The sequence below is a fragment of the Ascaphus truei genome, chromosome 1 (assembly GCF_040206685.1).
Source record: "Ascaphus truei isolate aAscTru1 chromosome 1, aAscTru1.hap1, whole genome shotgun sequence".
NCBI lineage: Eukaryota > Metazoa > Chordata > Amphibia > Anura > Ascaphidae > Ascaphus > Ascaphus truei.
Genome location: NC_134483.1, coordinates 435364099 through 435508277, shown reverse-complemented (window position 1 = coordinate 435508277; position 144179 = coordinate 435364099). Strand labels below are relative to the sequence as shown.

The 144179-nt window shown below is 44.8% G+C and overlaps 1 protein-coding gene across 3 annotated transcripts; it reads left to right on the top strand.

Annotated features, from left to right (window-relative positions):
* Nucleotides 1–80215: 80215 nt before the first annotated feature.
* On the top strand, nucleotides 80216–128877 carry LOC142503430 (uncharacterized). Of its 3 annotated transcripts, none has more exons than XR_012804019.1 (11): nucleotides 80216–80603; nucleotides 83906–84312; nucleotides 95316–95386; nucleotides 109023–109085; nucleotides 110367–110509; nucleotides 116159–116255; nucleotides 117859–117882; nucleotides 119052–119204; nucleotides 126510–126682; nucleotides 126829–127013; nucleotides 127141–127266. XR_012804019.1 is itself a non-coding variant. In XM_075615588.1 (11 exons), exons 1-11 carry the CDS (start codon nucleotides 80377–80379, stop codon nucleotides 128837–128839), a joined length of 1722 nt encoding a protein of 573 aa, XP_075471703.1. In that variant the 5' UTR covers nucleotides 80219–80376; the 3' UTR covers nucleotides 128840–128877. The 3 variants fall into 3 exon arrangements, 2 of the variants coding, with proteins under 2 accessions (XP_075471703.1, XP_075471713.1); XM_075615588.1 differs by lacking the exon at nucleotides 126829–127013 and adding an exon at nucleotides 128642–128877 and having other exon boundaries at nucleotides 80219–80603; nucleotides 127141–127306; XM_075615598.1 differs by lacking the exons at nucleotides 117859–117882; nucleotides 126829–127013 and adding an exon at nucleotides 128642–128877 and having other exon boundaries at nucleotides 80220–80603; nucleotides 127141–127306.
* Nucleotides 128878–144179: the final 15302 nt, after the last annotated feature.

Here is a 144179-nt window from a genome sequence, read left to right as displayed (position 1 = left end):
TGAAACCTTTGGCTCCAGAATATTTATTATAAAAGACTTAGAACAATATTGCACTTACACCCAGTATGATCAAAAACAGCTTTTTTGGATATCTTCCCAGCGTATGGTGGTAGACTCCCCGCTTCAGCAAAATCCTGCTCACATTCCAAGCAATGCAGAGTCCACACTCCCCTTCCGTTGTATGCCTGCTGTATCCGTCGCCCCTGATTTTGTTGAGGGGAGACACTGCACCTCTCCTACTCCCCTGTACCTTGTGCACGGTCAGGGGTGCTGGGAGGAGATATTCAAACAGTGGTGCCTACTCACACTCGTACACAGATCAACCGCCAATAGCCCCAGCAGAGGGGAAACCTCACCATGTTTGCTACTGCTTCATCAGATAGCAAGAAAGTTTGTTGGAATGCTCAAATACCCCGCTAAAAATAAGCATTCAGTCCCAAAACATGGTGGAGAATCCAGAAACTTCAATATTTCAATCCACCTTCATTTTAGAAGCTATTTCTTTTCTTCTCACACATAATTTCTTCACTTTTCAGCACAAGTTTTATTTACAATTGATCGGCACAGCTATGGGCATGAGTTTTGCACCCTCTTACGCTAATCTTTTTATGGGGTGGTGGGAATCACAACACATTTTCTCTAGTAATAACACCATTCGTAAGAATATTATTTTTTTCAAAAGATTTATTGACGATCTCCTTATCATTTGGAAGGGTGACCTCACCACACTTAATTCTTTTGTTCACTATTTAAATCACAATACTTACAATTCACGATTAATTCACATGCACATCATATTAATTTTCTGGACCTCCAATTATTCATCGATGTAAATGGCACTATACAAACAGATGTGTTCCGGAAAAAGAACTCCAGGAACACATTCCTAAGGGCGGACACCCCAGGGCAGTGATGAGGGGAATACCGAGGGGACAGTTGCTCAGACTGAGAAGGAGTGGAGGGCGTGAATGAGGCTTTCCAGATAGCACTCCATACGGATAGATCTTTACTTCTTCAAGTTAATACAGCATCATCACACAATAACTCAAGGAAGATGGGGAATAGAGTCAAGAATAGGCTGCCAAACAACTCACCCATGTTCATCTCCCAATTTAATAGACACAGTAACAGTGTCAAATCAATTATAAAAAAACATTGGGGGATCTTAGAGATGGATCCAATTCTAAGTAAACATATTGAACATGGTCCTCTGTTTGTTTTTAGGTGGGTTAAAACTATTGGCTCATACTGTCAGGATCGCCTAGACCTCCTGCCTAGCCATAGCTTCCTTGTCCACTGGGTGTGCTGCTGTCTTCTGTTGGCTCTGGGTTCCTCTTTCTGTCTGTATTCTTGTTGCTCCTGTCTCTGTCCTTATGGCTTGCTTCCTGTCTGTTGGTTTTGCCTTTGCTTCAAGTCAGACTCCCATGCACTTGCCTGTCATTGATCCTGATCTGTTTATGTACCTGTACCATAGTCTGTTCACAGTAAAGGTCCTTGCTAGTAATCTGGCTTGTCCCTGGTTATTCATGCTCCCCGGTCTCAGTCCCTGCTCCCTGTTCTCAGTCCCTGTCCCGCCCCGCCTGTCCTGTTCCAGTCTCCTCGTTGCCGACCTCTGCTTGTTACCTGACTTCGCTACCTGCCGCCTGCCTCGGACCCCTGCTTGTTACCTGACTTCACTACCTGCCGCCTGCCTCGGACCTCTGCTTGTTTCCTGACTGCGCTGTCTGCCGCCGGCCTCGGACCCTCTGATTGTGACCCCTACTACGCTTCCTGCTGTTCCGGCCACCGAGATCCTACCCGCCACAGGAGTCCCCCGTGACAGAAAGCAAAGGCCACTTCTGGATCTCGCTGGAACAGATTCTTCTTCTGCCTGCACCCTTTCCGGCCTGCTGCAGCTGACCACATCCGCATGGTTGAAGATAAGTACTTTCGTTTCTTTTTTGGAAATCCAAGTTGGGATTTTTAAAGGTTTTTTTTGTTGCTGCTAAGTGTTCTGCAAGAATTATTGCGTTCATAACGAAAAAACATTTTTTCTGAGACTATAACTGTTGCTACAGACTATTGCAGCTTTCTTTGAGATGTTTATTTTTGCAAAGGTTTCTGCAGGATTTTTTGTGCCACTTTCTCCCTGAGAAGAATTCCCTTTTACAAAAAAAAATAAAAATAAACCCTCCCTGCAGTACCTGTTTTTGCCATTTTCAGACTTTCATTACCTGGACAAGAATTGTCTCTGCATTGTGGGTGGGCCACTGCAGATTTTCAGACTCACATTTCTATTTAAGACGGTTACCTTGATTTACTGCTTTCCCTGGTTGGACCACTGCTGTTCACAGGGTCTTCATTTCAAAAGACAAACGTGCTCCCATTATTTTGTTGCTGCATGCTTTGATTTTCTTGCATCTATAGTTTTTCATATGATTGGTTCTAAGGTTTCAGGTTTACCTGCAAGTTCCCCTAAAGTTTGTTTCTCTGCAACATATGATATCCCTACGCCTGATATCAAAGGTTTCAGATTTGACTGCAGGGTTCTCTGTCTGATATTCCTATGTCAAAAGTTTCAGATCTAACTACAAGTTTTCTCTGTATTAGTTTCCTGCTGTCTATGATATTTCTATGCTTGATATCTAAAGTTTCAGATTCAACTGCAGGTTTTCTTTGTCTATATGATATCCCTACGCCTGATGCATAAAGATTTAAATGTAACTGCAGGTTTTCTCTGTCTGTGTGATATCCCTACGCCTAATGCCTATAGTTTCAGATTCAACTGCAGGTTTTTTCTGTCTGTATGATATCCCTACTCCTAATGCCTAAAGATTCAGATATAACTACAGGTTTCTCTGTCTATGTTTTTTCCTTGCATTTATATCTCTGTGACTGATGCTAAAGTCTCAAAAGGTCAGCTCTCCTATCTTGTGTCTCTCTGTGTCTAATATTCCTGTTGTTCATTCTAATGCTTCTGTTTTAAAAACACATTTCCTATTTACTGGTTTCTTGGGAAGTGTGGTGTCTCCACGTCTGAAATTATGGCTCCCATTCAAACAGTCTTGAGCAGTAAATGTGAACACGGTACCACTGATTCTTCAGAACTTCTCAAAGCAAGGAAGAAGAAAAAGAAGGGAGGCATTACTGTGGAAGTTGCAGAAGGAATTAAGAATGAAAATTTAACCTCAGAGTCTGCATTTGATGAAAGAGATATGCTGCAGCTTAAGGCAACTCACAGACGTATCCCAAGAATAGTGGAAGAGAAGAAAGATGCCCCTACTCAGACGCTTCAAGCTGCACAGAAAGCGATTGATTGTCTTTATGGACGTTTAGATAAGGAGCAAGAAGCTAATTCTGCACTGCAGGGCTGGCTGTCCTCGGCAATTGCTAAGTGTGTTCTACAGGAAAAAGAAAAGCGCCAGTTGGAGAGTGACTTGGATGTCATGTCAAGTGAGCTGGAGAGGGCATATACTGATGCTGCTAAGAATCGGCGCCTCGCTTCTAAAAGTAATGAATTCCTGGAAATCTCTATGAAGGAAATTGACAGGCTTAATATAGAGCTTAAAGTCTCCCATGAGGAGATTTGCTACTTCAAAAAAGAGATAGAAGTCGTTCAGGAGGAGAGATGCTACTTCAAAACAGAGATACGTTCTATGAGAGCGCCTCCGAAGAATTAAAAAATAGGTTTGAAACTGTAACCCAAGAGTACAAGAATCTCTGTGTCCAGGTCAGTGAAGGAGATAAGAAACTCCATGAATTAGGAGAGGAGAAGAAGCAGTTGGCCCAGGAAAAGTTGGATGTGCAGACAGCACTGCAGAAGGCAGAGAGAGTGCTGCAAGAGGAACGTGTCTCCCTGGAGCGGCGCACACAGGCAGAGAATATGCTGCAGAGTCAGCTGCGAGAACTGCGTGCACATCTGCAGGACACCAAGGAGAGATGGGTGAATGCTGAAGAGAGACAGCGAGTTCTGCTGGAAGAAAGTTTCCAGACTGCCTGCAAGATAAAGATGCTGCAAGAGTATTTGAGTACCCAGTGTATCCCCAAAGAACAGCATGAGGAGCTGAAGGCCACACTGAGCATAACCAGAACCTCGCTGGAGGAGGAGCTTAGAGCCCAGGTAACCCTGTATGAGAGGGAACACGAGGCAGTACAGAGACTGAGACAAGAGTTGGAGGAGCGGAGACACTGCTCTATCTCTAACAGTCAGTACACCCAGGAGAAAGAGACCTGGAAAAGGCAGGCAGCTGAGACCTTGGCAAAGGAAGTGTCAGAGCTCCAAGACGTAATGAGGGATGCATGGAGGCAAGCTCAGAGTGATCATAGTGAGGAGCTGAAGGCCCTGAGTGGAAAATTGCAGAATGCACTTAACCAGGGGTCTCTCGCTGAGGAGTGGAAATTGCAGCAACGCCTAAAGATGGAAGAGCTACAGCTAGCAGCTGAACACACATCTCAGCAACTCACAGCGCTACAGGCACAGATCGCTGAGCTCAAGGCACAGCTTGCCAAAAAGGAGAGATAGAAGGTGTCCGTCTGTCAAGTGGCTGGCCTGACAGAGCGCTATGAGGTCAAAGTGGCTGATGCCTGCAAATTATTGGACCACACAGCCCGTGATAAGGTCCGGCTGCAGCTGGAGCTGGACAATGCCCGGGAGGAGTACCGGCAGCTGCAGATCAGAAATGAAGAGCCTGATGCATCTGTTCCCGATGCGCCTGCTATGACGTTAGACGGATCCCTGGTGAAGTTCCTTGCTATGCCTAATATTCTTGATGCTGATGCCAATGCTCTTGCGATGAGGATAAATGCACATCTCACAGATTTCCCATCAGCATTTGACGTACACATTAAGTTGGCCTTCCATCAAGATTTCCCTGAAGAGCCTGGAGGGTTGTCCGGAGTTGTTGCTGATCCCTATGTTCCTGCAAAATATGGAGTGTTGTCCGAAGGCCATCGTGAGTCGGCCTTCCATCCGGGACACCTTGCTAAACCTGGAGGGTTGTCGGGATGGTCTACTGGCTCCTCTGCTCCTGCTGCGAAGACAAGCGCACGTTCTTTCGTTTATCTACGAATATCTGATGCGTCCTCTGCTGAGCCTGTGACCTACTCTGCAAAGTCAAGCTTACTGCTCCCAGATTCTCTGGCATTTGGGTTGATGCATCCTGACATTCAACTGGTCCGAGAGAGAATTGAATTCCTCTGTCGGCTTTCTGATGGACTTTTTCAGTCTGTACCTGTGGAGTATTCTCTGCCCGCTGACAAACCACCAGAGGTGGGTCACCTTGAGTCCACTTTTCATCAAGGCCTCCGGGAAGAGCCTGGAGGATCGTCCGGAGAACGCTCTTGAGAGGGGGGAGTAATGTCAGGATCGCCTAGACCTCCTGCCTAGCCATAGCTTCCTTGTCCACTGGGTGTGCTGCTGTCTTCTGTTGGCTCTGGGTTCCTCTGTCTGTCTGTATTCTTGTTGCTCCTGTCTCTGTCCTTATGGCTTGCTTCCTGTCTGTTGGTTTTGCCTTTGCTTCAAGTCAGACTCCCATGCACTTGCCTGTCCTTGATCCTGATCTGTTTATGTACCTGTACCATAGTCTGTTCACAATAAAGGTCCTTGCTAGTAATCTGGCTTGTCCCTGGTTATTCCTGCTCCCCGGTCTCAGTCCCTGCTCCCTGTTCTCAGTCCCTGTCCCGCCCCGCCTGTCCTGTTCCAGTCTCCTCGTTGCTGACCTCTGCTTGTTACCTGACTTCGCTACCTGCTGCCTGCCTCGGACCCCAGCTTGTTACCTGACTTCGCTACCTGCCGCCTGCCTCGGACCCCTGCTTGTTTCCTGACTGCACTGTCTGCCGCCTGCCTCGGACCCTCTGATTGTGACCCCTACTACGCTTCCTGCTGTTCCGGCCACCGAGATCCTACCCGCCACAGGAGTCCCCCGTGACACATACATTTCTCCCTGTGATTTCACTTCTTTTGATATTAGACAAGAGTCCTTTATCACCAAGGGCTCCTTTCGATACGGAACCTGCATCATTTACAGATATATGAGACCTTCTACCTTTTTTCTACCTAGTTTACATCAAATAACTAATAACAACAGTGACAAAAAATATCCAATCAAAAGTTTAATTAATTGTAATAGTCAATATGTAGTATATTTGATAACTTGGGGATGCAAAAAGAGATATATATGGAGAACAACTAGGGCACTTAAGATTAGAATCCAAGAGCACCTTAGATTAATCAGAAAAAAAGATTTAAATCACCCAGTGTCAAAACACTTCACAGAATGTGGTCAAGGTGGGGTTAGGAATTTTTCCTTTATGGGAATTGAAACAGTGCACCAACATAAGAGAGGAGGTGACCATGTTAATCTACTGGACCGGAGGGAGGCGTATTGGATCTTTATGCTCCAAACACGCTTCCCTCTAGGTATGAACGTAGATTGGAGTCTAAGTCATTTTCTGAAATAGTTATGACATATACATAATTTTTCTCTTTTCCTCCCTTTTGTTTGTGTTCTGTTCCTTTCCCCCCCCCCCCCCCCCAATATCCTTATGTAGTTCATATATATCTTTATAAAATATATGGTTATTTTTTAACATATTAATATATTTTTTATGATGTTCCCCTTATAGGGAGGCTAAATAACTACACTCATAAGGGTTTTTGTTTCTGTTGCTCTTGTTCCTATAGTTTCATTAATGGATCAATTCTATACCATTGTAGGTTTCTATAATCTAATGAATTCTTTCACATAAGAATCTCTATAGTTATATAAAAAACACCAAAAAATATTTCCTTATTCTAGTTCTATATGGTTGTTTATTGCAGTATTATTTCTACTATATTGTTATTATCTACAATCATCATCATTTTCACCTTGTTTTTTAACTGCACATTTTTTCTATTTGATATATTATTTATCATATTGTATTACTTCTCATAATGCTTCTGTACTTTTTCTTGCTTTTAAATTGTTTTTGTTCCCATTTTGGGTCAAATGTGTTTAATTGCAGATACATCCTTTTTGTTACATTGTGTTACTTGTACTGACTTCGTCAACCCTTATTATTTTTTTATGGGAAGTCATTTAAGTATTATATATGCTGATTGCAGGTTAGTCCTCTCACATCCTTTATGTATGTTTTCCTGACAGGGTGTTTTGCTCTCCGACTGTAACAGCTAGACTTGCACATTTTTTATTTTATCTTTTTTCCTCCCATAACGATCCGTAGCTGTTTCGCCGGGCACTTTAGAGACCCACGTTATACCTCCCTATGATGCGCATGCGCTGGAAGGATACGTGATGACGTCACGAGGCGATTTGGTGCGAAATGGAGATGGATCAGCTGGGTATTGAAAGGAGTGTATCTGCAGTAGTTTTTTACTCCTTGATAAAGAACCTTTGTTCGAAACGCGTAGAAGGTGTTCCTGTGCTTTTACTCCAATAAAGAATTTGGTACTTGGATCCCCTCCTGACTCCAGTCATCGATGGTGCTCTATTCTTTCGCTTTACTCTGCTTCATCAGATATATTATATGTAATACTGTATATATATTTTAAAGTTGTGGGTTTTGTCAATAACCTAATGATGATGGATGATATCATGGTCGTGGTGGTAGTGGCGGGAGATGAACAATTCAAAAGACATCAAGACAGGTGTTGGGCCAATGCCAACCTGCCAATGCTATAGACTGGCCTTCACCACCGCTGCTGGTAGAAGTTGTGCTAATTGACAACATCTCTGTATTTGTGTATTTGTCGGTTTAAGTGTTGAATGTACAGTATATACACGGAGGCTGCTCTCTGAGAACAATCATTGGCCTTCTCTCTCTGTCTTTACATCTGTGCCCGGACACAATCAATTAGATATCCCTTGCAGTGAGTCACAGTCTCATCCCCATGTCTTTGAATTTAGTCTAAAAGTGAAGCCTGAAGGTATTCTCACTCCGTTTCATACTCACAACACAGTGGTCATTCACCAGGCTTTCAAGCAATTTAGCAACCATTGCCAACATATCCTTTTCGTCATCATTGTCGCCCTTATTATGCTGCATATCGATTAATGTTTTGTCTAGGAGGAATATTAGAGGGATGATCTGACTTACAGTATGTCAGCTTCCTCACTGCTCACAAGAATGTTGACTTCCTCAAAGAGCCACAGCAGCCTGCACAGGTCTCTCATAATATGCCACTGTCTTGTCTGCATAAAGACCCAATCCAGCTACCTGCTGATATCTCCATGACAAAATCATTGACCGCCTTCTGAGGCTCATGAAGGCACACAAGCTCAATTCCATAAGGTGGAATTCCAGCATGCAGGCATCTCCATTTTTAGCTGTTAACAAGGCAGGTTGTTTTTGTCCTGCAGCCCAGACATGGTATTGCGGGCTGCGTACGATCGGCTAATGTGAGCACATATTTCTCAAGCTACAACCAAAATCCTCTACAAATTCAGCACTGAATTAGGAAACGAGTGACTATTAAATTGAGTAAGTAGGCAAATCAAGGAATGTGTGTCATGTTTCAATGCTGAACTGTTATCCCATCACAAACCCAACCTCAAGTGACCTTGGATTTATTCACCACTCTGACATTCTGTAATTTTGCTAACACATCAGAAGCTGTGTGTGTCTTTTCTTCAAAACTCTGCAGACACAAAGTGGCATGTCTACGGAACATCTTGCTGCTGCAGACGTTGACGGTTTTTTTTCACCACCTTGTGTGGTTTGACAATAGTAAAACACATCCAACATTTCAGAACGGTTCGGGAAGTGCCTTGTCAGAGAAATAGGTTCTGCTTTGAATGTTCCAACCTTGCTCATAACTTTGAATAAGCTCTCTCTATCCCTCTGATTCAACAAGTCTATAGCAAGCATTTTAGCTAATTTGCCATTCAGCACTAGAGCTCTTTCATGGGCGCAGTGGAATTTTTTCACTTTTTCAAATGCTTCCCGAACTGTGAACTGCTACTGTTGTATTGGGGTGCTGCATATTAGGCTGCTTGTACTAGTACCAGGAGCAATAGCACTAACATCCTCATGTCTGCTTTGCAAACTCATCATAAGATCATCTAAGTGCTGTTATCAAATGCGTTACCACCATGAGACAATAGTGATTGTGTTGGGGGTAGGGGTTTCATGTTAAGTCTACTGAGGCCGGTGACCTATTGTCTCCATTTCCACCTGTGACATTACACTGTTTCGCCTGAATGCAACCCTCTTTTGTATTAAGTTTGTGTATCATTACTTTTATCTGAAACATTATCATGTTCATCATTGTCCTAAACATCATCACCAGTGCCACTTAAATTCCAATCTTTAAAAACTTCAGCAATGTCCTCAGCATCAGCACCAGAATCCTCATTCATATTTGAATGGATGAATCATGAAGTCCAACCCCATTCTCCACCAAGTTATCATACATTCCCTGTGATTGTGACTCTCCCTCTTCAAAATATGACTGTTTTAACAGCTCTTCAGAGTCTAGTAACATCAATGTCAGAAATTGGTAGGCACTAATTCCTTTTTTGGACACCTGTTTCAAATGACTTGATAGCGGCAGGGCATGTTGGCACTGGCAGCAGTAACAGGCACAGGTGATGCTGGCATTGGTGTTAGTGGTGGTCCTGGTGGTCCTGCCTTTTCACTAGAACTGGCAATTTTATTAACATTTCTAAATATTATGCTTCCCACATTATCCATTTTTATTTCTGAAGTACTAGCTAAGGCAGTGTTTCTCAACCTTTTGGTGCTTGCGGCACACTTGGCAAATAACTTTTGCTTTGCAGCACACTAAAATTAAAATCGATTGGTTTGTATGGATTTTTGCCCCATAGTCAGGAACAGGGACCAAATAGTCCTTCAGCACTGATACTGCCAACTGAGCAGAGGCAACAGGGTAAAGAAACTTCCCACACACACTCAATTATCTGCCTCTCACCCTCCACACTCAATTATCCCCCACAGAATTATCACCCTCACACTCAATTATCGCCCCTCCTAACCGTCCCCCACTGAATTATCCCCCACACTGAATTATCCCCTACAGAATTATCCCTCACAAAATTATCCCCTACAGAATTATCCTTCACAGATTTATCCCACACCCCACACACACACTTGCAGCACTTACTTCTAGGATTTGGAGTAATTTTCAGAGTTCTGGTCCAAGTCTGAGGTATCAGACGTCTCTGGCAATCCCGAGAGATGCTGTCGGACCTCCCCGTGGTTGTAGTAGATGATGACAGCAGAGTATATGAGTAGCTCTGTGGCTGATACTTTACACCTCATACAAAATCCTTGGCCCCTTGCAGACATATTTACCAGAATGCCCTCCTACTGTCTCCTGTCTCTGTACGCTCTTCTTACTTACCAATTTGATTATAAGCTCATCGAGGCAGGGACTCCTTTTCATAAATGTTACTTTTATGTCTGAAGCACTTCTTTCTATTATGTGTTATTTGTTATTTATAGGATTGTCACGTGTATTACTGCTGTGAAGCGCTATGTACATTAATGGCACTATATAAATAAAGACATACATAGTAGTCCTGCAGACAGATGGGGGCTGGCACACTCCTCTACTCATCCATGTTGGAGCACTCTTGGCAGAAGAGGGTGAGAGGCCTCTGGTCCCACATCAGGATGCGCGTCTGGACCAAGTTTCAGACCGGTGGGGCAGGGCTTTGGAGGCGAAGAGAACTCAGAGACATAAGTGTAAAAAAACTAAAAACACTTCACGGCACACTACGGTCGGCTTCGCGGCACATTGGTGGAGAAACACTGAGCTAGGGCCATAGCAGGCTGACTTGAATTTCCAGTTGCCTTTTTAAATCTCTTCTTAACTGGAAGTTCATTGTCTACTAGACAGAGGGGAAGGAGGCAAGGGGAAATGGGCCTTCTGCAGTGAAATGTGAATGTGATTCTGTGACAGTGTCATTATTGTCCTTACACTTTCGTGGTGTGACAGTGATGACTTTAAGTGCTAGTAGTAGCAGGATCACCACTAAGAGCACCACATTTAACTTATTTAATTGTATCAGATTCATCACCAGTGTCCCATCATAAAAACCTCCACCACAACTACGTCCATCTCATCTTCTTCTCCCACCTCTACGTCTCCTTTCCAAATATTTATTCAAAAGACTATATGGTATTTCTACTATTAGACATGGTGATGTAATTATTTTTAGCTTCACTTTTGTTATTTATAGTGCTATAATATCTATGGCAGTGACTGATGCTGTTTGTCCTGCTGCTGCTATGCACAGGGTGGCACACTAGGTGCACTGTAGAGAGAGAATGATAAAGGAACTTACTGTGGATTAGGTTAGTTTATAAACTTGTATACATTTGGTATTATTATCTTACAGTAATATCAATCACCAATAACTGCTGCTGCTATATATCCAAGTTAGTTAATATGCTGTGTTCAAGAAACAGAAACCTGTGGCCATGAGGGCCAGAGCACACTTAACTGAAACTACAGACAATCACAGGTTAATGACAATGCCTAGTTGTTCAGGGTTCTGCAAAAACTAAAAAAGTAAATGATTTATTAATTTTTCATCTATAATAATAATACTACAGCACTAGACTACCCAACCCACATCTAAAGCCTGCAATTAATGGCTTCAGCTTGAAGCTGCAGCTCTCTTTATCCTCCTCCTCGACTCCTCCTACTCATCGCGGATGATGCAGATGATGGTTTAAATTATTGATCCGTCATTCAGATTTTTGGTGATAGAAAAAAAAAGTGTGGATTTCACTTTTTCAGACTGATCCATGGAAATCCCCGTACCGAAGGAACCGGCCAATACACAAAAAATGTTTGCATAACTCTACTAAAGACTCACCTTTTTAAGGCATCCTACTAACATCTACCCACCAACCGTATTGGTAGCTATGCGGCTGGACCAAACTTAATGATATCTAACAGCCCTTAACATCAACACCCCCAAACCTTAATGGATCCAGCGGTGCCACTGGATAGGACTATACTCCATCCTGAAGCATACTCCCCCCCCTTCCCCCCCCCCCCCCCCACAATATGTGGCCACTTTACCTTTTCGGTTCAACATTGACCCTTATTCCCTCTAGATTGTTAACTTTCTGGATCTTACTACCTTTTGTATCTGTTTGCACTTGTCTGTCCTTACTTTCAGGGTCACCGGCAGCTTTCCTGGGGCACAGGACTAGCGTTTCCACCGGGGCTCCCCCCCCCCTTGTTGGTGGCCCTGTGAAGCCTCCACTCTTTCTCTTACACACCTCCTCACTCTCACCACCTCTATGACCCCATCACTTTCCCCCTCTCTTGCTTATTCTCTCCATGTTAAATTCTTCCTCTCACTCCCCCAGATCCCCTCTCCTTCCCCTCTCTCCATCACTCCCTCAGTTCTCTCAACCTCCTCTCTCTCTGTGTGTCACTCCCTCCCTTCTCTCCCCTCCCTTCTCTCTCTCCCTCATCTCCCTCTCCCTCTGCCCCCTTCTTTCTCTCAGTACAACCCTTACTGGCCACATATAATTCCACCACATACAATTACACACACAATTAACACTCCCCCCCCCCCACATACACAATACCCACACAATACCCTTCCACACCACAATACTCCCCACCAAACAATACCCACCACATCATAATACCCCACCACCACAAAATGCACAAAATACATGCCCCCCCCCCAACAATACCAAAACAATATACATATACACACATACTGTATGTAACAGTGTTTCCCCCTACCCGGTGGGAGATATGGCCATTACTGGTCGTGTGGTGCATAATACCTGCTGGTAACAGGAGGGCTGAGTCATCCGCCGGTGGTAGTGGGGACACAGGACTAGGCTTCTGGGGTTCATACCCTACATATCTCTTTAGCAGTGCAGCGCCTCCATCTGCCGTAGGCTCCAGGAACTGAAGGTGATCTCCCACGGTAGAACTATTACCTCTCCCCCCAGTAAGGTCACGCACCAGGCAGGAGGTATAACAACCGAAACGGTTTATTATCTCTTCTGTACAGCACAGTAACAAGCAGGCGTCTGCCCAATGCAGTACTTCTCAGCTACCACTGAAGGATGGTCCCTGGACTGTCACTACAGGCCAAGGGCACCTGCAGCCATCCTAGCTCTTCCCTACCTCCCTAGCAGAGACAGAGGTATGGTCTACACTCACTCTCCCCCAGAGGGAAGAGGATTGGAGAAGGCCCAATACTCAGCCTCTCCAATGTGTGACCTGCCTTCCTCAAGTGTGGAAAGGCACTCCCGAATTTGGGGTTTTACTGCTCTTAAGAACTGGCAGGAGGAGGGCATCAGGTCTGTCGCATGATTGGTCATGCCCAGGCTTGATGTCACCACCTCCAGCTGTCACTCAAGTACAGTCCTCGGAGGGGGAAAACCCCATATCAACTACTGGCAAGGCCTGCTTGTACTAGGACTTACTGCCAGGAGGGAAGCAACCTAGTAGCCACAGATGGCATGGCTACACATACATTTACCTTGATGCTCAAAGTCATCAGGTAGTACACTGGTCCGGCAGGCAGAGGCGGAAGTTGGGCATGACTTCTGAGTGGACCCAACTTCAACCATCGGCCGGCGGGGGAGAGAGGTCCAGCGCGATGGGGAAGGGAGGCATGGCGGGGGGAAAGAGCCCCAATTTCCAGTGCCAGCCAGCCAAGCCCCCCGCAGTTATCGGGCTCAGGCAGATGTCCTGGCTTTCCTCCCCTGTTGGCAGTACTTATGTAATTCAGTTTCTGTAATTGAGTCACTCTGTACCCCAACTGTACCGCACTGTGAGTATTATTATTAATGATTAATAATATTATTATTATTTATTTGTAAAGCACCAACATATTCCCACATGGTAAAGTGGATAACAGAGTGACATCAATTTCATAAACAGAATGGAATACAAATAAGGACAGACAAGCGCAAACATATACAGAAGGAAATGAGGGCCCTGCTCCTGAGAGCTTATAATTTTGAGGGAATGAGGGGCAATGTTGAAACAAAAGGTAAAGTGGCTGCTCATTGTGGGGGTTGAGTATGTTTCAGGGTGGAGTATGGTCCAGCCACGCAGCTGATCTCATTAAGGTTTGGGAGTGGGGATTTTAGGGGGTCTTAGCATGGAGATTGGTCCAGCCGCACAGCTGGTCCCACTAGGGTTGGAAGGGGAGAGGGGAAGGATGTTAGACGTATGCCAGATATGCTTCCTTGAAAAGGTAACTAAATGTCTCAAAGCTGGGGAAGAGTATGATGGTGCATGGTAGGTAATTCCAGAGAGAGGGGGAGTATGGGAGAAGTCTTGTAGGCGGGAGTGAGAGGAGGTGATAATGCTGGGGGAAACGCGGATGCCGTGCGCAGAGCTGAGATAGTGTTTAGGGACCTATTTGGGAATGAGGGCAGAGATGTAAGGGGGGACAGCATTGTTGAGAGCTTTGTATGTCAGAACTAGGGTTTAAAATTTGATTCTAGAGGAAATGGAAAGCCAGAGTAGGGATTGGCAAGTGGAGCAGCAGAAGTGGAGCAGTGAGTTAGGTAGATGAGCCTGGCAGCAGCATGCTGCCTGGACTTAAGTTGGGACAGGCAGAAAAGGGGACGTTAGAACTTTGCTGTAGTCAAGACAGGACAAGATAAGTGTTTTCAAACATTTCAAACATCTGCTGCACAGATATGTAAAATTTACGCATGTCGCCTTTTTCAGTCATAGAAAACTGCATTTTCCTTTTACATGTTTTTTTCTTTTTTATCTTGAAACTTATGTAGCACCTTTCCCCCTTGTCTAAGGGATACTACATGTGGTGCGTTACCTGCGTGGTTTACAGGAGGCCTGGTCCTCCGCTGAAGGGAAGCTGGGGTGACCTGATTCTATCTGGTGACAGTGCCACTACCTGGATAACCCCTTCACAGGACCCAATACAATGAAATAATACACACACTGGTACAGTATATAGCGATTGATTTACTGCACATATATAACTGTAGTCCCTTTTCCCCATGCTAAAGGAACCACCGGTGCTGCTGTTACCTATTCAGCTACCAGAAGGCCTGAGCCTCCGCCTCTGGGAGCCTGGGGTGTCGCTTAGTCGCTGGTGCAGTGCCTCCACCTGAGAGGGATCCCAGCGTAGCGGGATAAGCCCATCCCAGGAACCAAATAGTAAGAACACACACAGATATATAATAACTGGTTTTACTGAACATATATCACGGCAGCCTGTACCACACAGTATACGTGTATATATATAAATATATATAACACAGAGCACACAGTACCCCCGGATAAGTGTCCCCCAAAGTACATTGGGTACTAGGCACCAATACCCTGATGTCCTTTCCCAATGTCAGTACCTGCCCCGGTACTCCAGTACCCGGGTGCTGCCGAATAATAAACATGGATCTGCTGATCCAGCGGCGGCCGCCGCCTCTGCGTAGGGTGAACTCCAGTTGGAGGGTCTCACCTTTAAGAGTCTTTATGTGTAGATGGTGTACAAAAGATGTAAGGAGCGCACAATCCAATAAGGAGCAGAGGGAGGACCCAAGTAGTAAAGTACAAATTTATTGGGTCATCAAGACATTAAAATCCAACGCGTTTCAAACGTGCTATCGTTCTTTATCAAGGATCCTTAATAAAGAACGATAGCACGTTTGAAACGCGTTGGATTTTAATGTCTTGATGACCCAATACATTTGTACTTTACTACTTGGGTCCTCCCTCTGCTCCTTATTGGATCGTGTGCTCCTTACATCCTTTGTACACTGTATACCTCATCTGGAAGCAGCATATCCACGAGCCACGCCAGGAAACAAACAGTGAGTTATTATATTTTTTACCACAGTGTTGGCCCCCAATGAGATTGATGGTGGGGTTTTTATTGCCTTACACTACCAGCCTTTAGGAGGTTTTATTACCCATAATTGTTGGTTTATATCTCACAAAACTCATTATTCTGAGGCTATTTTTCCTGGATTGGGGTCTGGTTTAATTGAATTGAATTTTGAACACCTGGCATTGAGCGCTCTTTACCCCAATTTATTTATGTGTAGATGGTGGTCCCAGACCACAGCCCGTAATCACCGCATGGTATATCACCGGTGCAGTACACTAATTATAAGCAGCTGCTGGGGAAATGTCCCTAGCTATGGGCTTTCCCTGTAGCAGCCACAATCTGATGTGAGTCAGGGGTAGCTATAACCTAAAGGGGTTAACTGGCCTAGTCTGGGAGCCACATGCACCCAAACACTAACTTACCACTCTGCATTCCTGCTCAGACCGACGTGGTCCCCTCAGCGCACCAAATGTAACCTTTATATCTCTGCCGACTTTTCTGCAGCCCTATTGGCTGTGCTGCGGGTCCTGTTTCTAATGGCTGCCGCACTATTTCCATTGTGCATGTGCGAACCTCCACTGCGCATGCGCGGGCCTTTACAAGATGCTGGCACCCAACAGCAGCATCTTCTGTCGATCTCCGGCGACCCGCTAGCCCCGGCAGAAACCTCCCTGTACCCATGCATCTACCCCTACTCCTAGCAGGTCCTCCCACCGCTCAGGCGGTATCCACACTCACCTCAGTGCAGCCGTCCCCCACCAGCAGCAAGGTAAGGGAGCCAAGGGGGGACCTGGCTACATCCTCCCCATGGTGAAGAAACCAACATCCCGGCTTGGGAACAATGTAACACAAACATTTATATAATAAAAATGCACAAATATGATACAACTTAACACATCCATCATTTTAAACAGTTTTATATATCTCAACAAACATATTGATAACTGAGGACAGCTTGCTCTTAGCAGCTTCTGAGACTCATAATGGGGTGCCCCTTACGAATCGTACGCCACTCTATTGGGAGGGCGTCTCACTTTCTGGCTTCGGGAACGCTTGAGAGCAGCGAGTATAGTGGTCTGTCACTACCAGGCCATTGCCGGACACCCACATTTGGGCCTGAAGAATCGGTCCCTCACTAACCCAAAGGTCTTATCCACCCCAGGAGTTTAGGGTTGTCGTGCTGGGATCGTAAGACATGGTACTGCAGGCTTCGGGGCACAACCAGCTGTCGTCTGTCAGGATGATTGTGGTAGGGTACGATCCGGTAGAGGAGGCCACGCTCTATTTGGAATTTGTCCCATTCTCTCATGATGACTGCGATGGTGTCGGTGGCATGTTTCACCAAGGCGTTAGCCACTGGATCACATATCTGGCCCTGTACTATCTTCTTCCATTCTAGGATGCTGTCCTGGGAGATGTCCGTGCCGTCCGGATGGTAGGAGGCAGTGGGGAGCGTCTTGGGTCGGCATCCCAAGGAGTTTGCTACTCGCAGTTCGAAAAACGCAACTTTATCTTCTACGATGGCAGCAGTGGAGCACATCGCCCGCTTCCCAGGACCAAGGATTTCTTCCCAGGGCCGTCGTCCTGCGTCGTACTCAGTCCAGGTCTCTTGGATTGAGCATTGGCTCCCATGTTTAGAGGCCCTGGCTTGTATTTCAAGGTGAATTGATAATTGAGAGGGCCGCTAGCCACCTGTGGCTGGTGGCATCCAGTTTGACGGACTACAACCAACTTGAGAACTAGAAATTCAAGTTTATGAACCGGATAGTTCTGTTCACTTGGGGTTAGACTTCAGTTCATGTATGCCACTGGGCAAAGGCCAGCCGGATACTTGTGGTGTAATACAGCTCCCGGCCTGTTGAAACTGGCATCCACATGCAGGATGTATGGCTTCTCTGGAATGGCTTATGTCGGGACCGGGGCTTCCGTTAGGCTTTTCTTGAATGCCTTCTCGCAGGCAGACGTCAACTTGTCACTGAAGGGCACTTGTGGGGAAGCAGCCTTCGGCCGAGGTTCCTCTGAGTAGATCTTTAGTACTTTGTTGAGGACCTTGGCTTTACTAGAGTACCCCTCTAAAAAGCGGCAGTAGAACCCCAGGAAGGATCACATTGTCTGGTCTCGGCCAGTTCACCAAAGCTTTGACCTTGGCGTGGTCGGTAGTCACTCCTTCGGTGGACACTATGTGGCCCAAGTAGGTGACTGACATGCGACAGAATGTGGTTATCCAGGGACAACTTCAGGCCTTCCTTTCACATGTATCTAACACCTTCAGGAGGCGTTCCTTGTGTTCTTCGAGAGATTTTCCGAACACGATGATGTAATCGAGGTAGACTAGGCACTAACAGGGATTCCTATCCCCAATGGTCTTCTCCATCAGCCGGTGGAAAGTTGACAAAGCACCGCAAATGCCTTGGAGCATTTGGGTAAACTGATAGAAGCCGAGGGGACAGACAAACGCCGTCTTCTCCTGATCTTCAAAGCTCATGGGTACCTGGTAGCACCCAGATCGCAGGTCCAGCATGCTGAACCACTTGCTTCCTGTCAGCGAATTGAGGATCTCCTCTATCCATGGCAGAGTGTACTGGTCGGGTACGGTACGCCTATTCAGGGTCCGATAGTCTACACACAGGTGGACGGACCCATTTTTCTTGCGTACCACCACAATTGGAGAGGCGTAGGGGCTACAGGATTCGGTCATAATGCCTGCTGTCTCCATCTTCTTCAGGATGTCCCTCACGTCTCTGGGAGCGATACGTCTTGAACGCTCTCGGAATGGCATGGTATCATTCAGACGGATCGTGTGCTTGGAGTTCTTGCTGCAGCCTATGTCCATCTCACAAGTGGACAACACCTCCCAGTATTCCTCCAGCTTGGTGCTTAGCTGTCTCTTCCAATCTGCTGACAGGGTCGATTCCTCGAAATCAAACTGCAACCCGAAAGGCTCATTTCACACTGTAGCGGCGTTCACATGCGCCATAGTCCCTACAGTTGTGACCGGGTATATCCGACCCATTCTCTGCCCAACATCAAATGGTACCGTGTGAGGTGAGATATGCTAGTCACTGTTATTTTCTTTGGGATGGAGGATCTCCACTCCCATATCTCTGGGACCATCTTGTACCCTCTCTTGGCCTCTTCTGCAGGGGTGGTCTCTAGAGAGAAGAACCGACCTGTTTTGTCACGTCCTAGATAGTTGACTACTGTGGTCATGTGTCTCACTCCTAGTCTGGGAGCCACTTGCACTCAGACACTACCTTACCCTTCTGCGTCCCTGCTTCGACTGGCGTGGTCCCCTCAGAGTGCCAAATGTAACCTTTCTGTCTCTGCCAACTTTACTGCATCCCTATTGGCTGTCACATGGTGCATGCCCTGGAGCATGCTGGGATATGTTGTCCCCTGCGGATCCTGTTTATAATGGCCGCCGTATTATTACCATTGCATATGCGCAAACCTCCACTGCGCATGCACCAGCATCCTCAAGATGCGGCATCTGCTGCGAATCTTCGGTGACCCACTCGCCCAGCAGCAACCTCCCTGCACCCACACTTGTTCCCCTTCTCCTGGTGGGTCTTCCCACCGCTCTGGCAGCACTCACCTCAGTGCAGCTGTCCCCCTTCAGCAGCAAGGTAAGGGGGCCAAGGGGGACCTGGCTACATCACTAACAACACAGGCCTCGCATGGCCATACCCACACAGTGCCCCCACTGTCCAACCACCACCTTGTCCACATCCTGGTGATGTTACCCCAAAGTGCTGAGGTGCCCTGGGCACCTAACCACCCAGTTTCCACAGTACCAAGCCCACCCCAAAGTGCGTGGAGTAGCGCTACCCACAGTGTGTGTATACAGCCGTTGGTGCACTTGTAGATGATAATACCTTCCCGGGTGCTCCAGTAGCCGGGTACCGCCAAATGACACAAGGATCTGTTTGATCCAATGAAGACGTCTGCCTCTGCTTGGCCTGAGCATGGGAGCGTCTCACCTTTTAGAGTCTCTCAGTAAATGTGGTTGTCTGGTCCCAGACCACAGGCCGCATGGCACCGCACGGCGTCTGTCACTGTGTCCCTGACACTATGAAATACTGGGGAAGCGTCCCAATCTAGGAGCCTTCCCTTAAGCAACAAAAATCTATAATGAGTCGGGGCCTAGCTGTGACCTGGGGAAATCTAGGCCTAGTCTCAGGGCCACTGGCACCTGAGACAGTACCTCACCCTTCTCTGTCCTGCTTCCGGCTGGTGTGGTCCCTCTGAGCGCGCCAAATGTATCTCTCTATCTTTCCCTGCCTCTGCAGCCCTATTGTGGAAAGATTCTAGGGCGCTCCAATAAAGCTCACTCTGGAAGGGAATGTATACTCTGATGTGTCTGATAGAATGTACAGGCACACAGAGTGGGGCAATGAAGGTAAAATAAATAATACTGGCCCGTCGTGGATAGTGCAGCTCGAGTCGAGGAGGTTCGTCCCAGCAATCCTCAGTGGATAGTGAGAAGAAAAGTAGGGAAGCGCAAAAAGGAAAGAAAAAATAAAAATAATTATAATAGGTATTGCAAAACGGACAACTCGTGTATTAATATCAGCATGCGGACAGGTGGAGGCTGTGTGAAGAATTAATACACAAACCCAAATGTCTGAGTAGCACAAAAAACAATACCCGGCTGGGTATTGGGTGAGGGTGGTTAGGCCTCACGGGGTGGGGGGTTAGTGGGGGAGGGTATGTAGGCCTCCCGAGTGGTGGGTGAGGGTGGGTTAACCCCTTAATGGCTGTAGCAGTTAATAACCTCTATGGTGATTAAGAGGTTAGGGGACATTACATTGGCTGTTTTTATTCTTGGTCATGTTTTGCAGCATAGGAGGGGGCATGGACGGTGATGAAGATGAGGATGGCCAGCCGGACATGGGTGAGGGTGGCCTTCATCATGTCAGCTGGACATGGGTGAGTACTATATGTATTTATTGTATTTATTGTTCTTTATGTATTTTAAATGGGCAAATTCAATATTATCCATATGTGGATAATAGTAATTTTGAACATTACTATACTGTATGTGTTAAGGGTGGTGTATTTATGTGTTGTAATTTTTTGGGGGTGCACTGAATTGGTACTGCAGGCCTGCAGGGAAAACCCGAGGGCCCCCGCCGGCCTATAGTATCATTGATGTGCATACTGTACAGTATACAGCATGTGTATGTTAGGGGGGTATAGGAGATGTTGCTGTAATATATATGTAACGGGTATTCCACCCCACCCAATCGCAGATATAGTGTGGGTGCGGAGAACATACAGTGTTACCAGGTGTGGTGCGTTACCTGTTGGCTCACAGGAGGGCTGAGCTTCCGCCACGGGGAACCTGGGGCAATTATATTAAGAGTAACACGGTACTCGGTGCAGCGCCTCCACCTGCGATGGTTCCTATCAGAGCAGGAATTGTTCCTCGCAGGACACATATAAATAACCAGCACAACGTGTGTAACCAAACAATGACTTTACTTGCCGCAACCATAAACGTACTTGCGTATATATATATATACATATCAACAGGTGTCCCTCCCTAGAGGAGACGCTGACTACTGCATCTCGCAGAACGCTACCACTCATGTGCCACATGAGCCAACAATCCCCGAACCCGCCACCGGGTGATCCCACCCCGTGTCCAGTCACCCCACGCAATGTCCCACAGTCTAGAGAGAGAGAGGATATGGGTGACTGCGCAGTCACTGTTAAAGCTAATGGGCCAGTTGGTGCACTTGTAGATTTAGAGTACCTGTGCTCGGAACTGCAACTGGCTTCACAAAGGATCCGATGAGCGACGACACAGGAACCACCATCCAGGGCGATCCCACCCGGATGACTGCTGCAGCCACAACTGAGGTCTGAGCCCAAACCTCAAGATGGAAACGCAACGTCCGCTGTGTCCCCAACTGTCTCTGAGTACTGATAAGGGGCAGGGTCCCTAACCTGGGGCCTGTCCCTACAATACTCCGCTAATGTGACTCAGGACTATCTGGGGCCTAAGGGGCTGCTGGCCTAGTGCAGAGAGTCACAGACTCCTGCATCCTACCTCCTTCCCCTAGCTGCTCCGGTCACCAACTCCAAAATGTGCTGCAAACCCGCGAAAATGTATCAATCTCCTTGCAGGGAGATGCTGCAGCCCTATTGGCTCCCTGGGGTCATGTGACTCTGCCCCTGTGCACCCTGGGGGTGGACTGCCCTGCACTGCGCATGCACGAACTATTTGTGTTCCTACCGGCGCTCCGGTGTCCTTGCGCATGCGCAATGCACCTAGCAATGGCGGCGCCCTGCTCCGCGAGCCGCCGAGACCCTTGCGACGTGACCGCGGCCCTAGCAATGGCCTGATCGCGTCCCCGGCAACCGGCCCGCTCGCGTCCCCGGCAACCCGGCCACATCACGGAGAGACGCACTGTGCTCGTGCCCGCACCGACAGGGGACCCTGGCTACATATATATATATATATATATATATATATATATATATATATATATATATATATATATATATATATAAACAAACATCACAGCTTGCACTCAATGTACTGGTTCATATAGACAGGTGCTAGTCTCAAATAATAGAAAAACAACATTACCATTCTCTCGTCCGGTAAAGAAAAACTGCACTCGGTTCAGTAATCATGAAAAACTGTATTGGGCACCTGAATAGAAAAGATAAGTCACCCAATCCGACGTTTCGGTCCTGGAATAGGACCTTTCTCAAGGGGGAGGTCCTATTCCAGGACCAAAACATCGGATTGGGTGATTTATCTTTTCTATTCAGGTGCCCAATACAGTTTTTCATGATTACTGAACCGAGTGCAGTCTTTCTTTACTGGACGACAGAATGGTATTGTTGTTTTTATATATATATATATATATATATATATATATATAATGTATGTATATATGTATGTATATATGTATATATATATATATATATATATATATATATATATATATATGCAAATATAGCTGTGTGCTCATCTGCATGTCTTAGGCAGGTCTGCAACCCCGCCTTTCCCCATTATCACCCAGCATACAGCACTTCCACTGCAGCAAGGGATTCTGGGAAATGACATGCAAATGAGCACACAGTGTCACTTTTTGCCTCAATAACCATTTTTAACATGGTTCCCTATAGGCTTAAGCTTGCTGCATGGTCACAGCTTTGAGCACAGCCAGGGTTAAGGTGCATACCCAGAAAACCACCCACAGACAGCTGTTTCGACCTTGATGGGTCTCATCAGTGTGGGGTTGATTTTACTGGGAATGCAAGAGAGGCTATGGGATAGGCTAATCCATAATACTGAGTTAAGTTATGGTGAGTAAAAAAAGTGACAAAAACCCTCCACAGGAAAGCAAATATGCAAATATAGCTGTGTGCTCATCTGCATGTCTTAGGCAGGTCTGCAACCCTGCCTTTCCCCATTATCACCCAGCATACAGCACTTCCACTGCAGCAAGGGATTCTGGGAAATTACATGCATTTTGTGGTTTTCTGGGTATGCACCTTAACCCTGGCTGTGCTCAAAGCTGTGACCATGCAGCAAGCTTAAGCCTATAGGGAACCATGTTAAAAATGGTTTTTGAGGCAAAAAGTGACACTGTGTGCTCATTTGCATGTCATTTCCCAGAATCCCTTGCTGCAGTGGAAGTGCTGTATGCTGGGTGATAATGGGGAAAGGCGGGGTTGCAGACCTGCCTAAGACATGCAGATGAGCATACAGTTGTATTTGCATATATATATATATATATATATATATATATACACTGTAAATATATTTATTTATTTATATATTTATTTATTTATTTATTTAGTGTGGGGCTGTTGTGTGTGTATTTTTGTTATTGTGGTTAGCGGGGGTGGGTGAAGGGGGTATTAGCCCCAACGGTGGTTGTTTAAGGCTTGCGGGTGGGTAGTGGGAGGGCTTAACCCCTTCATGACCGTAGCGGTATTAACCGCTAAGGTCATGAAGGGGTTAAGTGCACCCGCAACCCCCCCCCCCCCCGCAAGCCCTAAACAACCACCAAGGGCCAAATACCCCCTTCACCCACCCCGCTAACCACAATAAACCTGGCACGGCTGGTTAACCCCTTCATTGCCTTAGCGGTTAGCCGCTAAGGTAATGAAGTGGGCTTTAAATGCATTTTAAGGCTTTAAATTCCTCAGATGCATGCCGGGGGGCTCCGGTGCTGGTATTAATGGTATCAGCTCCGGAGAGAGACCTCCGGCATCAATCCCAGGCAGGAAAAAGGCCTGATTTTTTCTAAGTGCCTTTCCGCCGCTTACTGCATGACCCCCGTAATATTGAATATACTGTATGCAACATGAATGCGGCATGAATGGGGCATGAATGCGGTGAAGTGCCGTGAAGTGCGTGGCATTCGGGAAAAATCACCGAAAAAAAATCGGATTTGTTGGAGAATAAAAGGGGCCGCGGCTGTACTGTAATTCATTTTAGACCCATTGTGTACTTTACCCCTTAGGTCCATACTAAACCCCCCCCAGGCCCATACTTAACCCCCCCCACAACCCAGGCCCATACTTAACCCCCCCCGGCACATACTTAACCCCCCCCCCGGCCCATACTGAATCCCCCCCAGGCCTTTTGTCACATTGGACGTAGAATTGGATATCTTTGTCTTTTGTTGAAAATATTAAAATAAACAGATTGCAATGTAATGTTTTTTTTCCGTATTACAATAATAAGAAAACAGTTAAGTAAAAGTTGCGCGCTAAAAAAAAAAATCCATGGTAGGTGCGCTATGGGTTGGGGGTGGGGGTGGCTGCTCCTTTCATTTGTCCTGGGCCCCATGATTTCTGTTGGCGGCCCTGCCTATATTCCTAGAATAATTAATTCATCTACAATTTGTTTTTAGATCAATACTCTGCCAATTGAATTCATAAAATTCATGACCAATACCAGTACAACGGCAGTAATTATTGCTGCACTCAAAAAAATTAGAAAGATACACACATATATGAAGTATTACATAATAAATAAGAAAACAAAGAATATCTACAGAGAGCACAAAAGACTTCCCAATAAAAACACATCAATGTCACCTTTATTTTAAGAAAATGCATTAATTTGTCCGTCATGATTTTATCTTTAAACAAAGTATCTCCATTGGTCTTTTCTTCGTGCGTATTCTTCCACGACTTCTGCTTATATTTTTAGGTGTTTTGTTTTTATGGTAAACCTGGCTGCTGTTTCTACTAACAGAAAGTGTTATTGCTATTTAATAAATCTACATAATTAAAAATAAAAGGGAGAAGAAATTGTGTAACGTTGTTGCCTTTTCTCAGTATTTTGCGTTACATTTGGTGGGAGGGGGGGTTGCATATAATGCCAGGGGGTCCTGCAATACACTGTGCTGGCTCCAAGCAGAAGTGAAAGGGTTACAATAAAATTAGCTCTGTTCTCAAAACAACAGCTGGTTCAACTCTGTAGTACAGTTTTATTACACAGTTATGTTAGAATGGGATTGTTTTTTAGGTGTTGGCTGCTTTTTCTATGTTACACTTCATGCCAAATATAATTTTTTTGTATTCTCAACTTCCGGCTGAATTATTTCCTATTAATATAATACTAGGACAGCTTGATTAGTGGCCATTAAATCACGTGCTCAATAGCTGAACACATTTGAAGCAAAATTGTTATCACACTAAAACGTATACTACTCACTTAATATCCAGTCTGTCTAACCCATAAACGACCATAGTTCCAGTTACTGAGGCATCTGAATTGCTTCAATTGGCCAATATCTAAATGTCAGCAGATCTGTCACAGGATAGTACAGAAAGAAAAGAATGAACCAATCCAATGAGTTGTAAAAATGTAATTAACAAAAAGAATGCACTGTGCTACAGTTTGGTTAGTGGTAGATGATGGGTTTCAGGAAAGACCAGGCATATTAACTCAGAATAGCTAATTTCCAACTCAACCATAACCATCCTTGCATGGAAAAAATAAATATCCAACTTTATAGTATGCCTTCCTGCAGTGGAGAGAGGGTAATCAGATTATATACAGTAAAAGCCCAATACATGAACCGTGCAATCTTTATTAAATCCATTAGTTAGGGTGACATGATCGCTGAAAAATAAAACAGAATGCAATGCTATTTAGCAAAGGGAGCTCTTAAATGAACAATTATTTGACCAATTTCCTCTCATCTCGTCACATTGCAGCTTTACCTCCTGTCAGACTGTAATGTACGAGCAATTCTGAGACTGAACAGCTCATACAATAGATGCATAACCAATGCTCAGACACTGAACCGTAAATTGAGCATTGCGTTCAAGTAATTCCAAGATTTCTCTGCATCTCAGTCCTATGGGTATTTGTTTCTCTGGCACTGGTTCTATTACAATAACTCACAGAAGATATATGCACACAAAGGGGGTTATTTGCAATAGCTGTTAACAGAAAAATCTACAATACTATTTTTTATGAATTTTAACTCTTAGTTTAATGTTGTTTACATTTCTTTTCAAATTAGATTTTTGCCCTGATTGTAACAACAGCTCAATCAGACATTAAAGGGTCTATGAACTTAGCGTAGCAAAAACAATAAACTGGTGCATGTCCAACTCCATTTCAGTTGCGCTTATATGCGCCTAGGTACTAACTCCAAATGTCTCCGTCTGTGCCAGCTGTGTGGAAAATTATTATTATTCATTTTTTTGGACTAACAGAAATGGACTGTAAATGGAATGTACTAAAAAAAAAAATTCTGAGCGCCACAAAATCAGTTCAAAGTGTATCAAAATTATCCACCAAGTTCAACTTGGTGCCAACACAAAAATCTATCCGAAAATGTAAGCACACACATGGACATACCTACATTTGTGTTGCTGTTCGACAATAAATGGAGAATCTTCTTACATCTGCAAAGAAGTGTTGGACAAACCTGGAGACATAGGGGACAATGCACTAAGCTGAAAATACCACGTGACGCCAGCCATCTTGGATTTAGTGACGTCATGTTAAAGGGAAATGAAGCATAGCCATCCTGATTGGCTGGCATCATTCCCTTTAAATGACGTCATTAAAATAAAAATTACATCGGCACATGGTTTTAACAGCCAATCAGATGGCTGTTGAACCAGTTCAAATGTGACGTCACAAGCCCTATTTAAGGCCATGACGCCTCATTTGAGCCCAAGAAGATGACGAGACAACATCGGTTGGGATCTACCATTGGGTTATTTGGATTAAGATTAAGAAGATTAAGAAATAATTACAGATGATGATAGTGTAAAGATCCGGGAGTCACGCCGCCCTCGGCGTGCTCCCCACTCGCCTGCAGCTCCGCCGGGTCCCCCCGCGGCACGCAGGCAGCCTTCCTCCGGAACGCCAATCGCAGCTCCACGTGGGCGCGCGCGCGCACGCCAATGCTCTTCTTCTAGTGTTGGGCCGGCGGGTATGCCCGGTCACGCGCCCGCAAGCGCAGCTACACGGAGGCGCGGCCACACGGAGCCGCACCAACCCCTTAAAGGCACAGCACCTCAAACTATTGCTGCAATCAAATGCAGCCTTACTACTGGGCTTTATTGCTCCCCCCCTGGGACTCATGCTGAACCTTTCCCTGCCGTAGTCTGGCCCTTCCACACACCCCCACCTTGCTGCGCTGCCATTGGGCCCTCTCTCCCATATATACCCTACAGTTTCACTGACTCATTGGCTGAGCATAGAACCAGTTGTTCTCATCACTCTCTGCCTCCCTAGTCCTGTCTTGTCCTGTCTTGTTTTGCAGTCTTCCTCGTGTACCGAACCGGCTTCCCCTACGACTATCGCACCTCTGGCATCCTGAACTTGGCATACGGCAATACGTCTCTCCGCACCTCTGGTACCCCGAACCCAGCAAACGGTAAACGATTACGTCCCTCTCTCTAACCCCGGACTTGGTGAACAGCACCCTCTACCATCCGTACCTCTCCTGCCCCGACTCGGACTCCAAGACCACTCTACTCTCAAGACGTGCCCTCGTGGCTGTGGGTGGCGTTATATCCTATCCCACCTCAGCACCGCCTCGTTTGTGGTGAGCTCGTCCTGACATTATGCTCAGCCCAACAAACATGGACCCCGCTGAGGTGGAGCGTACATTAAATTCCCACACGAATCTCTTCACCAGGCTAGAGACTTATCTGGAACAAAATGATAGGCGGATGGATATGTTTCAGCAGAGCCTTCATTCCCTTACCGTTCAAGCCCGAGTTTCCAGTCGGGGACCTTCACCCATGGCTCCCACAGCCTCCACAACAGCCTTTCCAGCACCTCCGTTTGCTATGGAACCCCGTATTCCTGCTCCCAAATGCTATGCTGGGGATCCCCAAGGATGTAGGGGTTTCCTTAATCAATGTTTCATCCAATTCCGACTCTCGCCCTCTCGTTTTGTCTTTTCCATTTCTAAGGTCGGCTATATCGTGGCTCTTCTCACCGACGAGGCGCTGGCCTGGGCCTCTCCCATCTGGGAACAACAAGGGCCCATCACACAGGACATCGACCTCTTCGCCCATGAGTTCCGAAGAGTCTTCGACACCCCTGCACGGCAATTAACGGCAGCTTCTTCTCTCCACCACATAACCCAAGCAGATCGTTCCGTCGCCCGGTACGCTGTGGAGTTCCGCACCCTTGCTGCTGAGACGGGATGGAACAATGAAGCACTATCTTCGGCGTTTTGGCAGGGCCTGTCAGAATCCCTAAAGGATGAGCTCGCGGCGCGGGAACGTCCCACTGACCTAGAGGATTTGATCGGCCTGTGCTTTCGGGTGGACCAGCGTCTGCAGGAACGGAGGACTGAACGTTCTCGTTACCGTCAACGGGTTTCAAGGCCTCTTGCCCCATCGTTCGTGCCTCCAACATCTCCATCCTGGGACATCCCGTAACCAATTCAGTTGGGAGGTAATAAGCTGTCTTCTGCCGAGAAACAACGCCGGCGCAATGCCGGTCTCTGCATGTACTGTGGCAAGTCCGGTCACTTGCCCCCACTTGTCAGTGTCCCCACAAGCCGGGAAACGCCAACTCCCAATGAGATCCCGGAGAGTCTCGTTGGGAATACTGTCCCTCTCTCCCATCATCAAAGACGTCCTTCCCACCAGGATACTGTTGCCAGTAACACTGTCTGGAGAGGGGTTTCATACTCAAGCACGGGCGTTCATAGACTCCGGTTCCGCAGGCAATTTCATCGATCAAACCTTTGCTAGACGGAACAATATTCAACTTATCAGTAAGAGGACGCCAGTGGGTCTGGAGGCCATTGACGGTCGACCCCTACAGCCGGCATACATCACGCTACAGACGGTGCCTCTCCTACTGCAGTTCGTCGACGTTCATATGGAGATCATTACCCTCGATGTTATCCACACTCCCTCCATTGAGTTGATTCTGGGTCTTCCTTGACTCCAAGTCCATAATCCTCGCATCGACTGGACAGATCGGGAACCCATCCAGTGGGGTGCTCCATGTGCCAAGACCTGTACTAGGATATTCCAGAAGGTTGGTGCGTTGTGTACCCTGCCAGAGAAGGTCGACTCCTTGCCTTCTGTGTATTTGGAATTCCGCGATGTGTTCGACAAAGCACGATCCGAGGTTCTACCTCCGCACCGACCTTTCGACTGCCCGATTGACCTGCTGCCCGGGGCAGCTCTTCCCAGGGGACGATCCTACCCACTCTCTCTCCCAGATACTAAAGCCATGAACACTTACATTGCAGAGAATTTAGAGAGGGGTTTCATCCGAAAATCTTCCTCCCCAGTCGGAGCAGGCTTCTTTATCGTAAAAAAGAAGGACGGGTCTCTTCGTCCATGCATCGATTACCGGGGTTTGAATAACATCACGCGCAAGAACCGCTACCCGCTACCCTTGATATCGGAACTCTTCGACCGCCTTCAAGGAGCTACTATTTTTTCTAAACTGGATCTAAGAGGCGCCTACAATCTAGTAAGGATACGTGAGTGGGACGAGTGGAAGACTGCTTTTAACACCCATGACGGCCACTATGAATACCTGGTCATGCCATTTGGTCTGTGCAACGCACCAGCCGTCTTTCAGGATTTTGTCAATAAGATTTTCCGGGACATTCTTAACAAATTCCTTATCGTCTACTTAGACGACATCCTAATCTTTTCTAAATCCACCCAAGAACACATCAAACACGTTCAACAGGTGCTGTTACGCCTCCGGGAGAACCATCTCTTTGCGAAATTGGAGAAATGCCAGTTCCATCTGACATCCGTGGCATTTCTGGGATACATTATCTCTGACTCCGGCTTCAATATGGATCCAGAGAAACTAAAGGCCATTTTGGACTGGCCCCGTCCGATCATCCTCAAAGCCGTGCAACGCTTTCTAGGTTTTACAAACTATTACCGGCGCTTCATTCGCAATTTTTCCTCTACAGTATCTCCCATCACTGCTCTAACCAAGAAAGGTGCAGATCCCTCATCATGGTCCGAAACCGCCATACGGGCATTTAATCTTCTAAAAAAGGCTTTTGTGTCTGCCCCTATCCTCACCCACCCAGACCCTAAACTTCCATTTACTCTGAAGTGGATGCCTCTGACATCGGGGCTGGTGCTGTCCTGTCCCAAAGGACTTCTCCCTTAGCCAGATTACACCCATGTGCCTTCTTTTCGAAGAAATTCTCTTCCGCAGAACGGAATTACGATGTCGGTAACTGGGAGCTCTTGGCAATCAAGTTGGCATTAGAAGAATGGAGACACCTCTTAGAAGGCACGGAGAAACCCATAACCATACTCACAGACCATAAGAACCTTCTCTACTTAGAAGGGGCACGTCGTTTGAGAGCTCGACAAGCCCGCTGGGCACTATTCTTTTCACGGTTCAATTACCTCATCTCCTTCATTCCTGGCTCCAAAAACTTGAAGGCAAAAACTTGAAGGCGGATGCCCTGTCTCGACAGTTCCTTGCAGAGGATAGGTCTGAAGAGCAGCTAGAGATGATAATTCCCTCTAAATTTATTGTGTCCGCCAACTCCTTTGATATCATGGACAAGATTCGACCCGAGCAATCACAGGCTCCGATGGGGTTCAAGGTTCCGGAGGGAAGACTCTACACGGCACCCCAACATCGCAAGAGAGTCCTCGAGTGGTGCCATTCCTCTATATCGGCAGGACATCCAGGGATACGGAAAACCAACGACCTTGTCCAGCGTATCTTCTGGTGGCCAGATAGGGCTAAAGATGTGGAGGAGTTTGTAAAAGCGTGTGGCACATGCGCTCGCAACAAAGTACCCTGGGTCAGACCAGCAGGTCTTCTCCTTCCTTTACCCATCCCAGACCGGCCTTGGAACCATATTTCTATGGATTTTATCGTAGAGCTCCCAACCTCCAAAGGGATGAATACTATTCTTGTGGTAATTGATCGTTTTTCCAAACAGACGCACCTTGTTCCCTTGAGGGGTCTTCCGAATTCCTCCAGGCTTGCGGATGTTTTCGTCCAGGAAATTTTTCGTCTTCATGGAGTGCCCTCAACCATCGTTTCTGATGGAGGGTCCCAATTCGTGTCAAGATTTTGGCGAGCCTTTTCTCGAAAATTGGGTATTTCACTGCAGTTCTCCTCTGGATACCACCCACAAACCAATGGGCAGACGGAGAGGGCCAACCAAAACCTGGAACAATACCTTCGATGTTTTATAGCCGATACACAGGATGACTGGGTGGATCTTCTTCCTTGGGCCGAGTTTGCCCTGAACTCCCTTCGCAATGACTCCACTCAAGAATCTCCCTTCTTTATAAATCTTGGTTTTCATCCTTCCCGGTTACCCTTCTCCCACCTATCCTCTGGAGTACCAGCGGTTGACAAGCGTATCTCCCAGCTGAAAGACTTGTGGAGGAGGATTCAGGAGAACTTAAAAGTGGCTACTGGGAGACAGAAACTCCAGGCAGACCGCCTCCGATGCCAAGTTCCTGAATTTGCTCCAGGAGACAGGGTATGGCTTTCATCCAGGAATATACGACTAAAGGTTCCTACTATGAAGCTGGCACCCAAGTTCCTCGGTCTCTTTCCCGTGGTCAGGAAGATTAATCCTGTGGCTTATCGTCTACGTCTTCCACCCTCGATGAGGATTCCTTCGGTCTTTCATGTATCTTTGCTAAAACCAGCATTTCAGAGTCCTTGTTTTTCTAAGACCACTTCTCCTCCACTCCCTCTTTTGATCCAAGGTCAACAGGAGTACGAGGTCCAGTCTATCCTGGATTCTAGGATCTCCAGAGGAGGAGTACAGTACCTGGTCCACTGGAGGGGGTTCGGACCTGAGGAACGCTCGTGGGTTCCCCACCGAGATCTCCACGCTCCTCGACTCGTCCAGGCTTTCCACTGTAGGAATCCCTCCAAGCCATATCATGGACACCCGGAGGTCGCCCCTGAAGGGGGGGGTACTGTAAAGATCCGGGAGTCACACCACCCTCAGCGTTCTCCCCACTCACCTGCAGCTCCGCCGGGTCCCCCCGCAGCACGCAGGCAGCCTCCCTCCGGAACGCCGATCGCAGCTCCACGTGGGCGCGCGCGCGCACGCCAATGCTCTTCTTCTAGTGTTGGGCCAGCGGGTATGCACGGTCACGCGCCCGCAAGCGCAGCTACACGGAGGCGTGGTCACACGGAGCCGCACCAACCCCTTAAAGGCACAGCACCTCAAACTATTGCTGCAATCAAATGCAGCCTTACTACTGGGCTTTATTGCTCCCCCCCTGGGACTCATGCTGAACCTTTCCCTGCCGTAGTCCGGCCCTTCCACACACCCCAACCTTGCTGTGCTGCCATTGGACTCTCTCTCCTATATATACCCTACAGTTTCACTGACTCGTTGGCTGAGCATACAACCAGTTGTTCTCATCACTCTCTGCCTCCCTAGTCCTGTCTTGTCCTGTCTTGTTTTGCAGTCTTCCTCGTGTAACGAACCGGCTTCCCCTACGACTATCCGCACCTCTGGCATCCCGAACTTGGCATACGGCAATACGTCTCTCCGCACCTCTGGCATCCCGAACTTGGCATACGGAAATACGTCTCTCCGCACCTCTGGTACCCCGAACCCGGCAAACGGTAAACGATTACGTCCCTCTCTCTAACCCCGGACTTGGCGAACAGCACCCTCTACCATCCGTACCTCTCCTGCCCCGACTCGGACTCCCAGACCACTCTACTCTCAAGACGTGCCCTCGTGGCTGTGGGTGGCGTTATATCCTATCCCACCTAAGCACCGCGGTCCCGCCTCATTTGTGGTGAGCTCGTCCTGACAGATAGAAGAAGCGGATTGAAGATAGAAGAATTGGATACCTGATCCGGATCTTCATGGTGGATGGCATCGGATGCTGTTTTAGGCCTTCGCGGTACGTGAGCTTCCTGTTTCCCTGGGTGTCAGGGGGCCAGCACTTCTAAAAGTAAGTAATATATTGCATGTTTGTAAATGTATTTTTTAACATGTTTTACCATTGGATGTGTATTTTTTTTTTCTTTGCACATTGACTGATAATGTATTAATCTGTACCACTTTAGGGTACAAATCAATACATTATTAGGCCAATACTTTTTTGGGAATTTCTTGCTTTGTATTGATGGTGATTTTTTCAATGTTTGTTTATTATGTGGATGTAATTGTTTGTCATTTGGCTGCTTTATTGTAACTTTTTAATGCCGATTTATTTTCGTTTTTAATTAATGATGTCTTGTGTCGGGTAATGCTTTTAATGGTTGTGTTGACGATATTTTTTCATAATTAATTTCTTTGTTGGTTACTGGTACAATTAATTAATTGTTGTTTTATTAATTAATTGGTTCCATTAGTTAGTGTTACAAATAATTAATTGTTTTTTATTAATTGTTTCATTGGTTACAGTTACAATTAATTTATTGTTGTTTTATGCATTAATTGATCTGATTAGATAATGCTTTAATTCATTGTTGAGCTGGTGAGTGCTTTTATTAATTGCATTAGCTGGCTAGTGTTTTTCTTTAATTGAATGGTGGTGTTTTTAATGTTTTATTATTGTGTCTTTTGTGCATTAATGTATTTTGATTAGGGTGCCCATTGAGTGCTATAGTGGCTTATCATGCCCATATTATTATATGGGTATGATATACCACTGTACTACTCAATGGGTACAGGGTGGGTACAGTGGGTCTGGGGTTGGTGCTTAGGCCTCCTGGGTGGGTAGCGGGGAAGAGTGGGTTAACCCCTTAATTACTACAGCGGTTATTAACCGCTATGGTGATTAAGGGGTTAGAGACATTAGAGTGTATTTATCATGTATGTATGCTTTCCGGCAACGGAGGACAGGGACTTGCAGGATCCTGATGAGGACGCCCTTCAGGGGTAAGTAGAACTGTACCTAGTTACTTTATTTATGTTGGCTAATGTTGTGATTAATAATGGGCAAATAATCTATTATCCATATCTGGATAATAGTTATTTTGCCCATTACTGTACTGTATGTGTTTGGTGGTGGTGGAGGGATTGATTTTTTTCATTGTAGTACATGTTTTATTTTTTTACATACTGGGTTGGTACCATAGGTCTGCGGGGACCCATGGAGACTACTTGGGGATCCCCGGACGCCCACGGGTACCACCCGAGGACCCCCAGACGCTCATGGGTACCACCTGTGGACCCACGGGGGACACATGAGGGGAAGAACCGAACCACCCGAAGGCCCCAGACACCTGTGGGGATGACCCGGGGACCCCCAGACACCCGCTAGACCACCCGTGGGCCCCATTAGCCATGGTGCCTAGCGGGGACCACCCGGAGACCCGCAGACACCCGTGAGCACCCCCCAGGGTGCACTGTGGGGCCTGCGGACACCCGTCGGGCCCACCGGGGACACTCAATACGGCCTGGGTATTAATCCTGTATGTTAAAAAATAAATCATGGTTTTACAGTATGGGGGGGCACTGGGGGTGGGTGGTGTATTGGCGTTTATTAGATTTTGTAATGGTTTATTTGGGGCCTATGTGGTGGGTAGTGGGGCTGTTGTGTTTATTGTTTGTATTGTGGGTAGCGGGGTGGGTGAAGGGGGTATTAGCCCCAAGGATGGGTGTTTAGGCCTTGTGCGGGGGTAGCGGGAGGGGTTAACCCTTCATTACCACAGCGGTATAAACCGCAACGGTAATGAAGGGGTTAAGTCGCCCAGCAATCCCCCCGCACAAGGCCTAAACACCCACCATGGGTCAAATACCCCTTCCCCCACCCACGCTACCCACAATAATCCTGGCACGGGTGGTTAACCCCTTCATTGCCTCAGCAGTTATCCGCTAAAGTAATGTAGTGGCTGCAAATGCATTTTTCCTGCATCGGGTTCATGTTGAGGGTCTCCGGTGCGGGTGTTAATGGGTATCAGCTCCAGAGACCCCCAGCCTCAATCCGATGCAGGAAAAAGGCCTGACTTTTTCTAAGTCCAATCTCTCCGCTTATAGCCACTCATCGCCAGCTTCTCCCCACAAACTTGCCAACTTTTTCTGGCATTTGGATTTGGGGAGAAAATCGCCATTCTAGAGCCGTGATAGGCGTCGATAACCTACTTGCTGCTACTAGAATTGCACGAGTTTATGAGCAAAGCTTGAGAAAAGACCTAGGGGTCTGAACGTACGTCGCTCTGGAGTCTGTTTGACTGTCTGATTACTTTTTGATTAAAAATATATTGTTTCGAACCTGTGAGTGCTGCGGATCTACTTTCCTGTATACTTTTGCGACTGGTTGGTGTTCCCTGTCCAGCTGCAAGCACCCAGACTATTGATAAGTGTACTTTGGTTTTGATTTACATTATATATATATATATATATATATATATATATATATATATATATATATATATATATATATATAATGTATGTAGCACCTGTTCCCCCACCCTAAGTGAGATCATCCGGCTACCTGGTGTTGCTGGTGCAGTGCGTACCTGTGAGGCTGGAACAGGAGGCTCTGAGTACTCCGTGGTGGTGTGGGGAGATATCAGGACAGATTTCAGGGTGGTTCATCTCTTGTTACAGCACCTCCAGCCAGCGAGGATCCTGAGATGACCAGGATGGTCCATGCTGGCAACTTCTTAGTGACCCAGACATTTATCCACACAGATGGTTCCACTGAATCATTATTGTCACAAAGCAGTCATCAGCATTACATTCCCCTGCAGAGAACCCCCAGGCTTTGAATTCCATGTAGGCCCCTCCTGAGCTCCTCCTTTACCCCCTTCTGGGATAAAGGGTAGATGTTATCCTCTCCACAGGGGGAGGTAAGAGAGCCCTGACTTCTGGGAGTGTCAGTGTATTCCCAGGGTATGGGCTTGTAACCGTGCCCCATAACAGGGCATGTCTGATACTGTCAGGCATCACATTAATTGCATGTGACCCAGCCAGTATCCTCCACAGGGTGAGAGAATGTGCCCTTCTGAGCCTGAACCTAGCAGGACTTATGCTGTTATGTATTTATTTATTTATTTATAAAATGTTTTACCAGGAAGTAATATGTCCTGGGAGGGCCCAAAAGAAAGATAATAGCCAGAGGCCCAGGCTATATCCTCACCCTGGTGAAAATCTCACGCTCTCGCTGAGCAATACAGTATATGTAATATTAATATACTGTACCAACAACCCTGTAATGAAACCTACTACAACCTACTACAACTGTATTAAACTAACATCCCAATACAACAGTATACATTACCCCCACACAACTGGTACCTCCCTTTGTGGTGAACCCTGTGTCTAGTATGTAACTTGTGCTCACCACAAACAAGGCGGGACTGTGAAGCTGAGGTGGGGATGTTGATAGCCACCGACCTGCACCCAAGCAGCCATGTCCAGAGTGCAGAGTGGTAGTCATGTAGCTGGGTCAGGGAAGGAGAAGTCTGATTGGTCGAAGTACTTGCTGTGGTCTTGAATTCGAGAGACAGGGTTGTCGTTGTGCGGTGCCGGGTTCCAGGGGTATAGAGTGTAAAATAGTTGTATCTGTAGCCGAGTTCCAGGGGTCAGAGAAGGCAGGAGTCCAGGTGTAAGCTGAGGTCAATATACAGGGAGCAAGACAAGACAAAGGCAGGACAGCAAAAGCTAGAGGTAATCACAAGTCCCAGACTTTATGCTCAGCCAGTTTGCAAGAGGACTGGCTGAGCCTATAAGGAACAAGCAGCTAATGGAGAAGCAGCAGGGAGCTGTGAGCAATAAATAATCACAGGTATACTGTGAACTGGTACGCAGGGGCAGAGTGAGTAGCAGCTGTGGAAAAGTTGAGTGAATTAAGCCCTTGCTTGCCTGTGTGTAGCTATCGTATGCCGTGCGTTGCCTATTTCGTCACGGGAACAGAGCCTGGAGACAGTCCCTTCCTAGAAGCGCGGTGCCTGCGGCAGGTTGTGGCTGATGCGCGTCACTCGTGACGTTGGGCCTAAGCGCAATCCTGAGTTTAGGTGTTTGTATAAGGCCGACTTAGTAGTAATGGGCAGGGTCTGGTTTCTTCACCACTTTACCGTGTTTATCAGTACATATTGCGCCCCACTACCCACACTTTCAACAGGAAGCTTGTTGCGCTTCCGCACTCCTCATTCTTGTTCTTGTATAGCACTGCTAGTTTTACGTAGCGCTTTACAGAGACATTTTGCAGGCTCCGGTCCCTGCCCCATGGAGCTTACAATCTATGTTTTTGGTGCCTGAGGCACAGGGAGATTAAGTGACTTGCCCAAGGTCACAAGGAGCCGACACCGGAAATTGAACCAGGTTCCCCACTCCATGCCTGTCAGTGTCTTACCTCACTGAGTCGCTCCTTCTCCCATAGGGTATTAAAATCCCCTTTTCCTAAACCTCCTCACCAGTACCCTTTCTGCCCTGCTAAACTTTGTTAGCCCATGGCCCTTTGCTGTACCAGGCAAAACCCAGAATAAAGATCCTTCCCATATGGGTGCCACAGAACCCTCCTCTATATACGGAGATGAAAGTGTTTCTACCACAGACTTATTACTTTTCTGGTGCATAATTTCAGCCTGTTCTTCGGCAATGAGCTGACCCTCCTCCCACCAGCATTGCACCCAATCACCCTCTTCTAGCACAAATCAGGTCCGATTTAGGTGAGACATATATCCCCTGTACATTTTATCCCACCAAGGTAATGTACCACATGCAGAGATCACAGACATTGTAACATAATTGCTCCTTGGAGCCACAGAACCCACCAATGACACAGGCCGAGGGGTCAAAGATTTAACACTAGGGCAGAGGTCAGTCCGGTTAACGGGGCAGATTGGTATAGGTCAGGCACATTAGAGTCTCTGAACCGGAGACCTACCTCCCCAGGGCTGCAGCTTCATGGGAGTCTCTTGCCTCCTTTCTCTTCCTGCAATGCAGAAAGAAGGGGTCCACAGAGGGCCATTCACTCATGGGGGAGAGGGTGTCATCCTGAGAGTCCATCCTGCCGGACGGCTCTACACACTCACCTCGCCCGGGTAGTGGAGACTGAATTGGCACCAGTTTGAAGCAAGAGCCCAAAAGCCCCAGTGCGTTTTAGTGCTCATCGGCAGCCATCACGTAAGCAGCAGCGCGGGCACAGACCTCACGCATTTCCTGTCTCCTCCGCAGGTACAGGTCAACAGCTTCCTGGGCTTGCGCCCAGCATGGGTCGAAGTCCCGGACATCCATCGTGGAGCAGGTGTTGATTTCTGGAACCAGTAGGCCTCCTTCCAATTTGTGAGCGTGGCAGGCCCCGACCGATACCTCGTGAATGGCCACGGTCTCGTCGTCCGATGAAGCAGCAGTTACCTCCTCTTTGGACCAAGTCGTGGGGTTGGTGCATGGAGTACCCCACAGTAGGCAAGTGGACCCTCCTCGATGTGCTCTGGCAAGGAACCCGATGGCTCCGACGTGGCTCCGGGTGAGACCGCAGACAGCTCCGACGTCGAGATGGCAGAAAGTCAATCCATGCCGTAGGGCTGAGAAGGGAGCCTTCCTTCCGCCCCACGTGGCGTACAGAGCCTATTCCTGAATCAGGACTCACTACACCAGGCTCCACAGCGGGAGCGGCAGAAATCATTTGTAGCTCCATGTAGAACAGCTCATACTGTACAGCACAGCAATGTAATGAGTTGTGGCACCGTCCGCAGAACCTCGGGCCAGCATGGTCAGTTTCTGCACTAAAGTGTATAGATTTCTCAGCTCCATGGTGCTCATATGGGTGGTAGCACAAACAGGCCCCACTGGCTTAGGCCAGAGATAAGGAACCTGGCAGCCCACACATTGGTTCAGCATCAGCAGCTCTTACCTTAGAGAGTAGCACAGAGGGCAGACCCCTAGCAGAAGGGTCTTGTCGTCGGGTGAGATCACCAGGACCCCGCAGATCAACGCATAGATAATTCCAAACTCTTCAGCCATTTTGCTCAGCAGCAAAGGAGCAGCTCCGCACACACGCCTGGTGATTACTGAGTGTACGTGTGTCTGAGCTCCTCACATCCAGCTGTGTCAGATTAGTCATGCCCAGCTCCTCCACCTGGTGGACCCAGGCATTCAATCCAGGAGAGACTAGGAGGCGCAGTTTTAGAGTTTTGCGCTGATTATGAAGGCTGGGCACAGTGAAAACTTGCAAAATCTTCTGGAACTTTGCAGGCAGGCAGGATATTCCCGTTTTCGGTGGCAACCGCCATTTTCGTAGTAGCATATTAACATGCAGTCCCCGTTTTTGGCAGGAACCGCCATTTTGAGTAACAACCATCTAGAATGCAGCTCCCTTTTGTGGGCCGTGTTGTGTGTGACTGCACCACCTTAAACAGAGGTTCTGACACCTGTGGAGCGGGCACCCCTCCTCAGATACCTGCCCGCGCATACAGAGGGGTAATGTTGGGTGGGCAATAGTTTCCACGGTGGCGCCTCGCAGAACTACCCTCACAATTTTCATAGTTGTATGGGCAAAAGGCTCTCTGGGGACGCGTCATGGAACTGCCCCCACCTTTCTTTTGGTAGCCCAAGTGAACTGTAGTCTCCCTGGGGATGCCTCAGGGAACTACCCCAACTTTTCTTCTCAGAATAACCCAGTTGGGCAACAACCTCCCTGGCAACACATTGGAGAGCTGTCCCCACCTTTCTTCATAGTGTAGATCGCTGTGCGGCAGCCCCACACTAAGGGGACTGCCAGAGTATAGTGCAGCTCTTCAAGCAGGGAGACTCAATCCTCCACCATAAGATACCTGCCACTTATACTGAAAGATGGTGGTGCAGGGCTGCAAGGCATAGACCCCAATCCCCTGCACTCCCTAGAGTCCTAAAGCACAGTCATATACACAGTCCTTGTTCTGATGCAAAAATCTATCCTGATGCAGCATCTCAGCAGCGCCTCCATTTGTAGCCCCTGTTCCCCCACCCTAAGTGAGATCGTCCGGCTACCTGGTGTTGCTGCTGCAGTGCGTACCTGTGAGGCTGGAACGGGAGGCTGTGAGTACTCCGCGGTGGTGTGGGGAGATATCAAGACAGGTTTTCAGGGTGGTTATCTCTGGTTACAGCACCTCCAGCCAGCGAGGATCCTGAGATGACCAGGATGGTCCATGCTGGCAACTTCTTAGTGACCCAGACATTTATCCACACAGATAGATGGTTCCACTGAATCATTATTGTAACACAGCAGTCACAGCATCACATTCCCCTGCAGAGAACCCCCAGGCTTTGAGGTCCATGTAGGCCCCCTCCTGAGCTCCTCCTTTACCCCCTTCTGGGATAAAGGTTAGATGTTACCCACTTCACAGGGGAGGGAAGAGAGCCCTGACTTCTGGGAGTGTCAGTATATACCATGGGGATGGGCTTGTAACACTGCCCCATAACAGGGCAGGTCTGATATTGACAGGCATCACATTAATTGCATGTGACCCAGCCAGTATCTTCCTGTGAGGATTCGCCGTCCCGGCGTTCAAAGACTATCTCCTCACCTTACTGGCCCTCTGGTGACAGACACTCAAGATGCGCATTATGTTGGTCCTGTGACGCACGCGCGCACGGACCTTGAGCAGTTGGCTCCGGCATTTGCGGATCCTGAACGACTACTCTACAATCTAGGCACGCCCGCGTGGCTGTGGGTCAGCTTATCTCAATTCCCTGCCTAATCATTGTGGTCGCGCTTTGTTTGTGGTGAACTACGCGTTACACTTCCACAGGGTGACACTCTTAGGTTGTTGCTAGGCCCGCTCCTGGATACAGCCAGTGTATCCAGGATGCAATAGCAAGCTAGGCCTTCATGAGAGAATTTACCCTTCACCGAGCCTGTACTTAGCAGGACTTATGTTGTTAGGGCCAAAAAGAAAGATAACAGCCAGAGACCTAGGCTATATATATACACATATATACATATACAGTTGTGTGAAAAAGAAGTACACCCTCTTTGATTTCTATGGTTTTGCATATCAGGACATAAAAACAATCATCTGTTCCTTAGCAGGTCCTAAAATTAGGTAAATACAACCTCAGATGACAACACATGACATATTACACTGTGTCATGATTTATTTAACAAAAATAAAGCTAAAATGGAGAAGCCATGGGTGAAAAACTAAGTATATCTTATGATTCAATAGCTTATAGAACCACCTTTACCAGCAATAACTTGAAGTAATCGTTTTCTGTATGACTTTATCAGTCTCACATCATTGTGGAGGAGTTTTGGCCCACTCTTCTTTACAACGTTGCTTCAGTTCATTGAGGTTTGTGGGCATTTGTTTATTCACAGCTCTCTTAAGGTCCAGCCACAGCATTTCAATCGGGTTGAGGTCTGGACTTTGACTGGGCCATTGCAACACCTTAATTCTTTTCTTTTTCAGCAATTCTGTTTTAGATTTGCTGGTGTGCTTGGGATCATTGTCTTGTTGCATGACCCAATATCGGTCAAGCTTTAGCTGTTGGACAGATGGCCTCACATTTTACTCTAGAATACTTTGGTATACAGAGGAGTTCATGGTCGACTCAATGACTGCAAGGTTCCCAGGCCCTGTGGCTGCAAAACAAGCCCAAATCATTACCCCTCCACCACCATGCTTGACAGTTGGTATGAGGTGTTTGTGCTGATATGCTGTGTTTGGTTTTCGCCAAACATGGTGCTGTACATTATGGCCAAACATCTCCACTTTGGTTTCGTCTGTCCAAAGGACATTGTTCCAGAAGTCTTGTGGTTTCTTCAGATGTAACTTTGCAAAACTAAGCTGTGCTGCAATGTTCTTTTTAGAGAGAAGAGGCTTTCTCCTGGCAACCCTTCCAAACAAACCATACTTGTTCAATCTTTTTCTAATTGTACTGTCATGAACTTTTAACATTTAACATGCTAACTGATGTCAAATGCTAATTGATGCCTGTAGAGTCTGAGATGTAACTCTTGGGTATTTTGCAATTTCTCTAAGCATTGCACGATCTGACCTTGGGGTGAATTTGCTGTCACATCCACTCCTGGGAAGATTGGCAATTGTCTTGAATGTTTTCCACTTTTGAATACTCTTTCTCACTGTAGAACGATGGACTTTAAATTGTTTGGAAATGGCCTTATAACCCTTCCCAGATTGATGGGCAGAAACAATTGCTTCTCTAAGATCATTGCTGATGTCTTTCCTCCTTGGCATTGTGTTAACACACACCCGAATGCTCCAGACCAGCAAACTGCTAAAACTTCGGCTTTTTTAGAGGTGGTCACACTTACTGATGATCAATTAATCAAGGGCATTTGATTAGCAGCACCTGTCTGCTACTTAGTATCTTAATTCCTATGGAAGCAGTAAGGGTGTACTTAGTTTTTCACACATAGCTTCTCCATTTTGGATTTATTTTTGTTAAATAAATCATGACACGGTGTAATATGTCATGTGTTGATGTTCATCTGAGGTTGTATTTTAAGACCTGCTAAGGAACAGATGATTGTAAAACCATAGAATTCAAAGAGGGTGTACTATCTTTTTCACTCAACTATATATATATATATATATATATATATATATATATATATATATATATATATATATATATATATATATATATATATATATTATTATTATTATTTTTTCCCCCTTCGATGGGAACCTTTACTATTTTACATTAAATCTCCTCTTTTGAGCAACGACAGAAAAATAATAGACCCTAGCTTACTCTTTACCCAAAATATTTGGGGCTTCTATCATTTGAACAAGTTTTATTTCAGTGCAGAAAGAAGTTTCATTTTGTGTTGATGCCTGAGGGGACAGCAGTTTATTGGTCAGTGAAAGGCTTAAACTGTATATTGTCATATTTGTTGCTCAACCTCTATAAAAATGCCTTCTAGCCCATTCTGTAGAACACCTTTCCATGCTGGTTGACTTTTGAGCAGATTTTTGTTAGGCCAATTTATTAATGTACAGTAATACTTTTCACATGCAATGAAATACAGCCCAGGGCAGGATAAACATTTGTGAATTAATGCAAAAAAAAAAATCCATCTTTAAAGGTGGAGTTACAGTGCCCCCTAATGGTCAATAATTGCTTTTCCTTTTTTACAATTGAGCTATGAAAGCTAATAAAAATATGAATCTTTATTTGGGTTTAACTTTTTAATTCAAGAGCACTATTATAATTAATGCATTATGGGCCACATTTAATAAGCCGTCCTCTGACATACAGTGAAACACCTTCTGGTGCTTATGGCCTATTCAAATCAATGAATGCTGTTAAGTGTCTTGTATTATTAATAATATAATTGTTTATTTCTAAAGCACCAACAAATTCCGCAGCGCAGTACAATGTTATGTAAATTACATAAACAGAATGACATACCAAATAAGGACAGACAAGCGCAAACAGATACAGAGGTAATGAGGGCCCTGCTGAGAGCTTACAATTGCTGATGGTGTCTAAAGGCAGAAGACTCCTGGCTAATTTTGTGTCTTCATATGCGAACTGGTTTTGGGGCATCATATCATCTCTACTGTGATCATCTGTATGCTACACAACATACATTAAGACAGTCAAATGTAGTATGCAAAAGAAGTACATACTGTATGTAGGTAGCATATGGAGAAAGATAATGGGTAACAGAAACGGATATATAGAAACGGATATATTTTCATCTGAGTATTATGCTATAAGCATGACAACTAATGAACCCCATAGCATTGTAAGAGGCTGCTTGAGAGGGCTCCCTTGTTGCTTTGAATTATTATTGTAACCAGCCCCTCCCCCCTAACTCCACATAGTAGAGATTAGCACTGCGCTTTGCGGTAATCATGTGCATCATGGAAGTTACAGTGATGCCATCTTATAAAATCCCCATCTGGTTTGGATTACTCTCAATCTTCACTAGAAGTTGTAGCACGCGAATTTCATTGATAATTGTCTATTTTTCACCGCTTTGAGTATTTTGTTTTCATTGTTTAGAAAGCATTTTCAGGATGTACGCATTCCAAAAAGATTAAACATGTGAGAGTGTAATTATTCGAATGCTTCCCACAACTGCGTTTTTAACCAACCTTTCCCGTTGCGTTCGTAGCTTATGAAAATTCAGAAATGATCATGTTTTATTCACGACTCAGTGTGTGGTGTATGTGGCACGACATGAGTCTGTGGGTTATTACACACCCTGAGCGTATGATGTCACATGCACTGCAAACAATTACTCTATTACTATGTTGTTGATTAGTGCACTGTAAGCGGCTATAATCAGGAATCCTAGCGAGACATACAGTAAGGTAATAAGGTAACTCCCAAAAACCGGGATCCAGCTTCATTTCATTATAATTAGCTCTCAATCCACTATACTACATTTCCAGCAACTGTCCTGAACAATATTTTTTGTGGCTCTATTATTTTTTCCGAGAATGCAATGCTACATTTGTATGTATAGAGCAATATAATGTATTCACTGTATGTTAGGTTACCTTCATGTAAATAATATTCATTCAGTCTCTTTGTTCCATTTATTTTATGAAATGTGGAAAACATCACCAACCCAGGTACCCATTATTGATAACATGGAAGGCCGACCTGAAGCCTGTTACATATCCAGCAGGTCAATATGAAGATTGCTTGAGTAATGTTCACTTCTATTTACAAGTAAATTGGTTGCAGATGTTATTTAAAGTTTAAGCTCAATTGGAGAGCTCATAAACAATCAATGTGAGCAGAAAAACTGGGCAGCTCAAGAGTACAACGTTTTTAACCTCTAGGTCACCAGTTCAAATGCAACTTAGCTTGTTGATGGCTCAAGATTATTACCATATGACATTGGCAGATTTTGGTGGTCATATCTCAGTTCAAAGCAGACAGGTATAGGTGTCACAGAAATTGTAAACTATGCCACGGTAGTGTTAATTCAATAAGCCCCAAAGCCGTTGATAGCACTGCAATCAGCCAAAAGCTCCCATTCATGTCAAAAAGAGTTTTTGGCAATTGTCCTGTGATCTGCCGCTGTTATGGAGAAGGAATGATCTAGTAGTACTATGGAAACTGACTCAAGACCTAATGACAGATATTTGTGACTATGGCCAAGTCCCATGGTTTTTAGGCATAAATCAAAGCTTTAAGCTAATTGGTCAATCATTAGTCTCTACGTTTGGTTGGGCTTTGCGTTTGGCTGAAGGCCATTTGGAATAATAATAATAATAATAATAATAATAAAAGTTGGAAGACCTGTGATACAGTTAGGTACAAAACTTCAACAAGGTTTATTTTGTTTTAGTTTTTTTAACCAAAGTACACATTTTTAAAATTTCTGCAGAACTATAAATACAGTCCTTTGTGTCTGAGAATTTTAGAACGTGGTATAGAAAATTACATATATTATTAAAATATTTTTTGCAGACATGATGATTCAGGGCCTCAGGGTCACTATTTTGTAAGCAACATCTCTTAGAATTAGTTATATTGAGGGAAGATGAAAACAATTTTTTATTTATACCATCTGTGAAGTGCCTCTCATCTTGTTGCTTTATTAAACCTTGACCTGCGCTTCCGCACGTTTTGGGCTCTGTTTATTTTCTATGCTGCTACTGAAATCACTGTTCCTACCAACTCCTATGAAAGCTAAACGGGGACCATCTTCTCTCAAATGTCTTACTGACATTGGCCTCACTGTTACCTACTTTATTACAAGAGCCAGTCTCACTAAGCTCACATAAAAACATTTTGTAGACAAGTCAACAGTGTCATTTACTGCATAAAAATGCAATCATCCTTCAAACAGATATTTGTCTGTTTTGGTTTCTTTATAAAATACGTTTTTTCCTATTTCAGGGCACACTATGAATGGGAATTAAAGTCAATGCAGGGTTTTCTCTAGCCCCAGGTTGTCACTTCCCTGTCAGACGTGCAATCACCTGAAGGGGAATAAGTAGGCAGATTACCACGCAATGACGTTACACAAAAGGGACTAGCTAAATCCTACAAAATACTTGTAGGTGTCTGTCCCCCAGATTTAACCCCTAAAGCATTTCATTGGTATTTTTTTTTCACTTCATAAGGCACATGCAACAACAAAAAAAGCATCTCTTGTTTTTTTTTCCTTTTGAAAATTCTAGATTTATCTTTGACTTGAGAAACGATAAAAAACAAAACTTTTCAAAATCAGGAACAGGATTTGGCATGTGTGCCGGATGGAGCAGCTGACGAGTTTTGTCAACAACTCCGGCCCAAACTTTCTAAAGGTTTGGTCGCCTTGGTTGGCCCAGACGGACATCTCGGGGGTAGATGTTACCACAATTTTGCAGTGATAGATGGAAATGCGTTCTCCAGTAACCAAGCAGGGTCCAAGACCACATAGCAACGGTACAGGTAGGGAGACTGGGGAGACGGTGTCCGTTTAAAGACAAGATTAGAAGGTGTGCTAGTATGCGCACAACAGGCGTCCAAAGTCAAGTATGAGGCCGATATGAGAGGCGAAGATCAGCCATCCGACCCCCCTCCCCCCTCTCCTCCTGGTTCCATTCCGTCCCGTTCCCCCGTTCATGTTGGTCCTGTGTGTCTCGTCGGTCCTTTAACTTGTGATCTGGTATCACTCATGTCAGTTGTCCTGTTTGTCTGTCCTTGTTTGTCCGCGCTACATATCTCGGGTTGTATATGTATTGGCCTATGGAATATGTTACCATGTATGCAATGTAAAACCCAATAAAAACCAAAGTTATAAAAAAAAAACATAACTTTGTCCTCTGTTCCAAAGTTTGCACCAACATATTTGTTTTGCTTAATGCATTCAATGTAGCTGAGAACACAACAGTAGTGGGGATGTGTGTCGGTGTCAATAATGATTTTGAATACCTGCAGATAATTTATGTAGCACACTGGTACAGCTGAAATAGTAATGTAATATAATGAACTTTATTTAAAGAGAATCTATATTACAAGTGGCACCCCTCTCCCACAACTTAAAGTTCCTGTTCCTCTATCTTAAAGAGCATGACAAAGTTGAGACATTAGGGGGTCTGGCATAACAACATAACAGCATTTAGGATGAAGCCATTTTGTGTGAATATTTCAATCCGCCATCTTGTCTTGTCTCTGTGAGTCTTAATTTCTGTGTTTCATTTCTGTATAAACAAATGTGTGAAGCAGAGAATGGAATGTTTTCGCTCCTAGCTGACTTTATTGATCGTTCCTCATCCAATCAGCTTCCAAATTGAAAGTGTAAACAGGCTAGATATTATGAGAAAGCCTTGTTAGTAGTCTAAGATAAACTGTTTCTCACACAATGTGCCAAGTGGCAGAACTGACATCACATTTAACCCCATAATGATTTTTAGCTGACAGACAGTTATCCAGTATTGTTATGTATTACAAAATGAGGTAATATTTAGTGACGTGCAAGCCCCCCCATAAAGGGGTGGAGCTTTAGGTTTTAGGGTATAAATATATGGCATACCGTGTTATTGTTAGAGAGCTTTTGTTTTGAAGCTGTCTCTGTTGTGCACTTGACTTGAATAAATTAACGTGTTATTCTGTTTCAAAGTAACCTCAGACTGTGTTTTTTATTTACGTTTTTCTCAGATGGCGCATTCCGCATAGGGACTCAATATCATCGGAATCGAGCACCCGGATGAATCACTCCTCCATCACTCAAACCTGAGCGCTCATATGAATCAAGGTAAGGCTACCTGCATTTTTCAGAAAAACAGCCTGATTAAATTGTTTTGAGTGGTGCGTGGAGCTGATTTTTGAACGGTGTCTTATCTGATGTGACGAGTAAGAATCCCTAGCAGTTTCACGTGAATTTATTATTCTCTGTTCCTGTATTCATTTTAAAGTATAAGAGTTGTTAAGAGTTGTTAGGGGCTAAGGTAAGAGTCCCGTTAAAAGTTTTGGTGTTTTAGTGATGAAGGGGAGTGTTTGTGTGCTTAAAGGGATTGTTTTCAGACCGTACTGGGTTGTGATAAATATTTTTGTTGTCTGAGCAGGACGGGTCCCTGATTGTACATTTGCTCTGTTTTGTCATTTACATACCAAGTGAGTTATTCATGGATATCTGGTTAGAAAGTCTTATCTGTATACATGTTATAAAAGTATAAGGTTTATTAGGACTGGGTTGGACCCGCTGAAGTGATTCAAGTTTTTCTTTGGTATAGTTATGGTGAGAAAATGTGATTGGGGAACAGTCCTTATTTGCATATTTACACTATTCAGAACAATTACATGCCAAAAGAGTTGTACGTAATCAGCTTGCGTTGATTATTGTAACGCTAAATTGTACAGGTCAATTAACAGTTGATTGCTGTAGAAGAAGTATTGTACAGGTCAATTAAATTTGATTTCTGTAACAAGGGAATAATGGGAAACCAAAAATTCTCAAAGGATTGTGTGTCTGCAGACAAAAATAATAAAGAATGAATACAGAGAATGAAAAGAGACAATATAAATATATTTTGTTGGCCAGAGAATGGCACTGTTTGTACTATTATCAACAAATTGCGCAGATGTTTAAATGAAAGAGGTGTCTTTTTCTGTGGGATTGATAAGCTCAGGGAGCGCCGTCTCATGTGTTTTTGAATCCCACAGGGAAACATACCTTACGTTAATATGGGTCAAAATAATTATGTTGAGGGACAGAAGGGTCCCGCTGCATTAATTTGTACCATTGCCAGGACAGAAGTTAATATAATAACAAGTGAAAAAGAAAGTGAATAGGCCGATAGATAATTAAGGCATATGATGGTGTTGAGGAAGTAGATATTGAGGTTTATTTTTATGAAAGGTTATATGCAGAAATTGGGATACAATTAGAGACAGTGTATATTGTTTGGAAGGGACAGAAAGTGTTTGGAAGGGACAGAAATTGTTATAAGTGTAAAAAGGTAGGACATGTTGTCAGTAATTGCAGAGCAGCTCTAAGAGAGAGAATAGAAGAAAAAGAATGGAATTTAAAAGGTTTGTTCGTACTGGCCACACGAATGGGTCTTTTAAACAAGAAAATATTCTTTTTCCTTCTGTTCTAATGGCAACTAGAAAGAGAATCAGAATAACAGCAGCACAGACCGCGCGGAAAAAAAAAAAAAACTTTTTCTCCAAAGGAATGTGCAAAAGATACGAAAAGTTAACTCAAAAGCTCCGGAGCATAAAAAAAAATTAGTTTTAAAAGAAGGTTATTGATATGAGAAGCTGATTCGCTGTGTAGGAGAGAAGTTTGTGTCTATGTTCTTTGTGTGTCTGTATTGTGGTTTCTGTATTGTGTGTAAACCAGTAAAAACATGTCAATTGCATTTCTATAGGATTAGGATATGTTGGAGAGATTTTAAGCTCGCAAGTATCATTTAAATTATATAGGGTGTGTTCATAAGTTGATCTAACCTCAGTTTAGTTCATTGTCCCATTTTTGCTTTTGAGAGGCCACATTTTTATTTTTGAGAGGCCATATTTTTATTTTTAAGAGGCCACATTTTTATTTTTAGGAGGTCATATTTTTATTTTAGAGAGGCCATACATTTTTTCGGTTTTATTGCTGTGGAGAGAGCTCCATTTTTAACTTTGAGCTGAAGTTTCAATCCAGTAATTAATATTTAGAAGACGGAGAAACTGTTTTGTTATCTGCTCTGCTCTCTCAAGGTCTTTTTTGGCGAAACGCCCGGGCTGGCAAATTGCCCAAGATAAACAAGCTCTGAAATTTTTCTCTGAGTGTCTTTAAAAAATAACGCTGTCAGTGTGTACGGCACTGTGCAAAGAGCTTATATTACAAGAAATTTAGTGTGAAGTCCTATACAAAAGCATTTGACTATTATCTGAATATGTGATGTATTTTATAACTTCTAACTATTTATTTTTCCATAGGTGTTCTATTTTATAATAAGCAGTAGTTATTGTTAAAATATTTGTAGAATGTTTTGCCAAAGTGGTGCATTGGGAGTCACCTCTCGTTTTTGGATATGTTCTAGGTATAGAGTTAAAGGACAGGTGATACTTAGTTGCAAATACAATTACATAAGTGAGCAGGGTATACATTATATGCAAGGCATTTCATATTTTTAGCAGAATAGTTACAATGGAGTGTTTGGGGTGGAGGCCAGACTGGAATTGGCTAGGGGCATTTGTCTTAGTATAGTAATTGTTTAATTGGGAGTGAACACATTTTTGTCCATGACTTCGGATAGTATCGTTGTGTATGACTTTATTTATGTATAGCGTCAAAAATGTACTCAGCACTTCCCAAAGAATACAGTAGAGGGAATTATAATAGAATAGTAAGTGCAGCAAAATCAGACAATAGGAAAGGAAATCCCTGCCCTTAAGAGCTTACAATCTAAGGTTTGAGGGGAATTTACAGAGATAGCAAGTGAGGGAATAAGTGCTGTAGATGGCAGTGCTTGGCCACAAGGGGTGTGGTAAGAGTGATTGTGTGTGGGATAATAGCCATGAGTGCAGGCTATTGGGATGTTTAATTTGTGGGGCAAGTTTTAAGGTTAGTTAGTATTTTATGAAAAGGTTGATACCATTTGTCTCGGAGGAGATGACAGTGAGGCATGAATGAGAGCAAGTGTGTATGGGGAGAAGAGAGATTGGTCTGTAGTTTGAGACAGTGTTTTTGTCCCCACTTTTGAAGATTGGGACAGCTCTGATAGTTTTACAGGTCTTAGGGATATGGCCTGCAGACAGGATAGAGTTGATTATGGAAGCAATTGGTTTGACAATGGATGAGGCCCAAAGTCTTAGGAACTTAGATTGTAGTACAGTCAAGTCCACATTAGCTGCTTAGTTTTAAATATGAGGAGCATTAATAGGAGATACCTCTGTCTATATGTGGATGTTAAGACAGTAGTAAACACATTGATACAAGAATTTGTTCCTAGGTATAAATTATCTCCCTATGAGAAACTTATGGAATGACTTATGACTATCAGTAGTTCAAAGGAACAAATTAAGGACCATCTATTGGTAATAAAACAATTAATAAGTATTGTATGCCACTAATACATTTTTTGAGTCTCTCTAGGCAAAGTTGAAAGTGCACCTACTCGAGAAGGGGTTAATAGTTAAATATTTCCTACGCAAGCATGCTCTTCATCCAAGATGAAAAGGCCTATACTAACCACCAATACAGCAATTAAAGTGACAAAGTTCTTTCCCTGGACCCAAAGTACAGTAAAGCTCGTTCCAGCTCCACCAAAGACCAAAAGTCACCTAAAGCACAGCCACATCAAGTTAATGTTTTGACGAGACATAAACTTTGACCGTTAACCAATGAGGAAAAGAAGATACCAGGCAGAGGCCTGATCTTATCAGGAACATTTCATTTTTTCAAAGACTCAAAATATTCTATTTTTTCAGAGACTCAATATTTGTATTCTTTAGAGTGTGTTTAAGTTAGAAATTTAAGGTGTATGTACAATTGAGCCTTGATGGGAGGATTGGTTTCCTGGAAGCGTGGCTTGTGAAAGCTTTTGTATGTGTTTTGGCAATACTCATCACTCTCTATGTATGTGTCATATGCAGCAAAACTTTGCTCCAGAAGTGTGTTGCACCTCCACTGAAAGGAGGGGGTCACCCAGGGGCGTGTGTCAGCCACAAGGAAAGGATCATAAGTCAACCATTTTGACCCATCGCAGACATTGTCTGTTCTGATATTCTGAGTGAATGATGTATATAATGCGTGCAGGGGTGAGGATCATGCATTACGCTTCCACAGATACCAAACCCCTTCAATTCTCAGTAATAGCTGAAAATATATGTTGATAGAGATAGATGCCATTTCCTTTATCTAGCAACTGCATATCCAAAGAAAGGTTGCTTGCATAAAATAAGGTTTTTAGTATTATGTGTATAATTTCTGTATTTTCCCATTTTTTAAGGGAAGCTCTTTAAAGGGTGTATCACACACTAGGAACAAGAATCAATTTATGGGTCAAGTGTCTCCACCAACCAATGAAACCTGTGTAAAAATGTATGTTCAGTCAGATAACAATTTACAGGAAGGATGTTGCCTTAATTTAGCAGTCTTTAATTTCATCATTAAACCAAGAACAGGTTATGGCCTTACAAAACAGAATGGCTTTAGATTAAATTTTAGCATCAAAATGAGGTGTATGTGCCCTAATTAAAGAACAATGTTGTGTTTTCTTCCAAGAGTGGCAAGGTACAACATGAGTTAGATAAGATAGAAGAAATTCAAGAAAGACTTAGGAAGGAAGGTGACACAGACTGGAACCCTTTGGGGCTGACTGGATTAGTAGGATCACTAGGAGTGAAATTTTTGAATGCGGTAATGTGTGTGATTGTGATACTCGTTGTCATCTATGTTTGTGTTACGTTTGTCAAAGGCATGATCCACAAATGTGCCACCCCCTCTGCAGACATAATGCCATTGTTTGCAGAACCAATTTACAGCAGTCCCTTGAAGAAAGAAGATGCCAAGTACAATGTTCTAACTCTGGAAAAGAATTTGGCTGTAACGCCATACGAGACTATGACTACATTTAGCAGGCACCCTCGTGCACTGTCCTATACCCTCAAGCAGCATTATGAGATGATGGAGCACCCTTGTGCCTCCCAACGTGTTTCTGGACTAAAATCATACCAATAATTCTCAAAAACAATGTTTTAAAGAATCAGAGGAGGGACTGACAAAGTTGAGACATTAGGGGGTCTGGCATAACAACATAACAGCATTTAGGATGACGCCATTTTGTGTGAATATTTCAATCCGCCATCTTGTCTTGTCTCTGTGAGTCTTAATTTCTGTGTTTCATTTCTGTATAAACAAATGTGTGAAGCAGAGAATGGAATGTTTTCGCTCCTAGCTGACTTTCTTGATCGTTCCTCATCCAATCAGCTTCCAAATTGAAAGTGTAAACAGGCTAGATATTATGAGAAAGCCTCGTTAGTAGTCTAAGATAAACTGTTTCTCACACAATGTGCCAAGTGGCAGAACTGACATCACATTTAACCCCATAATGATTTTTAGCTGACAGACAGTTATCCAGTATTGTTATGTATTACAAAATGAGGTAATATTTAGTGACGTGCAAGCCCCCCCATAAAGGGGTGGAGCTTTAGGTTTTAGGGTATAAATATATGGCATACCCTGTTATTGTTAGAAAGCTTTTGTTTTGAAGCTGTCTCCGTTGTGCACTTGACTTGAATAAATTAACGTGTTATTCTGTTTCAAAATAACCTCAGACTGTGTTTTTTATTTACGTTTTTCTCAAACACATTCCTAAAACTGCAAACAGTATACGAACAAGATATTACCTACCGCTCACCTATTACTAACCGAATGTAAATATGGAGTACATAGGCTAGTCCATAGCCATTATAAGCAAAAACAAACCAGAACATGGCTATATGACAGAAAACCAATAGGCTCCTACCCATGTGGTAGATGTCGAGCTTGTACCTTTATGTGACCAACTAAGGAGTTTACTGATCCTAAAACAACAAAGGTTTACCACATTAGATATTTTATTAATTGTTTAACAACAAGAGTGATCTACTTAATGTCTTGTAAATGTGGTAAACACTATGTGGGTAAAACACATAGAGCACTTAAAGTGCGAGTCCATGAGCATATAGGATCAGCAGGAATCATCTCAACACTCCGATTGCATGATATGTCACTGAAATGCATAATGGAGATACTAACGTCCTAAAATTCTGTGGTATAGAACATGTATCAGCCTAGGAAGGGAAACTGGGATAAGAAATTGATGCAGAGGGAGTGTAAATGGATATTGACACTGCAGACACTCTACCCAGGCGGATTAAATCAGGGATTTATATATTCATCATATCTGTAAAATATATTGACTCTACTATCTCATCAGCATAAATGGTTGATGGTTATTTATGTATATATGTAGCCCCCTGTAAACAGCACAGGCTATACCTATCTTCATTCTACTGTAGTAAGTACTGTTAAGATCAGGCACCAGTAATCATCATGGGTTTTCCCCCTTCATAGCCCTATCCTGAGTGGTAGATGCAGGCCTGGACTCTGCTGCAGGCGTGAGCAAGAGGGGAGGTTCTGCTGACATCACGAGGGGCGGGGCTAGCTCTATATTTAGCAGCCAACTCCTGTGAATAGAGTTAGTTGATAGTGATATCGAGAGTCTGGAATTGCCGGTTAGTTATGCCGGGAGTATGCAGTTCAGTTAGTATGCCGTGAGTCGAAGAATCCTGCGGATCGGTCCGCGGAGTTGGAGGATCCCCTGCGCAGAGTGCAGGAGCAGAGAGAGAGGAGTGGAAAGATTCAGCTTCCTTTAGTAGAGCTGATAGAATTAGAAACTTGGTGGACCAATGCCCTCACCCCACTGCCAGGGGTGATGGGGAGAATACAAGCCCCACCGCGAGGATAACCTCGGGGGTGGGCCATGGGGTATTGAAGCCCTAGCCCAGACCATCATGTCGGAGGAGAGACTTGGAGGGAAGGAGAGGAGGAATTATCTGTGTGGAAGGAGAGCGGCGTAATAACAAGTCTTTGCTGTTGTTGTTGCAGCTACTGGAAGCCACTACCATGGGAGATTGCTGATCTGTCAATAAAAGAGACTATTTGTTATTACCAAAGACTGTGTGTGAATTGGACGGTATTACCCTGGGACCCAAGGGGTTCTTCTATACAGGTCCTGTCCCATATTCCTGGAAGTATAGAAGATGGAGGCGCTGCACCACTAAGAGAAGATGGAGGCTATCACCCCAGAAGCCCGGTCCTGGCTCCCCCACAACATCGCGGGAAGCTCAAGCCCTCCTGTTCCTCACAGGTATGCACCACACCGCATGTAATCTGCCCTCATGCACCCTAGACACCACCGTAGAGTCTGGGGGATGGGGGGAAGCAGGGTTACATTTGGAGGCACTGCTGAGATATATGTCAGAACAGGACCGGCTTATAGCAAGGCGGAACGGGCAGAGCGAGATGCACTCTCCGTGCAAGTGTTGGAGAAGGATGGGCGCCCATAGGAGGTGGTGTAGGAAGGGTGAATAGTTAGAGCTGACCGAGTCCCTTGAGGCAGGTAGCGTGAGGCAACTGGGGGGGTCAGCCTGTTAACCAGTCCAGGGACCATTGCCCAGGGCCCGCGCTATGAGTGGCCAAAAGCAGGCGACGCCCATACCTAGAAAAGAGGTACCATAGCTATCACCCACACACACGCACCACAGAACACTTGCATGGTAGACATCGAGTACAGTGCATGGAGGAGAGGAGTTCCGCTGAGCTTGGGGTACAAGCCACCTCAATTTAGTGAGAAACAGAATGCAGAGCACACAGTTGACAGTCAGTCAGTGTATTTTAGGTTCGAGATACCCGTTAGACACTGAGGATAGGGCACATGGGCGTTTGGATGATTCGTCCAAGATGGCGGCCATCCCTACAGGTGCTCCACTGAGCAAGGACAGTGATCTAAAATGGCGGTTCCCGCCAAGCCTGGAGCAAGCACGTGCGTTGTGCACAGAGACTATTAGGAGAATGTGGCGGGATATGTGTAATAATTTGGCGCCAAACCCGGAATCTTTGCAAGGGGAGCGGAGCGGCGCGAAAGCCGAAAGCCCACCCACCTGTGCCGTGAATGGTCAGAAAGCCCGGCCACGTCACGCTGAAGAAGAAAAGATCCCACCTCTGGATTCCACCAGAGGGAGGGGGCCCAAGGAGAGCCAATCAGGAGAGTCCTCCCCAGCGAAGGGAGGGACCGGAAGCCTGAGCGAAGAGCTTCACTTTTGTCTGGCATTCGAGGAGCAAGGAGCTGGAACACTGAGCTGTTCTCACCCTGAGCGAACCATGTCCGAGATGAGTACTTCCATCTACCAATTACCAGGAGGCAGTGGAGGTAGCTGAGCACGAATACATTCGGTGTTTGTGCGTCCACTGAGGGATACCGGGCGTGGTACCAAGCACCAGGGCCCGATGCCCTCAATGTGGCGCATTTTATCTTTGGCCGAACGAGCCGTGGCCTTTGTTTGGAACCCCGCAGGGTGCCTCTCCGGGAACCTTGACGGAGGTGGCGGAAGGTAAAGAAAAGACTGCCCTGGGTCCCCGTTATACCATATCGGGAGAAACCAAGGCTTCGCTCGCTATTAAACTGAGCGAGCTGGCAACAGAGAAGAGCGTGACCGCAGTGGGGGTACCAGAGCAAGAACACTTTGTACCTATACCCACTGGTTGTATCGCCGAAGAACCAGGTGACTCCCTAGCGGAGGAACCAATCGTGATTTCTTCAGAGGATGAGATTGGTGTGACATCGGTGGCGATGCGCCTACCGGCGAACCACCCCAAAGGCATCAAGAGAGAGCAGACAAGTCTGGAAACCATCCGACGGCGAGCGCTGGTGCGGCCGGAGGCCCGTAAGAGTCCCACCGCAGTGGTGACTCCCAGTGCAGCAGAGACGGAGACCGAGACGATCCTAGAGAGCCCGATGTCATCAAAAAGCAGCGGAGCGGTAAGGAGACTCCACCACCCCCTTACTCCCGCCAGGCGCAGACCGCACTCACAGCGAATGAGAAAGAGAGGCTTGAGGCCTACTTGTTCGGCCGTGTACCAGACGCCCCGCCCCCGCCGGTCCACGACGCACTTCCGGTGCATGACCACGGAGCGGATGGAGATTCTGCAGGCGATCCTGACGACGTCGTTTCCGGTTCCACCGTAAAGCGAAGGCCTGGAGGAGTGTTCTCCTCTCGAAGCATAGACTCAGCCATTGCCCTGGCTAAATTACAGAGTCGAGGCCCCTCCCGAGAAGCCAGAAGTATGGCGGGGAGTGCCTCTAAGAAAATGTTCATTGGGCAAGGTGTCACCCGCTTGCTGGACAATGCCCTGGACGTTCCCCCAGCCCTGGCCCATAGCCCCACTGCCCCGGCCACTGCCCCTGCCCCGTCACGAGTGGTGCCACCGGGACCTACCAGGGATAAGTTATGTAAATCCCCCAAATATGCTAATGACTTGTGGGACTGGGAGTTGAGTGAAGAAGGGTCTGAGGGGGAGATACCGTATTCAAGTGTTATACCTGTACCTAACCCTGTGCCGTTTTCTCCTGCAGCTAGAGTGAGGGCCTGTGGGTCTCACGCTCCAGTAGAGGCTGGGTCTACCAGCAAAGTGGTGCACAAAATGAACCCCACTACGTATTATAATGCCAAGGAAGGAGAGATTGATCGCGATCTACTGATGCGGGTACGTCCGGTATATCATCACAGGTAGAGTCTGATGTAGAACGCACTAGTCAGTCCGCAGAGTACGAACACCGCGACAAATGGTGGGCACCTTTGTTCACCGGATACCACGAGGGGATGGACCGTACGCGGTTCTTGTTAATTAAGAACGATGTAGTAGATCATTGGTGGGCGGCTGGTTCTTTCACTCCACAGGAGACAGAGGATGAGTTAGATCACCGGTTTAGAGAGATAGAACAGAAACGTATTGTACCTCAAGGCCCCAGTATATTGTACGATGAGGTAGCTCCAGAGGAGCCTGTATTTTGGGTACTGCCAAGCAGGGCAGGGCACCGCACACTCACCATACTAAGTCGAGCTGACCGGGCCATAGTCGCTAGATACCGGCAGTCACACGGGTATGAGTATCCCTACGTGCCTGAGCCCATCATGAGAGAAATTGAAGAGAACCGAGACAGTTGGCTCAGGGAGGCAGTCCAGGAATACCTTCGGACCAAGTTCGGTCAGGGAGGGTATCACAATGAGGATAAGATTAATGAGCTAGTACGCATATGGAGCATTGGTAGGTGTATCTACATGCACGGTGTTACATACAGGCCTGATCATGGTCCGGTTCAGTCGTTCGCTGTGACCGTCACGGATCATAATGGACTGCGGGTAAGAAAGCCTGATCCAAGGCACTATCTGTAGGGTTCTCCATGTTGGGAGTACCCGGGTGTACTTGTATTGAACTACCTCATTATGCCATGTATTATGACAATGTTATGTGTGCTGTTTCCCAGGTGGTTCGCCGCAGGATGGGTCTGCTAAAAATAGGTCCAAGTGGGGACCATTGGATTCCACCATAGGGAGATTGTAGCCCCCTGTAAACAGCACAGGCTATACCTATCTTCCTTCTACTGTGGTAAGTCCTGTTAAGATCAGGCACCAGTAATCATCATGGGTTTTCCCCCTTCATAGCCCTATCTTGAGTGGTAGATGCAGGCCTGGACTCTGCTGCAGGCGTGAGCAAGAGGGGAGGTTCTGCTGACATCACGAGGGGCAGGGCTAGCTCTATATTTAGCAGCCAACACCTGTGAGTAGAGTTAGTTGATAGTGATATCGAGAGTCTGGAGTTGCCGGTTAGTTATGCCGGGAGTATGCAGTTCAGTTAGTATGCCGTGAGTCGAAGAATCCTGCAGATCGGTCCGAGGAGTTGAAGGAGACCGCGGTCTCCCCTGCGCAGAGTGCTGGAGCAGAGAGAGAGGAGTGGAAAGATTCAGCTTCCTTTAGAAGAGCTGATAGAATTATAGACTTGATGGACCAATGCCCTCACCCCACTGCCAGGGGTGATGGGGAGAATTCAAGCCCCACCGCGAGGATAACCTCAGGGGTGGGCCACGGGGTATTGAAGCCCTAGCCCAGACCATCCTGTCGGAGGAGAGACTTGGAGGGAAGTAGAGGAGGAATTATCTGTGTGGAAGGAGAGCGGCGTAATAACAAGTCTTTGCTGTTGTTGCGGCTACTGGAAGCCACTACCATGGGAGATTGCTGATCTGTCAATAAAAGAGACTATTTGTTATTACCAAAGACTGTGTGTGAATTGGAAGGTATTACCCTGGGACCCAAGGGGTTCTTCTATACAGGTCCTGTCTGATATTCCTGGAAGTATAGAAGATGGAGGTGCTGTACCACTAAGAGAAGATGGAGGCTATCACCCCAGAATCCCGGTCCTGGCTCCCCCACAACATCGCGGGAAGCTCAAGCCCTCCTGTTCCTCACAGGTATGCACCACACCGCATGTAATCTGCCCTCATGCACCCTAGACACCACCGTAGAGTCTGGGGGATGGGGGGAAGCAGGGTTACATATATATTCGATATTCAAGCCTAATCCATAAGAATCCAGTATGGTTGTGTGTATTACGGTAATCAATAGAGTTCTTAACTCATTTGGACCCGGTTTGATTCTTAGAGGTGAGTCTACTTAAGTTATACCATTCCTACACTGGGCCATATGGGGATCCAGGTACACAATTGAGTTTTAAACTCACCTGGACCCGTTTTGACTTTTAGAATGCATCATTCCTACAACTTCTACACTGTAGGCATCATAGTAGATTATACAAGGATCCAGATGCCTACGTATCTTAACTTCTCTGCACTATGAACCATACAGGATGTGGGGATGAATTAACAGGCATAACTTTATATATATATAGCTATATATATGTAGCCCGTGTCCCGTCCCCCCTCTGGGAGATTACACTGCTGCTACATGGAGAATGGTGGTGCATACCTGCTGGCTCATAGTACATCTCAGTCTCCCGCATGATGGTAGAGGATGTCAGAACAGACATTCTGGGGTATAAACTGATTCGTACTCACGGTGACAGCGCCTCCATCTCTTACAGACCCCATGGATGAGGGGTGCAATACTTGTAGGAGAACTTCTTAACTCTTCCCCCTGATAGATTGCTGTCTCAGGCAAAAAGGTATAATAAAACAGGAACACTTTATTCACGCTGCAGGCTTCACACAGCATACACAGCAACCATCAATAGAGCTAGGGCCTTCACCCTCAGGATGTCCCTGGACCTTCACTCCCAGCCAAGGGCACCAGGAGCAGTCCTTACTCTTCCCCTACCCCCTGGTGGAGTAGGAGGAATAGTCTCCCGCCGTTCCCCTAAGGGAGAGCCCTCAGATTGGCAGAGCCCTGCACAATTGTTATGGGTAGACCAGCCTCTCGCAAGGTAGAGGCAAACTGGCTAACTTTAGGAAGTGCAGCCCCTTAAGTACAGACAAAGCAAGAACCATCCCCGTGCCTCTGATTGGATACAAGGCCTGGTTGCACCGCCTTCTCTGTGACTCACTGAGGATGCATAGAAGTGGGGAAAACCCATGATTACTCCAGACAAGCCTGCTTTTACTAGGGCTTACTGTTAGAAGTAGGGCAGACTTGTAATCCAAAACCAGCCAGGGCTACATATATATACAGTATATGTATTTATTCCTGGTTCTGTTATCTATCATAATCCCTTTAAAGATCAATATTCCCATTATATAGTCCTTTGTGGAACCCTTATATTAATTGACCATATTATATATGGTATTAATTTAGGTACTATCCAATATTTAGCAATACCTTTTATGATTATCTATATTGTAAGTCTCAGCCATTCATTATTTAGGTATTTGCTTTTTAACCATTGATTGGAATATAGCAGCTTTGCCTGTCTCTATTTGGATATAGTAGTGCTTGATTTATAAGTACAAAAATAAACATCATAATCTCTAATAGATTGTTTGATTTACCTCTTCATGGTGTTTGGGATTCATAATAGAAATTCAGTATAGTGAAACATAAATTTACCATGTCCTATATAGAATTGTGGTTATTAACTTCTGTAACAGTAATCGATTATAACAATAACCGATTCACCCCGATGTTAAATTATAAGAATTAGGGATAGGTAGCGGGGGTATTTGCCTTACTTCCACAATCACCACTTTGGTGATCAGACGTCGTAGTCCGAACTCATGATGATTGGCTCTAGAGTTCGGTCAATCCCCTTAATCGGGATTATGGTGTGATGGAATGTAGATAACTCCTCCAACCTTGAAAAAGTGTTATGTTCAACACAAAACGTGCATCGGTTTTATGACATCACTCCGTTGACGCCGGTAGAGGTAGCGACTGATCGGAGAGCTGAGCACACACAGCTCAGGTCGTATGGCAGTTTTCATTAGATTTAGTGGATGGTATACCTCTTGCAGTGGTAGCGTTTATTACGTCTTTAGTACATATACCACTGAACAATTGTGATTTATATGGAGGATTTGCTATGTAGCACGATGATTGGAGCTGTATGCTGATTTATATGGCTAATGTGCTTTTCATTCGATTTACTTAGCAGTTGTTATTAGTGTGGATACATATGTAGCTCTGAGAACAATTAAACAGTGACTATACTGCCATTGAACATACCAAACTTTATTAAGGACGCATTGCTGCAAAATACATGTTTTTATTGATCACCAACAGTTTTAACTAAGGAGTTAATTGATACATATGCTGGAAAGCAGTTGGGTGATAATTACTGTTACGGGAGACCATGTTTATCAACACCTTTTTATACAGGGTTCAATGATTGAGCAGAGCAAGGAGGTAAAATAAATTGTAATTTAATTCAGGAAAAGACATACACACAATGTAACACAATTTACAAAGTTAACACACTTACTCGGTAACACCCTTACCGAGATTGCAAACAAATAAATCTATCCTTTAAACGAAATTCACAAAAATTACCTCTGTAGGAGCCCTTTCCAATGACCGGTAGGTAATCACGAAAGTCCTGGAACTGATTTCAGCATGCAATGCCAGACGCGACAGCTACGTTCTTCAGAAATGGGGCTTAGAAGAATTCTTGAGTCAAAATCTTTGAAGAGGGCTCGCGTCTATTCAGTACATTGCATCTTTGAATTTGCCGCTGATGGTTTGGCGCTTGGAATATGCGCTCCTCTTTGGCTGCAAGGCTCCTTATGGGTTTCAGGGTCCCATTACAAAACTTTATAGCCTATCAGAGGGTGGGAATTCTCCTGCCAGCCAATCAACGATTTTGCCAGTATTGTAAAGCTGGGTGGGTACCTTTTCTCATTCTGCAAAGGAGCAGGCGCCAACCTGGTACCTGGCATACTGAGCCAACCCGCTGTCCAGGCTCCACAGAGTCTGGGCTCTGGCAAATGGTGGGCGGATAGCCCTGTGTTAGCCCAGGATCGGGTACTCAAGCAGAACTGCCATACCCCTCCTGTTCTAACACATTGGCATCCCTGAGGCTTTCAAGTCCAGACTCCGCACAGATCCATAGGTACCAAGCTTGGTAGCCATCTGGTCCCTCGGAATCCATGACTTGGAAATCCCACCGTTCATTTACAGGTTATCAGTACATATACCTATTAAATATAACTCTTTAATAAAATATACTGTGTCCTGTCTTTTGTGTGATAAAATATATAAGCCCTTATTTTGGTGCCAGAGATGAAGTGAGGGGATATACTGCCTAAACTCACTAGAGAGAGACTACAAGGAGGCCCTGAATATTACAGGGACTACAAAAAGAGAACATTTAAGACTGAAAGATGAAAATTCTGATTTGACAGACCACATCAATGAAAAGAATGAAAAGCTGCACGAGCTTGAAGAAATAAATAAACTTTTGGAAGATGAAAAGTTTGAAGCAGAGCACCGACTGCAGAACCAACTGCAAGGTCTGCATACGCACCTCCAGAATGCCGAGGAGAAGCAGCAAACTCTGCAGGAAGAAAATCTGCAGGATGCTAAAGTAATACAAGTTCTGCAGGAACGTCTTATCACCTAGTGTCCCCCCGCAAAGCAGCATGAGAGACTGAAGGCTACCCTGACCATCACCAGTGCATCGCTAAAGTTCAAGGTTAGAGTCCAGGTTACATGTATAAGAGGGAGCACAAGAAGGTCCAGAAACTCAGACAAGTAGCTGCGGCCCGAGCAAAGAAATTCACAGTGCTTCACAATATAATGAAGGAGACGTGGAAGCAAGCTCAGAGAAAGCATAGTGAGGAGATGAATACCCTGAGAGGAGACTTGCAGGCTGCACTCAAGAAACAGGGATCTCCCGTGGATGAGATTACAGTACTACAAGAAAAGGTATTGACCCTGTCCAAGCGTTAGTATCCCACAGCAACTAAAACCGCTCATCTGAAAACAAGGTTGCAAAGTTTGAACCACCTAAACAAGCACTAGCTAAACCTTCAGCCACCCAACAGGCAACAAAAAAAGGTATACGTGCAGAATCAAAACCAGAAGAATCCTTATCTGATGAAGCTGAAAAGATAGGACGTTCTCTGGAAGTGGATGTGGAATTGCAACTCAATCCCAATGAAGCTGAACTGGCAACTCCATTGAGTGGAAAAAGTGCAGAAAGACAGCTTCAAGAGCGAAAAACTCAAAGGGCTATTCTTAAATGCTCTGCGACTGTCGCCATACAGTCTGCCTAAAAAAAGATGATCACCCGACGCAAGGGAAATCTCATGACCACACACTCAGTAAAAAGACTATACTTGGAAAAGGTACACCTCGAGCGACTGAAGAGTGCTGATCTCAAGCACCTTCGGGAGAAGACATGAATAAACTGGAGAAAGGGTTCCAATCCCAGTGGGACAAAGGGTTCTCTAACTCCATCCACTCTCACTCGAGTCACAGAGATATCTCAAATAAGAGTGGAAGGATGGGCTTCAGCCATGGTAAGCCTGAACTTCCCACAAACAGGGGAGGTATGTTACAGGGACTTATCTCTGTTAAAGCAACTTTCCTCTAATCCAGCAGTGTGCTGGTTAATTGCTGGTGTGCAATCAACCAGCTCCAGCTGCCTAATCACAGCTCTCTGAGAAATAGTCTGTTCTGGGGCTGGAAGGGAGTATTCCTTAGTCTCACAATTGGGGGCTGAACCAAGGAAGGACAGATGTCTTGAGCTGCAAAGAGACTGCACGCTGACAGCAAGACAAAGGGGACAAGATTCTAAACCTGGATCCTGACATTGCCTTAGCCCACAAGGGTGCGGACCCAAGAGAGCAGAGAAGCCTTCCCCTACAGCTACAAGACACAGATAAGACTTTCAAATGAGACTGTTGTATAGCTGTATATATGTATATATATTTGAGCTGGTAAATAGCTTAGCTAACCACCCAGTTAGAGAGGGCTGAACTACATGTGTAGATAGTCTCCAAAGCAGAGATAGGTTTTTGTTTGGCTTATTTTCATATGTTTTCCTGTGTTAAAGGGACAGGCGCAATAAAGCCTAATTTTAGTTTCACTTTAAACATTCTCCATTGCGTGCCTCTGCACACGTCTCTAACAGCAACCAACGTCTAAACCCCCACCACACATTGTCAGGACCCTGCAAGCAAATTCCAGATGACCCAACATCAACTGAAGCTGTTTCAGAATTACCTTCTTGGCTTCCATCGTCCCTTCAATCTTCACTTGCAATTCCACCAACTTGTTCCTAAAACAGCCTGCATACAATTCCCACAGTGTCACTCTCAATTCCTAGGAATGGGCCCTCTATTTTACCTTTAGACAGCGGTACCCCAAAACGTGCTGCTAACTCTTTAAAGCTCTTCAGCAAAAAATGACAAGTCACAGATCCTACTGGACTGACAAACAAAAAATAATTGAGGCATTGCAAAACCCACCCAATCCAAAAAGGAACTGAATTCAAAATAAAAAAAATAAATTGAATAAGCCATTGGCAAGCAACGGTCAAGGAAAAAATCCCCTCCAAACTCCAATAAATGGAAACAGTCTGAGCAGACTGGCAGCAAACGGATGCCCATTCAATGCCTGTCTGCTAATAACGAGCCCAGGCCACACTTTCTCACTTGCTCCATTGCCCTGTCGAAAGAAGCGTACGTCATCCTGCAAATGTCTTTGTCAATACTTGAGTTCACCAATGCTCCCTCCGGGTACAAAAGGTGTATAAGACAATCATCACCAGGCTCCTTTTTGGGGACCAACCCCAAAGGTGATACTATTAAATTGGTGAAAGGATGAACCACAAATTGTGCTACCATCCACCCTATGTTCCCTTCCTTCTCCAGTTTACTGTGGACCACTCTTAGATACTCAGCTGCAGATTGTTAATTTCTGGTTCGTTGATCCTCCTCTAACTCTGTAAACGGGATCCAGAAACTTTTGCGTAAGCAAAGTCTCAATGTTCACGCTGCTTCATTAAAGGGATACCTGGCAAGCCACTCCTCCATCATGGTGGTGCTCTCTGGTGTCATCGCCCTTCATAGCATCCTTAATTGCGGTCTCCTCCCCAACTTTTACCTTTCTTGAAACACCTCTGGGCAGGATGGTTTCCTCTGCATCCTGAAATTGAACATGAATGTTTGAAATGGCATGACGTCCCCACTTAGAATTTCCTTCATTGTAAGACCAGCACACACCTCTTGCTGAGCTGGTCAATTGCCCAGAGAGTAGAGGACCAACATCCCCGCTGTGCAAGGATGAAAGGCGCTGGGGGACCATAATTGACAACCATAAATCCATTTCTTTGATCCCCCATTGAGGCTTCTTCTGCGCCGCTATCCTTTGCCAGAAAATGTGGTCATGCTTTCACCTGGCCAGGCCCCAGTATGACTTAAAAGACTCCCAAATTGAATCCTAATATTTAAACAGCTCTGAGCTAAAATTAGGTGACTTATCACCTATCTGGCTGGCAAGGATGACATATGCCTCTAGCCAATTACGAAAGATTTGGGCACCTGCTTCTCTCTCTTCTCATCATCCGCTTTTTTGTTCACTTTCTACAGCAGGTCTTTCCAGATACCCATATATCCTGCCGCCCAGACCTTTTCTTTAGCAAGTGCATACCCAGCGACAAAGCTCAACATAAATAAGCCTCCTTGAAAGGACAATTCCTTTGTTGCTTTCACCATTGCTGCTGCGACACAGTCTGGCCCATCCCGTTTATACCCAAGAACCTGCCACCACCTAAACTGCCTGCCATCCCCTCACCCTACTTAACACAGCTTGAGCCTCTATCCAGGCAGAGATGGCATGAAGAGACCCCACTTTCTCCCCCCTTAACTGGACTATTGCCTCCCCTGACACTACCCGCCTTCCAGCATGCCTCCTAGCCAAAATACCCTCTACTACTCGAGATATGTAAATAGGGGATGGATAATCCATACCCCTGCCTTCCCCAACTCAGGAAGATCTTGGACAATACTCTGGAGATGTACTGAGGGATCTAACCACCACTCAGTGTTGCCATTTTGGCAAAACTTAACATGTCTGGCAATAGGAGTGTCACTTTTATTTCTGATGGTTCCGAGGTGCTCGAGAAACCTTTGTTTAAATTGTCTCCTCATTTTGCCAACGTATTTCTTGCCACATAGGCATGTACCCATATAGATTACTCCTGTGCTGACACAATTAATAAATTTACGTATAGTGTAAGTTCTGGTGTCATCATGATTGGTGAATGTCTTGCTGAGGGTACCTTTACCTGTCAGAGGTGTAAAGCCTGTAAGAACATCAAAGTCAGCAAGACATTCACCAATCATGATGACACCAGAATTTACACTATACGTAAATTTATTAATTGTGTCAGCACAGGAGTAATCTACTGTATATTGGTACATGCCTATGTGGCAAGAAATACGTTGGCAAAACGAGGAGACAATTTAAACAAAGGGTTCTCGAGCACCTCGGAACCATCAGAAATAAAAGTGACACTCCTATTGCCAGACATGTTAAGTTTTGCCAAAATGGCAACACTGATTCAATCAGCTTCATAGGTATTGACAAATATTCACCCGGTATTCGGAAGGGGGACTGGGACCTGGACCTTCTTAAAAAAGAGGCAAGATGGATTTACACCTTGGGTACCATGTCCCCCAGGGGTCTTAATGAAGGGTTCATGTACTCTCCATTTATTTGAAGGAGAATAAAATGGTCCTTATTATCCCCACACTACCCATCTAGAGAACTAGTCTTCTAGCCTCCTATCTGACCTTCTGTTTTGTTTTTTGGGTCTGGTTCAAGGATCCATGTCTGAATAATAATCATAATCTTTATTAACCATACTTTGTCATGAACACATGAGTACTTTCATACATGATACCACCAGCACTTACCCACACCCTCACTCAGGACTTATCTAGTCCACCATGCCTATTCGTGCCTAGCCAACATCACTGTATGCTTAAATAAGGTTTGAGCACCTTCCCTTAGGCACTGTTGTGTAAATACTGTGGGCATCTCTCTCCCCCGGCTGATTCACTGACTGTGCAGTCAGTGAGTCGTGACGTCACATCTAGGGGGCGGGACTCAGTGCTCGGGATAGAACTTTGCATGAACGCAGGGCTATTTAGCCGCACACCCTCTGGTGTGTCCCTCCCCCCCCCCCCCTTGTACTGCCTTGAGGAAGTGGCTACGCGAAACGCGCGCGTCGGCAGATGGGTGCACGCGCAGGACTCACTTGAACACATGAGTCAGCTGACGGCCGTGTTCGGCAGCAACTGCAGCGCGCAATTTTTCAAATAACGAGCTTCCCTGTGATCGGATGATCTGAAGGGAGCCCACACGAGCCAAGATACTCTTCTCCTGCTGTCACACGGTAGCAGTAAGCTGTTTGTACAGCATTACCATGTATTTATATCTCATACCTCTCACTGAGTACTGATCCTTTAGAGATCAACTCTGACAACAGAGTTGGTGTTGGATCAGTACTGTTTATCATTACATAGATATTCCTAATAGGTTGGTTACTATCACTACCATTACACCACCTACCTGAGAGACGCTGAACAGATTATATACTTACCTTATCTGAGTCAGCTCTACCGTTGCATTAAGTGTGTGAGCCCAGTATGTTATGCCCACAATGTGGATAGGGACTTATTGGTATGTACCCTAGACTCAACTTCACCTTACTCAGGGTTATATTCATAGCCAGTGAAATTGAGCTGATCACGTATAAACCCTACATTTATTTATTTATTTACAGCATCCCTAGCCTTATATCAGCTACACTATTAGTGGCCAGGATGCTATCCATTCAGCCAGTTATACTGCCTCACTGTTGTTTGGCAGACCTGGCTAAGGTCCCTCTTTAGATGCTAGAGTGCTGTACATTTGTTTAATAGGGTTTATATATACTGGCACATGCCATTACAGCAGCGAACAATAGGGTGCTTTGGTTCATCTGGACAGTGATTTACCATACCTACTGATCCAAACTGCAGCATACATTAACAGTGGATATTTGCAGTCATACTCACATTGATCCAGAACACCACATTTAGTGTTCATACTAAGGATCCAAGCGTTTAATTCTAGTATTATCACCCATTTTTTTAATTATTGGAATGTATGTTTTAAAGTGTTCACCATATGACCACGTGTTTAGAGTGCCCATACTAATTCCTTTTTCTTTGGTTGTTGCTATATGTATTTACCTAGGGAGCACCGACACATTTACATCTAGACAGCTGCGGGGGTTCTCTCTTCTGTCTTGAATTTCCTGGAGACAAGAGCTCAGAAGGCCTGACTTTACTCCGGCTGCTCCTGACGACAGAAGGCACTGCCGCCGGTGGGTGCGCAGCATGGTGCTCTAATGGGGGAAAAATACTCATCCACTGCTGAAACTTCTCTTTTCCTCTTTCTCTTGGCCTCAGATGTGGGAGTGGCCAACATGCAGCCTCCAATGCTCCCCACCGCCAATCAGGACCACAGAGCACAATCCTCTCCCTTCTTACAATGGGCCGGGTGACTGTGGCGGTGAAGGGTTAACCAGGCCAATAATAAAGGTATTATGCCCATCTGGTTAACCCTAAACCCATTGAGCCTGACGAAGCCGCACAGTCCGCGAAACGCGTTGCTCTTGACCGTGTGGAAAAGTGTCCCAGAGAGGCTTCTCTAGTCCTGTCCCACACCCGGCTTTGCACTGCACAGTTTCTTCCCACCGGACACGGGAGGGAGCTCTGATACTACGAGGGTGCCGGCGGTCTGCAGTGTAGCTGCTCTGGACATTAATTATATGTGAGTGTACATTGGCTGCTATTGTGTTAATAAATGTTTATGGTGATCTGAAACACGCTCCATCTATCCTCTTCATCATTCGAGGGAGCTGTGAGGAAGTGTGGTTTCACCAGTGAGACAATGCAGTCCATGGGGAAATCTTGAAGTGTCACAGTGCATTGGAACAGAGGACTTCTCTTCACAGAATTTCCTTACAGAACTTTCTATTGGCCTGTACTTACACATGGCAGTGTAAGTATTATTTCTAGTATATTTTATCCTCCATTCCACTCAGATAGGTGTATATTTTACCGATATGTGATTTAATTTACCATTTCCACACTACTTGTGGTTCCTTCGATTTTTGCTGTTGATTTGTCCCTTTGCTCCCCCTTTTTCTGTTTTACTGTCTCTATATCAAGGATCATGGATAGATACTTCTAGGGGTAGAGCATTTTTTGCAGATCCATTCCAGACTTCATCACATTTTGGGGGACCATTTGGCCTCCACCGACACGGTAATATATTACATTTTCGTTCACCCATTTTACATAGTTAGCACCCGAGTCCTTTTTCACTAACCCCAAACCTTGTTGGGACTAAAGGGGTTAAATTGTATGGTCACCATAATGCCATGTTTTCCCCTACACTATCTTTATTGTCCCTATTGTGCAGCCCTAGAAGTTAGCTGCGAACGAATCCTGTAAGGACTTTATGAAATTATTTCTTTCGGCGGAGATATAGGGGTGGCAAGTTGCGCCCCTAGCCAAGGATTGTCGCACTGCTCAAATCGCGCACCCACTTGCATGCGTGCATGGGTGTACATAGACTTTGTTGCTACTGTAAGTCATTCGTTCCGTGGACATTCGATTTCGTTTCCCCATCCCAGTAAGTGTTTTATCTAGTGTAATTGTGAAGATTGTGTGTCTTAAAAGGAAATAAATTACAATTTATTTTGCCCTCCTTGTTGTGCTCAATCCAGAATCCCGGTATTAATGTGTTGGTAAGACCTGGTCTACAGTGACTCCACATCTGGCTCAGCAACAGGGACCAGCATCTGTCTCCACAGATGATCTCTTCACCAGCATGCTGTAATCTTCGGCCATCAGCAGGAAAGAGGACAAGTGAACTTTTCCCACACCTTTTATAACCCCCCAACCCCTAAGTCCCCTCTGACCACTGCTTTACCTAACCCTTAACACCTATCCTTGGGGCCTCAAATTTCTCCCCCCCCCCCCATTCCCTCCTGTTATGCCCTCCTTCCTTAAGGGTACAGGGAGCTTCTTGCACACACACTGTAACCGTGTCAGGAAAGGTCCTTGGCCCAGTGACGGCCAGAGGTCGGGCTCAAAATCCATGTCCAGCGGCCGGGTCCCAGCTCCACCCTCCTGCAGCTGGCTTCTCTCTCCTGTTGCTGGGCCTGGCCTCCAGTGTAAGCAACCCAACTTCCAGAGTGGTGCGGCCCCCACAGTAAGGGGGTTGTGTGCGTGTGATTGGGGAGGCGGTTAATGTGTGTGATTTGGGGTGGGGGGGATATTGTGTTGGATTGGAGGTGGGGCGAGATGGGAGAGTGGGGTGGGGGTGAGAGAGAGGAGAGAGAGGTAGGGGCGAGAGATGGAGATGTGAGAGATGAGGGTTCTCGCAAGGTTGTCAACATGTGTGTGTGGAGGGAGGGGCAGTGGAAACTCTGGTCCTGGACCCTGGGAAAGCTGTCTGCAACGATGCCCAACATGGGTTAACTTCTTCTTCTGACAGCAGCTTCAATGTGTAATCAATTAACCTGAGCGGCAAGGTTTTAAAGCAAGCCTGTGAATACAGCCAGTGCCTGATACAGAGGGCTATCTTCCTGTAGTCCTTAGACACAGCAAGTTTTACTTTGAAAGGAATGCAATTGACTTACTATACTGGCGAGGACAAGGACTACCCATTGAGGGTCTGCTGGACAATGAGGGTAGTTAGAGAAATTATGTAGTTTAGTTAGCTCCTGAGTGAAGTAGGTTTTATTTTATTTTTCCTTAAAGGGACAGTGTACCCACAAGTGTTATTTGTTTTAAGTCTGTGGACGAAATAAACCACAGTGAATTACACTCTGGCTGCAAACTGTTTCTCACGGATCACCTATCATCATGCCACAACACATATGTATATTTCCTTTAAGGCATAGTAACAAAAAAAAACTTACTAAACTAAAGAGGAGAACTAAACAATAACATGTCTAACTACCAACAGTTGCTAGCTAAGCCAGTTCTTAGTCAAACACAAAAAGTGTAGCAGAAGTTGAATGGGTAATCCTTACTGTCACCAGAATAGTAACCCAATAGCGCAGCCATTTCCAAGGTAGTCTTGCCGTGTCTCAGTACTCCAGGTAAACAACTCTCTCTCAACCCTTCCTGTCAGACACTGATAATTGTCAGGCTAACCTTCTGCTGACATAAAAAGAATCTCTGAACCTGTTACTGTATATATGTAAATATGTCTAAGCTTCTCTCAGTTTTGAGTGGCAGTAGCAGCTGGGTATGTGGTAAATGATATTTTGCTTCCGCTACTGTTGGATTCCAGCATTGGAAGGATATTATCATATCCTATGTTGGCAATATTTAGGAAGTCACATAGACTGCTATCTATTTTGTTCAATATGTCTATCTAGTTCAGCCATCTTGTTTTTGCCTTAGGCTGCAGCCAGGCAGGGAGCTGGCGCTCGTGCACTGTGCCCTGCTCGGCCGGGCGATTCATAGCCTGCTAGCTGCACGCTCGTCTGGGGGCGCGGCCACGACATCACAGAGCTGGTTCGACCCTCGTTAGGCGAACCGCTCATGTAACGCTCTTGCGAGCGACAAAATCAAATTTGCTTGCTCTGCAAGCAGCTAAGCACCGAGCAGGCGCTTGCTCACGCTGACCACACACATTGTCTCAGTGTGTTTCAGAGCGGCCAGGCCCCCCAGTTTGCGCACCACTGCCTTAGAGATAACAGAGTTGTGGTATAATGGATATACTTACAAGCAGGGCCCAAAGGAAACACCTAAAAATACTAATTAAGTTTACATTGCTATAGTACCAAAGAAGCACATGAAGTTCAGCACACCTCTCTTTAACAGTGTTTTACAAAAGTGTATTGCCAGAAGTATTTTTAATGCTGTAACTTACTCATTTTAACACAGAAAAAAAAACCTCTGCATGCTCATAATTGTGATTGCGATGAATTTCCTGGTCACAGAGATTGTGAAGGATTAGACACTGCCACCTAACTAGGCGTTATCTTGATCCACTGCTTCTCATAAAGGTCTTAACCTACAGTATAATGGTAAAATGCAAAGAGTAGTAAAACACAAAGACCACTATCTATATGTATATCAATATTTTCAGGCTGCTTATCCCAGAATAAAGGCAAAGACAGCATGTGGGAAGTAGATGGGTTAATGGTAGATGTTATGGTAGATGTTTAAGTCCTGCTGTCCCATTTCTCCTCTTTTCTTGTTTACTTAAACCCCAGTTCCCTCTACTCTTGTAAGTTCCTGGAATTAGTTTTGTAAGTTCCTGGAATTAGCACAGGTCCCAGTAGCTGATATTAACGTGGTTAATCCCTCCTAGGAGGATTTGTTTTGAAAGGAATTGCTCCTAACAACCAAAGTACAACATTTTGCAAATAAAAGAAGTAGATCCTTGCTGCAAAATTATATTCATTTCATACAGGCGTGCTTTGTGTGCCTTAAGTGACTTAAAATAGGTGTATTATTTTTTTACTCTTCTGTAACCATGATGTTTAGATTATGGCAGTGAAACTTTGCCCAGAAAATGTTGCCTGATGTGTCTGACTTCCATGTTTTGTGGATTGAAACAAAGTACTTATTTTCTTCACTGTCCAGTGTTCCACGGAGACAGTGGACTCGTTAAAGAGGTTATCATTTCTTAATGCTGATATAACATCATAAACTTTTACAAGTGCAGAGAAGTTACTAAAATAACGAATTTGTGTTGCATGTTAAATTGCAGTGTATGCCCTGCAATCTGTTTTTTAAGCCAAGCACGTTGCTCTTTCCATTTACTGCTTCTGAAAAGGAGGGTCACCTTTTAGAAAGGCTGGGTTAGTGAATTCCTCAAAAATGTATTTAGTATAAATTACATTTAACTTTTTCTCATCCTTGCACACACTACACTACTTACTAAAACCTTCTACTAAGTACAATTTTGGAATAATAATAATGAAAAAACAATGACTTTGTGGATTTTTTAAAAACATTGCATCATTAAAAAAAATCGTACAGTTCCTACAGTACATATGTGCTCCAGGTCGGTTGTGTGCCAAACAATCAATGTGGCAGAGACAAACTCTACTGGCTTGATGCCGGCAAAGCAGAGACGTGTTCCACGTATGCCTCAGTGTCTGTCAGTATTCGGCATGTGCTTCAATGTCTGTCAGTGTTCTGCGTATGTCTCAGTGTCTGTCAGTGTTCTGCGTATGTCTCAGTGTCTGTCAGTGTGCTGTGTGTGCCTCAGTGTCTGTCAGTGTTCTGTGTATCAAAGTGATTTGAAACGGCGCTAAAACACCCACAATGTGATATATTAGGATTAGCCTGTGCCCCCAAAACATTCTGCAGCGCAGGCCTCGGCTTGCGCTGCACTAACAAGTACCGCACCTCAATGGGGCTGGGCCCAGTATGTGCCTTCACGCGCATTTAGCAGCCGCGCTGTATGACAGTTTTTCAAAAGACAGCAAAATTGTGTTTAGAACTTGTGACGGAGGTGTGGCCACGCCCACCACGGCGGTTCGGCCAATGAGGGCGAACCATCCACGTGAGGTCATGGCCACGCCCCTGCAAAACCCCCGCCATGCCCCCCAGTCGCAATCTCCTGCATCTGCCACAGACCGCAGTGACACACAGATCACAGTGAGGCGCCGGGCGCGCGTGCTGCAGTGCAAACTGGAACCGCAGCCTTAGAGAGCTAAATATCCCACTGCAGAGTTTGTTGGCATGTAAGCCTATACAAAGAACACCCTTAAAATATATCAAGACCTGATTGAATCTATGTTGCAACTAATGAATAAAATTGTAACAATGTCAAAGCTACCTATTACAAATGCAGAAAAATAAAAAGGAACAGTTACAGCTGCTCGACACATATATAGACCTAGATCCAAAAAGCTCTGTTAAAGAGGCACTCTGCACTGCACTTTAAATAAAAAAATATATTTAGTTTTAATACATACAGCCTTTCATTAAGTTTATTGAAAACTAAATTACCTAAGCTGCCGATCGATTAGTTCTCCCGTGATCGATCAGCAAAGATCCTGCTTCCCCGAGTTCACGTAATAACTGTCTTTCAGTTTCAATCAATCCTTCAGTCAGTTTAACTCAGCAGCTACCGTGTAACCTGATATTACAAAGGTAATATTAACAATTGTTACATTTTACAGCTCAAATGTAAAACATTGACAACAAATTATCACAAACAGGACAGTGTTGCAAAGATCTTGCACTGCTTGTGAGGTGAGCTAAAACCTGCTATAGAAATCAAAAAATGCTCAGTATATTAAAAATAATTAAAAATGGCATTGAGTTGATTTTTTTTAATGCAGTATGTGTTATCTAACACTACAGAACTGATTTAGTTAAAATAAAAAAAAAACACATGTAGGATATTGAATGGTTGTTCCTTTAAGACATTGCCTAACACAAGAATAGACTTATGTTGCCTGAGTTAACATGGTAGCCTCAAAGCTAATCATATGCAAAAACAAAGGCTGAAATACATCTCATTTGCATAGGTTATCATCACATGGAGAAAAACATAACGCTGGGAAACAACACTATGTTAGTTAAATTAAAAGGTAGTAATACTGTCTAGAGGCTATAATGCACTATAACAATTAAATGTACTGTAGCCCTGGTAAGATTATGGGCTATATTTCTATCCTCCTCCTGTGCAGTAATCCCTGGTAAGGGCAGGTTGCCAGGAGTTATCATGGGTTTCCCCCACTTCAAGCACTTGCCCTGAATGGTGAAGGTAGGTCACCTGACCCTGTCTAGTGATTAGTGAGACAGAGAGACAGAGATATGTGAAGAGTTAGCTAGAGAGAAGAGGAGAGTGAGCAGCCTATGAGTAGAGCTGATAGTGAGGTGGACCAAATACCTCTTACCCTGATTAGGGGGTAAGGGAAGAGCTAGCCCCACTCTGGATGGCCCTAGGTCCAGAGGGGAGGCAGGGACATCCTACAGGAGTACAGCTGGCTGCTGGTTCCTATGTGATACCTGATTGTATGCTTCAAAGAGGGAGAGAAAAAAAGAGCTGCTGCTATAGAAAAGACCTACTGTGCGAGACTGGAATCTCTCACCCCTGGGAGGGGATTCTGCGGTAGGGATTCCACCCCGTATCCCTGGGGCTTACTGCAGATGGAGGCGCTGCACCATTAGAAGAAGAACGAAGGCATTCACCCCAGAAACCTGTCCTGTTGTCCCCCATGTCATCGCGGGAGACTCAGGCTCTCCTGTTGCCAGCAGGTATGCACCACACCGAGACATTTAGCCAGACCACAGAACACCTTAGGGGACCTGATCTGCGATTGGGTGGGGGTCGATGGGTTACAGTACATAAATATGAGCAGATGTTTATTCCACATATTTTCTTCCGAGGCCTATTTCTGCATGTTGTTGATCTAATAAATGGAGCAAAAGTGAACCATTCATTTAAGCCAAGAGGGCTAAGTGCTTCTAGTCTGTAGTTCCATTGGGTTTCACTTCTAAGGACCTTGTTGTCAAGATCCCCCTTTCTGATGGTTCTTTTCATGTAATCAATATCATTGAATATAAGGCAATTTACATTGCCATTATGAAAATAATTGATGTCTCACAATTAGCGTCTTGTGTTCATTGATTACCGAATTGACATGTTTGCGGATGTAACTCCCTTTTTCTTTAAAAGTAATTGATCCCTCTGTTCTTTAAGCATAAATATACAATAACCCTCCTTTTTTTTAATGCTGCCAAATGCACTTTATTCAAAGTACAACAGTTGAAAGGCTGTTTACTCACAGTATAGCTACTTTAAAGCAGCACTCTATCCAAAAACCTGCATTGCGACTCCATTCAGAATGGTAGCCCTGGCCATGAACCATTAGGACATCCTGATAAAATAGACCAACTTCTCCCACCATATGCACGTGTCTCATTGGTCAGAAATGACATGGTAATGAGCACACAGTGTCACCTTTTGCTTCTTATCCATTTTAACATTGAGCCATATAAGGTCCGTAATATAGTGGGCGCACTTGCTCCGCCGTGCGCGCGAGCGGCACTTATAATTGGCTGTAGTTAGCAAGCCGTTCTATGCTAGGGCCGCGCGCGCGCGCACTGCAATGAGCATGGAGCCGGCCGATCGGGGGGAAGCGTCGCTACAGCTCTGTGAGACTGCATTGTATGTGTGTGTGTGTGTGTGTGTGTGTGTGTGTGTGTGTGTGTATATATATGTGTCTGTATATATATATATATATATATATATTTATCAAAGTTGCACATGTTATGTTAATAAATTATTTATTCTCACATGTTTTTTTATTATATAATAAATTATTAACTTTCAAACAATCTATACACACACACACACACCTGTGCACGTCGCTCACAGCACGGACCCGTACACACAAAAAGTGTGCGTCACGTGCACCAACTATAAAACAAGCCTAAATTTATGCCAGCCATATTACACAGCTTTTCAGCACAGCCTGGGTTTAAGACATACAGTATATAGCCAGTAAACCTTCCCACAGGCAGCTTTTTCAACCTTTTGGGTCTCATCAGTGCGAGGATGGGAAAGTCCAAACTTGCAATGTGTGAGAATGCGTTGATAAGCAGGTTTCAGTGTTTGAATTGTGACCTTTAAGAATCAACTGCCTGCCCACTACACTAATGAAGAGCCATAAAGTAGAAAGCATTGTATACTACCTCTCCACCACTGAACCAGTTTAAATACTAGGGGCCAGCAATGGTACTTACAGGTGTGATAATGCTACGGGGTATGGCAGTGACAACTACTTTTTATTTATTTACTAGCTGAAATACTCGGCGTTGCCCGGGATGTAATTTTCCCGCACCCCCCTCTCTATCTCTCTCACTTCCCCCCTCTCTCCCTCACCTCAACCTCTCTCTCACCCCCTCCCTTTCTCTCTCTCCCCCCCTCCCTTTCTCTCCCCGCCACTCTCTACCCTCCCTCTCTCTCTCCCCCTCTCTCTACCCTCCCCCCTCTCATCAATCCGCCCCCCCCCATTTACAGGTCCGGACCCCTCCCCCCCCATTTATAGGTCCGGTCCCCCGCCCCCCTTACAGTTCCGTTCTCCGTGTGCGTCAGTCAGTGTGTGTGTGCGCGTTAGTGTGTGTGTGTGTGCGCGTCAATCAGTGTGTGTGTGTGTGTGTGCGTCAGTCAGTGTGTGTGGCGTGTGTGTGCGTGAGTCAGTGTGTGTGCGTCAGCCAGTCAGTGTGTGTGTCAGTGTGTGTGTGTGTGTGTGTGTGTGTGTGTGTGTGTGTGTGTGTGTGTGTGTGTGTGTGTGTGTGTGTGTGTGTGTGTGTGTGTGTGTGTGTGTGTGTGTGTGGCAGTCAGTCAGTTCGTGTGTGTGTGGCAGTCAGTATAGTGTTGCCCAACCCTCGCTCTTGACTGTCCCCCCCCAGAGGTGCGGAGAAAGAGGGAGAAGGGGGGCGAGAGAGGTGAGGTGGTGCGCGTGGCGGCGCCGAGGGTAGCGGCGCCAGGGAGGCTGGCTTTTGTTGTGAACGGGGGAGGGGGGTCAGGTGGTTCCGAGGAGGCTGGCTTTTGTTGTGAACGGCGGGGGGGGGAAGAGAGGTGAGCCGGTGTGCTGGCGGCGACGAGGGTAGCGGTGCCGGAGGCACCGGGGAGGCTGGCTTTTGTTGTGAACGGCGGGGGGGAAGAGAGGTGAGGCGGTGTGCATGACGGCGACGAGGGTAGCGGTGCCGGCGGCGCCAGGGAGGCTGGCTTTTGTTGTGAACGGCGGGGGGGAAGATAGGTGAGGCGGTGCGGTGGCGGCGGGGAGGGTTTCTTTTGATGTGATGGGGGGGAGAGAGGTGAGGTGGTGTGTGCGGCAGCGCCGATGCCCGAGGGTGGCGGTGTGACGGAGGCGGGGAGAGAGAGTGAGGAGTGGGGGAGAGTGAGGGAGGGAGCGGGTGTAAGGTGAGATCAGCGGTGGTGAGGCGAGGAACGTGAGTAGCAAAGTAGTCGGTGTGTGGTCCTGCCAAGTGAGCCCAAGAGGAGCACGAGGTGTGAGGGGCAGGCCCTGCTGTGACGTCAGCCCACCCTCAGGCCAATGAGCTGGTGGGCCAATCACAGGGGGGCCAATCACACAGCGGGAACAAATACACACACAAACATTATTTCAGTCTTATATATATATATTTATATATATATATATATATAGATAGATAAAGATGCACTTTTTTGCAAAAATGGGGGATTTATGTTACAAGTTGTTTTTATTAAAATGCCCCAATGCACATTCAGTCAGGATTATTTAATTTGTTTCACATTGTCCTAATAAGTACAGATCATTTACGGTAATTTTTAAAAAAAAAATCCAAACCATGTTAAGCTTGGCTGCTACCACTTCATTGTTAACCCTTTTGAGCAGGTCCCACATGACCACATGTTGACTGTGTCCTTTAAATTTTTCCCACTACCGTACATAGCGAAACATAAAACAAATCAATTGTACAGCAGGGGATGAATGTCAGGTGTGTGGTGTATTGTAAACATAGTTAAAGAGATGAGGCACTTACTATTGTGCCATCTCTGAACTCCACTGCAATTAAAACTGTTTCAATTAAACGCAAGTGGGGCGGGAGGGGGGGTGTCTCTTATTTTTAAAATATAAATGTGAACTTTTTAATAGAATCTGATTCCCTTATTTCCCAGAATCAGGTTCTCCTGAGTTCAATCACAGGAATGTCCAGATTTTCAAAGCAAATTGGTCAGAGGCTTTAACTAAGCTTATACTTCTATGGATATAGTCAAACAAATCCACATTTGAGTTTGAGGGGGGGGGGTTCAAGTAATTATTATGAAAAATATATATTTTACAATGCCCTGTTTCGTATATGCAACCAGTCAGTTATCATTTAGTTTGACATACTGTACAGGCATACCCCGGTTTAAGGACACTCACTTTAAGTACACTCGCGAGTAAGTACACATCGCTCAATAGGCAAACAGCAGCTCACGCATGCGCCTGTCAGCACGTCCTGAACAGCAATACTGGCTTCCTACCTGTACCGAAGCTGTGCGCAAGCGGGGAGACTATAGAGCCTGTTACACATGCCTTATTTACATCAGTTATGCACGTATATGACAATTGCAGTACAGTACATGCATCGATAAGTGGGAAAAGGGTAGTGCTTCACTTTAAGTACATTTTCGCTTTACATACATGCTCCGGTCCCATTGTGTATGTTAATACGGGGTATGCCTGTATACAGTAGTTTACACCCAATGATGTGCAAACAGGAGTACAGGCACAATGTTGTGGGGGTGCTGTACATACCAAACATACATGATGCATGTACATACATTAACATCATATACACGTATATAAACACAGGGAGGGGCTGCAGCACCTCTCCCAGCCCAATTTGCATTTACCACAAATAACAATGCTACACCAATACCCTGTAACTGTGCTGGTGTCCATGTGTGTGCTTGTTACTGTGCTGGTGTCCATGTGTGTGCTTGTTACTGTGCTGGTGTCCATGTGTGTGCTTGTTACTGTGCTGGTGTCCATGTGTGTGCTTGTTACTGTGCTGGTGTCCATGTGTGTGCTTGTTACTGTGCTGGTGTCCATGTGTGTGCTTGTTACTGTGCTGGTGTCCATGTGTGTGCTTGTTACTGTGCTGGTGTCCATGTGTGTGCTTGTTACTGTGCTGGTGTCCATGTGTGTGCTTGTTACTGTGCTGGTGTCCATGTGTGTGCTTGTTAGTTTGCTGGTGTCCATGTGTGTGCTTGTTACTGTGCTGGTGTCCATGTGTGTGCTTGTTACTGTGCTGGTGTCCATGTGTGTGCTTGTTACTGTGCTGTTGTCCATGTGTGTGCTTGTTGGTGTCCATGTGTGTGCTTGTTACTGTGCTGGTGTCCATGTGTGTGCTTGTTACTGTGCTGTTGTCCATGTGTGTGCTTGTTGGTGTCCATGTGTGTGCTTGTTACTGTGCTGGTGTCCATGTGTGTGCTTGTTACTGTGCTGTTGTCCATGTGTGTGCTTGTTGGTGTCCATGTGTGTGCGGTGGTTGCCGTGCCGCCCCACGTTGCTATGTGCTAGTCTCCCGGGGCGATGCAGCTTGCATGGGACAGGGGCAGCGGTATCCTGCACGCAGGATAAGCGGAAGTTAACCCCCCGGGCTGCAGCACAAGAAGCTGTGCTAAGTATCTCGCCAGGATAGGGCTGCAAGTCTCAGCAGGAAGAGAGCAGGAGCAGTGTGCACGCTGAGGAGGAGATGTGGGTCCCGGCAGCGCCTCGCCCCGGCAGCAGGTTCACGGGACAGGCTGGGACCCGCAGAGTCGATGCTAGTGATGCGCCACGGAGGGCTGGCAGCGTGGGAGGTGGGGCAGGTGCCTGGCACGCGGAGCCCACGCCCACTGAGCCTGCTGCTGTGACAAGAAGGGATGGGGTGGCTGGCGTGGGCTGCAGGACAGGGGGTATATTCCAGGCAGTGAGAGAAGGGTGAGTTTGTAACGTCAGATATATGTATATATTTACTTATATAGCGCTATCCAGGGTACATAGCACATTACACTACACGTGTAACACAAAGGGAATAAGCGCTTCAGACATAAAGCAACATGAAATTGAGTTCCTGTCCCGAAGAGCTTACAATCTAAGATATGTCATATATAAACACGCGCGGGGGGGAATAGCCACATCACATCCTAGTGCCAATACTCACTACAAACTATACCCACCTGCCACAACACTGACAGATGTAATGATAAGAATAACTCATCTTAATGACAGCAGTGACAAGCTATTCTGTGCTAGAAAGAGTTAATTTGTTGTTGGATTCCCCTTGAAGGAAAGTAAAATAAAAGTAGTAGTACATAATCGTATTGTTCACAGCCTTTTAATTATTTGTGTATTAGGTCATCAATTTCTCCAGTCATTAATATCAATAATGTGTGATTAAAAGCATGGGTATTTTGTTGTTTTTTTAACCTAGCCACAAAGGGGGTGTAGGTTGTGCTGGCAGTGGAGCCTCTGCAGTGTGCCATGGCTGTAAAAGTCAGGGTGTAGGCATAGACTGTATCATTTGATTTTGCAATGACATTGATTTCTTCCTCCAGTAAGTTAGCAGCTACAGTAAGCTGTGCATTTTGGGCTCAGTGACAACTCTCTGGGCTTCTTCAAATAACTGTGTGCACTCCACATGTCCTGGGAATTTATTCAATAGAAAGTGCATGTGCTTTATCCACAGTTATTTTACATTAAGGAATGTACATTAAAGAAAGAAAATCATGCACTGGTATTTCACTACCCTATAAAATAGCTCAGTCAAGGTCTGTCCCACGTGAGCTTGAAAGCAGAGGCTTTGCCTTCAAGTACATATTACTGTAAAAATTGCACACAAAAAATACAGGGCTGAATATATTAACAAAACGTTCATGTCTAGTGTGCATGTACAGTATGTATATCTTTATTTATAGCATTTGTTTTTTATTCTATTTTGGGGGGGCTATTGGATCGTCCAACTGAAATGCTCGAAGCTGTGAATTCTTCAGACCAGTACAATAGCATGGGACAGTTTTCAGAAAATTAATACATTGTGCAAATGTCCATGTGCACAAGGGTCCGCAGGACTCTCCGCATGTGCACAAGGGTCCGCTGGACTCTGCGCATGCGCACAAGAGTTCGAGGGATTCTGCGCATGCGTACAAGACACACACACAAAACACCCTCACTGAGATCACCAGAGTGTCTTAGAAAAATCAGTGGCTGGCTCACGGATTGCCGGGATTATCTGTTTATTCTGTCACGGATTGAATGAAATAAAAAATGGATTAAACATTAGGGCACTTTTTTTTTTGTTACAAAATGAAAGTGGAAATGTTGGTGTGTAAATTTAAAAAATGGTAGTACTGTAGGTTTGTACATTAAAAAAAAGTTGTGTGTGCTGAGCACTTGCGTTTTAAATCAAATTTCTTTGCGTTTTGTCACTAAAATTGTGATTTGATTTTTATGATTTACTTTATTTAGATACTTTAAAGTCCAAAATATATGTATCTTACTTTAGTTATCATGTATTCCAAGTGATAGTATGGAAATTTCAACACAAAAATAAATCAAATAAATTATACTCTCAGATCTCTTTCATTGAATTCAAAACATCCCCATCGCAAAATACAATTTCTGTGACAAAACACAAAGAAGTTTCACTTACAATGCGCGTGCTCAGCACACACTACTTTTTTTTGTTGATAAGATGGAAATTAGTTTTTTTTTATGAAAGATACTCCAGGTGAATATTTGCTAATGTTAATGATTTCGTAACACTTTTGCCAGCAGCAAAAGTCAAATATTCGTCAGCTTTGTGAACTTTTGTAAAAGCAGACTGAAGTGGCTCAGTGAGTAAAGGCACCAACTCTGACTTTAAAAGGGGGAGGCCGGTTTAAATCACACTGGCAGCACCTTGTGACTTTGGGGGTCACTTTATTACTTGTACCTCAGTCACCAAACAGATTGTACCCTTATTAGGAGCTGTGTCTGTAGAATTCCATCTTCAGAACTGCGTACTGCACAGCATATTACACTTGTGAAGCGCTGTAAGTTCCACTGGGAACTAAGAATAACCAACCCAGCTACCTTTGAAACAGATACAATTAAAGGGAAAGACCATTGCATAAATAGCATAAGCAATCAAGGGCCATAATTATCCAAAGTCTGATGAGAACGTCTACTCATGAGGATATAGTGTTTACACAAAAGATAACTACAACATATCCTTAATACAGACATTATCTGTGTCATTGGTAAACCTGCCATTATATTTAGTGACACACTGTAGTAATGTTACTATAATACAGTGTTTTTCAACAAGGGTTCCGATGCATCCCTAAAGGGTAAATTGAACCAAATACAGAAGAAATTATATTGCATGTGATCTCAGATGCGCTATTAGAGAGGATTAGGTTTCCTTATAATGCATCTGAACTCAGAAACGCTATTAGAACGGGTTGGGGTTTCTTACAATGCAGCTGATCTCAGACAAGCTATTAGAGAGGGTTGGGGTTCCTTTCACCGCATCTGTTCTCAGACATACTATTAGAGAGGGTTGGGGTTCCTTACACTGCATCTGATCTCAGATGCACTATTAGAGAGGGTTGTGGATCCTTACAATGCAACTGATCTCAGACACACTATTAGAGAGCGTTTCGGTTCTTTACAATGCATCTGATCTCAGGCACACTATTAGAGAGGGTTGGGGTTCCTTACACTGCATCTGATCTCAGACGTGCTATTAGAGAGGGTTGGGGTTCCTTATACTGCATCTGATCTCAGACGTGCTATTAGAGAGGGTTGTGGTTCCTTACAATGCATCTGATCTCAGACACGCTATTACAGGGGTTGGGATTTCTTATAATTTCACAATATAATAATAGGATTCCTTAACCAAAAAAGTTGGAAACCACTGCTATAGGATCATATGAAAAATCTATGACGTATTTGGGTATATTACAATATGATACGTCTAAAGTATATATAGTTCTTGTAGAGGTAAAACTCATTAAGTGCATTTTTGTCAAAAACTCACTGACTTGGAATTTCTTGATATTTCTATTGAAAAACTCATTGGGTACCTATTAAATCATAGTTACCAAAACATAAAACTCATTAAATATATTTTGTAATAATGTCAAAAAGAACATTTAAATCGCCTTTTCCTCAGTATTCAAACAATGTAGTTAATGACTTTTGCCCCTAGAATGACGATATGTTAAAGTTTTGACTATGAATTACATTTTCTTTCACAGGAATTTCAAGAAATGTCAGCAAATAATTGAAGCAGAAGGCCCAGATGTTTTGGGTTATTATGATGAGAAAGGACACACACCTGTTCACTGGGCAGCCCTTGCGGGATCCCTAGAACTGATGGGACTCTTTCTGGATTGTAAAGGACCCGTGGACCTGCCAAGCCAGGCAGAGTTAGGACAGCGGCCCATTCATTGGGCTGCGGTTAACGGCTACATGTCCGTGGTAGACCTTCTTCTGCAGGCAGGAGTTTCATTGGATGTAGAGGACCAGATGGGCTGTACTCCCTTAATCACAGCTGCACAGTATGGACAAACAGCACTGTGTTGCTACCTCATAGGAAAAGGTGCCAAAATAGACTTGTGTGACTCGGAAGGAGATCGTGCACTACATTGGGCAGCTTTTAAAGGTGAGTCTACAGTGCCTTAAGAGTTTGGTAAAATATTTAATCTTTCAGTGACATTGCAAAGTCTTCTTTTCAATGAGAAATACTACTTAGATAAGCATTTCATTCAACATCCTATATGAGTTTTTTTTTTTTAAATAAATCGGTTGATAAGATTATGCTTACTGTATTAAAAAAAAACATTTTTCACTTATTTCCTTTCTAATGATTTTCAATGTGTTAAGATTCCTTGTTTAGCTGTAGCAGCTATTTAGGAAGCCACACCACCTTCTCTGTTGCGTGCCCTGGTAAGAAGGATCTTCGCCTTATGATCACGGGAGAACTGATTGATCAACAGCTTAGATAATTGCATTGCCGTAAAGGGAAGAAACTGCTGCATTTATTGAAGCAAAAAAAATCGGACAAGAGGAAATGCCCCTTTAATTGTGACAATCAACATAAATAGTAAACTGGTTTAGGAGTCACATCAATTATTGCTATTATTATTTTCATTTTGTAGGGTGTTAGCAATGCAGATGTAGCCAGGTCCCCTGCATGGTCCCCGTGTACCACCTTGGTCCCTTGTACCCGGGTGCGGCGGTTGCGCAGGCACTCCGGTGTAGAGAGCGGTGCGGCTTCGGCTAGTAAGGGAGGCATTCAGGGAGTGTGACAGCTAGCGTGCAGGTCGCCAGAGCTCTCCCAAGGGCGCCACCATCTTGCAGATGCTCGCGCATGCACAGTAGACCAGTTGCGCGTGCGCAGTGGGGAAGCAAGTTGCGGTAGCCGTATTGGTACACCTCACGCATGCGCAGGAGGCATATAGTAGCAGCGACCATTACATAAAGGGCTCCGCGAGGGACTACAAACCTCAGCAGCCCCAGGGGTGTTAGTAAGGCGGCGAAGAACAGCCAATGGGGCTGCAGCAATCCCCTGCCCTAAAATTGCTACATTTGGCACGCTGAGAGCCACGTCAGTCGGGAGCTGGACAGAAGAGGGTAAGGTAATGTCTCAGGTGCCAGTTGCCCTGAGACTAGGCCTAGATTGCCCCAGCTAGGCCCCGACTCCCCTTAGCTTGTGGCTGCTGCAGGGAAGGCCAATAGCTAAGGACACTTCCCCAGTAGCGCTATAGCTTCACATTGCATGGCGGAGACAGCCGCCACTTGGTGACTGGGGTCTGGGACCAGACCAGGCCTATCGATTATGAGAGACTCTTGATAGGGATTCAATCCAGCGGGAGGTCCCTCCGGAGGCGAACGCCTGAGGATCCAAGCGGCGTGGGACCACGTCGCTGAACAGCGGAACCATCAGTCAAGGCGGCCTGGTCTGAACTGAGACCAGGGATGTATCCCAATCACAAAGTGCACCAATGGCCATACATACTGTGGGCAGCGCTGTCACATACTTGGGGTGGAAGGGACAATTGTGGGCTATCCGCCAGGCCATTCAGCAAGACAAGCCCTCATTGGTGAAAAGTGCACCCACCGACACGATCGCTGTAATAATGCGCGAATGGGACCAGTTCGAGATTGATAAGGGTCTACTCTATTGGGTGGTTCCATACCATAACCATCTGGATAGAAAGCAGCTGGTTCTACCTAGGAACCTACAGCATATGGTCCTACGATCTCTACACGATAACATGGGGCATCTTGGAGTAGACAAGATATTCGGCCTAATACGAGACCGGTTCTTCTGGCCTAGGAAGTAGAGAGTCAGTAGAACACCATTGCCGCCAATGCTCCAGGTTTATACAGTGGAAGACACTGCATACCAGAGCCGCCCCAATGGCCCATCTGAAGAGCTCGGGTCAACTAGACCTCGTGTGTATGGACTTCCTATGTATAGAGCCAGATTGGAAGGGCATTGGGAATGTACTCGTGATCACGGACCACTACTCCCGCTACGCCCAAGCCTTCTCCACCAAAAACCAGAAGGCCATTACGGTGGCTAAACTCTTAGGGGAACGGTATTTCGTACACTACAGGCTACCAAATCGCCTGCACTCAGGTCAAGGTCGGGACTTTGAAAGTAAGCTCATCCGAGAACTGCTGAAGCTGCTAAATATCGACAATTCCTTATAACCCGGAGGGAGATGCCGTGCTGGAGAGGTTCAACCAAACTCTACTCGACATGCTCGGCACCTTAAAGGGCGCTCAGAAGACTGAGTGGAGCAAGCATGTGGAATCCTTGGTGCACATTTATAATTGCACCAGACACGAGTCCACAGTATTAACTCCAAATTTCCTGATGTTCGGGCGAAAGGGACGACTGCCTGTTGACATCCGTCTGAGGGTATCTACCGACGGGGTGCCCAACAGGACGCACTATAAGTACATACAACAGCTCCAAGAAAGTCTAAAGCATGCTTACCAACTAGTGGAGAAAGCAGCATCCCATCTGAATGCCTGCAACAAACGGAGGTACGAACACAAGGTCCGCCATCGGGAAATTCGTCACGGAGACGCCGTTCTCCTGCATAATCTAGGGATCCCTGGCAAATACAAGCTGGCCGACCGCTGGGGCGACTGGGTCTATGAAGTGGAATCTCAGATGCCGGGCCTCCCTGTCTAACGCATACGTGACCCGGATGGCAGAGTACAGGTTTGGCATCGCAAAAACGATCCCGAGGTAGAGACTGTAACATTGGCCAGTGAGCCAGAGGGATCTGAAGAGAACTCAGAATCCGTGATGGACACCAACGAGGATCCTGTGGATCTTCTAGAGATCAAGGGGCACCTCCCGAAGGAGCAATGGGTAATGGGCCCAGGCCGCATACACCTCAGTTGCACCAACTAGCCATCCTTTGGACCCCAGGAGTCTGGACTTTGTGCTTGAAAGAGACTTTGTTGAGACTTTGCGTAGAGGTACCCCCTATGTCCGAGCCAGAGCCTCAAGCTCTTGATTGCTACTCCCCAGAGGGAGTCACGGAAGAAGAGTTTCACAGGAGCCAGCGAATAAGACGCCCCCCACTAGAGTGGCTTACGATCAGTTAGTGGCACCCCACTATGAGTCTCAGCAGCTGGCGCAGAGCAAACTAGCCTCCATTATCACGATGTTCACCGAGTTATTCAATCTGGTTTAACGTTATGCATGTTACGTTGTATATGTAACACTGCATTTTCCATTGTGTAACATGTGTGCGTGTGTTGTTCCCAAGCGGGATGTTGGGTTTTCCACCAGTGGGAGGATGTAGCCAGATCCCCCCCTTGGTCGTCATGTACCCCCTTGTACCTGGCTGCGGCGGTTGCGTGGGAGCGTAGTGTAGGGAGCGTTGCGGTGAGGCTGCGGCTTTTAAGGGAGGCGTACAGGGAGTGTGACGACTGGTGAGCTGGTCGCCGGGGGCGCCGCCATCTTGCCGATGCTCGCGCATTCGCAGTAGACCAATCGCGCAATCAGGAACCAAGTTGCAGCAGCCATATTGGTACACCTGATACGCAGGAGGCATATAGTAGCGGCGGCCATTACATAAAGGGCTTCGCAAGGGACTACAACCCCAGAAGCCCGAGGGGCTGTTAGTAAGGCGGCAAAGAACAGCCAATAGGGCTGCAGAAATTTTATGCCCTAAGATTGCTACATTTGGCACGCTGAGAGCCATGTCACTCGGGAGCTGGACAGAAGAGGGTAAGGTAGTTTCTCAGGTGCCAGTGGCCCTGAGACTAGGCCTAGATTTCCCCTTCTGGCCCCAACTAGGTCCCGACTCTCCTTAGACACTGCACAGAGGAGACAGACACCACGTGGTGACTGCGGCCTGCGGTCTGGGACCAGACCCAGGCGTATCGATTATCAGAGACTTGATAGGGATACAATCCAATGGGAGGTCCCTCCGGAGGCGTATGCCTGAGAATCCAAGCGGTGTGGGACCATGTCGCTGAACAGCGGAACCATCAGTCAAGGCAGCCTGGTCTGGACTGAGAACAGGGAGGTATCCCAATCACAAAGTGCACCAACGGCCATACATACTGTGGCCAGCGCTGTCACACACTTGGGGTGGAAGGGGAAATTGTGGGCTGTACACTGGTGCCCCTGCACCCGAGTACTGTGGGGTTACTCTGCGGGTCTGTACATATATATATTGCAATGTGTTGCATTATTTGTGTTATACGTTCTTACCCAATAAATACTGTTATATATATATACCCTGGTGTATAATTACTGATTATATTGTCTTGGGATGGGCTATCCCACTGTGTGAGGATCCTTCCCAGGTGGACACGCTGTTAGCATACACGTTACATACACCCGAGGCTCCCATTGGCGGAGGATCAGGCCTCCAGTTTGCCAGTCAGGAAATAGCAGCACACGTGGTCACACTAGACACGGGGAAAAAAGGGCTACACATATAACAATATGAAAAATTAGAGATAGTAATACTGTACATTACACATGGTGAAGGAAGGTGAGTTTAACACAAAGGCCTTTCTCAAAGTAAATTTAGTTTAATAGCACAGCACGCAATTAGGATAATAGTAGTGTTGCCTCAGTGTGAAGAGGGCAAACACCTGGTCAAGAGACATGATTTCTCCTCAAGCACTAATACTGTACTGTATATAGGCTAAGTCCCCGGTAGAGGCTGCTGCACGCACGCCTGGCATCCTGATGGCGTGTGCACAGCTTAAACCCCGCGATCTGCAGTCTGTAGGCAGCGATCAGAGGTGCGGGGTGCATGGCCAATACCTGAGGGTTGGGCGCTGCCATGACGTGGGGGGGTGGGGTGGCGGCAGTTATCATGATGTCAGGTACAAAGCCCAGCAGCTCAAAGCACAGCACCAGTACTGATCTCCAGAACTTATGTTCTATTCATTCCATGCAGATAGAAAGTCAAGCAGTAGATAGGTTTAATCCTGGATGAAAATGTAAGACCATAGAAAACAAGCAGAGATACAATGTGCCACATAACAACAAATTACATTCATTATATTATGGATATTAAAACAGCAATCAAATTCTTGGAATCTACATGTAGTAGGCTGCAGAATAAAGCAAAGCAAATTATAGATACATATTTTTCTCTATACTAATAAGTTCCACAAAACAGTATGGTTCCTGATAATATTTACAGGTGATAATCATCCCTGTCAGACCCTCCTGCATATTGTCATCTGAAAATATTTACACTTTAATTCCTCCATCAGTGCAGGAGTTTCCACTGAAAACTTCCTGGGGAGGCATTTTAACATAACTTTCGTATTCTATTTATTCATGTGTATAAACTGATGTACACAGGCCATAGGAAAGACGATAAAATCCATCTTATAAATAATTGTATGTGTAGTCAGTATGTCAATTGTCAGCTGCACCAACAAGCTGTATTGTATTGTATGTCTTTATTTATATAGCGCCATAAATGTACATAGCGCTTCACAGTAGTAATACATATCATATAAATAACAAATAATATAAATAACAGGTCATGGGAATAAGTGCTTCAGACATAAAAGTAACATTAAGGAAGAGGAGTCCCTGCTCTGAGGAGCTTACAGTGTAATTGGTAGGTAGGGAGCACGTACAGAGACAGCAGGAGGGAATTCTAGTAAGCGCGTCTGCAGGGGACCAAGCTATATGTATCATGTGTCCAGGATTATCCAGTGCTATTCATATGCTTCTTTAAGCAGATGTGTCTTAAGCTGCAGGTTCTGAGTTTTAACCAACAGAAGCAGGACACAGACAGTTGCAGGGTTAGAGCACAATGGACTATATTAATACAAACACACTTTTTCTCCTCTCCTGGTTTTCAAAAAGCTGTGCTCCCATTGGTGAACAGTAGCTGCGCTCCCATTGGTCTAATGTAAATGCCTCCTATAGGCTCCCGGCGCATCACGTGATCGCGTTGCCACACGGGAACACAATCGAGTTGTATCCCCTGCTGGCGCGCCAAAGCACAAAGACGGCCAACAAGCAAGGAGACACCGTGGCCTGCTAGTATGAAGGTGAGTGATTGGTGTGTGGCGCGCACGCTGCCGTCACCACCAGGGACCTAGCCATATACTGTACTTGAAGAAAACAGTATCCCTATTCCATTCTTTCATCATTCTTACGCATGCATTTTAAAATGTTATCCCGCCTTAGCTGTGTCTTTTTGTCAGCATTTTCCTGTTATCTCCTTTCTGTGGCTTAGTGTAGGGGGGTGGCTGGTCTTTGATGTGTTTAGCAGATTTAGGTTACTCAAGGTAATCGTGTTGCAAAAGTCTTATCTTCAGGAAGGTCAATTGTCCAATTCGTGCCTGCATCTTAATAAGAATAAAAATAATATTTTGATTATCTTTAAACTAACCCCATTCTGCATTCAGACTTTAACCCATACCCTTGCTGATTCATCCTTGCACATATTCATTATTTTGCTCAGTCTCTCCTATGGGGGTCTTTTATCATTTGTTTTTGAAGTGAAACTTCCTTAGTGGCACCTCATTCGAACTGGGGCAAAAATGGATTGTGGAGACAGAAATGAAACGGATGTGACGTCAGTGCTGGCAGTTGAGGCCGGGCTGTGTTCTGGCTCAGCCCGACCCCAACACTGACATCACACCCGCTCCACAAATCGCCGCCGGCGCCGCTCCTGATGGCCGCCGCAACCCCCACACGGCCGCTGACATAAGCGGCGCCGCTCCTAACGGCTGCTGTTCCCCGCTGGCTGCCTGCTGCCATGCCCTCAGCCCTGGTCGCTCCAGCACATGCGTGCCGCCATTCCCCCCAGATGCATTGTTACAGCAGCTCCCCGGGGGGCTGGAGGCCGCTGACCCGGCTGCCGGAGGAAACCAACACCAATGGCTGCGGGGTCTGCATGCTGCGCAACTGTGCTGCTATTGGGGGCGAGTCAGCGTCCGCCATTGCCGCTCCCGCTCCCATGCCGCGCATGCGCAGCTGTGATGGCGGCAGAAGAGGCTGTTGGTGTTGGCTGTGCAAGGGAATGCGTCCCCCACAGCACCATCAGAGGGGGGTGAGGAAGATCGCCCCACGCGCATTTTCGTACCCTCCTGTAACCCCCTTGTGGCCCCGTACCTCCGCCGGGAGCCTCCTGCAGCAGGAAAGGCTCTGATGTCTCTGGCGCGGGCTACAATATCCCTGTCCTGTGCCCCCTCCGGTACCGGGGAGGCAGGAAGCAGCGTGGCCTGCCGGGAGGAAGGTCTGGAGAGCGGCAGCAGCGAGGCCTGCCGGGAGGAAGGCCCGGAGGGCGGCGGCAGCAGCAGCAGCAGCTGCGAGGAGGAGCCATGGTGAGGGAGACCCCCAATAATGTCCGAGCGGGGGACAGGGGAAAGGGTCACATAATCGGGGTGCAGCGAATGGGCGCATGTCAGGCTGAGACCCCCACTTCCGGGTTCCAGCCCGCTCAGTGCATTGTGGTACTTGTGGTTCTTGCTGAACACACACTTCCGGGTCCCCAGTCTCCTGGATGGAGACAGGTTCACTTGTGAGACAATGAGTGCAACCACCCCTGGGACGGGACCTCAGGCAGGGAGTAATGGGGGGATAGAATGCCAGGGCTGGCTCAGGACTGTGACCTGGGCTTAAGGACAGATGTATGAGGCACAGGGTCCAGGGGACCCTCTCCTGTCACTGTCCCCGCCCAGGGGTCCCTCCTCACCTGTCACTGTCCCCACCCAGGGGTCCCTCTCCTGTCACTGTCCCCGCCCAGGGGTCCCTCCTCACCTGTCACTGTCCCCACCCAGGGGTCTCTCCCCTGTCACTGTCCCCACCCAGGGGTCCCTCCTCACCTGTCACTGTCCCCACCCAGGGGTCCCTCCCCTGTCACTGTCCCCACCCAGGGGACCCTCTCCTGTCACTGTCCCCACCCAGGAAACCCTCTCCTGTCAGTGTTCATGTGCAAAGAGGGAGCTGCCCTGAAATCTGTGCACTGTGGGCAAATACCCTGCCCTCTATAGCCAATAGAGGGTAATTGTCTACCCAGCACCTGCCGTATCCTAGCAACAGACTGATACATACACACATACACTGACTGACACACATACACACACACACTGACTGACACACATACACACACACTGACTGACACACATACATACACACACTGACTGACACACATACACACACACTGACTGACACACACATACACACACACACACTGACTGATACACATACACACACACACTGTCTGACATACACATATACACTGTCTGACACACACACACACACACACACACTGACTGACACACACACACACACACACACACTGATTGACACATACACACAAGGAATTCACACTTAGTGCAAATAGCTAATACAGGGGATGTGTGCCGAGCACGCGCGTTATAAGTCAAATTTATTTGCGTTTTGTCAATGAAATTGTATTTTGATTTTTAATTAAAACATCACCAACACAAATACAATGTCTGTGACAAAAGTCAAAGAAGTTTCACTTACTATGCGCGTGCACAGCACACACAACTTTTTTTATTTAGTAGCACTCCTGGAAATCTCCCACCGAACTCCAGAGTTTCCTGAAGTTGAATTCTACTCAGTTAGATGAATATTTCATATTTTGGATAATAGAGAGGTTTGCAGTACACACCATCATTCCACTGAATAGTGTGTGTAGCCCATGTTCCCCCTCCCAGACACAGATCGTGCCTCTAAGGTGTATTGAGGGCTGGCTACATGTGTATGGTGGTGCATACCTGCTTGTAACAGGAGGGCCTGAGTCTCCCGCGTTGGTGTGGGGGATAACAGGGCCAGGCTTCTGGGTATATGCCTCCGTTCTTTAATGGTTGTGGTGCAGCGCCTCCATCTCCATAAGTTCCAGGGATGTGGGATAGGACCCTTACAGAGAGAACCCTGGTCCCAGGGCGAATGATCCAGCTCTCACACAGTCTCTTTGTGTAAAACAGCAATGTCTTTATTGTCTCTTAGCTCATACACAGCAGCAGTTCATTAGCAGCAGTACTTCACATATGAACAAGGTCTCGTCCTCCCTCCTCCTCCAGACTGTATCCCGGCAGGATGGTCTGGATGGGGCCTCAATACCCCTGCCTCCACCCCCAGGGTAGGCCCTATGGGTGAGGCTAGATATCCCCCCTCACCCCCTGCAGGGTGAGGGGCATTGGTCCACTTGTAGCTGTATCAGCTCTACTCAGATGGGGCTCTGAGCATCTCTTCCACGCACCGTTCTCACTCTACACATGGTCTCTCAGTTCAGCCATTTAGCTCTGCTGGGTTCTACTCCACTTCAGACCAGTACGTCACTCCTCAGCTCCCAGGACATACAGTAACTCCACAGACTCCCTCCAGACTCTCCACAGACTGACAAGCTGAACACTCAGCTTTCACAGGATCATCTCTCTCTCTCTCTCTGCTCCAACAGCACTCTCAGGCTGACGGTTCTCTCACTGCACAGAACAGACACACTGCTCTCCAGATTCTGAATGTCCAGCCAGACACTCCAACTCCACAGACAGAACTCTCACCGAACTCCTCAGACTCAACACCTTCCAGAACTGAACACACACACACACACAGGACAGCCCACTAAATAGATACAGCCCTGCCCCTTATGATGTCAGCAGGACCCCCCCCCCCCCACCCCGCTGTGTCTATGCCTTCCACACAGTCAGGGGCCTACCTCTATCACTCAAAGCAGGGCTTGGTGAGGGGGGGAAACCCATGGTTACTACTGGCGCCTGCCCTTACCAGGGCTTACTCCAGTAGGAGAAGGATAAGTAGCCCGCTCTTTCTTACAGGGGCTACATGTGAAAGAAAATTGTGGTAACATTAGTAAGAACCAGGAGTCGGGCTATCATCCGGTCATTGCCCATTTGCTAAAGTCCAGTCTGGTAATCTCAAACTGAATGGCACTAAATAGCACTTAATCTCTAGAACCTATACAGAATAAAATATGAAGGAACACCAGCACAAATGTAACAATACCCCCCCCACACACACACACACACACACACACACCCGGGGGAAAAAATATTACTGTAGGTGAAACACAATCATATCAACATGTCGGTCCTCTGCGGAACATTCTTTAGGATGAGGACAGAAATATCAATATGGCTGTGTTTCTCCTAATATGATTTGCTAAATTGCATTTATTGTGCTGGTATTTCTTCATATTTTTCTTTAATTGCATAACTATTTATAACATGCACTAAGTCTTTAGGACCCTATTTATGAAACCTTTACAATACTGTACTAACCCCTACATCTTGTCAATGTAGATCCTGCATTCTCCTGACTCCATGACCTAAGATCCATGATTGATTGTTTGGGCAGCAGGGAGGTTGCTGACGGCTAAATGCTTTTAGAACTAGGGGAACATAGCAGCGGAACTGGGGAGTCTCCCTGGGAATGAAAATAAATAAATAAATACAGTTTTTGATAAATGCTCATTTCAAGGGAAATGTAAAAAATGACAAGCATTCAAGACCAAAAGAGATGCTCTGCTTGAAAACAAAAATATTATCATGTCTTAAGTTATAAGGGAAAAACAGCAGTCTAACTGATACAACTGAAGATGAGTGACACTTCATTTATAACGTATTTACTGTAATATATTCTGTTACTTTGTTCTATGATATGTTATTGTTTGAATTATGTTTTCCAGTTGTCTGGAGTTCTTGGGACCACGTAATGGTGGGGGGGGGGGGAAAGAGGCTACCTCAAAAGCTTTTTTTCTAGAGTAGACAGACAACATGTTGGTTTGAAACGTTGAAGCATTTCCAGGAAGCAGTTCTCGGAGGAGAACTAAAATGGGAGATGTTTTTAATAAATGTTGAAGACGGTTAAACTTGAGTACCTAAGGAAGGATGTGACATGCAGTTAAACATTACTGGAGATCTGAATTCTGGCATTTTACCAAAAGATGCTTCCACACTGAATGGAGGTAACAAAAAGTCAACAGATAGGCTTCAACATTTCTAAATAAATATTACAAGATATGCAACCAAATGAAATACTGCATAAAGATTCACTCTGCAGTAAAATGATAGTTAAATAAAATAGCCAATTTAATTTTTATTGTATATCAAAATGTATCATTCAAACAATGTGTATTATATTGCTTGTTTATACAGGTCACTGTGAATTAGCTCATCTACTAATATACTCGGGTTGCAACCCAAGACAATCAGATAACTTTGGACAGGTAAGTCATGCTTTTGTTTTTATTTATCTGCAGCCAACTCCCGTTTCCTTGAATACAGCATTTAAACTGTTTTAGTTGGAATTGGGCTTCAGGACTCTAATATCTCAAGGTATTTATATTGTTTACATGTGCTTATGTGGTCCCACGTCAGTAGCACTGCTGTAAATAATTAAATAATACATTTGCAATACAGGCGGTCCGCGGTTATCCAACGGAATCCGTCCTGCAAATCGCCATCAGATAGCAAAACGTTGGATTGCGAATCCAATGTTAATCCACAGCAGCGAGAGTCGGATAATCCATTCCGACGTCGGATAATATGTTCCGCGGAATGCACTATGACACGTCGGATAATAGGTTCGACGCATAACAGAACGACGGATAGCGAGGACCACCTGTATAAGGAAGTGCTGACTAAAACTGGCCTTTATACTACTATGGCGTGGGATCATCCTACATTTGTCTTATCACTATAGCAATGCAGTTATGCTTACTGCTCTGGAAAGGGGAATGTTTAATGCTAAACCAGGAATGCTCAAGCTCAGTCTTCAAGGTCCATCAATAGGTCAGTTTTCAAGATTCTACTAATTAATACCTATTTTGTTACTCTGGCTTTAATTCCGACTAAGATTACTTTCTGAGGTCTAAAAACCTGGCCAGTTAGTAGCCCTCGAGGACTGAACTGGAGGAGCCCTGTACTAAATGTTTAACCAAAATGATCAAAGCATTCAGAGTAATTTCCTGTTTTTTTTTTGTTTTTTTTGTTTTTCAGTAGAATGCACAGTTACATAGTAGATGAGGTTGAAAAAAAGACATATGTCCATTAAGTTCAACCTATATGAATTTAGACAGATACTTATCCTATATTTGTATTTATAGTACTGTATATTGATCCAGAGTAAGGCAAACAAAAAAACCCCAGTGCAACATCATCTAATTCTGTCTCATAAGGGGGAAATTAAATTCCTTCTTGACTCCAATAAGGGCAATCTACCTATTACCATTTTTGTGATATTTGACATGAATCATATTTTGTGAATGTTCAGCACAGTTTTTCCCCTACGTTGGGAATTTACATTATGGTTTACAGCTGCTGTATCAATACAACATCAACAGATGTGGGGAAGGCTTTCCAGCCACAAAAATGACAACCAATATTTTCTCTAACATTTCTTTGACTCATAAAAAATGTAGCAAACATACCTGTCATAGTAAATATATTAATTGTACTGTGTTTGTGATACACTCAAAGATTCATTTTAAAATACTTTCAGTATTAATGTTGAATGTTAAAACACATACATGCATATGAAATATTAGCTGAAGACATACTTTCTGTGTTGATTGATGTTAGCTGAGAGTCTGCTTATACTGTATCTTGTGATAAATTAAGAACAAATAGAGCCTCTTCCAAGCCTCCATGTACATGATGTTTGCAGTAGGCCTGTCCATCTCAGCACATAGCTTGGTTACTGGACAATCCAAACTCCTCTATAGTCACTTTACTTTCAAACTTAAATTCATTTAATGTTTTGCGGTAGATAAATCACGGCTCAATCGACACAAATGAAACATGAACAAACTGTAGCTTGTAATACATAAATTATACATGAACAAACAATTACAAAAAAAATTGTTTTTAATATTGGCATGTCAGTGAGTGACAGTAGTATTCCTAATGCGAGTATGCAAGGGACAATTTAGGAAAGGGTATGTTTGTTAAGATCTTTGCATCGTCTGAATACTGAAAGGTCAGCAACCTAGAATATGTAATATTCAGGATAAAGGTTTTAGATCTTACCGCACTCCGTTTAGATAATTGCAGTGGGTGTAATTTTTCTTCGTAAGGTGCAGGCAGTTGAGTGGTTGGGATCCCACTTTGCCACGTAGTAATACGTGGAAATGGATATCTTTGGTTACCGTACTATTCTAATATAGTCTTACACAAGACATTTTAGCATAAAAAACTGTTTATTTGTAGGTTGCAAACGCATAACATTTCGGGAATCGCCCTTCCTCAGGTAAAATATTTAAAACCAAAGATATCCAGCCCTGAATATTTAATATTGAGATGCTGAGTTTGCCTCCAAGTACACCATGGAAAAGCATAGAAGGATAAGTGGTTTGCCCAACAAACAGAGAGAACCTCAAAGTGTGTGAAAGTAAAAATGAATCACTAATTAACACAGAAAAGCACCTTGGGAACAGGAGGAAGTGATTTCCAAGTGATCTCTCTAGCACGTTTGGTCTGTATAGCCACATTACTCTAAGCATATCATTTTGTCATTTGTAGACTTTGCTGGACTGTGGTCAGGTTCTCTATGTTGGTCTGTACAGCCATACAACTGTAGCATTTTTTCCTAAGCGTATCTTGCTGGACTGTGTGTGCTTGAGTACTTTGGACATTACCTAGATTAATGTGGTTTATTTTTGTTAACCCCTGCTAGGAGGCTTCCATGTCCCATTAACCCCTATTTGGATACATTCATGCCTTATTAACCCTTGCTAGGATATTACCTTGTGTTAACCCCTGTTAGGAGGCATTCATGTCCCATTAACCCCTATTTGGATTCATTCATGCCTTATTAACCCTTGTTAGGATACTACCTGGTTACATTATTCCCTACTAGGATACATCCATGTCTCATTGCCCATTTGTTTTTGGTGCTTTCTTTGGGAGACGTGTATAGGGACTAGGGAAGTACCATTAGATACCCTGTGTCTTTTGGGAACGGACCTGAAGAAGGGGTTCATACCCCGAAACATTGCCGACCCCCTTTTCCCCTATACTTTTACGTTTGTTCATCCCACCCCTTCCCTCCCTCCCCCTTTTTGTATTGTGGTTTTTTCACTCACTTTGTATTTTGCTCATTAAACTTTTTGGTTCACCATTCCCCCATTTTCCTTCTTTTGTGTGCTGGGAACATTTATTATTTTTTAGTATTTTGCTTAGGAGGAATTAGGGTCCCCGTTGTTCCACATTGCACCTATTACCCTTTATACATTTTTATGTGTGCTGTCTATACTTTGTCCTTACTAATTAAACAGGGGTGCGCAAACTTTTCCCCATGTGCACCCCTGCCTGCTCTCCTTGGCGCCTCGCGCCACCCTTGCCCCCCCGCTCAACCCCTGCGTCAAATGATATGTGAGGTCATGTTGCAATGGTACCGTGACGTCACGTGACCCTCGTTACCAGGACGATGCGTCGTGGGAAGGTAAGTATGTTATAGAGGCCTCGCGCGGTCCCCCGGCATTTAATTTAAATGCCTGGGGGCAGAGTGCGGGACCTCTATAACTGCCGTGCCCCCCCTCCCAGAAAATCTAGCACCGCTTCAGGGGGCGTGCCCCCCAGTTTGCGCACTGCTGAATTAACATATTCAGATTTGGTCTATTGTTTGAAGTGGAGTTTTTGTATTTTTAACTTTGTTTACTGCTGGTTTAGAGTTGGACAATGAGTGAAATGTCCCCAGCTTTGTTGATACCACTAACAGTGATAAAATAAGAGCAGGATAAACTGCAGAAAGACTTGAATAAACTGGGAACATGGCAGATAAATTATGAAGTTTAATCTAGAATAAGTGATACAAATCAATAGGTTGCTACAAAGGCTACCAGAATTCTAATATGTGCAGCCGGCTCCCTCTGTGTGTGTGTTCTCCCCCTATTCCCCACACTCACCTTCAGGGCGGTAGGGTAGCGTGGCGGGGGCGCGCGAGCATCAGCTGAGCGTGTGAGTCAGAGAAGGGGGGCCGCGTTGTTCAGGAAGGTGAGCGGGTCGCGGAGGCTCTAGCGGCCCGGCAAGGAAAGGGCACCGTCATGCCTGTCCCCTTGCGCATGCGCAGTGCAATTGTGCGACGGGAGGCCCTCAGGGAGATCGTGCATGCGCAGTACAAGCGTGCGAAATCCTACCAATCCGGAGAAGGCTCTGAGCAGGGACTACAAGTCCCATGAGCCTTAGGACACGTGACGCCAGGGAACCAATAGGGCGGTAGGATTCCCGTAGGAAGGGGAAGGAGTAGGTTGCAGCGGAGCACATTTGCTCAGTCAGGACCAGGAAGAGCTAAGGGTAGGTGTGGAGTGCAGGGGTCTGTGACCCACTGCATTAGGCCAGCAGCCCCCTAGGTCCCAGATAGGCCCTGAGACACCCTGTAGTTTGTGTTGTGCTTCAGGGACAGGCCCTAGCATAGGGACCCTGCCCCATTATTGTTGCATAGTGATAGTTAGTGACACAGCGGATGCTGCACTCCCAGAGAGAGACTATCTTCAGGGTGGGACCGCCCCTGACGGATCATCATGCTGGTGAAGCCAGGACTTCGCACAGGAGGTCGGCGGATCCTTTTTGAAGATATTTAAGGGCCCAGGTGCCGTCGCACTGGGCAGGTGTCGTTTCTTATGTGCACCAACATACCGGTACATCAGGCACTGACCACGCCAGGGTGAAAGAGTCACACTTGGGGACACTCGGTGGGCGGAGTGACTAAGGGGACTCACAGGTATTAAGGACACGATGTGGGGACACGGTGAAGGGTAGCGCCCTGCGAGGTGCGTTGGCTAGTTGTGCTATTAGAGATATCAGGGACTGAACCCTAAATAACTGGTGCTACAACTAAGCAGGTATAGTGGGTATGTAGAAGACAGAGTCTGTACACCGCAGCAACAGATAAAATTCTTATAATGTCCATGAATCAACCTCCATTATGAACCCATGCAACCTAGATGGGGGGCTTTAAAAGCAAGGCTGGTAGAAGTACAGTGGAGCCCTATCTAGACAGAGCCCCAGAGTAAGTCACGGATCCAGCTACTGCTTGCCTCACCTGCATCCGGTCAAACGGAGGGTTTCTCAGCCGGTATACGTCATGGGATGAACCGTGGAGCTGCCGGATGATGCTGGAGAAAAAGCATTGCTGCTGTTGCTGGTACTCTTTGATAAAGTTCTATCTATAGAACGAAACGCGTCAGAGTTTCACAGCCTATGTGGACACCTTTTTTCTTTTGATGTAATAAAAGTTTTTTCATTTTTACGCGCTTGGTTGGAGTTCTACAGAGGAGCAGTGACCGCCGAGTTCTTTTTCTCCTTACCTAGTTGTGCTATTAGTGGGAACTGGTCGGATGCATCTTCATACACCTTATAGTGATAAGTATATATATGCTCAGTAAAGTCTGTTTTTGTTCTATTATACAAAGTGTGTGTTATTGGGTTGTGTCCTGCGAGGGACTCCTCCCGCAAGGTCGGGATCCTTCCCAGGTGGAGGCGTTGCACCACGAGTATTGTGAATATATATACCCCAGGCTCCCAGAGCGGAGTCTTAGGCTCCTGTGAGCCATACAGGTACATACAGCAATAGTAGCTTCTGTGTTTAGAGGGAAACAGTGCTACACATGCATATTATAAAGTGTTCATCTGAGACAGCAGAGGATCATCTTACACCTGTCTAAATGTCTACTTAGCTTACATCATGGTGAGGGGTTCTGAGCTCTTTACTATAACAAATTACATTGTCGAACCAGAAAAAGCTTAATGACAAGGTGCTCTTTAGGACATGTTCACAGTGGAAATGTTTACTCATTTTGGGCCACCCTGCAGCCCATTTACTTAAATGGGGCATAAAATGCCTTATGGCTTTGCACCGGTTAGTAAATATAGTCCTATATGTTAGACTACATGTAATGTTCAGTATATATTTGTATTATTTATAAATATTGTTTTAGTTTTAAATAGAAACGGTTAATATTGGAACTGCACATTCAGGAATTTAATGTTTTGAAGCAGTTTAAATTAAATTAATTTCAATACATGGAAGACAGAGAGATGCATACAAATTGTCATATTATCAGTACATAAACCAAATTCTTAGCCACTTATTCAGTATGCTGTGAAGCTGTCTTCCTCATGCTGTAAAACAAAGTCCTGCACAATTAAAATCGCATATTGCATATTGAAAGGGGGCCTTAAACACTTGCACATCAGCAACCACATTCAGGAAGTAATCGGAGAAACACATTATGCCTCGACATTCCATATTCCGAGCACTAGCTTCCCCCCTCCAATTACACACAACTTTCCATCGCTTCCAGTCCCCATGGGATCTCCAACCTCTTCTTCCCCATTACTATAGATCAGCTTAACTTAAAGGTTCTTACACATTTGTTTCTCAAATTGATCTTATGAAAACACATTCAAGTTAATAAGACCTATGCAGAGCTATTCTACGTAAGAATAAATTGGCATACTTAGGAGTAAATTGATCAGCCTGGGAGCTCTTTACCGGCACTTTGATGCGTCAGGATCTACATTAAATGCAGAGACACATTCTACAGAGGAAAGAAGACATTCATGGAGGAAAAGAGGGGAATAGAAACAGAGACTGGGAGGAAGACAGGAACAGGGAATATAACATGTGAAGGGAAGAGAGACAGTAATTGACAATTATAATAGATATGTAGCCAGTTCTCCCCTTGTTCCTCGGTATCCCCTTATCTTCCGCTTCAGTTGTGCGTGGGGGGGAGGCTGAGGGAGATGCCGGGTGCCCCCATCGCTGCAGGCGGACCCGGATAGGGAGTGCGAGGCTGCGAGCAGTGGAAGGAGAGCTCCGATGCCCCGGGGCTCGGGGCGGACACCAGTACAGGGCGTCATCATCTTGAATTGGTCGCGCATGCGAAAAAGGGTCCCAGCGGCCATTTGGAAGGTTGTGCGTGCGTGCGTGCACAGGGGCTTCACAGCAGCGGCAGCCATGTTAGCAATAGGCTCCGTGAGGGACTACAACTTCCAGCAGCCCAAGGGGGACCACGCCAGTCGGGAGCAAGACATCAAGGAGACAGGTAGTGTCTCAGGTGCCAGGAGCCCTGAGACTAGGCCAGATCTCCCCTTAGGCCCCAGCTAGGCCGAGACTCACACCAGATTGTGGCTGCTACATGGAAAGCCCATAGCTAGGGACATTTCCTCAGTAGCTGCCTATAGTGAGAGTAGAGAGACGCCACGCAGTGCCTGCGGTCTGGAGCCAGGTCCAGGCCTATCCATTACCAGAGACTCAACAGGGATACAATCCAGTGGGAAGTCCCACCAGAGGCGGACGCCTGAGGAACCACGCACGCCATGGGACACTTTGCGGCTCTGCGAACCTTCAGCCAAGACAGCTTGGTCTGGACTAAGACAAGGAAGGTATCGTCCAAAGTGCACCATCGGCCATACACACTGTGGGCAGCGCTGTAGCACACTTTGGGGTGGGGTTCCTGTTGTGGACATCGGGTGGTTCGGTGCCTAAGGCACCTCCTTACTTTGGGGAAACCTCACAGGTGGTGGGCTTACACTGTGGGAGTATTGTGTGGGTGCGACCTTGTATAGCCTTGCTATTATTAACATTAGTTATATGCCAGTAAATATAAGTTAGACATAGTGTGTGTGTGTGTGTGTGTGTGTGTGTGTGTGTGTGTGTGTGTGTGTGTGTGTGTGTGTGTGTGTGTGTGTGTGTGTGTGTGTGTGTGTGTGTGTGTGTGTGTGTTATCTATTACTAGTTGTCACGGGAGACCAGGTATTTACATCTTTTAAACCGTGTACAGATCATTGAGCAAAACAAGGAGTAAAATAAATTGTGATTTATTCCTTGGAAACAGACGTACACATAATGGATTACAATATACAGTGTTCGACAAACCTATACATTTGAACGCCACGGGCGAGTGGATTTAACATCGTGGTGAGCTCCTATTGGCCCAAGCAGCACACGTGTGGTACTAGGTGGCGAGTAGATTTTTTTGTTTGGCGAGTAGATTTTTTGGTGATTTGTCGACCACTGACAATATACAATGGAAAAACACACTTACTGGGGGTCTGGGTGAAAAAAATTGCCTTTCCTAGCTCCTACAGTCCATAAACAATGTCTTTGGGTTACTGGGGTTTAGCCCGCAAAGTCCTGGAACTCAAATTGGCATGACTTACCAGACGCCACTGCTGTAGCTCTTCCGGAGCTGCCAGATCCCTTGACCGGAAGAAAGCACCAAACGTCCTGGTACTCTTTTCGGTGTATAGTTCCAGCCGCGACCACTACATTCTCTTCTCAGAACTTGGCCCAGAAAAGTGGGACTTAGAAAATTTCTTGACTTAAAAATCTCTGAAGCCGGTCACTGCTATTTCTCCAAGAGCATCTTTTAGTGATTTCAAATTTGCCGCTGCTGTCTTGTCGCTTAGAATCTGAGGACCGAATTGGCTGCTGGCGTTCTTATAGTATTTCAGTCCCATTCATGAAATACTCCAGCCAATTCGAGCGTGGGAGAATTCCTACCAGCCAATCAGAGACTTGCCAGTCTACTGAAGCCGGGCAAGGATGGATTCGAAATCTGACAGGGGCATGCGCCAACTTGGCACTTCTGCCGCCTGTGAGTCAAAAGCCACCCATGGAGCTAGGCATCTCAAGGTCTGGGCGAATGGTAGTCCGATGACTCCCATTCATGCCAGGACGAGGGTACTTGAGTCTAACTCCTTCGCCCAAATGGCTTTACACCTTGGCAATCTCTGTGGCTTTCAACTCCGGGACCCGAGCAGACTCAGTAGCGCCAGGCTTGGTAGCCACAGGGTCTCTCGGAACTACAGACTTGGAAATCCCCAGCTCATATACAGGGCATAAATATCTACCATTATACACAATGTCAGAAATAAAAATATTTCACAATTTTGTCTAAGTCCTTCTTTTCATTGCTTTAACTGAAAAGATACACACGTACAGTTTCAGCGCTCCTAGACCATCCTATAAGAAAATGTGTAAAAAGTTGAACCAAATAATGCTTAGGTTCAATCTCAGAATTACTTTTCTAAACACATAGGAAATTGGACTTAGACATATAATCAGCTTGCAACCTTATTGATGGTTGAAGCAACCCAGAACCTCTATACTTGGTTCTGGTGATTGGAGCATATACTCGGGGACTCCCATTAACCTAGGGACCCCTCACTGTACCCAGGATACACATATCCCTATGCCCTCATTTACGTTTCTGGTCTGTGCTGAAGCAGGGAAACCTGGTGGTGAGTCACGTAACTGCTTTCCAGGGAGGATTTTGCCCGGAGGTCTGTATCTACATGTCCCCGGGAATCTGACCTGAAACCCGGACACATTTTTGGGGTGGCCAGCAACTCTGGACCCCTTCTATCTTGACACAATCCGACAACACCTTCACCGGAAAACCTACCCTGAAACTCATAGCCTGAGATCTCCACTGGTTAGCACTCCTGGAAAGGTAAAACACACAAATTCTTTATTACAACACAATGCATGTGCCATGACGGGGTTCAAGAGCTGACACTCTAATCTCCCCAGTATGGCTCGGAGGTAACTAGCCGGGCATAAGACCTTTATTTATGGCCTGGTTACCCCCTCACAGTCACACTGGTAGGTTCCTGTGAGAGGTTATCCTACTGCGTTAGGATCTCTCGCAGGTGGAGGCGCTGCATACCAACTAACGTAATCACCCCAGGCTCTCAGTGGTGGAGGATCAGGCCTCCTGTACGCCTGACAGGTAATCACCACAAGTAGTCTCTTTAGTCACGTGGAAAGAGGGCTACGGATATTATAGATGGATATTGTAGGTATAAAGGAGCATGACAAAAAAAGTAGGAGAGAGACATACATAAAAATATATATTTTGTGCCAACAATGTGAGCTTATATGACCACACTCTGATCCCATGCTTGCTAGCCAGCACTTTTAACCCCCCGCCCCCAACGTACACCTTATTTACTGCAGCCTCTCCCAACAGACTGCACACAACTGCCCCCCGCCCCTCACACAACTCCCTCTGCAAACCCTGAATAGGCACTAGCATTGCAATGCAGCAACACATTTTGGCAAGGAAAATGCATACCTCTGCTGTTTAGTCTCACTTGGCTCACAACAGCTTCATGCAACATTACCTACCTCTGATAATGAACCTGTTAGGTATCTTAACTTTGTTATTTCTTGTGGCCTCATGGAAATGTTACTCTATCCATTACAATCCCCTCCCTCCAGCCCCACACCCAATATCATTATACACTCTGGATTACTCAAATGCCTTGCACAATCTACTGAATGTTTATTTATTTTATTTATAAAATGTTGTACTAGGAAGTAATACATTGAGAGTTACCTCTCGTTTTCAAGTATGTCCTGGGCATAGAGAGAATGTTGGTGGAGAACTCTGAAAACCAGCACACCCACCACCGCTTACTCTAAAGGCAAAAGTCACACATGTACAACTTGCAAACAACTACTCAAATTTCAACTCAGACTGTTACTCTCTTTAGCAGGTGATATTGAACTTAACCCAGGCCCCCCTTTTCAACTCTGTCCCATACAACTGAGAATACCCCCTTCAAATTCCAAAAAGGTCTATCTGTCGCCCATATAAATATCCGGAGCCGGCAGCCCAAACTGGATTAACTAAGAGCATGGTGCCTTATGCATAAACCCAAAGCCATCGTTCTCACAGAAACATGGCTGACCCCTAAAACCCTTTATGCAAATATCGCCATTCAGGGATACTCCACTTCTAGGAAAGATAGGTTGAAGAGAGGAGATGGGGTGTTATTTTATATTGAAGACACCTTACAATTTACACTGTTAAATTGCCCCACAAGCCAACCCTCTTTTGAAATCCTAGTTGGCAAAATCTGCCTCCCATTTTCTAAGCCCTTCCTGATTGCTGGCATCTACCACCCCCCTAAAGCCCCTTTACAGTCCCTGACTGATATCACCAAGTTTCTTGGGTCAATTTCCTCTCTGAATGAGAAGAGTGAGCTGCTTGTTCTTGGGGATTTCAACTACAATTGGCTCGACCCTAAAAACCACAACATCCAGATACAACTCAAGTCACTTAACCTAACGCAACTCATTTCCCAACCCACACGAACAAACCTGAAATCTCACAACCATTCCTTGCTACACTTGATTCTCTCCTTTAATCCCAATAGAATCCAATCTTCTGGCATCCTCCCTGACATTTTCAGTAACCATGCAATAGTGTAATGTGTAAGGAAAATTAAACCACCCCAAACCAACTAGTATGTCTCACTAGAAAATTTAGAAACTTTAACCCAAAACAGTTTCTGGCTGACCTTGCCAACTGCTCTTGGTACAGAATTGACTTAATTCCCGACCCCGATAATGCACTCGACTATTTCCAATCTGAGTTCTTAAAACTCTGTGATACCCATGCTCTACTATACAGAATAAGAGTACGGTGGGTCCACCTTCCATGGGTTACAACTGACCTTATAGTGCTCTACCATTTCAGGGATGCCTTGTGGAAAAGTTACAAAGTAACTGGTACTACCAAGGATCTTAATAACTACAGATGCCTGCGGAATATGTGCACAAGGCAAAGAAGACATTGCAAAAGCCCAATATTACTCTAACAATCTTCGGCTGAATACATTAAACCCAGCTAACTTCTGGAAGGTTATCAACAATATGTTCCATCCTTCTAGCCATCAACAACCAAATAATATCACTAAGAAGGATATTACTCTGTCAAATCCCACTGACATTGCAAATGCATTCAATTAATACTTTGTGGGGTGTGCTATTAACATATTAGTGAAACACAACCCAAACCACAAACATGAACCTCATTCTGAGATTACCCCTATAACCTCAGCCTCTCCCAACACTGCCCACAATTTTCCATTTGTCCCAGTATCTGAAGATGAGATTACACAAGTGGTCCTCAAATTAAAACTAAGCAGCCAATGTGGACCTGACTTACTGCAATCTATGTTCCTAAGACTTGGTGCCCCAGCCATTGCCAAACCAATTGCTTCCATAGTCAACTCTATTCTGTCTGCAGGCCATATCCCTAAGACATGGAAAACTGCTAGAGTTATTCCAATCTTCAAAAGTGGGGACAAAAACACTGTCTCAAACTACAGGCCAATCTCTCTTCTCCCAATATTATCCAAACTCATGGGAAAATGTGTTTACTCCCAATTAAGTGATTACTATACTAAGACAAATTTCCCTAGCCAATTCCAATCTGGCTTTCGCCCCAAACACTCCATGGTAACTACCCTGCTAAAAGTTTGCAATGAGATCCAGTGTGGAATGGAACTGGGACAACTCACTGGTGCAATATTACTAGATTTTGCAAAGACTTTTGATACTGTTGATCATGTTATCTTGCTTAACAAACTCCAGTGCTCTGGAATAGGGAAGCATGCTTTAAACTGGTTTCATTCCTACCTATCAGGTAGATCCCAATATGTTCATATCTTAGGCTCTAACTCCAACCCCATGAATATCACCCATGGTGTCCCGCAAGGCTCTGTTCTGGGGCCCCTACTTTTCTCAGTATTCATCAATAATCTTCCTACAGCTTGCAAGGGAGCTTCAATACACATGTATGCAGATGACACAATATTATTCGCACACAGCCCTAGCCTCTCCGACCTTGAACACATACTTCAATCTGACTTTTTGAGACTTGAAAATTGGATTTCCCAAAACAAACTATTTTTAAACACTGACAAGACTGTAATATGGTATTTGGGACCAAGGCTACATTTTTAAAGCTTCCAATAACTGAACTCCAGATCAGAACCAACGCTAATACCACCCTAGCCCATGTTACTAGTTTTAATACTTGGGCATATGATTTGACTCCCATTAAACATTTGGGATTCACATTGATACCCTGACATCCAAAACATATGCCAAATTAGGTGTTCTTTATAGGAACAAATCCTCCCTAAGTCTGCTGGTCAGAAAGCGTATCACACAGCAGATGCTAATGCCAATTATCGACTATGGAGACATAGTATACGGCTCGGCACCCCAAACCTACCTTAGCAAACTTGATACCCTCTACCATTCAATATGCCGTTATGTTCTCCAATGCAACTACAACACACATCACTGCGAAATGCTCAAAGAACTAGATTGGTCACCACTTGAGTCTAGGCGCAAAGTTTATCTTTCCTGTCCTGCCTTTAAATACTTTCTGGGCAAGCTACCCGTCTATCTGAACAAGCTCCTCACCCCTACCACATGCAGCCCTTATCTGAGATCTGACTCAAAATGACTGTTCATGGTCACAAGGTTCAGCAAAGTATCCAGCCGCTCCTCCTTCTCTTACCGTGCACTCCAAAACTGGAACAATCTACCCGAGACTCTCACAGCCGCCAGTCTAAGTTCTTTCAAAACTACAGCTGTCTCACATTTTAATCTTGTCTGTAACTGTTACATATATACTGTATATATATATAATATATATTTTTTCTTTAACTGTGGATGCAATGTCTTGTATATAATGTATGCCCTGTTCAATTATGTAACTATGTATTTGTAACCATGTATTATTTGTCATCATAACTCTGTGCCCAGGACATACTTGAAAATGAGAGGTAACTCTCAATGTATTACTTCCTGATAAAACATTTGATAAATAAATTCATGAATTAACTCAAATACAAAGACTATTGACCAAATGTACTAAGCCGCGAATGCTGTTTAATTCACACTTGTGGTATTGAAGTGAATGCAAGTCATGAAAGCAATAGCACATGCAAAAATGCATGCTCAGATTAGTGAACATGGGCAAATGTGCTTTGTAAAGTTCTGTATTTAACCACATTATAGTACAATTACATGTTTGTTTGTTTTCTCCACAGACCCCGTTGCATTTAGCAGTATTAAGTGGAAATCTTCCTACTGTCCAACTATTGTGTGAACAAGTGAGTAAAACAGAACTGGCAATTACACGTGTAGCCCCCTTTCCCCTGTGTCTAGGGTGACTACGTGTGTGTGTTACTTGTTTGGTTGGGCTCACAGGAGGCCTGATCCTCTGATACAGGGAGCCTGGGGTGCACCTGATATGTGTGATGACAGTGCCTCCACCTGGGAGGGATCCAAACACAATTGGATAACCCCTGCCCAGGAACAAACAGTAGAGAAATGATATACATACAGTGTTATGACAGATTATCTTTACTGGTACACAAATAATAACATATATATACAGGCCTCGCACGGCCATGCCCACACAGTGCCCCACTGTCCAACCACCACCTTATACACCCTGGTGCGGTTCCCCCAAAGTACTGAGGTGCCCTGGGCATCTAACTACCCGGTGTCCACAGGAGCCAAAACCACCCCAAAGTGTGCGGTAGCACTACCCACAGAATGTGGGAGAACGTCGGTGCACTTGTAGGGTGTGATACCTGCCGGGCTCTAGCACCTGGGTACCGCCAACTGATGATAAGACCAGTCTGATCCCACGTCGTCGTCAGCGAAGGCGTCCACCTCTGCGTGGGGTGGACTCCCACTGGAGTGTCCCACCTTAGGAGAGTCTCTGTCTTGCGGTGGTGGTCTGGTCCCAGACCACAGGCCACAAGTCTCGGCGCAGTGTCTCTGCTGTGTCCCTGACACTATAAGCTAAAGGGGAAATATCCCTATCTAAGGGGCCTTTCCCTACAGCACCAACAAGCTGGTAGGGACTCAGGGCCTACCTGGGGCCTCAGGGGGCAAACTAGGCCTAGTCCAGGGGAGCACAGCTCTCTGGACACTACCTGCTCTTTTCTGCTCCCCCTGCAGTACCCTTTTCTGCTCCCCCTTCTGCACTACCTGCTTTTCTGCTCCCCCTTCCGACTGGCATGTATCCTTTTCTCTGTGCAGGGGATCCGGCCACGCTATTGGCTACTCTGTTCCCTGTGACTCTCAGCCTCTGGGTCTGCTGGAACTCTGCGGAGCTAACCATGTAATGGCCGCCACTATCTGGTGCTCTGCGCATGCGCCTGCATACCCGTAATTGCCGCCGCAACCTAGGAACATTCTGCTGAGAACATGGTGATTGGCATGGACTGCTACTTTATATGTTGCCATATAACATATGAACCAGCTTCAGACTCATTGTAATTCAATTAATTCATTGTAAGTCATGTGATTGCAAATGTATTCACATTGTCGTGGACGTGGTTAAGTGTAACAGAATACTCACAACATCTTTTCACCTTCAGGATGGAGTTGAATTAGAAAGTGAGGACAACAAAAGAAACACGCCACTGAGGCTGGCCAAGGGACTACAGTCTAAGGAAATTGTCTCATTTCTACAGAGGGCAATTATACAATCAAAAAACCTCAACGCTAAATGTGACTGGAGGTAGTTCATTTGTATGTGGTTCCTGTCCCATCAAAGTTCCAGTAGCTGTGTGGGCCCTGGAGAAGAGCAGATTCAATGCAGGTTGTCATACACAATGAACCAACAAGAGTTTTACATACAGATGCATCGGCCGTTATTTGAACACTTCACGCGTTGTATACCTCGGAATACCCATGTCATGGCGCAGGATTTCTGCCAACCGTACCACCTTTAGATGCGAGTGCAGGCGAGTGCAGAAAATGGCATTTTAGTGTTCTGGGTTTTAAACACCTGAAATTGACACAGTAGCACAGTAGCACAGTACTGTACACATTACAATTCATTCATTTCATTGCATGTAATTGCACACAATCCATGAAATTCAAACAAAGCAACCGCGATAAACACGTGTGCCTGGGGCGATTCGCCGCATTAATGCCGTGTGGAGTACAGCAGCGCACACGAAAAAGGCTCCGTGATTTGTTCGAATAACGGCAGCTGCATCTGTAGATGAAATTATAGTACACAGCAGACTTTAAGAAAAGATGTTTGAACTTTTAAAAGCTCTGTACACAATAATTTTATCTATAAGCAACTGTCACGTTGGTTCCCCCTCACAACCTGGAACTAACCTTGAATGTGGTGCAAAATTCTACTAGCCGGATTCATCCTTGAGAAGTGTACATTTAATTTACAGTATATGACACAGTACACATGAAGATGAGGCCTGTGTGGTATCATAAGCATTTAAAACACTTGTGAAAAACTCTATTATTAGTCCATTTAAAGCAACAACGAGAGAGAGAGAGAGAGAGCACCACAGTCCCCATTTGCTTATATCCCACCCCAAGCACACATGAGATACCTGGGACATATGGTAAATTAAGTAATTTAAATATACTTTGCATATCCAAACGATCATATATTGCAGTTCTCTTAGGTGTGCTCCTTCTCTCTCTCTCCCCCTCTCTCGTTAACGCAATACCGCTTTCAGAGAATAACAGCACCTAACAGTGCGTTAGTGAGCTTTGAAGATACGTGTAAGCACTTAATTCAGGTTAAATTAACACCTTGTTAAATCAATAACTGACCTCTGTGGATTTGGACTTAAATACACTTGAATACTACATAGTACAGTATGTGCATGTGCAAATGTTTTTGGATAAGGGCATGCAACTAAACACAGATAATTCAACTTTTTTTTTTTTTGTCAAATTCTGTTTCCTTGCTCTTTTCTTTTTAGGCTACATCATTCTAAAACCTGTAAAGAAGATTATATTTGTGTATATTTGATTACGATTTATTGAGTTAGTTGTTTTGGGGGAGGTGTTGCATGTAGGATACCACCTCTGAAATGCACTGAAGTATCATACATATTTTATCTATAAGGCAGAGACAACAAAAGTAATTTGTAATCAAAGTGAACACTAAATTCCCACATGAATATTTGTGAAACTTAAAAATCCGAGTTGGCCACTGCTGAGGTCTGAACTAATGTTTCACCATGTTACTATTCTTTGGAACATAAACTAATTTTTACTTCAATTCCTGAGAAACCTCCAAGTAATAAGGGAAAAATATTTAATGAACAAGGAAAAATAGGTTAGGAATTAGAACCTAATTTACTGTACATAATGGTACATATTACTGTCCATGTTCAGTTTAAAATATGTTTTTATTCCAAATAAATTGTGCCAGACAATACAGTATCTTTATGTAATATAAACTCTGATCTGATCCTTGGTGTTCTCATGGTGTAACTTTTACATGTGCAGCGTTTCTATTAATTCATGCTTGTGGATACCGCTAAATATAAGGTTAAAAGTTGAACTTCATATCTTTGTCAAACTGATATGGGTTAGATGAAACTATTACTGTATGCAAATCAAATATTTATGGTTGTTCCTGTGGTCATAGTGATTGAATAAAAATCCTGGTACGGTGTTTGCTTTTAATAACATTTGGGTAAAGATCGTTGGACTGTATTTTTAATACGATTTAAAGCAGCAATCCCACTACTTTTGGAGAATGAATTTGAACCGGTGTGTCCTACAGAGCTGAACTGTGTTCTTTTTAGCCCTGGGGACCCCCAATTTCCAATATAGATACAGTCTTAGTTGCTGGATTTTAAAAAATGGCAATCGGTGCCATCCAATAGAAAGCCAAGTAATCTGCCGTTGCTTTCTTTTGTCCCATGAGATTTGCAGGCCATTTTCATCTCCCAATCTGGAGCTGTAACACCGGCAACTACCATAGATCTGTAAATATCTTGTACACAATAGAAAAGACGCCCACAGCACTTCGTACAAAAAAATGGCACTCACACAAATGATGTTAAAAAAAAGTGCTCTTATTCTCCATGGTGAACATACACCAAGTAATCTTTTAAACATATACAGGGTAATACTTGGAAGCAGTGGCCCCCACTCCCCACACTAATGATGGAACCCAATGCCTGGGGAAACAGGGAACAAATACAGTAGGCCTACACAGGAAACACTAGGACTAATCCAAAACAGTACTAGAATAAACATGATATATTAACCAGAGCAGTTAATGATAGCTAAGACCAAAAAAGTGTCTATATACAAGGGATGCTACATATCAGGCATGGAGGCCCTTCTTCAGGCCCGTTCCCACCTAAGTGTGGTACTTCCCTTTAATCAGGTCCTCTGGTTTGTCCGTGGAAAAATATAAAGCACAATAGAGTGCTGGCACACAATGAACTTATACTAAGATTGACCCAGTGAAAGTGGTTAAGTGAAAAAATCACTCGCATAAAGATGGTCTGATCACGCGTGACTCTCTCTTAAAAAACAGAGGAGTACATAGCATAATACAGTTTTAATGCACAAATGATTAGATTCAAGGGGGATGGACACACTCACATTCTCCCGAAAAGTAAATCAGAATGAGTGCTTTAAGGGCACTCTCTCGCCACTCTGGGACTGCCTCTGGAACTGAAAGAGTTACGGTGTAAGTCCCCGTTTGCCGCCAGGATACTGCGATCCGAGGGAGAGTGTGTCTGAGAGAGGGAGAGAGTCAGAGTCAAAGAGTCCGAGGGAGAGAGTCAGAGGGAGAGAGTCAGAGAGAGAGTCAGAGAGAGAATGAGTCTGTCAGAGAGAGAGAGAGTCTGTCAGAGAGAGAGTCAGAGAGAGAGAGTCAGTCAGAGAGAGAGAGTCAGTCAGAGAGAGGGAGTCAGTCAGAGAGAGAGAGAGTCAGTCACAGAGTCAGTCAGAGAGAGGCAGTCAGAGAGAGAGAGTCTCAAAATCCACAGGGAGCATGGGGAGGAAACAAAAATAAATTTAAGTGCAGCAAAAATGACAATGTGAAAAAAGCCTTCAATTGACTTGGCTCTAATGAATTGACTACTTACAAGATGTAAGAGTCAAAAAGGCAGGGTTGACTCAAACGGTCAGAGGTAAGTGGATGATGCAGTTGTCATCAAAGTGGATCAGGTCCCCAGGATCACGCACCCCAATGTAGAGAGAAAAACTGGCATAGCGCAGATCACTCAAGATAAAAATAGCTTTATAACAATAAAATATTATATTCACATTCTAACAATAAAAAACGGGCATATCACACTGCATTAGTGTAGGAAGATTTTAGCCAGCTGGCTCACCGTCCCGCAACATTCCCCCACTCCTCCGCCTCAGCCTCCGGTCAGCTGTTTAGACTGCGCCGACTGGCCGTGTGACGTCACTTCCGGTTACGTTGCTCGGTGAGGGCTGGATCCTCCTGCAACTCCTCTGCTGTATGCTCCTCTCTGAATAAGACTCCCACTCTACGCGTTTCGAAAGCGACTGTGTCCTGAGGAAGAAAGCAGTCGCTTTCGAAACGCGTAGAGTGGGAGTCTTATTCAGAGAGGAGCATACAGCAGAGGAGTTGCAGGAGGATCCAGCCCTCACCGAGCGACGAAACCGGAAGTGACGTCACACGCCAGTCGGCGCAGTTTAAACAGCTGACCGGAGGCGGAGGAGTGGGGGAACGTTGTGGGACGGTGAGCCAGCTGGCTAAAATCTTCCTACACTAATGCAGTGTGATATGCCCGTTTTTTATTGTTAGAATGTGAGTATAATATTTTATTGTTATAAAGCTATTTTTATCTTGAGTGATCTGCGCTATGCCAGTTTTTCTCTCTACATTGGGGTGCGTGATCCTGGGGACCTGATCCACTTTGATGACAACTGCATCATCCACTTACCTCTGACCGTTTGAGTCAACCCTGCCTTTTTGACTCTTATATCTTGTAAGTAGTCAATTCATTAGAGCCAAGTCAATTGAAGGCTTTTTTCACATTGTCATTTTTGCTGCACTTAAATTTATTTTTGTTTCCTCCCCATGCTCCCCGTGGATTTTGTGTGTTTTGCTGTTACTGTGGGGGAAGAGTGAAGACTACCCCTTCCAGTGGGTTCCAGAGCAGGGGGTGAAACTGTATTTACTTAAATGTTATCACATTTTTCACTTATTTAAGTTTTTGATTAGTCACTTATTATAAGTGTCCACTTTTTATTTGTTTGCGCCTGTGTTCACTTTACCACTATACAGAGAGAGCGAGTCTGTCAGAGAGAGAGTCTGTCAGAGAGAGTCTGTCAGAGAGAGTCTGTCAGAGAGCGAGTCAGTCAGAGAGAGAGAGAGTCAGAGAGAGAGAGAGAGTCAGAGAGAGAGAGAGTCAGTCAGAGAGAGTGAGAGTCAGTCAGAGAGAGTGAGAGAGAGTGAGTGAGAGTCAGTCAGAGAGAGTGAGTGAGAGTCAGTCAGAGAGAGAGAGTGAGAGTCAGTCAGAGAGAGTGAGAGTCAGTCAGAGAGAGAGTGAGAGTCAGTCAGAGAGAGAGAGTGAGTCAGTCAGAGAGAGGGAGAGAGAGAATCGGGGATGCCAAGTGTCAGGAAAAAAACATTAATTTTATCGTTCTTTTTTTATACTGTACTTTTTGAAATAAACCTAAGTTTCTATGAAAATTTAAGTTTTTGTTTTTTTACGGCCCACCTAAACTTAAACCTTGTTTATTTGGCCCGTGTTAGCCTTTGAGTTTGACATGCTTGGTGTACAGTATGTTCACCATGGAGAATTAAAGCAATTTGAACATCATTTGTGTGGCTGACAGTGTTTTGTATGGAGTGCTGTGGGTGTCTTTTCTATTGTGTACTTTGCTAAGATTTGGGCGATCCTCTTGCCCGCGTGCGCCATTTCGATTTGGTCTTAATATACTGTAGATTCATTAGTGGTGCTGACTGACTTTCTATTTTGTAAATATCTTATAGTTCCTGTAGCTAAAAAGGCACGGACGGTCCAGCTGCTGAGTAACCCCACCCGGTACGAATACTGAAGGAAAAAAAAGAGTTGAAAAAAAAAAACTTGCGTAATCTGGATTGTTGCTTTAAACAAAATGTTGTAAAAAGAGAAAGTGGGGTAGTCTTTCTAAAATAAATCCCTTTTTTAAAACAGAGTGGAATTGGAAATGTATGAATAAAAAGCTACCGGTTCTCTGGGTTTGTAAACAAAGAAAATATGGAACTCAATATCCCTTAGTTCCAACACATAGTAACCACTGGATTGCTCTCATTTGAATCCAGAAAAGAATAATGGTTTATTGGTATAGAACCATTCAGCTTACACAACAGCTTTATAATTGTATAATAATTCAGTCTGGTTTGTGTCTTTCTTTGCAGTGCATTGGTGTTTGGTCGTCCCGGTAAATCAAAAGGGCCCATCCTATTCTTTTATGGCACTTTATTCCTGTGGGGTTACCCAACTTATTTTTATAAGGTAAGGTAGAAACAAATGCTGTTTTCTTGAAGACAGACAATGTAACACATTTTGAGAGCTTCAAACTATAGGAGGGTGTGATGGCAGTCCAGGCCCCAAAGGTCAGGCGGTTCCTAAAAACAAGGGGCTGGGGAGGCTGCAGGAGAACACGCAGAAGCTCCACAGGAAGTAATTGATAAGGATTTTTATACCTGACCTCAGGGTGTCCTAACATAGTTATTTGCTCCCATACTTGTCCCATGATTCAGCCATTGTGTTGCAGCTATGAATCCCTTGCAATCTGTTTCACAGACATACACTATTGAACTCAATGAAAGGAGCGATTGCACCTAGGATCAAAGTGAAATAATGCCAGTTACATGCTTAGCCCAGTGAGTGCACCTCTGGCACTCCGATCACTCTGTCACTGATGACGGAACTGAAGGGGAGGAGTCATTTCCCTTTCGTTCCTGATCAGTGCAGATTGTTTCGAACGTGATGATCTCTAGCAAAACGACCACATAGCTACTATGTCATGAGGGGGCCACTGGAGTGCCAGACCCCATAGCATAGTTGCTACGTCCTGAGGCTCCCAAAGGTTTAAGGATGTATTTTTCTTTAAATAAAACTGATACCTATACATATTTTTTAATACAAAAACGTAAGTTAGTTTGTAAATATGGTGAACTGAGACTTAGGGGAGTAGCCATAGGAAATCACACCCATGTGTGATGTCCCTGTGTGTATTCACAAGAGTTTACACAGACAAAGCCCCCTCTCTGCCCCTCCCTTATCTTTCTTGATTCTGAGTAAAGGGCAGGGTTGGGATAAGTGTAAAGAAAACATTTCATTGACAAGCACTCGCCCATTCAGGGGCACCTAACAAATGCAATTTGTAATACATTCCCCCCCCCCCAAAAGCCAAATATTTGCTATTAGTAATATTAGATTTGTTCAGGGAAGCCAGTCGGACTGTTAAATTCTTTATAACAGTGTGTTTTCTGTCCGGTTCCGTGGGATTGCACTCTTAACGAAAGCTGGAAACTTTTGTGGATACCCTGGCCATTCTGTTCATTTTTCTTCTCATTAGCTTGAGAAATTACTTAATATAAAAAATGTATGGCCTGTTACCAGCACAAATTCAGCAAGTATGGTACTCATTAATAGACAATAACAGCTATGGAGCAGAATGTTTCCACAATTGTCATTCTATAATCCATACTTGGATTTATAAAGTACCACAGAACACGAATGTGTATATACAGCATTTTCTTTGGTGCCAAATTTAGGGGCTTATTCTATTTTATCCAAAGTGGCCAATTGGGCTATTTTATGCAGAAATGCCTCATTGACTTCAATGTCGAATTTTGGCCAGAAATGGCCTGATCGGCCGCTTTGGACAATATAAAAGTACCCTAGTGGACATTATTGATTGCTAAATATTTCATGACGAGCAGATTTTAATGTATCTGGATATGTAAAATGTTGAGCAATTTAATACATGTCCCTGTTTAGAAGTATCTAGTGATTGTGATTAATGTGTAATATTTATTATGTACATGTATTAATATGTATTGAAGGAAGATGTGGCAGCCAATCATATATTTTATTTCTTTCCCAAAAGTTACAGTACATAAAAGAGATGCCGGTATGTATGGAGCATTTTAACGTAAAATACAAATGTGAGAATCACTGTGCAGAGAGAGAAACAGTTTTAAAAGGCGAAAGAAAATGTCAAAACATACTATTAGGGATTGCATCTGTAAAAGTTGGATTATATGGAAAAACTTTCCGCTTTCCTGAATGGCTCCACCTCGCAATTTTCGGAGACTTGGGCCCCTTGTTTCCGTCATGCAGGAATATCCCCATATTTAGACAAAAAAATTCTGAACGGCATGATTTATGATGTATTTAAACTGTTGTTTTCTATACTATACAGTACATGTACAAATGCTGTCCCCCTCCCTCCTTCCTCCTCCCCCTATTGTGATATTACCAAAGTATATGTATCAATGTACCCTCCCCCCCCCTCCTATTTCTTTTTTTATGTGCCCCTTTTCTTTAATTTTGGGGAAAAAAGATCAATAAAAATGTAAGTAATAAAAAAAAAAGTTGGATTAAGACTAGTAAGTAAAGAGAAACAAAATTTGGGGAATTTTAACAGCAGTTTTGGTGCTTTTTCATAATTCTGTGAAAGTTAAAAACTTTTTAACAGATAAGAATGAAGGGGTCTCCGGAGCTGAACTGTGTTTGTCTTCCCAGTCCCCGAGATACTTACTGATAAAAACAAATACCTGCATTACTTCCTGGTTTTTGCATTTCCCACGTCGCGGGCAAATAGGAAGCCGCAACGGATGACTTTGCTGCTTCCTATTGGCTTGCATCATGCAGGAGATTTTCTGTTTATATTTTTTTTTATCCCCCATTTTGTTTCCCCTGCTGGGGACTAAAATGCTGGTACCCTTACCAGTAAGTATCTCAGAAACCAGGGAAACCTCAGAGCTGGGGGGAAAAAAACGCAGTTTAGCACCGGTACCCGTTTGGTCCCATCCTGTAAAGAAAAATGATAAAAAAGAAACCAGGCAGCCGGGCTTCCTCCTTTACCAAATGAAGGAGCTATGATAGACGTAACCATATGAAACATACTGTAGCTGTATTTATTTACACTTGAACCACTTCCATATTTAGCCTGGCATAAATGACCATGCTTGATTATGTAATAGTGAGTCAGTTCATTTTTTTGTGTGTAATAGATCTGTTTGTGGGTATTGCTGATTGAACAGTTTTGTTTTGTTTTTTTCCCTTTCCGTTGAACAGATCGTACCCGTTTCATATTATGCTCTGTGGGAATTGCATATCATGTTCCTGCTTAGCAATGCACTGATGTGGATTTTCTTCTTAAAAGCTTCCCTGATGGGCCCTGGTTTCCTTCCTCAAAACACAGAGGAGTATAATTATGCTGTTAAGCAGGTATTCTGTCTTTGAGGTCAGGAGAACATATTTCTCTGGTTATGACATTGGTTGAATACAACTACTGTTTTTTAATAATATATGTTGTTGCTTAAAATGTTTGAGTGGGGTGCATTTACTTCTTGACTTAAGGGACACTGTTTAGTAATTTGCAAGTATATTCTTATCCAGTAGTAGCTAATGATTAAAGCAACAACTCCCCATAACTAACCCCTCTTTTTACTTGATGGGAACCTAGGGGTCCCCCAGAGTTGAGCTGCATTTTTTTTTTTAGCTCTGCAAAGCTTTTCTTGGGTTAAAAGACAAGTAGACACAACTATTCTTAATGCATTTGTGACGCACACCATACAAAGAAGAATAAAACGTGCGCCAAATGTAAGGACATGAATAATGACATACAACACATGATTTTAGGTGACAAATTGATTTATTGACGCAATACACTCTTTCAATTTGTTTTTGTTTTTTTAAACTATTCTTTATACAGTACATATTTTTTGCGTTTCTGTTGTGGTGATTAGAGATGGGCAACATTTCCGCAGAAACACGAATCCGCCGCAAATTTGCAAGTTCTCTTCATTTGCGGATCTGTCTCCAAAAGGCAGATCCATTTTTTGGGGGGGGGGATTTGGATTTTTTTTTTAAACCAATGTGTTTGTGGATGAGAGAGAGACAGAGTAATAGAGCAGTGGAGCACAAAAGTATGCTGTGACAGGGGAGCACCCCAGCAGCTGAATTAGCTCACACTGCTAGTGCTGCTGCCCAGAATAGGAGAGGTTGTGGGTCCTGATCCTGTTGGACCTGATGCCAGTATCTTCTTCTTCATATACATAGTGCTTGGAACACTTCTCTCTCTGCTTGAAACCCTATATTTCAGGGTTTGGGTGAAATGAATTTTGAAAAATCCACAAATGGATTTAATACAAAATTCAATGGCAGATTTACAAAATTTGGGCGGAACCGATCCGATGGCGGATTAGGATGATCCATCTGAATGTTGTAGTGCCCAAGCTGCCTTTGGATTTTGGTGGAAAATCTGCAAATCGAATTTTGACAAGTTTTTTCTAATACCCTTTTCCTTAATGAACACTGTCAAACCATTAACACAGCACTAGACTACGATTTATATCTACATGTAGCCCCCTTTCCCTAGGACTAAGGGAACTACGCGTGCTGCTGTACCTGTTGGTGCGCAGGAGCCCTAAGCCTCCACTTCTGGGAGCTTGGGGTGACCTCTCTCTTTCCGTTCGGTGCAGCGCCTCCACCTATGAGGGATCCCATCAGAGCGGGCTGGTCCCACATAGGACTCAATAACCACAATACACAGAGTATAATATAACTTCTTTACTATAACACACTATAACAATAAACACACCCACAATACAATATCCCAATGTAATACGGAACACAATACCCGACACCCTGGTGTGGTCCCCCCAAAGTACTGACGATGCCCTAGGCACCTAAACACCTGGTGTCCATAGAATAGTCCCACCCAAAGAGGGAGGTAGCGCTAACCCCTGTGTGAATTGTTGGTGCACTTATATACCTCCCTGGGCACTCCTGTACCCAGGTACAAAGGGTCAGTCAGGTCCCACGATGTGGGGCATCCGACACTAATCCCCTCACTCCTTATGCGTCCAGATCCATCTCATGGTGCGAGCTCCAGCTGGAGGGTCTCACCTAAACTGTGTATGGGCCTGTGTTCTGGTCGCAGACCACAGTACACCGCATGGCCATCTGGTCACCGGTGCAACAGCACTGATGCCACTAACATGGGAGCGTCCCTACCTGGGGCCTTCCCTGCAACACTTTTCTGAAGTGACTCTGGGCCTAGCTGGGGCCTATGGGGCAAGACTAGATCTAGTCCAAGACGCAAAAACACAAGAAAACTGCGCAAAAACGCACATAGTGAAGTACATAAAAAAATGTATTATCCATAAAAAGGTAAGTAATCTGCGTACATCAGATAAGTTGAATAAAAGCATTGACTGTGATAAACAGAGGTTACCAGTCAGCAGGTAAGTACACGACAGGAAATCATCTCATAACGATGGTATCGGGGTCGTCACGGCTCGTCAGTGTCAGTGGCCTCTCTCACTAGTGGCACCAAAGATCCGTCTCGGAGCTGAACTTATGAGACTAATCATTTATGAAAGGAATAGTACCTTAAAGGTTTTAGAAAAAGAAATTGATAAAACTATAAATATTCTTGAGCCATTGATAATCGATAATGATTGTTCAGAAATTGAACATGAACTTAACGATGGTATCGGGGTCGTCACGGCTCGTCAGTGGCGGTGGCCTCTCTCACTAGAGGCACCAAAGATCCGTCTTGGAGCTGGCGTCCCTTCTATCAAGATGGTGTCGTTCCGGTCAGATGGATACCTGGAAACAGAGGATAAGAAGTCCTTTCGGTGTACAAGTCACATCCAGTGGTGACTAGTTCGAAATGTCCATATATACCAATTACCCGTGTATCACAGAGCAGTAAAAAGCCTGAGTAGAAGCTGTGCATGTAGTGGACCGGTCAATGACGTCACTGTTAGTCACGCAAGCTCCTCCATGGGGCGTCGCGTACACAGAGCGTCAGACTCGATACCGGTACACACTGAGTTCCACAAGGGGATCACAGGCTAGGAAAATATTTAAAAAGTGACAGTCCTACGCTTTTCGTAGCGGCAATGCTACTTCCTCAGGGATAGTCACTCAATGGTTTAGAGGATGTTAAATACCCCACGAAGCTCACACATTGGCTGGCACAGGAGGCGTGAACATCCAATCGAATGAGCTTCAATGGCAATCAGATCAGGTGAAGCATAATCATTAATTGGATGACATAGTACATAAATGATGAAAAATATATATAAATAAACTCAGATGCATAAAACTTATACATAAACAATGAAAATACAATAAAACCTAATTAGACCCTAATAAAAAATCGTAAAGTAAATCTAAAATGACAGAAAAATCATGATTAAAAAAGGTACTAGTTAGAAAAGATACAAAACACAGGGGAAGTGTGCACAACTTAATAAAGGGCCCACACATCGATATCTTCATTCAGCCCCTTGGGCGACATTGTATCTAATCTATGTACTGTATCCAGAAGGATTCCTGGGTAGAAAGGGTTTTAACCCTATCACCTCCATGTCTACTACAGGGGATGTGCTGAATACCTTTGAAAGTGAGGAAAGAGGGATCTTTATTATGATATTGAGAAAAATGACGGGACACACTATGTTTAGTGAAACCACTTCTGATATTGCGGATATGCTCTTGTATACGTACCTTCAACATGCGTTTGGTTCTACCAACATATTGAAAGCCTCAAGAGCATTCTAGGAGATATACTATATACGAAGAGGTGCATAAAATAAAGTCTTCAATAATGAAGACTTCCTTTGTTGTTTTAGAGATAATTTGTTTTTTATCGGAATGGAGAAATCTACAGATTGAACATCTACACAAATATGATTACCTACAGGTTTGGAGGTGAGCCAATCAGCAGTTCAATTTAACTCCTGTCCAATATCGCTAGGAGCCAATAAGTTTTTCAAGTTTTTAGCTTTCCTATAAATGAAACGAGGTCTCTTAACAAGCTTAGTCCCTAAAATAGGGTAATTACAAAGTATGTTCCAGTGTTTAGAAATTATATTTTCTATACTTTTATTTGTTGAATTAAAATTCGTAATAAATGCTACATCAATCATTTGGTCATTTGTTGTGTGCTTTTTCTTAATGCTTGGGACAAGTAGTGTGTCACGGTCCATAAGCCTCACTCTTGTTAGTTCTTTGACAATAGATCCATAGGGTAGCCTCTTTCAGCAAACCTCTGTATTAATCTGTCTGCCTGTTTATCAAAAACTTCTATGTTACTACAGTTTCTTCTCAATCTCATAAACTGTCCTTCTGGGATGTTTCGAATCCAGGAGGGTTTATGATTGCTGGTTGCCATTAGTAGGTTGTTCATATCAACCTCCTTGAAAAAGGTCTCCGTTTCAACGCCACCATTAGATGACGCTATTAGTCTAAGATCCAAAAAATCTATTGTCGTAGAGTCAGTGGTGTGTGTAAATTTCAGGTTATAATTATTATTATTTATGTGACATATAAACTCGTTGACAGACTCCACATCCCCGTTCCAAACACATAGAACGTCATCTATATAACGATGCCATGCTATAATGTTCCCCCTAAAGGAGTTATTGCTCCAAATAAACAGATTCTCCCATTCTCACACGTACAGGTTTGCGAAACTGGGGGCAAAGCGTGTCCCCATTGCTGTTCCGCAAACCTGCAAGTAGAAATCTGAGAGAAACATGAAATAGTTGTGTTTCAAGATGAAATTGATTGACCGGAGGATGAAATCTCTATTTAGAGAATGTAGTGAAGGATCACTTTCAAGGAAGGTGCTCACACCTTCTTCTCCTTTTAAGTGCGGAATGTGTGTATACAGGGCCTGTATGTCACAGGTCACCCATCTATAGGTTTCTTTCCATTCAAGATTACAACACAAATTCAAAACAGCAGTGGAATCTTTGAGATATGACGGTAAGTTAACAACCATTGATTGAAGAAAGAAATCAACGTATTGAGACAGGTTTGTAGTTGACTGGATCCCCGATATAATAGGCCTTCCTGGGGGGTCAATACTTGCTTTATGCATTTTGGGTATGTGGTAAAATATTGGTATTCTCGGACTATCTGAATACAAAAAAAGCAAACTCAGCAGGTGAAATGACTGACTTAGATTGTGCATCATCCAATAACAATTTTAAAAGGATAAGGAAATCTTTTGTAGGATCTTTATCCAATTTTCTATAGAAAGAGGCATCTTGTAAGAGCCTAAGGGCTTCCTTTTCGTAGTCACTGCGATTTGGCAGCACTACGCCTCCACCCTTATCCGCTTGCCTTATGATTATCTCCTTATTTTCTTTCAAAGTTTTTAAGGCAACATTTTCTTTAATACTCAAATTCTGTTTGATATCTCCCATTTTGTAATCTTTAACTAGCGAATTGAACTCATTATTAAGTATGTTAAAAAAGGTATCCAAATGATGACCTTTTGAGTGAGCAGGGTAAAACTTTGATTGAGCTCTAAATGCGTGTGTTTACAGCCATCCAGCACAGGGTTAGTAGTAATAGATACATCCGCAACATCAGAGGTAGAATCATGTTGTGATTTGAGGAAATGCCTCTTAAGCGTCATATTTCTAGTAAATTTGTGTAAATCCCTAAACAACTGGAATGAGTTGGGCCTACATGATTTAGAAAAGTTAAGTCCCTTACCTAACACATTAGTTTGTTCATTAGTTAACACTAGGGAACAGAGGTTAAAGATCCCCTTATTTATTGGGGTGACCCTTCTTGATAACTTTCTCTTCGTTTGGATTCTGCCGCCCTCCCCCTCCCCCCCCCCCCCCCCCTCTCGTTCCTCGTCGGACTGGGACCTTTTTTCTTTTTGCCCTGGGGAGTGTTTTCTATTATCTTTGATGGGATATTCTTTTTTTTCTTTTTTTCTTTTCTAGAGGTGGTGCCCATCTGGTTTTTATCATCTCTAAAAAAAGAAGGAGATGAATGTTTAGGAGACGTTGGAGTCATCTCTTTTCTAGCAACAGAATAGTTGCTAGTTTTTTGGGGATGAGTTTTAAATCTATCCTCATTTCTAAAATTTTCAATATAGTTTTTGCCCTTATAATTAGGGTTACGAAGTTGACCCTCATGTATATAGTTAGATTGGTCTCTCCCATGAGATTCATCTCTCCTATAGGCATTATCACTGTGTCTATAGCTATAATTTTGACCTCTATTCTGATATTTAGAATCAGTATATTGTCTATTTCTGGAGTGATAGGAGCCCCTTTTTCCCTTCTGGGTGGGACATAAGCATGACTCACAACCCTCCCTCATTCCTCATTTTTTTCGTACTTTGCCCAATCTCTCTGTCTATTGTTCAAATAATCAGACTTATCTCTTTAAAAAAAATTGTGCTTCAATTTAAGAATTTCTTCTTCCTCATTTTCTAATTTAGCTTTAAGTTCATGTTCAATTTCTGAACAATCATTATCGATTACCAATGGCTCAAGAATATTTATAGTTTTATCAATTTCTTTTTCTAAAACCTTTAAGGTACTATTCCTTTCATAAATGATTAGTCTCATAAGTTCAGCTCCGAGACGGATCTTTGGTGCCACTAGTGAGAGAGGCCACCGCCACTGACGAGCCGTGACGACCTCGATACCATCGTTATGAGATTATTTCCTGTTGTGTACTTACCTGCTGACTGGTAACCTCTGTGTTTATCACAGTCAATGCTTTTATTCAACTTATCTGATGTACGCAGATTACTTACCTTTTTATTGATAATACACATTTTTTTATGTACTTCACTATGTGCGTTTTTGCGCTGTTTTCTTGTGTTTTTGTTTCTTAGTGCAGATGGTGTGAGCCACTCTATTGATACGGCTGCAGACGCTAATCTATTCACCTATTACGGTTTTGTATATATTATATACTTATTATTTCCCTGTATTGGGTATATGGGTATGCACTCTTGATTTAAGTCACTATTTGTGTCTTAACACTGTGAAGTTTTATTAGCTGCGCATTTCTAATCACATTTTTTTCTAGTCCAGGAGGCACTGCTTCCTGGACACGACCTACCCTCTTGTCGCCTTCCATCCGACTGACGCGTGTGTCCCTAGCCCATGGAGGATATCCTGGTTTTCCTCTGCTCCTCAAGCCCTATTGCCTGGGACTCCCCATGTGGTGTCTCCCTACCTGAGGATCCTGGGACTTGTAGTCCTGTGTGGCGTCTTGTGGAGCCACTCTAAGATGACTGTTGCACTATGAACACTGTGCATGTGCACCTCACCATACTGCGCATGCGCTAACTTAAAATGGCCGCCCCCACCTCCCGATCCTTCGCAGAGCTCCGGTATACTAACTGCCAGCTCCCCCACACTGGAGGCAGGAAAATGGGGACTTGTCTACATACAAATGCGCTCCTTACTCTACCCTGCATTAACGGGTGTAAACACGTTTTCTACATCTGTAGATGTTAGATTTTGGTAAAAGGTCATCAGTCACCAAGATGTAATCCCTTAAACATGTCACTGCCATTCACATACTTTGGTCCTACAAGGCATTGTTCCATTTAATTGTTCTTCCTACCTTAGCTGTCTCTTTGAGGATAGCAATGTAACAAAGCATGTATACGTGTGGGTGCATAGTTCAACATCACATGGACAGAAAAACAACAACTGTTACTTAGTAAAAAAATGTAATGTCTTATTTTAGATCGTTAATTTGAATGACTGGATGAATGGCAGAAGCCCCTTGAACAGGCTGTGTCACACGTGTCGTCTTGTGAAGCCATTTCGTTCCAAGCACTGTCGTGTCACCAATCGTTGTGTTTCTCATTTTGATCACTATTGTCCTTACATCTATAATGATGTGGGACATCATAACAGGTACAGTTTCATCATGTATTTGTGTATGGGGGACAGGCAGCCAGTAGCACATGATACAGTCATTAGTTGAGAATTCAGAATATAATCCATGTTCCATCTCTTCTTCCTCTCTTGTTTTTCATGGCAATGTGATGATCTGTTGAAAGGGGGGATACAAAAGAGCATGGAGCAGTAATGAGGAAAAGGAAGCACTTCCACTGTACCAATTAGCCGTAGTTACAGCTTCAGTGGTTATCTTTCTGGGATTCTTTTGGGTATCATGGAAAGGGAGTAAAGATTAATCCAGCCTTCTTGCTGACATCTCCTAATAATGCTTTGCTTACTCTACTTGGTACGTTTGTATGTACCATTTGAAAAATGTGTCTATTTATGTGTGCCATGTTCCCTTTACATTAAATTACATGTTTGATTTCATTGCTCTGCAGTACAAAGTAAAATGTTAAATAATTACCTTGCAGGACCTACTTTGTGGGATTTCTGGCTACCATATGCATGAACTGTACGATTGGGGTGTACTTGTGTTGGGACTGGTTTCATATGGAAGGACGAAGCTTTTTAATTGGAATTGGGTTCCTGTTTCTTTCCATCATCATGGTTATTTCAGCATTGATGACTGCAATGTGTGTAAGTATTTAATTGTCAGACAAAATATCTTACATAGTAATAGCTGCCTCCTATATAATATATAATCACTAAACATTTAAACTTTGAGCCCTTAAAATGACAAAAGTAATCACTAATATATGAAACTTCATCATAATATGAACATGTAAGTTCTTTTGTTACCATGTAAAAGCCAAAGTATAAAGAAGGTGTATAATATTCTAATAAAACTTTGTCAAAGCAGTTCTGTATTTAATGATTACATATGGTTTAATCTACAATGCTGACCTCTTATCTGTGATCAAAAAAAGTTATACTGTACACAAAAATGTTTGTGCACATTTACTGTGATATTTTATCTAATTTTACACTTACTATGCATGTCTCCACTGACATGATGCAGGATTGTAGTTACTGAATAACACTGTTTATTGAGGTTATTCTATTGGTGTTTTGCCAACATACAACACTTATCTTATTTAAACTAAAACAGTGTGTTCAGTAATTACATGTTAAAAGTAGAGGTAAAAAGTATTTCAGTGAATAACACAGTTTTATTGGGAAGAGTAAAATACAAATAAATTAAGTACTCACATAATGATGAAAAACTTATTTTGTTTCCTCAGCCCAAGCAATGTCAGCAACTGCATTGTGGAACAAACTTATTTTACAGACCTTATATTATAAGGACAATGACACAGATGTTTAATAATTTATGTTATTGACATTAATTTTAATTATTTAAAAAAAATGTATTTCTTATTGTCTTTCCTGATATGTTTATGGTTCCAAAGGCAGTCATAGTTCCAAAGGCAGTTATACCGTTAGTTCTAAAGGCAGTCATACCGTTAGTTCCAAAGACAGTCATACCGGAAGTTCCAAAGGCCGTTATAGTTCCAAAGGCAGTCATCATTCCAAAGGCAGTCATACCGTTGGTTCCAAAGGCAGTCATACTGGAAGATCCAAAGGCAGTCATAGTTCCATAGGCAGTCATACCGTTAGTTCCAAAGGTAGTCATACCGTAGTTCCAAAGGTAGTCATACCGTAGTTCCAAAGGCAGTCATACCGGAAGTTCCAAAGGCAGTCATACCGGAAGTTCCAAAGGCCGTTATAGTTCCAAAGGCATTCATAATTCCAAAGGCAGTCATACCGTTGGTTCCAAAGGCAGTCATACCGTTGGTTCCAAAGGCAATCATACCGTTAGTTCCAAAGGCAGTCATACCGTTAGTTCCAAAGGCCGTTATTGTTTCATGTGTTTGTAATCTCTGAAGCAAGCTGCTGTGAATCTGAAAGCTCATATTATACTGTAACTCTTGAACTTACATTTACTTATAAAATAACATTATATATCTACAGCTATACATGGCAGCTGTCAACATAACAACAAACGAGAGGATCAACGTGAAAAAGTATGCTTACTTCAAGGATGACAAAGGGAAGTTTCGCAATCCATTTGATAGGGGATTATTTCTAAACGTTTTGGAGTTTATCCACATCATAGCACCACTTTCGGAAGACAGTATTACTATAAATCAACTGAAATTTGACATTTAAGAAATTAGACGTAAATAAACCGCTTTTTACATTGACAACCACAGTTGCATTTACTGAACAGAGGGAACATGGACCTCAGTATTTCTATTTATATATTTTATGTTATTTTAAATTAAATACTTTTTAATATCAGAAAAAAATCACTCCCACGAGACCATGTCTCGTTTGCCAAATGTTGTTTTCTAATACCCAAGAGCAAATCACTGGATCCAATAATAAATAAGTCATACAGTATGATAACCGATACAGAATAAAAATCATTAAAGTTGTTCATCATCCCTAAGGCCTATGTTTTCTTTATACTGCATTATGTCACTATAAGTGTTAAGACTGCATGTGTGTGTGTGATGGGTGGGGGGATGTCTGATTAGATTTCTTTACGAATAAATGAAAATACCAGGAAGATATAGATTTCAAACAGCATTCTGATATTGTAACTATGTTAACTGAAAGCAATGTATAAAATAAACACATGACCAAATAAACATAAAACTCTGCAATTACAGATGTCTGAATCTGTAAAAAAAAAAAAAAAAAAACGTAATGTTTTCTTTTTAAATAATGAGAGGAATTCATGAAAATTTGCCAGCGCCGTAAGTCAAATAACTATGAGTCTGTATTTTCTTGATGAATTCCCCCCAATGAACCTAAATCAAATTATTATGATTGTGGAAGCAGGTTGAAAAAATAAACTTCTGGCGGTCTACGTAGGAAGAAGTGGCTATTAACACCATGCTGTAAGCTTGTTTATGTTAGAAAGCCTAACTCTGGAAAAGAACAACCACATCCTCAAAATATATATATATTTTGCCGCTTAATCATCAGAGGGGCGAAAGGGAAAAAAGAAAGTAGCCTACGACCTAACTAACATTTTTACAATACATCTAACCATCATTAAAATATTTTCCTTTATTTTTCAGCATTAAGCTGACGATAATTCCAGTGATGTAATGTCACTTCTTTTTTCTTGAGTTTCCCTCACATTCAGGCACACTGGCACCCCTCTCCCCTGACATTGACTTCAAGGAGGGCAGGTGAAGGCACAGTGCTAAAGCTCTCCACCTTGCTCCTTCCCCCAGCCATTGTGCTGTGACCAACCCGCTCTCTGATCTCCCCCGCCCCCCCAACCCCCTCCACACTAAGCAGGGCCTGTCAGTCATCGCCGCGCCGATCTCAGCAAGCCCAATCCTGCTTTGGTGTCGCACTAGCTATTGCCGGTCACTGCAGTTACAGACAGGTCAGTCAGTGCCTCAGCACAGTTTTAGGCTGCTTGCCAGGAAATTTCCATAGCTAGCGGGCCGCATGACTAAGATTCCCGGCCCCGCGGGTCCTGTGTTTGACAGGCCTCCTATAATGCATACATCTTTTCTTACTAACATAGTACAATGTAACACAGTGTTAAGGAAACTCATAAAAAAAAGGAAAAGAATAACATACCACAATGTTACATTGCAGTATCTTATTAGTGTAACCCCTCTATTTCCACAGTCTATATGTGCTGTGCTGCGCTTGGGCCTGACTCCTTCCTCCCCTAGTACATCATAGATGGATCCCTTGAATAAAACCAGGCGAGACTTGTGTATATATTTACTGGTGCTTTATGCCCAATGGGCAACCTTAACTCAACGGCCCTCACTCTTAATGAAAACAATATCCCAAAACACAGCGCTTAGATCTTATTGTGAATTAATATAATAAATAAAAAAATAGTGACAGTGAATAAATCTAAATATGACATATATATATATATATCAGTGTTCGACAAATCACCCAAAAATACCGCCCCCCCCCCCCCATGCGCGTGCGCAGGCTGCCGCCTCTTCTGACAGCCTGCTTCCCCGCTCCCATTACCAGAGCGTGGGAAGGAGGGGAAGCCCATGGGCAGCAGCTGCGGGACCCCCCCAGCCTACCTCCCGCCCCCTCTCCCCCGTGCGCGTGCGCAGGCTGCCGCCAAGGCTGCCAGCCTGCTTTCCCGCTCCCATTACCAGAGCGTGGGACGGAGGGGAAGCGCCTGGGCAGCAGCCGTGGGACCCCCCCAGCCTACCTCCCATCCCGGGCAGCAAGCGGGGATCAGGGGCAGGGGGGGTTGGGGCTGACCCAGAGCTGCCAGCGGCCCTCTTCCCCGCGTCACACCAATCGGGGATGGGGATTATTGATTTATTTTTATTTTTTCAACTTCAAATTTTTCTTTATTGGGGTCACATCAACATACATTGTATCACATCCCATTGTGTTACTTCCCCCCAATAATATTTTTTAATCATTTATCAGGCAACGGTAACTGCCACAGTACAGGACAAGGACATCACATACAGGACAGACAAGACAAACCAGACGACGGGGAGGGGGGGGAGGAACGGGGGGGGAGAGGGTCGACCCTCTTTTAAAAACACACATTGGCGCGAGCAGGGGAATTCATAGAGCCGCAGAACGGCTCGCCAGCGGCCTAAATCCACTCGCCTTGGGCGAGTGGTTATCATTAATTGTCGAACACTGTATATATATATATATATATATATATATATATATATATATATTCAGTGTTCGACAATATATATATATATATATATATATATATATATATATATATATATATATATATATATATATATACAGTTGTGTGAAAAAGAAAGTACACCCTCTTTCAATTCTATTGTTTTACATATCAGGACATAATAACAATCATCTGTTCCTTAGCGTGTCTTAAATTTAGGTAAATACAGTACAACCTCAAATGAACAACAACACATGACATATTACACCGTGTCATGATTTATTTAACAAAAATAAAGCCAAAATGGAGAAGCCATGTATTATAAACTAAGTACACACTTACTGCTTCCATAGGAATTAAGAAGCTAAGTAGCAGACAGGTGCTGCTAATCAAATGCCTTTGAATAATTGTTCATCAGCAAGTGTGACCACCTCTATAAAAGCCGAAGTTTTAGCAGTTTGCTGGTCTGGAGCATTCAGGTGTGTTAACACAATGCCAAGGAGGAAAGGCATCAGCAATGATCTTAGAGAAGCAATTGTTTGCTGCCCATCAATCTGGGTAGGGTTATAAGGCCATTTCCAAACAATCTAAAGTCCATCATTCTACAGTGAGAAAGATTATTCAAAAGTGGAAAACATTCAAGACAGTTGCCAATCTTCACAGGAGTGGACGTCTCAGCATATTCACCCCAAGGTCAGACCGTGCAATGCTCAGAAAAATTGCAAAAAACCCAAGAGTTACATATCAGACTCTACAGGCCTCAGTTAGCATGTTAAATGTTAAAGTTCATGACAGTACAATTAGAAAAAGACTGAACAAGTATGGTTTGTTTGGAAGGGTTGCCAGGGGAAAGCCTCTTCTCTCTAAAAAGAACATGGCAGCACGACTTAGGCTTGCAAAGTTGCATCTGAACAAACCACAAGACTTCTGGAACAATGTCCTTTGGACAGACGAGACCAAAGTGGAGATGTTTGGCCATAATGCACAGCGCCACGTTTGGCAAAACCAAACACAGCATATCAGCACAAACACCTCATACCAACTGTCAAGCACAGTGGTGGAGGAGTGATGATTTGGGCTTGTTTTGCAGCCACAGGACCTGGGAAACTTGCAGTCATTGAGTCGACCATGAACTCCTCTGTATACCAAAGTATTCTACAATCAAATTTGAGGCCATCTGTCCGACAGCTAAAGCTTGGCCGAAATTGGGTCATGCAACAGGACAATGATCCCAAGCACACCAGCAAATCTACAACAAAATGGCTGAAATACACAACTGTGTGTGTGTATATATATATATATATCCATTTGCCATTTGCTATTTGCTTTGCTGTGGAGGGTTTTTGTCACTTTTTTTACCCACCATAGCTTAACTAAATATATATATGTATGTATATATATGTAGCCCTTTTTCTGACGCTTCCTAAAGAGACTACTGTTAATTGTACACAACCTGTGGCTCCAGGAGATCTGAGCCTCCGCTAGCTGGAAGCCTGGGGTAACACTTATAGCGCAGCGCCTCCACTTACCCAGGATCCCCGTGATGTGAGATTGCCCTGGGCAAGAAATACAATAACACACATATGAATGCAACCAGTTTTACTGTAATAATGCACGGTAACCTTATCACTCTATAATGCAACGTAGCAATAACAGATATCAATTCACACACAGCATATCCTAACACATAACCTGACACATAACCTTAGCAGCAACGCCTAACACCCTGATAACTGGTACCGTCCTTATAACAGTAGTGGATCAGCCACGCCCCTATTGAGTACCGTCTCTGTCCCGCTACCGCGTGCTCCACGCCATGTCCATGTATAGTACTATTGGTATAGGCTCAGTTCTTTAGCCACTCGCTTAGTGTCCCTAAAGAGTTACGCCTAAGGCGGGATCAGCGCCTGTTGACCGGTGTTGGTGCACTTGATTTAATAATAACTTCCGGTCACAGCAGTGACCGGCAACAACTTCAAAAAGGGTCAGACGCCTCCGACACGTAGCCTCCAGATATCATGGTGTCCAGCCGTCTGGTCCCAGATGACTGCAACCACTGCAACTCTGTGCTTTGTCCCTAACTGGTATTCAGTAAGGGGTGATACTCTCTACCACTATAGGGCGTCCCTGCAGCACAGCAACCTACGGTGACTTCAGGGAATACTCCTAGGGCCTGCGGGGTAGAACTGTCCTAGGCAGGCAGGTCACTGACCCCCTGCACCCACACTACCTCTCCCTTCACCTCCCGGATACCCTCTCACTAGCTTCTCTGCTTAACCTTCAGCAACGCACTGCACTCACACTGAACCTGCAGCAACTGCACTGCACTCACACTGTGCCTTCTTGTCAGCGCTCACAGCACTGACAGCCGTGACACTGACAAGACTGCACACACACTCACACCTAAGGGCGGGGTCCCTACCTTAGGGGCCGTCCCTCAGTACCACCTACCCACTACCCTAACAGGGAATTGGGTCCTGCCTGGGACCTGGGGATACCTTACCTGGTGTAGGAGCCTCTTGCTCCCTACACCCTGCCTCCCCCTTCCTGCTCCCAGCTCCAACTGCCGCTGCCCTATGCCCGTGAAAAGTATCTCTTTCTCCCTGCCTGAGAATCCTGGCCTCTCATTGGCCACTTGGGGACACCTGGGGTCTTTGGCCCTAAGCCTCATGGGAACTGTAGTCCCACAGAGGCTGCAGATACATTGGGGCCACGTGCGCGCTTCTGCGCATGCGCGACTTCGTACTGGCTCCTGTGAGCCTTCTGCACATGCGCGACCACTGCGCATGCGCGAGCACCTGTAATGGCGGCCCCGCTAGCCGGGTGCGCCGCCGAGACACCGGGGACCTATGCGCCGTGCCGGCGAGTCCGTCGCTGCCTCCGGCGGCACCCGCGACCCCTCGGCACACTACAGAGGGGGTCTCTGGGACCAATAAGTGACCGGGGCTACATATATATGTAGCCAGGTCCCCAGTTGGTCTTTCCCCTGCCGTGCTCACCTCGCTGTGGTCAGGAGCAGGCAAGCCGGTCGCGGCTGCTAGCGGCGCACTCGAATAGCGGGGGCCGCCATCTTGGAATTGCGCACGCATGTGCAGTGTGTGAGGCGATGCGGAGGCCCTTAGAGAAGTCGCACATGCGCAGAAGCAAGCTCGCGAATGCCAGCCTATCAGGCAGAGGCTGTATGAGGGAACTACAATTCCCATGAGCCTTAGCTGAGTCACATGACAGTAGATAGCCAATAGGGCTGGAGGGTTCCCTGCTAACAGGATAGGGATGGGAGTCACTGGCAGCATGTTGGGAGTCAGGACCAGGAAGAGCTAGGGGTAGGAGGTGAGTGCAGGGGTCCGTGACCCACTGCATTAGGCCAGCAGCCCCTAGGCCCGAGTTAGGCCCTGAGCCACCATATAGGTTGTTGTGCTTCAGGGACAGGCCCCAGGTTAGGGACTCTGCCCCTTTAGTATTGCACAGTGATAGTGAGGGACACAGTGGACGCTGCGCTTCCCGCGCAGAGGCTTGCGATCAGGCCTACTCCACTGAGGGAGCAGGACTGTACTCCGGGTGGACTGCCCTGACGGAACACCGTCGTATTGGAACCGGACGTCGCCAGAAGGTCGTCGTCGGATCCTTTGTGAAGATCTTTGAACGCCCATGTGCTGTCGCACTGGGCAGGTATTGTTACGCACGTGCACCACACGAATACTCGCACATAGTGGCAGCGCTGACCACGGGACAAGGGGGGTTATACTGTGGACACGATGTGGGGGTACACGGTGGTGGGAGCGGGGTTACGTTATACTTTACCCCAGTGCTAATATTGAATATGATATGTATAGAGTATAAGTTATGTGCACATGTTTAGTAAAGCCAGTCCTGTTTTACACAAGTGTGCTTATCGTGATTGTTTCCTGTGAGGGCCTCTGTGACAGGGTGAAGTCAAACCCTATCAATTATGCCTGGGAAACATATGTCTGAGTGCTTCATCCAGCACTCATAAGGGTTAACTCAGGTGGAAGTTAGGTAGTCAGGAAGTAAGCTGACACCTGAGAGCCAGGAAGGTAGATAAGGATCTTGTTACCAGCAGTAGCTGCCTATGTCAGAGGAGAGCACATGGATAGATGTGCTGCTAGCCAGAAGGATACAGCACACTACTTACTGCAGCCAAAGTAAGATTTCTTTCATTTGTTTGCATGACTGCTTAAAAAGACTCTTACGGTTTGGGTATGGTTTAGCCAGCCAGCCTGCTAGCTAGGACTGCTGTGTTAGTCAGTTTTCTCCCAACGTGGAGCAGGATTTATTTGCTTAAAGGGACAGTGTACCCGCATGTTATGTTGCTGTGGAGAAATAAAGCCACTGAACGTTTTCATTTATCCTGAAACTACACGTGTGGACTGTTCCCTGACCTCGGCTACAGGCCGTCCTGCCACAGGTGGTGTCAGAAGTGGGATCTTGGATGGGCCCTGTATCTGAAGGGCCATACACACACACAGACGGGGGGAAAAAAACAAAAATGGAGACAATTTTTTCTCAGTTCCTTGAGCAACAGCTCCAGCTAGCAGAGAAACAAGCTAAGCAACAGGCCCAGCAATCTGAGCGACAGGCCCAGCAAGATGAGCGACAGGCCCAGCAAACTGAGCGACAGGCCCGGCGAGAGCAAAAGCTACTCCAATTGCTGGCCGAAGGCCCAGCCCCAGGCAGACCAGGGATTCCAAATAACCCACCGGTGATGCTGCATAAAATGAAGCCAAACGAAGACCCAGAGGCATTTCTCCTCACTTTTGAAACTAAAGGCTGCTCACTTTAAAGCAACTAAAGGCTGCTATTCTGGATCGCCTAGGCCTCACTCCAGAGACCTACCGACGGCGGTTCCGGACAGTCAAATATACAAACAGAGACAGACCCCGGGTCGTAGCCCACCGCTTAGTAGACTTATGTACCAGGTGGATAAAACCTGAAACACATGACAAGGCAGAGATCCTTGAACAGTTTGTGTTTGAGCAGTTCATACAGATTCTGCCCCCCTCCTCCCGCTCCTGGGTAAAAAGACACGCTGCATTTTCCCTGGATTCAGCGGTCCGCTTGGTGGAAAACTTCCTGGGCGACGACACCCAACAGGATAGCTGGGAACGGCCGGTGCAAACACCAGTTGCTTCCGGTGATGCTAGAGGCAGGAGAGCAGACAATCGAGGGTTCTACAACCCGCCAGCTCGGGAGATCCAGTCAACCCGATCGGAAGACCCTTTCCCATCTCGGAGGGTTCCTGGCACAAACTCCCGCAGAGACGCCCATCCTGGGTCCGAGGCCACTGGATCACTCAAGGGAGGCCGCCACCCACAGTATTCCCCGAGAACCTGGACTCCTGTCACCCACCCGGTGGAGAGGATAACCCCACCAACCAGAAGGGAGGACCCCATCCAACAGCGGAGAGGTCCAAACACCGAGCCCCGTCGAGAGCTTCCGCTGATGACCGAGGTTGCGGATTCAGGAGATGATGAGATGGGCTGTTCATATGGCAGAACCACTGCCACAGCTTGTCTCCGAGGGGACCACAATCCGTGGTTAGTCCCAGCATCTCTGGAGGGGACAAAAGTAAACGACATGCTGGACTCGGGCTCTGGAAAAACCCTGATCCTAGAGGGCCTAATTCCAAGCAATAGACTATCTTATGACTCTCCTTGGAATATCGAGTGTATCCATGGGGATACAAAGAGATACCCGACGGCGAACGTTCTACTGCGTATCCAGGATCAAGAGGCTAGCCTACTAGTGGGAGTTGCTCCCTGGCTACCTGCTCCTGTTCTACTTGGCCGAGACTGGCCCTACCTCGAAACATTGTTGGCCCCTACTCCTACGGAGCCTACTTCTCTGGTACCGGAGAAGCCCGGAGACTTGTTCCCTTTTTCCCCAGAGATTTTTCCCCGTAGACACCATGTCCCAAAGACACGTAAACAGAGACGTGCGGAAAAAGAGGACTGGTTAAGAAAGGCTGGGACTCTTGGTAACATTAGTCAGCCCAAAGGACTGCAGGTCATGGCCGGGGATGACCAGGGTGGGGAACAGATAGATACGGGAATTTTGCCAGACCTGGATCTTCCTGACTTCCGTCAGAGGCAGAGGGAGGACCCAGCTCTGGCTAGACAATATGAGAAGGTGGTACAGGTCAACAACAAGATAATGGATGAACAGGGTGTAAAAGTGTTTCCACATTTTGAACTGTTGAATGACATTCTATATCGTGTGAATAAGGTTAAACAAACAGGGGAGGTCATTCAACAGATGCTAGTCCCTAAAGGGTTGATTAAAACGGTATTCACCCTAGCCCATACTCTCCCATGGGGTGGTCATTTGGGCAGAGATAAAACCACGGACCGCATCTCGTTCCGGTTTTACTGGCCAGGCATACATGGTGACATCATGAAAATATGTGAGACATGTCCTGAATGCCAGTTAACTAGCCAAAAAGGACAGAAGCCGGCTCCCTTGGTTCCTCTGCCCTTGGTAGCCGTCCCATTCGAGAGAATTGGGGTAGATCTGGTCGGACCTTTAGAACCCTCTGCGAAGGGACATAAATTTATACTCGTTGTGGTAGATTATGCCACCAGATATCCTGAGGCCTTCCCTCTGAGATCAGCCACTGCTAAACAGGTTGCTCACAGGCTGTTAGAACTGTTCTCTAGGGTAGGACTTCCCCAAGTAATGTTAACTGACCAGGGAACAAATTTCATGGCAAAGTTAATGCAGGATGTCCTAAAGTTATTGGAGGTAAAATCCGTCCGGACCTCCGTCTACCATCCTCAGACTGATGGATTGGTAGAGAGGTTTAACCGTACTTTAAAAACCATGCTTAGGAAGTTTGTGGACACTGAAAAGCGAGCTTGGGATGAACTTCTCCCTTTCCTGTTGTTTGCGGTACGAGAAGTTCCCCAATCATCCACAGGCTTCTCCCCGTTTGAGCTCCTATATGGACGCCAACCTCGGGGTATTCTCGACCTACTAAAGGAATCCAGGGAGGAGGAGCTTTCCCCCTCCAAGAATACCCTTCAGTATGTCATAGACCTTAGAAACTGCCTAGACATGATAGGTCGGTTTGCTAAGGAAAACCTCAAATCTGCCCAAGAACGTCAAGAGAGGCAGTACAACCAAAATGCTCGCTTGAGGGTCTTCCAACCTGGGGACCAAGTGATGCTACTACTACCGACATCAGAGAATAAACTCCTTGCGAAGTGGCAGGGTCCTTTCCAAGTTCTCCGCCGCACCGGGGAGGTGAACTATGAGATCTCTCAACCAGGGTCCAGGAAGGGTAAACAAATCTACCACGTGAACCTCCTGAAACCCTGGAAAACGATGAGATCGCTGTTCATCCACCCTCGGGAAGGAGAGACGGATTTGGGTCCGCAGCTTCCAAAGGGTAGTACATACAATGACCATCAGGTTCCCATGGGAGGGCAGTTAACAACGGAACAAAGGTCAGACCTACTAGAATTATGGGACCAGTTCCCAGATGTTTTTTCGGAGCTGCCAGGGCAGACTAATTTAGTGTCCCATAGGATTGAGACAGAACCTGGTGTAAAAGTACGGTCCCGTCCCTATAGATTGCCAGAGGGCCGAAAAGACCTGGTAGAGAGGGAGATAATAGACATGTTGGAATTGGGCGTGATCGAGGAGTCCCACAGCGAATGGTGTAGCCCTATCGTGTTGGTCCCTAAACCAGATGGGAAGGTGAGGTTTTGCGTGAATCTGCGAAAGGTAAATGCTGTATCCAGATTTGATGCATATCCAATGCCTAGGGTGGATGAATTGCTTGACTCGCTTGGGAAAGCAGAGTATATCTCTTCCCTAGATCTCATGAAAGGATATTGGCAGATACCTCTAGCGGAAGAATCCAAATGCAAAACTGCCTTCGCCACCCCTCTCGGGTTATACCAATTCGTCACTATGCCATTTGGATTACATGGGGCTCCAGCCACATTCCAAAGGTTAATGGACAAGGTACTGCGACCCCATAGGGCATATGCCGCGGCCTACTTGGATGACATTGTCATCTATAGCAGACACTGGCAGTCTCATATAAAAAGGTTAAGGGCAGTCCTAACGTCCTTAAGAGAAACAGGGCTCACTGCAAATCCAAAAAAATGTGCCCTGGGTAAATCCACTACAAAGTACTTGGGCTATGCCGTTGGGGGAGGGATAGTAAGGCCACTAGCTAGCAAGGTGGCCGCCATAAAGGAAGTCCCCATCCACAGACAAAGACACAGGTCCGCTCCCTTTTGGTGTTAGCAGGGTATTACCGGCGGTTTATCCCCAATTTTTCAGAAATATCTGCACCCCAAACAGATCTGACAAAAAAGAGTGCCCCGACCCAAGTTAAATGGTCTTGGGAGTGCCAAGACGCCTTTGACATGCTAAAAAAGTGCCTGTCAGAGGGCCCCGCTCTTCGGAGCCCAGATTTTAAAGAGCCCTTCATCATCCAGACGGATGCCTCAGAGGTAGGACTGGGAGCAGTGCTGTCTCAGCAATTTGATGGTGTTGAACACCCCATACTGTTCATCAGCAGGAAGCTGTTCCCAAGGGAAGTGAGGTATTCCGTTATTGAGAAGGAGTGCCTCGCTGTAAAATGGGCAATTGAGGCCTTGAGACATTATGTCGCCGGAGTACACTTCACCCTGGTCACTGACCATGCACCCTTGAAGTGGTTAAACACCATGAAGGACACAAATCCAAGGTTGACCAGGTGGTATATGGCCCTCCAACCCTTCTCTTTTGATATTCAGCATAGACCTGGAAAGGACCATGGAAATGCTGATTTTTTTGTCAAGAGAAGGAGTGGAGGGTCGGGCTTCAGCCGTGTGGGACACTAGCCACACACAAACAGGGGAGGTATGTGACAGGGTGAAGTCAAACCCTATCAATTATGCCTGGGAAACATATGTCTGAGTGCTTCATCCAGCACTCATAAGGGTTAACTCAGGTGGAAGTTAGGTAGTCAGGAAGTAAGCTGACACCTGAGAGCCAGGAAGGTAGATAAGGATCTTGTTACCAGCAGTAGCTGCCTGTGTCAGAGGAGAGCACATGGATAGATGTGCTGCTAGCCAGAAGGATACAGCACACTACTTACTGCAGCCAAAGTAAGATTTCTTTCATTTGTTTGCATGACTGCTTAAAAAGACTCTTACGGTTTGGGTATGATTTAGCCAGCCAGCCTGCTAGCTAGGACTGCTGTGTTAGTCAGTTTTCTCCCAACGTGGAGCAGGATTTATTTGCTTAAAGGGACAGTGTACCCGCATGTTATGTTGCTGTGGAGAAATAAAGCCACTGAACGTTTTCATTTATCCTGAAACTACACGTGTGGACTGTTCCCTGACCTCGGCTACAGGCCGTCCTGCCACAGCCTCCTCCCACTCCATTGGGATTCCTTGCAGGTGGAGGCGCTGCACCATATTCGTAAGTGTGATACCCCATGGCTCTCTGTGGCAGAGACTCAGGCTCCTGTGAGCCGACAGGTGACAACAGCATTAGTAGTTACTGTATTTCTAAGGGAAACAGGGCTACATATATATATATATATATATATATATATATATATATATATATATATATATAAACTGTAACAGGGGACTTATCCCTGTTCACAAAGGTGCCTCTAATCCAGCAGTGTGGTGGTTAACTGCTGTTAGCAAATTAACTAGCACCACCTGCCTGATTACAGGTAGTAGAAAAAGCCTGCCTTTGAGACAGGAAGTAACTCCTCCCTAGCTCTGACTGAGAGCTGACCTTTGGAGAGACAGAGCAGAGGTTCTTGAGTCCCAGGAGAGACTGACCAAAAGAAACCCAGATCTCTGGAGCTGACCGGTCTTGAGCTCTGCACAGCAGAGCTGAATTCAAGACACAGGGAAAACTACTACACCTGAAGCTGAACCAGGAAGTGAGATTTTCCCTCCAAGAAACAGATAAGACTTTTATTCTTAAGAGACTGCTTATATCTGCTTATTTCATGTTATATGTTTTGGGGCTGCGAGAACTGCTTGACTAAGGGAGATGTGAATTATTGCATAGTGTTTCACTAGAAATACTCCCAAGTGAATGGAAGCTTTGTTCCCCCCCTGTGTTTGGATAATTTTCCTGATGAAAAGGAACAGGCACAATAAAGCCTATTATAATTTCACATTATAAAGCCTCCTAATTGTGTACCTCTGTGAACGTCCGTCCACAAAAACCAAAACAAAAAAAGAGCGCAAGCTCCATAGCGCGTAACTGTGTACAAAAATGGGTTAATTTAATAAGGAGAGTGTCCCTAGAAGATACACTTACAAAAGGTTAAAATAACATATACATTGGAGAGAAACTGTATGGGGCGTCATATACAGGAGCGGAGGGGGACCGATAGTGATGCTGCGCACCTGGTCCGTGACCCACTGAAATGACGTCACCTCGTCTCTACGTGTTTCGTCACGTTGCGTGACTTCCTCAGGAGTTGATTGGTTGCTGTGTCATAGCCAGTTTTATAGGGCAAAGTCCACGTAAACATGGCGAAAAAGCTCAACGAAGACTGGAATCAGCTCTGCTGATTCAACACACAATTGTAAACAGCTTATAGTATGATATTAATGTTAGAAAAATAATATAATCAATACTAAATTAGCATAAATGCACTTTGTGCTATACAAAACTAACAAAAACAAACCAGTGTAATTATTAAAGGTAGATACATTGGTGATATATATATATAAAAATAAACACTAGCAATAACAATTGGTGCATATGTAATACCTATAAATATAGCATAAACTAATCTAATCTGTGAATATACTCTAAAGGTGGACCTAAATTATTAATTAATTGAATGTGCTAATTAATAAAAAAAACTTATATTAAAACATAATAAAATATGTTTTGCTCAATGTATGATCCTGGTAAAAGAGGTGTAAATGGTTGGTCTCCCGTGACAAGGGGTACCTGGCTACAATGATAATTCACTCAGTTTTTCTACTACTAGGTAGGGCTCTGCCTTCCAGCTGTCAGCAATTTTTTGCTTGCCTGCTATCCCGTTTTTTTTACCAGGATCTTGTCTCTGATACTTAGTACCTGGTGTTTTATAGTGATCTTTATTTCCCTGATTTTCAACCCCAGATGCTTCAGTGGCAAGTTTGTATGCTTCTCTTAACTGCTCTTTAAGCCGTTAAGCATACTGCATGTATGTAGTTGTCAACGGTCCATCTGCTGGCACGCCGAAGCATAAATCTACCGGTAACCTGGACTCCCGTCCAAACATGAGGTAGTAAGGGGAGAACCTGGTGGACTCGTTATACATGTACTAAATGGTGTACATGCTGACTCCACTTACCCCTCTAAAGACCCCAAAATATTTAGCAGTGTCCTGCTGAACCTTTCCGGTTAAAGGTCCCCTTATGGGTGATATGGCGTCATCTGAGATTTTCTTATCCCACATAAAGACAGTAATTCATTTATGATACAACTTTCCAAATCTCTTCCTTGATCAGAGTAAAGTCTTGCAGGTAACCCATAATGTACAAAGTACTTTTGCCATAACACTATGGCAACTGTTGACGCTCGTTGTACTTTAGTGAGAAAAGTCTGGGCATATCGAGTTAAATGGTAAGTGACTACTAGAATATTGCTGATGTTACTATTATCAGGCTCCAAAGACAAGAAGTCCATGCATACCAGGTCCAGCAGCCCATTTCTGGGGATATTCATCAAAGGAGCCGCCTTTTTAGGGAAAGTCTTTCTTGGCACACATCTGACACAGTTTTTACAGCAGTCTTCATCATCACTAGCCATGGGAGGACAAAAGAAACGATCCCTCACAAGTCAACTCTGTACCACTGGACGATACTTTAGTTTCCTTTATCCTTATTAAATGACCACTGACTTGTTTAAATCCATTTTTAACTGCTTCATTACCACTATCGAGTTGGTGATTTTAATTTAGGAGATGAAAATAAGCACACCGATTTTATTTTTTTTTGATTTTTTTTTTCTACAGGGAAGCTCGCAATGTTTATGTAGTGGAATTTTTTTCTTATATATATTTTTTATCTACTTTAAAACCTGCTCTACACATAAGAAGGAAATGGTGCTGCAACAATTTCACTTTTAAAACTTTGAGTTATTATGATTTGTCATAAAACAGATAACGAATATAAGATTTTTACAATGTGTTGTCTGATATTTAATGAACAAAGTCCTATTTTGAGTATGTGTGTGTGTAGAAGACACACAGCGCTCCACTAATAGCATAAAGGGCCATATTTACTAAGTGCTGCTATTCCATAAGACACAGGAAGACACCTTACAGCCTATTTAAGAGAATGAGCCAGAGATCATGTTGCAGCACTGAAAGGTATCTATGAAAAACATTTGTAAACATGCGCCAAGGATTTTTCATTCACATGTTTTTCTCATTCTCTGTAGTCTCCTTTCTCTTTGCTTTCAAGCAGGAAACCTGACATCCTCATTGAGTCATTGTTTTTGTCAAACCCGGTGATGGTTCATTATATTGAAAAATAGAGGTTTGGAAATAATGCTGCAACTTTTTAAGGCTTACATTTATTTATTTTTATTTTTTATAAAACAACATTTTATCAACAGCCTGAATACTGTAGTTTTACCACTCTCAAAGGTTTGGGGTGACACTACTTATATACTATACTGTATGTATATACAGAGTATCCATCAACTTTTTACTTTTCAACAATTGCTTTCTTAACCAAAATTATTATTGAGATTTTAAAGCTAAATAATGGTTTTAAAAACAGCAACAGAGGAATCAAAATGGAATTGTATCTAGTGGTTTGAACCACCCGTTATATGACTTTAATCTGAGGGAGA

Bases quoted from the DNA above. Each gene is read 5' to 3' on its own strand.
- LOC142503430 (XM_075615588.1), top strand. From the start codon at position 80,377: ATGTGGGTCCCGGCAGCGCCTCGCCCCGGCAGCAGGTTCACGGGACAG. The intron at 84,313-95,315 runs GTGAGTCTACAG...TTGTTTATACAG, and splicing joins ACATTGGGCAGCTTTTAAAG to GTCACTGTGAATTAGCTCAT. The intron at 127,307-128,641 runs GTAAGTATTTAA...ATATATCTACAG, and splicing joins CATTGATGACTGCAATGTGT to CTATACATGGCAGCTGTCAA.